At 28.6% G+C, this 144,179-nt stretch overlaps 5 protein-coding genes across 11 annotated transcripts; 4 read left to right on the top strand and 1 right to left on the bottom strand.

Annotated features, from left to right (window-relative positions):
• Positions 1–766: 766 nt before the first annotated feature.
• On the top strand, positions 767–6,306 carry LOC136974979 (uncharacterized). The gene is made up of 8 exons (XM_067269975.1): positions 767–954; positions 2,875–2,916; positions 3,013–3,145; positions 3,216–3,343; positions 3,406–3,499; positions 3,570–3,748; positions 3,825–3,945; positions 6,018–6,306. Exons 1-8 carry the CDS (start codon positions 918–920, stop codon positions 6,253–6,255), a joined length of 972 nt encoding a protein of 323 aa, XP_067126076.1. The 5' UTR covers positions 767–917; the 3' UTR covers positions 6,256–6,306.
• A 9,886-nt stretch (positions 6,307–16,192) lies between these two features.
• Positions 16,193–23,193, top strand: LOC136974978 (uncharacterized). Its single transcript, XM_067269974.1, has 8 exons — positions 16,193–16,249; positions 16,350–16,441; positions 18,726–18,852; positions 19,663–19,796; positions 19,863–19,959; positions 20,029–20,219; positions 20,339–20,453; positions 22,872–23,193. Exons 2-8 carry the CDS (start codon positions 16,405–16,407, stop codon positions 23,092–23,094), a joined length of 924 nt encoding a protein of 307 aa, XP_067126075.1. The 5' UTR covers positions 16,193–16,249; positions 16,350–16,404; the 3' UTR covers positions 23,095–23,193.
• Positions 23,194–27,424: 4,231 nt separating this feature from the next.
• On the top strand, positions 27,425–34,105 carry LOC136974904 (uncharacterized). The gene is made up of 11 exons (XM_067269894.1): positions 27,425–27,562; positions 30,762–30,876; positions 30,952–31,079; positions 31,162–31,261; positions 31,325–31,530; positions 31,902–32,031; positions 32,103–32,233; positions 32,313–32,409; positions 32,484–32,686; positions 32,760–32,880; positions 33,843–34,105. The coding sequence occupies exons 1-11, from the start codon at positions 27,526–27,528 to the stop codon at positions 34,060–34,062; spliced, it is 1,488 nt and encodes a 495-aa protein (XP_067125995.1). The 5' UTR covers positions 27,425–27,525; the 3' UTR covers positions 34,063–34,105.
• A 6,791-nt stretch (positions 34,106–40,896) lies between these two features.
• Positions 40,897–73,930, top strand: LKRSDH (lysine ketoglutarate reductase/saccharopine dehydrogenase). 6 transcript variants are annotated; one of them, XM_067269875.1, is made up of 27 exons: positions 40,897–40,984; positions 41,068–41,149; positions 44,056–44,158; positions 51,222–51,359; positions 53,964–54,140; positions 54,580–54,732; positions 54,812–54,958; positions 57,981–58,059; positions 59,024–59,151; positions 59,224–59,498; positions 59,583–59,694; positions 60,013–60,072; positions 60,415–60,481; positions 66,028–66,165; positions 66,238–66,367; positions 66,557–66,613; positions 69,549–69,659; positions 69,735–69,843; positions 71,285–71,361; positions 71,427–71,490; positions 71,566–71,733; positions 72,762–72,857; positions 72,932–73,047; positions 73,114–73,202; positions 73,275–73,342; positions 73,403–73,511; positions 73,586–73,930. In XM_067269875.1, the coding sequence occupies exons 2-27, from the start codon at positions 41,088–41,090 to the stop codon at positions 73,699–73,701; spliced, it is 2,949 nt and encodes a 982-aa protein (XP_067125976.1). In that variant the 5' UTR covers positions 40,897–40,984; positions 41,068–41,087; the 3' UTR covers positions 73,702–73,930. The 6 variants fall into 6 exon arrangements, with proteins under 6 accessions (XP_067125976.1, XP_067125978.1, XP_067125979.1 ...); XM_067269877.1 differs by lacking the exon at positions 66,557–66,613 and having other exon boundaries at positions 40,898–40,984; XM_067269878.1 differs by lacking the exon at positions 66,557–66,613 and having other exon boundaries at positions 40,898–40,984; positions 60,415–60,485; positions 66,038–66,165.
• A 1,881-nt stretch (positions 73,931–75,811) lies between these two features.
• Positions 75,812–143,809, bottom strand: LOC136974898 (6-phosphofructo-2-kinase/fructose-2,6-bisphosphatase-like). 2 transcript variants are annotated; one of them, XM_067269883.1, is made up of 14 exons: positions 143,628–143,809; positions 136,122–136,247; positions 129,203–129,299; positions 127,008–127,071; positions 125,274–125,408; positions 121,799–121,982; positions 119,519–119,592; positions 112,633–112,704; positions 112,363–112,509; positions 110,755–110,859; positions 101,512–101,553; positions 97,189–97,276; positions 76,177–76,304; positions 75,812–76,105 (listed from the first exon to the last, which is right to left on the bottom strand). In XM_067269883.1, exons 1-14 carry the CDS (start codon positions 143,689–143,691, stop codon positions 76,043–76,045), a joined length of 1,389 nt encoding a protein of 462 aa, XP_067125984.1. In that variant the 5' UTR covers positions 143,692–143,809; the 3' UTR covers positions 75,812–76,042. The 2 variants fall into 2 exon arrangements, with proteins under 2 accessions (XP_067125984.1, XP_067125985.1); XM_067269884.1 differs by lacking the exon at positions 143,628–143,809 and adding an exon at positions 142,764–142,900.
• Positions 143,810–144,179: the final 370 nt, after the last annotated feature.

Here is a 144,179-nt window from a genome sequence, read left to right as displayed (position 1 = left end):
CTGAAAAAATTTCCAAATGTTTTTGCATGTGTGAATGTTAGTGTGTTGTGGAGGGCACGATTTTATTCACCTGTTTGAAGCTTAACTCCTGTACCTTTTGTCGAAATTTTCTGAAATTTTGCAGTGAGATTTGTGTATTAAGTGGATTGATGCTACTAAATTTTGGTGGTTAAAGGTCGAAGGGTTGAGGAGATAAATAGTTGAGCCATGTATCTCGAGTAGGTTCGGACTTAATAAAGAATTGCCACTTTATAATAATGAAAAGTATAAAAAAAATTTTAAAATAAAATATCGCAACAGATGGCGCCAGTAGAATCGTGCCAGTCACCTTTCAGGGGAAAAGTTTTGAATTGAAATAACATGACTTCCGATTTGCATCGGAAGTTCTTATGTAGTCAATCGGGGCTTCCTGCCCCTAACGTTTCCATATCTTGACTCGGATTTCATCTATCTAACTCTATTCTCGAGATTAAGGAAAGGCGGACAGACACCACAGTGGGAATTTATAGGTCAACAATATTTTCAAATTTCAGCCCACCAAAATGAGAAAACAAATAAGGTTTATTGACTTTTCAAAAACAAACAAACACAATAGAAATTCGTAGAATTAAACAATTTAAAGCGAATTCTTATAACTGTATCAAATATCCACAAAAATTTAATATTTGTTTATAGCGATATAAAAAAACAATTCCGTTTCCATAAGATCATTTGACTTCAACCCGTTTCTATAGAGTTTTTTGATAAACATAATACAACTTCTATGACTCCGACGCACGAAATCGTCATACTTTGCTCGGGCCTTGACACTGAGCATGCGTGTAATAAAGTACTTATATTGGGTATGTAAGTAAGAAAAACTCCAGTACCTAAAATTCATCTGTTTAGGTTCGAATGAAAAATTATTAAACGACGCCATGTCCGCTTCTTTTTTTGTCTCTCTGCTTGTAACAGGTAATTATTAGCCTATACGGGATATATATAAAACTGGAATATCTTTGTTGTCCAGGTACAGTACAGCATATATTTAAACACTCATTGCCGTATAATTGGTGTATTGGCAGTATTGTTAGACCAAGTTCCTTGATGCAACTCAATCTATGTAACCGGTACAATACTTAGAGCGGGAATTCGTAGCCAATGACGAATACTGATGCTGTGGCAATTCTTTACTTAATAGTAGAATTTAGTGAAGCATTTTTTTGTTTTGTATTCGAAGAAACATATCTAGCAACTGTTGTTAGATATCTTTCAAAAATCCTCTTAGAAAGGCATCTATTTTTATGATGCCATTCACAACTTACGGATTCTGGCTGCTTTGGTTAATGGAATTCTGGTATAGATCGCAAATATGGCAATGTTGTTAGAAATGTACAGGGCTTCATCTATTAATGTCTCACAGTATAGCAACGAGAAGACAGGTCATCACTTCCATGCATTACGATTCACGAAATTCTAAAGAAACGATTAAGAAAGAAATAACACGAAAAACTAAATTTCTACAAGGTTCATCAAATGCCCACGCCTTTCCACTGAAATAATTACGGAAAGTAGTTGATTTGGATGCTGAATCAACTAGAGTAACACAAGCTCGATTATGATGGACGTCTTTTGTGCTGCGAGTATAACACCCGTGTATAGTCCCATTCTTCTTTGTGTAATCAAATATTACTTGAATTGTATTTTAAAATATGTTAGTTATTTCTAATTTTACAGGTGTAAGACAAAACTGACAGAAAATTCATTTTTCCCACATCAAGATGACGTTTTTGCTTTATCTTTAACTATTTACATTAGATTTTTATTATAAATTTTTTTTTCTGTATTTTAAAATGATTTAATTATATTTTGTTTCGTAAAAAAATCGTTCATGGATCTTGAACGTAACCTAATAGCAAAAAATTATATACATGTTATTTTAAATATTAAATTTATACTGCATTTTAAAAAATCACCAGAGATTTTATGGTTTCGAATTTAAAGTATTAATTACGGTTGGAAAAACAAATATAATATAAACTAATACGTGGCACGTTCAAAAATGTTTGCGGAAAATGTCTGTAATGTTTGTAGGTGGAGTGAGAATGACTCGGATTTTTTAAAAATACTTGGCAACTATGTTCTGAGTCGGTTAAGTCACAATCAGTTCGCGACGTGTCTACACATGCCTTACATAATATAGTGAAAGAGAGGTTTTGGAGTACGCGAAAATGTTCAATATGGAACAAAGAACAAGCATCAACTTTTATGTTCTTTTGAAGAGGCGATCTGAACAAAACCTGGAAATGTTACCCTGCAGCTTACAGAGTCCACCTCTTTCTCCTGATGAAAATACACACGAAAGGCCGAAAATTCATCACAGATGAGGTGATTGTTGCTGCAAAAAGTGCACTTCAGAGGATCGCGAATGAGGGATTTCAGGACGTTTTCAAAAATCTACGACCGCTGCATAAAGTATACTGTTTGCTTTAAAAGTTGAATACTTTGAGGATAATGTATAGTCAGTAAAAAGTCGATAAAAAATCTTGGTTAATGTTACCTATGGTTCCAAAATGGTGGCTCGTCTCTGATTCCAGCAAATAAAACGTGCGTCCCCACTGTTTCCTTTCTTCTAACCTAACCTAACCTATTCTAATAATTTTGTTGGTAATAATTATGGTAATTTATTAGAATAGGTTAGGTTAGAACGTGCGTCCCCACTGTTTCCTTTCTTCTATTTGCTGGAATCAGAGACGAGCCGCCAATTTGGAACCATAGGTAACATTAACCAAAATTTTTTTTGCGAACTTTTTTGAACGTACTAAATATAATCTATACTAAATATAATATTCAGTAAATTATAGTAATACTCAACTTACATATATATTTATTTAGGTATGTACTACGTAAACGGGATCTCATCAAACGAAACTCAGGGTATGTCGGTGAGTTTATGATAATACAGTACCGTTTAGACCTAGTAGTTTATAAAGTAAATTTTAAATATTTTGCGATATTAAATGTTATTTACAGATACTTTTACCGAAGTTATTTGCTGCAGGAACAAAACGTGTGACCCTAACAGACTTTTTCAATGTCGAGAGGATTTTCTTAATGTTATTGAATATTACGACAATGCTTTTCAAAATGTAGAAGCTTTATGCAGGTTCGTACAATCTTTGAAATGCTTGAAAATTAATTTCAATATGTGAATACTCATAAATGATTTCAAACAGGAACTACTTGAATCAATTCAACTGCTATTTCTGGCATAACTATCACTGTATAACCGAAAATGTAAAAAATATAGATTTATTGACAAGAGCTAAAGAATCTATTGAACCTAAATGTGACGTAGAAGGAGGTAATAGTTTACATTTTAATTATGAATCTAACAATGCCATTTTATAATTCAAACATTTCTAGATATACAAAGAGGGAAATGCTACACCAGTAATGAAATTAGAGATTGCGACAGATATTTAGGTGATGGAGGATCTACTAGAGAACCAGAATGCCAGTACTTCATATAACTTATTACATAATAATTTTATATATATAATCTACTAAATGTGTGATTGATATTGCAGAAAATATAAACAATTTTACGAGTGTGTCGAACGATACATAAAAAGCTCTTGTAGTAAGGATGAAGACTTGTTGTTCGCATTCTATTTAATAAGCAAAGCTAATGGAAGAGCTTTGTCTTGCTCGTATTCTGTCAATTATCAAATTCTTGATGATACGACCCGACTTTATCCACATTATGGTATGGCATTGCACAATTATTGTATTTATTTTAAAAAAATACGAATATTTTATGCATTTTCTGAATTTCTGTTTAGATTCTACTTGCGAAAACTTGGCTAGACAGAATTATGAAGAATGTGGAAAGAGACAGAAGGAAGATGCAAAAGCAGCTGAGAAGCTAACAAGGGCTCGAGACAGACATTCTATATCATGCTGGTAATTTTAAGGTTTTTTAAAACTAGATTTTATAATTTATAACTGTTCAAAAATATATTCACAAGAGTTGGAAAAGGATATGGAAAAGTTGTATATAAACTATTAGAAAATCGTAATTTCATATACTACACCATAAAAAAAAAATTGACTTAAAAAATTCATAATGCTTCTATCAATCCGGAAGATCCTTGTTTATAGATACCATAGAAGTTCGTTAATCTGGCATTTACGAGATCAAAGTGGTGACAGAGGTTTTGGTATTTTTGCAAAATCAATAAGTTATGTGCAATCTAAATGTGCAAAGATTGCTGTATATTTTGTACCAGCGCGCACTCTGTTATGAATTTCCGATTTGTGTACGCAGGCTCTTTGGTCAATCTGATGATGATATATTCACGGCTTTCTGTGTTAAGAAATAATTAAAATCTTGCGAAAATGGGTTATCAGCGCCGTATGGCACAAAATGGCCGAAGTGCTTGTCTTCACTATGTCATCGACCACTGCCGATACGACTAATGTTTGTGTTAACACGTGCACATGTGATCGTATCAGATCACGACACATCAGATTTGAAAACACTGCTCGCATTGTTTTGATGCTTAAGTGTAATTGTTATCAGATTCCAACAAGATTCCAATAATAGATTTTGCCAAGCCCACAATTATACAGTCCAGTGGTGAGGGATGAAGCCCGGATTAGGTGGATTTCATCACCTAATCCTTTAATTTCTCGCCGAAGAAAAACAAAAGCGATGCAGAGAACATATCAGCATATTGTGAACGCTCTGATAGAGCTCCACGAGTTGATTTTTTCTTTAACACGTCATAATCTCATAAAACACAATAATCCATGTTAACACAAAACGTCAGCGTAATCTGAATGATGCCTAAGACGTCTAGTGCTCTTTTGGTCAGTCAGTCTCTATCAAATCCAAGAAACAGTTTCTAGGAATTTTTCTCAGAGATCTATCCTGAAAATGGTAGGACTCATTCTTCATCACGCGGCTGTTCTGTTATAGGCATGGACGAATCTATGATGAATATAAAAAAAGCCCTTTTAGTTCAATAAATCGGAAAGAGTCAAAATGAAAAAACACCCCACCGCTTTTATTATGGATTTGATCAAATTCATGTAGAGCATGATAGGAGAGGAAACAACATGACATTTTGGGCGTTTTGCCAAGACAGAGGTTCCCGGTAGGATTCCTTTGGACAATTGCTCGTATTTAGAGTCTAGACACGTGAAGAATACCCAGAAAACTCCATGTGGCCAGCCCGTTGAAGAGTTGTGAACTCATGATTATAAGTTTTCAGTGATTTTTGTCTACTCGGCTACTAGTTGGCCATCACGTACTTTAGATACGATAGAACGCCTTATTATTGTCCATAGGCCGAAAAGAGTTAAAAACTTCCGGTACGGTGGTTTTTTTATTTATTTCACTAGACCATTTATTTTTTTATTAAAAAGTCTATTTCCATGCAAACATTTCTGAGAAAGAAGACAATATAGGCTTAACTTGGTTTTCACATTACCAAAAAATAACCCAGAGACAGAAACCAGAAAAGAAACGTGATGTTACTTCCAGTCTAGAAATTTTAGAATATATTTTTACTTCGTTTCATTATACTTGTACACAATACATTCCGTGTTTATACCACACCAATTGAAGAATATTTTGGTGACGTAATTTTTAAAAATTGCTGGAAACTTAATTCGGCAGCTTAAAATTTTAAAATTAAATGGCGGAAGGATACGATAAAAGAATGCGTTTACGACAATTTTTAAATATGTGCAGTTCTACCTGCGCATGTTTTGAAAAATACGGGATAATGCGCACAGAAATATAGAACGTACAGGTTTAAAATATAGAAATTACAGGATGCCATAAAAATTTTCCTTTTAGCATGCCCATCATGGGTTCGGCCAGTCCCTAGGCAGCCGGTGATGAGGGATAGGGTTCAACATATTGAGGCCAAAAAATTCCAAGAGTTATTTCTAAATATGTCTATTTTATATTTAAATATAATTTATTTAGTTGAAATATTTATTAATACTTTTTCTATTTTTTATAGTTCAGCTCTGAGATACAGAGAATGCATTCGAGAAGTGGTGAGGAAACAATGTCATCGCAATGACTCTTTAATAGTGGATTTATTACTGGGAGTTGTTGCTCGTGATAGAATAGATAGCTGCAATGATGTAGATTATTCTAAGTGTTCGGGTACTCGAACGTTCAGCAATGCCATACTTATGGTTATTACACTTTTCAAATTTATATTATTATCTCTTACAAATCGTCTGGATATTTAATTGTTTCAATATTAATACATATTTTTGAAATTTTCTTAACAATAAAAAGTTTGAATTAATATGTGGAATTATTTTATTTATAATTTCAAAGAATATGACTAAAGGACCACGCTCTTTCTTAAGGAAAATGGGCTTAGACGAGATTGGCTGAAAATGAAATATGTTAGTGTGCTCGTACACAGGGGTGCTCCTCTTTTCATGTGTTGCGCTTTTCCTAATTCCCAAGGGGCTCCAAATTCCGTTATCAACAAACAACAGAGAATTAATGATTTTTAGACTATTCTGCAAATATAAGAGAAACTAATGAACGATATTTGTCCATTGTCCTATGCAAATTCGTCCTATGCTAATCAAGACTTGGCTTTGAAAACGAGGAACAATTCTCGGCTTTGTTACAGGTTGTCAAAGTGTACGATTTACACTATTATTACCATGGAAACAGTAGGTTAAAGTACTTTGACTTTTGTCTGATTGATGCATAACTGCTTTATCATAAATAATCAGCACGTGTTACGAACTTGTAATCCCAATAACCTTTGTTTAACACGAGTCCCTTGTCTCTCACTTTTACGGCACAATTAAATCTCTGTTTTCGAATATAATTCGTTACTAAAAGTCGTTCGAAAACCGATTTGTTCTAACACCAAAACAAATTTTCCCGTAAGAAACAATATAAAATGGATTAATCTGTTCCCCAAAACAAAGCCCTTTTTTACCTTTAGCTGTATTTCATGTATAAAAATCTAGCAACGAGTTGCTTATGTTTCCCGGCAACATTGGTGGTGCCATCTGTTACGATATTTGTTTTAAAAACTTTTTATATTTTTAACTATTATAATCTTCAGGCTCACTGCTTCGGCGTTTTATTAAGGTTATTGTCTACAACATAACGAACAAAAGGTTAGTTCAAGTTAATATTCTTTTGTCATCCAGAGTGATTCAAATAGTACACGTCACAATGGTGCAGCTTCTACATATCAGTCTCTTTGACTTGTTTGTTTGTTTTCTTTGTCCATTTTTGATGGGTAAATGCAACACTTCTTCTATTTCCCACAATTATTAGCTCCTTATTACCTCTTAGAAGGATTTTGACTTCAACAATGTGGTTCATAACATGACAAAGGTCAAAATGTAAGTTTCTTATTGTAAATATTTTCACAAGTTGAAATAAAAATTTTCACAAACAAACTATAACTGTAATAAAAACACAAGAACACTAATATTCTGCAAAAAGAAAAAAGAACACTGTCCGAAAAAAATTGACAACATACTGAGTATGATACGGATCAGACTGATGTGAGTACATTATAAATAATCATATGGCCGAGAGAAAAGCCCTTTAACACCTGACTCGTACTTAGATTATAAAAACATTGTTATATTGAGGATTAAGTACTAAACTTACCATTTTAAACTCTGATCTTACCTTCTTTATAATATATAATCAAATAAAAATTATAAAATAGATAATTTCAAGATGAAACAATCTAGATTTATATCACTTATCTAATTGTTTTGTTTGCCGTAGATTTTATATTTAGGTAATCTAGATTTAGATGAGAAAAATAGATTCTAAAGTGACAATCCTGCCCAACACGTGGTATAGACTTCGATGTTTTGACTTAAAATAAAATGGCGGTCGATAGTACTCATCGTTGCCGCCAAGAGCGCTGTATCTAAGGTCACAGCCATTCTTTTATAATCGGTTTTTATATCTTACTGCAAAATGTTCAAGAATTTATTTTAAATGTGAGAATTCTTACGATTTTTATCACTAGTTACATAAATAATAATTAAAATACGATAAAAGGATTGTTAATCAGAAATTACGTAATAAAATTCATTCTGAGAATTACTTAAATATAATATAAATTTTAGCCATTAGAGGGCGCCATATTATATAAATATAGATTTTGTATGTAAACTTTTATTAATGGATTCGTACTTACGACGCTTAGAATTCTGATTAAATTATTTTAATATCTGATAAAGATGCGACATTTCTTTCTTCATTTAATTTCCGAGTTTTAGTTTTGCTGGTTCGATCATCACTAAAGAACTAATCACTTGTATTTTTTCGGGTTTCCTTCACTTAAATAGGGCCCACGGAGTGTCTTCCGAGATGGCTTTCAATGGAAACTGGCCCTATTTAGGTGTTAGACACGTAAAGCCTTCTCTGAAGGCACTCCGATCCATTGAATTTATCGGTTCTCATAATTTGTCAGTAACGTATTGTGCCGTCTTTAAGAGGCCTTGAAATTCTTGAATTAAATTCTGTAAAAATAAATTTGCTTTTAGAATCGTTACAATAAAGTAGACTAACTATTGATATATCGGATCAGATGAAAGCTCTGTTGCACTATTTGGAATACTTTACGATTTATTACGATATATGGAATTTTCGCATGTTTCTTTTATATATTGATACATTTATTATCCACTCTCACGAAAATATGTGAAAATAGTATAAGTAGAAGCAAACCTATCTACAGAACACGATTTTAGTGAATCAGCTATGGTCAGTTGGTCTAAATTGTGCCCTCTGGAGACAAAATCCTCCTGGTGACCATTGAATGGATTCTTGATATTTTCAGAACAATAGACGTTGTGTTTAGTCAGGATTCTATACAAAATCTTAAAGAAATCAAGAAATATTATTATTATTATTTAAAATACTTGTTTTATAACGCATTTTTAACGACAATAATTTAATTCGTTTTCGGATTATTTTGCGCATTTTTTTTTTAAATTTAATCATCCGATGTTAAAATTACTTTCTAGCAATTAATCGCTTGAGTTGTTTTGATTTTGTTTTTTTAGTGTTTTTATAATTTCAAATGCGATTTTTTTTAATATCCGCAGATTCTTTTTTAATCACCTTGCTATTTTACTATCACATTTTGTATTTTTTCATCTGACCTTTCGATGTTTTTTTTCTTCGACAATTGAGCTTTCTTCTAGCTAGAACTTAAAAAAAATGTTTAAAAAAATCGTTTTACCAGTAAAATATTCTAAACTTACCTCACTTTCTTCTTAATTTAACAATAAAAACTGCTACTTAGCTAAGGAGATTGATATTATAAAGCTAAAGTTCTACTTTATTTTTTCAGTAATGTGCAGTTTAATAAAACAAATACAAAATTAATCTTAAGCGTTATTTTTTCGATATTTTTCTAGTAAAAAAAGAAACTGAAAATATTCTCATATTTTTTCAAAATTCATTATTTATCTCCAACTCACTGCCCCAACTAATGACAGGAATTGAAAGAAACGATGCAAGAAAAAACAGATTATTTATCTAAACAAAAGAATCCTAGAAACGATATGACAGATATCTTAATATTAATGAAAATAATTGCGTAAATGCAATTATCCAACGTAATTCAGTACGACGTTCTTAATATGAGACGATTTTTATATTATAAAAATATAAAAGTTATTTATTAACTAAACTTCTTACTAAGTATTTAGTAATAAGGATAAAACATTTTTTCTCATTTAAAAACCTTGATGGTATCAATATTATCGGATGGCCAAGCGGTTACGGTGGCAGCTTATCACTCTGAAAGACCCGGAATCGAATCCCAGGTTCAAAAACTTCAGGAATATTTTCGGGGGTGGAAATATATTGAGTATTTTTTCTCACCATCTGATCAAACTCGTAATGGGCTGGCTAAAAATACCCTCTTAGTACACGCAGAGTTTAAGAAAAAATATGTGGAATGTTACCTATGGTTCCAAGATGGCGGCTCGTCTGATTCCAGCAAGGAAGCAATGGGGACGCATGTTCTAACCTAACCTATTCTAATAATTTTGTTGGTAATAATTATGGTAATTTATTAGAATAAGTTAGGTTAGGTTTTTTTTCAGCTCTTTCCGCCCTGTGGGCACTAAGAGGGCCTCTTTTAGTAGGCCCATTATGGGTTCGGCCAGGCCCACAATGGGGCGACCGGGTGGTGAGGGACGGGGCCCGACATATCCGAACGGACCACCCCCCGAAAAATTCCTGGGGATTTCTCGACCCGTTCGGATTCGAACCCGGGTCCCCCAGAGTGGTTGGCTGCCTCCTTGACCGCTCGGCCATCTGGCCACATAGGTTTGGTTAGGTTAGAACAGGGGTCCCCAACCTTTCTGTACCTAAGAGCACATTCTAGAATACCGGCCGGACGGCGGGCACCATTTATTTTTTCAAGGTGAATTTATATTTGGACATAGTTAATAATACATACACATAATGTACAGAAAACATTTAATTCCGAAAATGTAATAAAACATACACAAGACTATTAACAATAATTTTTACAAAACAAGTAATTACTAAACAATGCATACAAAATCTACAAAGTATAAAAATTCTTTATAAAAAATATAAATCTGAAAGGCAATGCCAAAAATCACATTTAATTTTATTGGCCATTGTTTCGTAATTAGGAGAGTATGATGATATTCCTGCTCGTAAGCAATCGTCAAGGGTTCATCTGAGTCCTGATCTGTACTTTGATTTTATGATATTCAGAACGGACCGGTTTATTTCATTTCAGGTATGGAAAATTTGGTTGGTGAAGATTTGGCGCGAGGGAAAAAAGAGATCAGTCGCATTTCGCTTTGTGCTTTTATCTGTGTTGGACGCCATTTCTACTTTTGAGTGGTTAATCATTAAAAACGAAAAAACTTTTACATAGCATTTTATTGAAAACTGAAATATTTTTATTTTTATCGTGGTCGCACAGCGGCGAGCACACGTAAAACGATCGGCGGGCGCTATGGTGCCCGCGGGCATAGAGTTTGGGACCCCTGGGTTAGAACATGCGTCCCCACTGTTTCCCTTCTTCTATTTGCTGGAATCAGTAACGAGCCGCCATCTTGGAACCATAGGTAACATTAACTATCTTTTGCTTACATTGGATAAATATTTGACTACTTTTGATTAATTTATACAGTCTTGGCCTTCGCTTCATTGACTAATGTTGATACTTTTACAGTTGTAATCACTTTTATTGACTTTCTATAGCTTAAGCAGAGTGCTTTCTTGTGACGTTTCTAATTATTTCTTGTTCAATCGATTCTAATTGATCAAATAATATATTCCTAAAAGAATAAAAATATCTAGAAGCTTTTAAACAACAGGAAATAAGGAACCATTCCTATCTAGATGTATTATTTAAAGCACCTCAATGTAAAAAGTAGGACTCTTAATTGTAATTGTTATATTTACGCTGCTTGATATCACTTAATGAACATAACGTTTTAAATTTAGTTACAAAATTGAAAATAATGACTTATAAAATTAATAAATCCCATTTGTACTTCATTAAATAGGATAATTTTAACTATAGATTACCGGTATGTCGATCCAGTTGTAATTAGTTTTTCAAATTGACACGTAATGAAAAATATAAACGAAGGAGCCTTTTTTACTCTTTCCGCCCCGTGGGCACTAAGAGGGTTTTTTTTGTCAGGCCTCTTTTGGCTAGGCCCGCAATATTCTGGACAGATCGCCCACGAAGAAAACCCGAAAAACTCCACGTGTGTCAGTCCATTGATCAGACTTATGCCAGGCCCATTGTGAACCTGGCAGAAGCCAAAATGGCTTGCTAAAAACGCCTCACAGAGCGGAAAGAGTATAAAAAAGGTAACTTTAATTGAATTTATTGCATCATTAATCACGAAGAATCAAAGAAATATGGTAGAATAATACAAGAATCATGTAATTTGATTGTAAGGAAGGGGAAAAGTACAGGAAAAAAAAAAATTAAAAATTTATTTGTGTGATATTTGTCATTATAATTTTGTAGTATTTCAGATGAAAATTATAGGTTTGATTAAATGATTAAAAAATTATACCGATTAACATGCGTGTCATCGAAATTATCGGCCAAAGCAATGCTTGTAATTGTTATAGTCTAATAATTTTTTTCTGTTTTTAGAATTTCTGAAATTTTAAATTTAATCAAATATGCGATTTTTTTAGAAATCGGATTAAGAATTTTATTTATCCAGAGCCTGAGAGAAGTCAAATAAAGCATGACCTGTCACAACTGTAAAGCCTCGCTTTTCTATGAAAGCCATAAAAAAATACATAAATAATATCCATATAAACATACTTTTTGATGCTTATTACTTTTATGTAGTGTTTTTCACATAGAAAACTAAATTCCAGTGGCGCGTTATAGCTTCAAGGAGGCCCAGACAAATCTGTATTAGAGGGTCCATGTACAGTGCTTATAAATAATTGGTTTGGGCTTCCTGTTATTGGGGGCTCGGAAAATTGCCTTTTTTGTCCATAGGATAACATAGCACTACTGATTTTGAGCCTATAAAATAGAGGGACCCGTGATAAATCCGTTGGTACACATCTTATCGCCGACTGACACACGGTCCCCCTCTATCTCCCACCCTGTTGTCCTTTAACCACCAAAATTTAATAGTATCAATGCCCCTAATACACAAACCTCTCTTCAAAATTTCAAAAATTTTCGGCAAAAGACACAAGAGTTATTAAGCTTTAAAGTGAGTGAAACAAATCACATATTCTTCCTATGTTAAGCATTTAACCACCATTTTCAATCATGTTATAAATGGTCTCAATTTCTCTGTTAATTTCCTTCATTTATTATCTAAACAATTAGAATGATTTGTTCTATTAAATTTAATCAGTAGCGTAACTAAAACCGATACTAGAGGGGCCCGAATTAGAACGTGCAAACCTACATTCACACCTGTACCATTGTGGATGTACTGTGCTCTGTATGAAGAATAAACTGTTAGATATATTAATATTAAAATTTTTTTTAAAAACCCATTTATTTACAAAGATAAGGGGGCCTGAGCCCTCTCTACTAAATTAAAGTTTCGTTAGGTTTAATGGATTTTGGTATATAAATCCAATCGTCAACCTACTGCTGGTACGAATATACAATGGCGGATTAATCAATATGCCTACTATGTGCGTCTAGGGCCTCATCGTCTCGAGAAGGCCTCAAAAATACATAGCCTAAAATTCAGTTTAAAAAGCTTGTTATTGTTTAAGGATTTTATTGTATTTTCAATACAATAAAGGGCCTTATGACTAAATTGCGCCTAGGGCCTCAAAGGAACGTAATCCGCTACTGCAAATCTATACTATAAATAGGATTATTCCGCTATAAATTGCTAATTTTTTTTTGCAAATTGTGCTTTCTTTTGTTTCACTAATTGATTATTTTTGTATAATATTAATAATTTCTTTCATTAGCAAGCATTTAAGTCTGTTAACTCTGTAATGCCCTACAATTATCATCATTAAACTGAATTTACTTTTTGACATTCAACCTTTAAGCTTTATTTTTCTTTTTTTTTTATTACTTTCTATTCATTGTTTGACTTTGGAAAAAAATAGCCCCGTTATTATAACACAAATAAACCCCTAATATAAATATAAATTAAAAAAAATATAAGCCAAAAATAAATGAAATTTAATGATAATAATACATAATAAAATAAAAATGACTTCTTAAGCATTCATAAAGTGACATTAGCTTTTACAATAAATTTCTCATTAAATTTTTTTATAAATTTCATATGTTTATTTGTAATTATGAAGGTCTTTTGAGCAAAATTTACATGTTTAATTCATTTCTCAATACTTTAGGTATTAGGTAAGAGGGTCCAGGTAAGAGTGCCAGTACTTTAGGTATTGGCACTTTTACCTGGACCCTTCTGCCATAAGAGTCAAATGGTATTATTGGCACTCCTATTTGGACCCTTCTGCTATGAGGATCAAATGGTCCTGCTGGCACCCCTTCAATCTAGACTATCTTCTATCGTTAGCCAAATGGTCTTGTTGGCGCTCAAATCCAAATAGGAAATCCACCAATTATCAGCATTATATTTAAGGAATTTTCGCTTGTTGTTCGCTCTTGACTCGTCAACACTACATTAAAAAGTAAAATTTTAACGAGTCGTTTAAACTTCATAAAAGAACAATTAAAAGAGATTATTCTATAATTTATTAACGCCTTAAACGAGCTCCCAAACACGAAAGATTGAGGGCCCTTCTACAAAATTTTACGACATCATAAACTAATAGCTATAGAATTATTTATTATATATATATATATTTTTCAATTTTGAGGTCTTCAGAGGGTCGAAACCCGTGACCACTAGACGTGTTCGCGTGACTCGCGGATAATCTGGCACTGCTAAAGAGCGATAGAATCCAGTAAATCCGCTTGTAAATCCATCGGCGAGTTATCCTTTAGGCAAAAAGAGCAATTGCCTGGGGGCCCCACCCCTATTCAGTCTTTTATAAAAAAAATGTCCGAAGTCAACACGACGTGGGGCCTTCTAATTCAAATTCGCCTTTAACAAGCCACGGCGTAAATCAATACAATTTTATAAAATAAATTTGCATTTTGGACCATTTTATAGTTTGTTTTATTCTATTTTATTATAATATTTAAAGAATAAAAGCATTCATCCGTTCTCTTTTTTAATACAAGAGAAATAAACAGCGTGATAGTTCCCTTCTATTATTAATATCTAGTTCATACTAAATTTATTCTAAATTATAAGCGATAAAATAGTGCTACAGAATTTATTTTTATCGCCTAAATTTATTAATAATATAATTATAAATACTTTTTTTTAAAATAATTAATTATATATAATAACGATCCAAGATCTGAACAGGTGAGATATAGACCTAACTAGTTATAAACACGAGGCGCACCCCACTTAAAAACCCCAAATAATATATAAAAATAAAACTAAAAATAAATTTTTATCGTGTATAAGAGTAATTTTTATATAATTTTTTGGTGATTTATTGAGGTTTCGTGTTGTTTTTCTTAAGTTATTGGGCTTTATTCAGTGGCGCGTTATGGCTTCGTGTAGCCCAGGCGAATTTGAATTAGGGGGTCCCATGTACTGTACACTGTTGACATTTTTTTTCTGGGAAATTATTTTCTTACAAAACATTGGTTTGGGCCCTTATTAACAGGAAATTGCCCATTTTTTTGCGGTTTATTGTCAGTTTCTCTATGCCCTAAAGAAGAGTCGAATAGACCCGCTGGCCCTACTTTCTACGAGCTTGTAATTATCTATAACTTAATATTTGCAATTTTAAAGGTTCTTTGAATTGTTTTCATCGAATTTAATTACATAAATAACTAGTAAACATTAATTTTAAACAATAAAAAGTCTTAATTAACGATAATCAGTAATCATTCTTCTCGATAGAGTGTAGCTGTTTATAGTTTATTATTTACCTTGTTGGACGACGTTTAAAGGAAATTAAGTAATGAAAGTATTTTATGTCGCAAAAGAATTGTTTTATAACGGAAATGACTAACATTAAGTGAACAATTAATATAAAATTCTCTTGAAAAAAAAAATTCCTATCAGGAAATGGAATGATCGAAAGTTGAAAGTTTTTATGCAACTTCTACTTAGGTTATACGCTGTATATTTTGACAATAAACAATATATATTAACAATTATATAACTCTAATTCGATATTTAACATAGGATAAGAGTTCAACAAACGTCAAGAGCAATAGGATACACGCAGTTCATCTTCGAAATAGGTTATTGTAAGTGTTGATAAATTTCACTCATTAAAAGCTACATGACAATGCTGTGACCGCAATTTCAATTCTTCAATTCATGTTCTCGTTTAAGATAACCGTAGACGAGAATCTATCCATCCATATCTCTCGATATCTGTTAATGAAAAGCATCTCGCAGCACTCGTCAACATGAAATTGATAGCGCTTCGTTTGCAGAGATTTCACACGTCAGAGTTCGATAGAAGCATTTCTGTGTTAATTTTTACGGTTGTTTTACTGTTTTCCTCTGTTGGATACGTGTCTGCGAATAACAATTGTTAGTTTACAGTATTATTACGTCAGGCAATAAGTTACGTAGTGTCCTTCGTGGGGTGACGAAACCCTTTCACCATCGGTAGCTACTTAAGGAGGACCAAGGGCAACACCCATATTTCTCTTCCTTCAAGGTTTATATTATTATAAGTACAATAATAATAAGAACAATACAACGCATGCGTGTTATTAGTGTCATATTACAAGATAATTTCCTGCCATTTTTTTATTTAGTACATACCAAGCGGTATATAGAAGGCTTACAATTGAGGTAGAATATATTTAAAAAATGGATTTTCAAACTATCATTTTTATATTCTTAATAGGTAAGTTTATATTGTATTATTAAGTTAAGGTATGGGTATGTTTTTTTTACTATAATTTCCTGTTTACTTTCTTCTTCTATGCGATTTAATATACAATTTTGTATGATTTTAACCTTTTATAATAGGGATTTTTATAATGTTTTTAAGATCTACGTAATTTAATAAGTGAGAAAATTGAAAAATTATGGTAAATACTCGATTTTTCAAGTATAATTTTAATAATTTGAATAAAATAAAGGCATATAATACGAAGAAAAACACGCGTATTTCCTATTTTCTAACTCGAAAAACAAGAAGTTGCATCTAATGTTAGGCTAAATCAATAAATTCACCAATTAATTTATATTAATATCTGTAATGATGATACAGTACTTTAATAATTAGCAAATTATTGCTTAAAATTTACGTATTATACAGCAGACAATCGATAAGTTAATTTCATTCAGATCTTAATAATAGATCATTATACGTAAGATATGATAGATGAATTTAAGACGTAACCCCACTTTAAAACGATATTTCGAAAGAAAAATCGATGATAATTTGGTTTAAATGAATTTATTTAAGATTAAAAACGTTAATATTATATTTAAAATCAATTATAATTAAGTAAGTTTATGTAATTAAGTGATCTTTTCAATTTAAATTTAAGAAGTGCTTCGAATTTACACCTTAATTCAACTTTATAACCTGAAATATGTGAGAAAAATGTGTCTTAAATACGAGAAAATAAGGTCATGTTTAAGGAAATTAAGGAAAGTAAGAAAATAACTGCATGATAAAAGCTTACTTTACGAATGACTGATATCGCGTACAAGCATATATTTCATAAGATACAATACTTTTTCATACATATTTTTTATTTATTTATTAGAAAATTTCTTAAATAACCCGTTTTTATTAATATTTACGTCATTAATACCAATAGAAACGTTATATTAATAATTAAAAACACTGTATAATAGAAGAAACACACAAATAAATTAAAAGAAACGTCTTCATAATCTGTTCGCACCCCTCAGGAACATGTTTGCATTCGTACACCTCGCAAACAACCTTCGGAAACGTTATTGTGTTCATACACCTCAGGAACACAACCTTCAGAAACATGTTTACGTTAGTAGAAACACAACTTTCAGAAACATGTTTACGTCAGTAGAAACACAACCCTCAGAAACATGTTTACATTATTAGAAACATGTTTACGCTAGTATAAACACAACCCTCAGAAACATGTTTACGTTAGTATAAACACTACCTTTGGAAACATGTTTACATTCTTACACTTCAGGAATGTGTGTAAAACTACAGATTGCGTAAGAAATTTAAAGATTTTTAGTGTTTATAAACAGTTTTTTAGTGTTTCTATAACAATAATAATGTTTTAAACTTGTAAAATTTCCTACTTTATCCTTCCTTACATCTATCATTTAAAAAAAAAAGAACAGGAGATAAACAATGGCCGTTTCGCAATGTACTTTCTTTTTTTTCGATGGTGTAACGCAATAGTAGAACAGAATATTAATTAAAATTTAAATTATATCTTTTAAGTTTAAATTTTAAAAAATTTATATTTATTTATTTATTATTTTTTAAATAATAATAATAATAATATTCTTATAGAAACGAAAATATTAATAAATTAATTAAGTGAAATTACCCAGAGGTCAATTCTTACAATAATAGCCTAATAATTATTTAATACTTAATTTAATTTCTTTTCCTTTTTTTAAATTCTAATATACAGGAAGTACGATTATACTGATGATAATCGCATCTACAAATTTCTATAATTATAATAATTAAAGGTATAAATATTATTTTTAAATCGATAAATTAGGTTAAGTATTTTATTAAAAGATTTAAATAAAATAATTATTAAAATCAATGGTGTAACCTCATTTACATATACAGTCAAGCTTCGATTTAGCGTCAGCACTTTACTGAAACTGACGCTAAACCGAAGTACAGTAAGGGTCTTTGAATGTTACATACGAATGTCTCAAGTCGCATCAAAGTCTCGATACGTATCGTATAACGTACCTCGATTTAGTGCCAATTTCGGAGACCGGCGCTAAATCGAAGTCGGTATATAAATTGCAAGTATACAACCGTACTGAAGAGTTCTGTAATGTTTACGAGGAAGACCGCGTTGGCATTTTACGAAGGTGGCGATATATACAGGCCTTGTAACATTTACTGTATAAACCAATCAATTAACGATTCGTGGTAATACTTTGAAGGCTTGTACTACAGTATAATACAATTAATCATTGTCCAACAGTGTTTGGAATTTGTAATGGCGAAGAATGTAGCAGCGACAGGTTAAAACGGTGTCGTTCCGTAGCGTATGAAGAACTACAACGTAGAAGCAGTGGGTTATCTCATCAAGAATTACAATATCATTGCAAGTAAGTGTTACAATTTATATACATATACACTAGTAACAATTCTTCTAGAGAGCTTAGAGTAACCAAGTGGCACATTATAACTTCATGAGGCCCGGGAAAATTTTAATTAGGGGACCACGTGTAGTATTGACTTCAGACGTTCTTCGGAGGAGGAATTCTTTGGGCAGAACCGTTTCGAGATACTTGGACCGATACTTGGAGATTAAGTTCTGCGCCACACCAGCAATCTAGGGTCTTCAGATATGGACCAAGATTAAATTTAAATGAGTTTATAAAAGATTGGTTTTGGTGGTGCTCCAGCAGTGGCGTAGCGAGGGGGGTGCAAGGAGGGGGTGCAAAGGGGTGTATCATGCACCGGGCGCCACTGGCAGAGGGGCACCCAAATGGTCTCCAAGACAAACTTTATGAAATATAGTTTGTCTTGGAAATATAGTTTCTGGAGGAGGAGGGGCGCCAATAAAGTGTCGTGTGCCGGGCGCCGGTTATGTTCGCTACGCCACTGTGCTCCAGGAAATTTCCCTTTTTGTCCGTAGGATAACGCACCACTGAGGTTGCCAGTTGTCCCTGTTTTCCAGGATTGTCACGGATATTTCTCGATTGATAGACTTTATTCTATAAACTGTTCTTACAATAAAGTATCTTTTTCTCTCTCCACATTTTAAATCTAATATTTCTGTCACTGACAGAGTAAAAATACACATCTATGGCGTGTGCCAGTATCTTTCGGAAGAACTCATTTTGTCCTAGATTTTATCCTCAAATATCTGGCAACAAGCGCATTTTATCTTCGATATAAATTTATATTTACAGATCAATTCGACAAAACTTAGATTGCATTGTTTTCCAAGTAACCATGTGCAACAGTTACGAAGACAGGGATGGAAATAGCGATGTCATCTGGAGAGCTTGGAAGTACCTTCAGAGCGTTTGCGATACTTTTGGAGGTAAGAGCTTTCGGTAAGCGTACGTAATATAATTTTTGTTTATTTTTCTTCGTTGTCTTCTCTCAGGATGGTGGCAATCTCGTTGTTTCCAGAGAGACGACGTTAAACAGTGTGAAAGATTATTTACTATCGAAGGAAACAGCTTAAGTCGAGCTTCTTGCACGTAAGAATTATTCAAATTTGTGGCTCATACTGGAAAAAAATCTTTACATTATTTATTAAATTTTTAAAGGAATTATCTGAGATTTCGGGATTGTGTGATTGATGTGGTCAAGAGAAGATGCGATCCCGAAGAAAGCCAAGTCTTGAGTTCGTATCTGTTAGATAAAGCTCAGGAAATGGTGTGGAGATGCCCCGGAACCAGTCAAATATCTCTTTCTTTTGATTCTGCTGCACGTATTTCCGAATCTTCTTCTTTAACGGGTAGTGTAATTTAAATATACTCTACATTGCTTACTTTAAAGTGATACATCTTCTTTGAAATTACAAGTTATAAGCTCGTTTTTAACGTTTGTATCATCAAAATAAATCTAAAATTTCAGGGTGTAATGCCAGGGCGACTACGGAAGTTAAAGGATGTTTAGATCGTTATCAGTACCAAAGGGAGGAGTCTCAAGGATGGAGGGATAGCGAAGAACGATTGAGAAGATCTTGCTGGTAAGTGAAATGTGATGTAAAAAATTACATAAGGATATGAAAGCATTTATTTTAACTATAAAATTTATCGTATGGTTACTATCTGTTCGGTCGGTCGATGAAATAAGGCAACACGACACTTGTGGTGCCTCTTCAGAAGACTTTCTATGGGAATTTGGCCCCCTAGAAATATTTTATGGGTGGTTTGTCCTGATACGTCGGTCTCCCGTCGCGCCCCATTGTGAGCCTACCTAAATTCATAACAGAAATAATTGACACTATTCCAACTGTTTGTACAACTAATAGAATAAAAAATAAACAAATAAATAAATAGAAAATAGCTATGAAATCAAGTAAATTAATTCCTAGAAAAATAAACCGTCAAGTAATTATAAGGATTTTGATTATAATAGAAATGTACGTGTTGTGTAATGACACAAAGATTTTAATTATATAAAATCTAATGTTTCTCAACCTGTAGTATGCATACCCTCTAACACTTCCAGAGGTGTGCTAAAAAATCATTAAGGCTCTATGAATAGATATCAAGGCGGTAAATACAAGCATAAGTGCTCTGTGGATCCGGGTTTGCATCAGGAGAGGCTCAGAAATTTTCATGAATTTGTGTAGTTATATCAACCGCCATCTCTCGCTCCTATTGTGAGCATGGTCAAACCCTGAAAGTATAAAAAGACACTGCCCATAGGAGGTTTTTTATTGTTGAGGACAGTTCCGAGAGAGCCCATGGACCTCTTTCCACTCCGAGAACACTAAGCAGAGTGTTGCACTGTAGCACAGTGTTTTGTGTCATATGTATGTAATGTGCATTTGTGTTGTATGCTTAACATTCTGTTTGCTCTATCAATTTTTGATGTGTCATTATGTGTGGTAAGTGCTTGGTGTATTGTGTGTTATCTATGAATGGTCAAGTGCGTGTTGAATAATTGGAGTGTCATTTAGTATGTTATTCTTTAGTGTTATCTTAATCATATTAAGGTGAAAGACAACCTATTCTAACCGGAATGATAACTGCCCATAGGTTAAAAGAGTTAAATAAATATGTATATCAATGTGGATCTAAGAGTAAATCTCCCGAGGCCGATCGTCCCGTCGCCATTCCTTGGATTCATCATTGATATATTTTAAGGTAGAAAATATCTAGCGAATTTTTGCTGAAATTTTGAATTCCCAGAAAAACTCTTGGGATCGGGCCACCGAATTCGTTACGCTATTGGCTCAACCTGTACGCTATTGGCTCAACCTGGCTATATAAGGCCGGATGGCCGAGCGGTCAAGGTTAGCAACCTGCCGCCCTGGGGGACCCGGGATCGAATCCGGACGGGTCGAAAAATCCCCAGGAATTTTTCGGGGGGTGGTCCGTCAGGATATGTCGGTCCCCGTCCCTCACCACCCGGCCGCCCCATTGTGGGCCTGGCCGAACCCATAATGGGCTTGCTATAAGAGGCCCTCTTAGTGCCCACTGGGCGGAAAAGAGTTACAAAAAAAAAAAAAAAAAAACTCAACCTGGCTATATAGAGTAAAAAAAGAATACTTGGTAATTTATAAGAAAATTAGCTGGAAATCAGGTTTTATAAGAAAAAATTACTATAAAAACACCAGGACAAAATTATGCTCTATCAATATATAGTTTAATATGCAAAAAATTAGGGATTTAAAATAAAAATAATTCATTCGCTCCATCAGTATATAAAAATCTCTAAACACTAATAGTTAGTGGCGAATTTGTGCTTCACCAACGCCCTGGCCACGTGGAGTTTTCCGTGTATTCTTCACGTGTTTGACACCTAAATAGAGGCCAATTTCACATAGAAAGTCCTCACGAGAGGCACCCCCCATTGGCAGATACGTTGCGTTGCCTTATTCCGTCAAAATCCAATCCAATTCCCTCGCCACCCATTCGCCCCATTGCGGGTCAGGCAGAAACCACGAAGAGTATGATTTAAAAGGTCTTTTTTACTGTCTCCTTCCACCCTTTTTTCCGACATAGACTCTTCCAACTCAAGCTGACTGATGTCTACTCTTTCGTTGCGCGGACTATAATTGTAAACAAACGAGTGGATAGGCCACATTTCAGTATTAAATTTTAATTACATTCAATTAATATGCGGTATTATCAATGCAATATTATAGCATTGTTCGTACGCGTTTCGGTTCGCAGGCACAGAGAGAAGAGGATGCTGAAGAAATACAAACAATTGTTTACGTTTAATATAAAGGAGAAAAAATACTGTGATTGTCGACGATTGCTAAAAAAGAGTTAAAGCGAGCCCTTGTTAACAGAATTGTGTAATATGGATAATAAAAAATGGCCGAACGAAAATACATTAAATGTATTGTTAATTAAATATGTGGCTCCATCTGTTGATGCGCTACGTAATCATATAAAACCTTTTTTATTTTATTTTATTTTATTTTCAGTGCTTCTTGGAATTATAAAAGATGTGTTAGAGAAGTTGTTAAAAATTACTGCTTCGAAGCCAGAGAAAGTGAAGTTTCAAGTATAACGGATAGAGTCAGTTCAGATCAAGAGTATCTTTGCAGGGATCACTGGATATATACCTGCAATTCAGGTACTATAAAGCAAATCAATTGGATCATACCAGTCATTCTCTTGTTAATAACTTCTATCAACAGTTTATGAGATTTAAAAAAAAATTCCAATTACTTTATTTTAAATACTTAAAAAAAGGTTTATTTTGTACTTTTTATAAAATATACAATTAAAAAATAATAACAATAATCAATTTTCTGTTTGTGTATTCATAAACAAATACCTCATTTAAAAATTCCAAACAAATATTTGTTTGTTAAAGGTTTAAAATATTAATTTACTACATAATTTAAATAAATAATAATTAAAAAGAACATATTTTTAAAAAAGAATTTAAGTTTTAAATGTTTAAATATGCCTATATAAGTATAGTTTATATACATTCCCTGTAAAGGTTAATGGTAGTAAATATACAGTCGAACCGTTAAAAATGGCCACCTCTAAACGGCGATTACTGTATTTTTTAAGGAAACATTTTTGAAATGCATACAAAATAACCTTCAAACAACGGCCCCTCTCTAAACGGCAGCCATTTTTTCAGCCATTGAAATGCTTACAAGATAACCTCTCAACAACGACCACCTCTTATTTTGGAATGCATGCGAGATAATCTTCAAACAACGGCCATTTATTATGTTCCCGACGGTGTCCGTTGTTTAGAGGTTTGACTGTATTACTAAATAAGAATGTTACAAAGAAAAACTAACGAAATTTTGTAAATTTTTAATAGTGTTAATGATTAATAGGCCTATATATATGTGTGTGTATATTTTTTATTATTTGGCTTTCGTCCAGTTAATATATTTGTTTTTTTATATATAAATATATAGAATGTAAGCCAAATAAATAAAGTTTATATTTAAAAATAGAGTTTTTTGTTAATTTTGTAAAATTCTTAGAATTTCTCTTAATATTTGTATGCAAATATTTTTACAAGCGAATTCTTTCCACGTTTCCCTCCCCTCGGTTGTTAACTGCTGTGATTATCTCTTAAACAATAAAAATAATAATAATAATTTAAAAATTCCATAATAAAATTTTAATTTATTTTTTACGCAAAGGATCTAAATTTATTTACAAATTAGAATTTACAAGCCTTCTACCGGCCTAACCATACAGGCGGTTAAGGCGTCAGGCTGTTTAGACAGGCTCTTCGTAAATTACGTTACGTTACGACTGGCTAATCAAAGGAGAAGTTATTCGTAACATCTGTTTGATCGACCAGACGTAACGTAACGTAACGTAAGAAGAGAATGTCTGAATGCAGGTTCATCTTACCTATCTGGAGGACCCGAATTCGAAGCCAGGCGCTGGAAAACATAGGAAACTTTTTGGGGTTGTCTGCGTAGGTTCAGACCCTCGATAGGCTCGAAAAAAAAAGCCTCTTGGTGTTTACAGAAAATTAAAACAAAAGGCATGATTTAGACTTGTGGCTATAACATGTAGGGTGCTTTTCTTCCTAGCCAAATAGGCCTAGTAATGAATTTCGATACCTTATTTGAGGTCCTAGCTTAGGTGTAAGTTCGAGTATGTTTTTTTTAAATACAAATTTAGTCTTTTATGTAAAAAAAGACAAAAATAAAAGTGATTTATTGCTTTGGAGAAGGGATGAAGTACGTTTGTAACTGGTCGATGCTCCTGATTAACGAAATTGCTATTCTAGACAATGATCCGACGATTAAACTTAACGTACTTGTACAAGCAAAACTTGAGAAGTTTACTGTTAATAGTCCACATTAAGAATACCAGACCTTTGACCTATTAAATTTTTAATTAAAAAAACAAAAAAAAAAAAAGAAGAAATTCAGAATATTAGCCTCATACTCTGGCTTGTTTCCATTTACAGCAGCAATTCAACTTAATGTACAAGACAAAAGAGATCAATACATTTATTTATAGTATTGTAAAGGCTTTCAATACTTATAACATTGTAAATAGGGTCTCCGAATGATAGAGATGATCTTCAATTCCTGTCATTTTGTATCTATTGGTGCGTTATCCTATGGGCAAAATGGGCAATTGTCGGGTGCCCCATAAACAAGGGGCCCTAATATATATATATATTTCTAATTATTAAAAATAATTGTTGTTACAAACACATAACTCTAACGAAAATTGGAAATAAACATGAGTATAATAACACACATGAACCTTGATCTAGAGGATAGAATTTCCTCAGCATTCAGTTTAGATTTTTTTCTGATTTAGAAGAATATTTACAGCATACAAATTTAAACTTTAAAGCTCTTATATACAGAGAAATTTAATAGATATCACCCCAAATCCTTTAAAGAAAAACGAATTTTTCTTTTTATAAACTGCGTGTATAGCATAGCAAGGGATTTTTATAATTTACAAAGATAAATGTGCTAAATTTAGGGAATTTTCTGGGATCAAACGTTTGAAAGGGTCATAATGGATGGAAATCCTCCTCTATTCTAAGGGCATTTATATATATTTTTAACGACTCTTCTAGCTATTATTCTATTCTATGTTTATAGTCCATAAACAAAAGCTTGTCCATTTTAGTAATATTTAATAATAGGCTACTTTAGTACACATTTTTATTCTTTACCGAAAATTTTGACAGAGGTTAATGACTTTAAAATTCTTTCGAAGGGCTACGAAACGTGATTTTATATGTTACTAGTTGTAAATACATGATAAATAATATATTAATATGCTTCATAATACGACACAAATGTGCTTACTTATTACGGTACGAAGAGTCATGCAAACTATTCTAACCTAAAAAAACTGAGTTACGAACATATGTAGAGGCCTTCCGACAATTTATAATTCAATAGTTTGATAAAAATGTATTTATTTTTACTGTTACATGTGCCATAAACATGAATAAATCATTATTAAACTTGTGAATGTAGTTGTATTAAGGGAATGCATTTGCGAAATCGACTGAGTCAGCTAACAGGATATAAAATAACGTATTTAGTATATTATGAAGGTAAATTTAAGATTTAATTCACTAATTTAGGATATAATTACCTCGTTAAACACTAGAAAACCGTATAAAAAAAACCTTACAGACCAGCCATTTTTTAATACGAAACTCTTGTGTATTTAAGTATGGAACCGATGATTACACCTAACTAGAAATACTTTTGCTGCTTTAAACTGTAAGTAAAAAGAATGTAGAAAAATTTGAAAGAGATTTTAACGACTGTTGAACCCGCGAAACAAGTTGACGATCAACTAAAATAAAAATAAAAATAAAAAAAACCAACCCGGCAAGTGCAGTGTGTGACCTGCAAAAATACGTCTTACAGTTAACGAGCTTCTAAATCAGTAACGTTCTCTTCTTAACTCGGTTTAAATATAATAAATTAACGTATAAGCATCTACGTTCATAAATGTGCAGGTATTAATTGTTAATTGTGCGGTATTAAGCTCCGAAAACCAAGGAGACCGAAGAGTACAGACAGCTTAACGTACCTATCGCCTGGAGGAGAATTTAACTTGATCCCGCTTAAAATAAAATGCGGCTGAACCTTCCATATTTAATCATTCTAACTTAGGTTACTCCCATTTAATAACCGATTTTTGCGAAGAACTCTCGATGTTTAATGGTTCAACGTATTTAAATGTAATTAAATTAATGTTATAAATAAATAATAACGGCACCGTATATGCTGGTGATGTTATATGCGTTAAACAAATAGTAACAACGCCGTAAAAGAGTAAAATTTAGTCTTGTATTCCCCTTTAATCGTACATTAATGAAGATAAGAGTGAGGTTGCACGTGTTTCGATCTATAAGGGGAATACCAGCAAATCGTACCCTCCTCTCAAGATATATACACGTGTATTTTATAAACAAACCACAAAAATTATTGATATAAACGAGTAGATCTTAATTTTATACCCAAAATGAGAGGTTTTTTCTTACTTCCGTCGTGTTTTGAGCCTCAAAGATGCGAGGTTTATCCTTCATTAATTGGCATATAAACATTTTCTGAATAATTTCTTAGCTTGCCCTCATAAACTAGGCCATTCCTCTACGTTTTTAAGCATTCATAACATTAATTAATATGCTTTAGAATTATTTATGCTAATTCTTTTTTTCTGTATAAACGAAAGAATCGAATGGATTGAAGAGTAGGTCAGCTTTTAAAAAGCTAACAGAATGTGCAAACAAATAAGAAAATACGCCGATTCATGGTAAAATAAATAAGCAAACAAACAAACAATAACCCATAAATTTGTGCTATTTTATGAGAGAATCTTTATAAATATGACAACTTTTCATAATTTGTTTACAACGGTTAATTCGGTTTTTCAGCATTTCCATAAGGTCATTTGACCTCATCCCACTTCTATACAGTTTGCTACACGTCATACCTGTTCTGCCAGCTCCTATGACACCTATGCACGACACCGTCATACCTTACTCGTTACCGAGTATGCGCGTAAACGAGTATTTCTATTGGACAGCCAAGGGTAGTACAAACTCTAGGAAAGTTCAACTGTTTAGATGCGAAGGAAAAATTATTAAACGACGACATGTCTGTTTCTTTTATCGTCCTTCTGCTTATAACAGGTAATTTTTATATATTTAAATGTGTCGTTCTCTTGCTTACATTTTAAAATTGATTATGAACAATTAAAAGTATGGATAAAATAATATCAAAGAGAAAATCGGGGTTAAATTAACTAGGATAGTGACACACCCCAAGTAGGAAGTTTCATTTTTGAAGAGGATAAATTGCTTTAATTTTAGACTTATTCTAAGTGATTTTTTTTTTTACAAAAACGGGTGTTTAGATATGGTATTTAATAATAACTAATTTATATTTTTATATTTTTAAGTGGTTAATTACGTTTTTCTCCGTCGTGGATGAACATTTATCGATTTTTTTTAAAATTTAAATGTGAAGCACGCAAGCTGGCTTTGTTTGTTTTATACGTTTTTATACCGTTTAAAAACATTAAAATTAGTTGTAAAGTATGAAGAATTGATTGTTTTATTTATTTATGGATGATTTAATTACGTTTGTTTAGTGAATAATCGTTTATTGATCCCAGACGTAACCTAGTAGTTTCGACTTTTTGTTTATACATAATATATGGTGGCATCGGATTCGATTTTCTGTTGAATCAATTGGGCGTGTACTGTTGTAATAATGCACGCCATCTTCTGAAATCTCACAGGCCAATGTTGCAATTCATGTTTAATCATGCTTCATTGTTTAATCTTCGTGAGATTTTGCGATCTTTATCCTTCTTCTGGAGGTCAAACCCTTCAAAATATTCAATATCGATTCCGTAAACCCTACAGCCACGATAAAAAACGGCCGTGTTGGAACATATAATATGAAAATTAACTAAAATATTGTTACACAACGCTTCAGGAAGTCCACCCTCTCTCTCTCTCCTGTCGATCTTACAACATAAGTTCTGAAGAAGAGTTAATGAAGTAGTCGTGACTACCGAATAATGGCGTATTGTTTCACATCTGTATTTCGAGAAAACTTAATTAAGTTGTTAAATATTAGTGTAATATTTAAATTTCCATCTACGTGAATGTGGTTAATGCACCAATATCTGAAAGTCGATGGCTCAACAGCTATCTTTCAAGCCTGAGTAACCATGCGTAAACGATATTTGAAGAATAAAAAAAACTAAAAAAATAATAACTTTTCGGGTGCTTTAGAAGGACACGTGAAAACAGAACAATGATTGTTCTTTATATAACCCATAGAGCCTGAGAAAATCGTATTTTTAACGTTATTCTTACCGATATTGGAATTTTTACGTCAGCCTTTAATGCTTAGTGTTTAGTGCCAATGGTGCAAGTTAGTAAAGCTTAAGCTAAAGAGCTGAAGATTATCTCTCTCTAGATTGCAGCAACAATAACCCGGATGTAGTATATAAGCCAGAAATAACAATAAAGGGAGGAGCTTCCTACCTTTCATTCATAGTGTTATGGCAATCGTCATATTGATACATTGAGTATAATAAAAAATCATATACAAACATAGAATTACGTAAACACATATCATTGATAACTGCTTCATATATTTAAATATTGCCCTTTTTTGTATGTACTGTACAATACCTCACCATTGATGTGGTTGCACACTCATAAAAATAATAAAAAAAGTGCTCCAAAATAGTTACAGAGTCAAATAGTTCTGTCAATAAGAGCACTAAATATTATAATTATATTTGCTTTAATAATGGCGTGCTTTACTCACACTTGTGGCTCTAAACTGAAATATAACAGGCCCTTCTTCTCTACCAAAAATACATGTCAGGCCTTAAGCTATAGACTCATAACGCGAGGCCCCCTAACCTGCAGCTTGTTTAGTTTATGTATAAATCTGCTTCTGGTTATATAATATAAAAATAGTAAATTTTATTGAAATTTTATAGACATATTTAAAAATAATATTAATATACTATAGCCTATTTAGCATTAAATTACATAGTAAAATGATGACACTTACTCGAAGCTATAACTAAATAAAATAAAAATTCGGCAATTTTAATTAAGTTAAATAATATAAGATTTGTAATTTTAATTTAAAAAATTCTTTAATTCTTAAGTATAATTAATGGCAAATTCTTACAAAACAATTCTTTTGATGTGTAAGGCGTAAAAAATTCGAAAGTAGAAAACACATATGCTTATATAAAAGAATATATGTATATTCCTAGTACTTGGAAAGCGGTAATTTATTTTGTCGTAACCTTGATTTACCAGTTTGAAATTATCATTCCACAAATACAATATAAAGGTTACTCCAGGAAAATGTCTCTTAATTGTTTTCTTTCATTTTAACGGTTTAATCAACTGTATTTTCATAAATATCAGAATTAATCAGTGGTTTGGGGCCCCCACCAACAGAGGCCCCCAAATCAATCCTTCATAAGAAAATGTCTCCCCCAAAAAGAAAGATGTCTGAAGTCCCCTACTTCAAACTCTCCTGGGTGCTCATGAAGTTATAACGCGCCATTGAAATTAGTATACCAGATCATAAGGTTGGAAGAATACAGGCTCTGTCTACATAAAAAATAGCCTATATTTAGGTTACTACAAAGCGTGAAATGTTTTATTGGGAACAAAACTGACTGTATAATACTGATAATTATTCAAGCTTCGTATTCCTTCGAATTTAACTCGCAATTTTTTTCCATGTTTGCGAATTTAAATTTTGGATGCTAGTAGCTATTAGTATTGATTCTTAAATTTGAAGTATCCTTTATCACTCTTCAAAAGTCTATCCTTAGAAGGGTTGAATGACCAAGGCCTAACCCCCTTGGTCATCCAACCAACAAAATGAGAAAGCCTATCGCTCTGGAGGACCCAAAATCGAATTCCTGTGAAGGACCTCAGGAATTTTTCTTGGGTAGTCTGTCTGAGATATGTTGGACTCCGTCTAGCACCACTGTCACACCGATTGGGAACGTGGCAAACCGCGATAGATATGAAAAAAGAACCCTTTTAATGATTTCCGTGTGGTGAATGTAGAGAACTTCAGGAATTTTTCATGACCAGTCTGTCTCGGCTATGTTGGACTCTGTCCAGCACCACTCAGTCACTCTATTATAAGCTTGACGGAACCCAGATATGGGAAAAGACCCTTTTAGTGCCATTTTTTATTCGCATCGCTTAATGCCTTGGATATTAAAGCCCACGAGCACTAAGATTATTCATGTAAAAAGAATAGAAAAAAACGCTCGTTTAAATTATCTATATTAGATCTATGTATATTTAATAATATAATTTTTTGCAGGTTTTCTAAATGTCAAAGGACAGAGATACGATTCATGTTCGGAATTAAGATCATGCGAACAAAAAATTGATAATTTGATTAGTTCGTCCAGTCGATTACCTTCTTACCAATGCAGGTACATTCGATAAATCACATAACGTTATTTTATCATAGACCTTTAAAATAACGTATAATCAATCAATCATTACAGGGAACTAGTTCAAAATTTCAACTGCATGATAAAATCGATCGGTTGCGTAAGAGAAGAAGATAGACAAAACTACGGTTCGAAGATTCGAAGAGCCAGAGATCAACACAAAACCAGTTGCGACGGCGACGGTAATTTAAATTACAATTTAAAAAACAATTCTTCTATGTGTTATATAACGATTCAGACATGGAGTTACATTTGTTTTCACAGAATGGACGAAAAAAAATAATTGTTTCGATGGCAGCGAAGTCCGTAGATGCGAAGATGGATTTCCAAGACGAGCAATTATTCATAATCGAGATAATTGCAGGTAAATTTTAAATACGCGTATTTAATTAAAAATGATTACGTATTAAAAATATTATTTTTATAGACAATACGATCAGTACTACGAGTGTATGAGGAACGCCATTAGCAGATCGTGCAGAGGAGACGATAACGAATACATACTCATGTACTTATTAGATATGGCTCATGACCTGCCGTGGCAATGTCCTCAGTACTCATCTTCCTATCAGCCAGTCACTTCGTCTCCGTCCTGGCCTTCCAACGGACGAGGTCCATATAATAATAATACTGGTGAATTTAAACTTTTTTATTTAAAGGATGGATTTATATACGAGTATTCCATTGTTGAAACAATATTAATATGACTTAAACAAAGCTTTGTCTTTCATGCTCAACAGGTTGTTTTCTCAGCTGTGTTGTGAACCAGTTCCTCTGTAACTTTATTTTTGTTTTTCTGCTTTTGCTTTTAAGTTCTCATCTTCTTTTATGCATCAGTAAATCTGATAGTAATCATGTTTATCTATATCAGCCATATATATTTTTTTTCGTTTGCATTCTCTCAAGCGAGGAATAAAGCTACCCATTACTTATTTATTGAATATTTACTATTATTATATGTACCGTTTATGTAGTAAATTTTAAATATTATAAACCGTTTACAGGTATTTATAATGAAATTTGCTGTATGAACGAACGGTGTAGCAATGACAGGCTTTATCAATGTCGAGAATCATTGCAAAAGATTATTAACGAGAAAGATGCTTATCCTCGGACTAACAATCCTCAATGCAGGTTTGTGTAATCCTTTAATCACTCGAAAATTAATTTTAGTATGTAAATTACTCGTAAATTATTTCGAACAGAGACAACCTGAACGACTTCAACTGCTACTTTTGGCAAACCTATCATTGTGTGACGAACAGATACGAGAAGAATACACAAGTGTTGAACGATGCTAAAAGAGTCATTGAAAGTAAATGCGATGCCAACGGAGGTACTGGCTTCAAATTTTAATTTTGAACCGAAAATATCATTGTAGTACTGTATATAAAAATATAATTTTACATTTCTAGACTTGCAAAGATCGCAATGCTACACGACTTTGGAAATTAGAGACTGCGACAAGTATATAAGTGATGGAAGATATGGTAGAGGAGAAATAGATTGCGGGTACTTCACGTAATGCGTAATAAATTTATACGTGTATATCTGCTTATTTAATCGATATTTTTTCTATATTTCAGAAAATATAAGCAGTTTTACGATTGTGTCGAACAAAACCTACGCAGAACTAACAGAAATTGCAACAGGAATGATGAATTGCTCTTTCCTTTATATTTAATAAGTAGAGTTAACGATAAAGCTTGGATTTGTTCATATGACAGTCATCAAACTCAGTATCCTTATGGTACCGGTAGTGAGTCGAGTCCATATTATCCAGACGACGGTATGTAATTGAATTATTGTTGTATTTTTTTAATGGATTCTGAATATCTTTGTATATTTTCAAATTTTCATAGACTCTACTTGCGAGGCGATGGTTAGACAGAAGTTTCGACATTGCGAAAATAGAGTAGAGGAAGACGAAGAAGCGGTTAGAAAGATAACAAGCAGTCATGAGAGACATACTAGATCGTGCTGGTAAGTAGACTATATATAATTTTAAGTATTTTACACAATGACGGCCGGATACCAAGGCGTTAACGCATCGGGCTGCCTCTCTGGGGGATCCGCAATCGAATCAAAGTATAATTCACAGATGTATCGGGCTCCGTTCCTTCGACACCCCGTTTCTGGGCCTAGTCAAATCCGCGATTTGTATGGTAAAAAGGAGCTCACAAGAGTTCTTAAACTAGAATTTTTGATTTAAAATATTCAAAAATATATTCTCTAGATTAGAATATATAAAAATAAACTATTACGGAATCGTGGTTTCATGTATTATATTTAGAAAAAAAAAAAAAAAAAAAAAAATAGATTTAAAGAGTTCGCAATGCTTCCATCAATCAGGAAGGATCTTGTTAGCATGTATTAAATATGCAAAACGTGATGCAAAAGAACTCGGACACAGTTTCATACGTTATAATTGTCATATATTATGCTAAAGCGCTTCAACATCATGCGATGATTGTTTTATATTTAACATGATCATAAGTTTTAACCGGTTTTAAGTACGTGAATACAGGTGAATAGTTAATAATTTCATGGGTTCACGAACTGAAAATTTCAAAAGTGGACCGCGACTAAACAATGATTTACTGACTCGACGAGCGTAATTTTATTTTTCTATAAATTAATTTATCACAAAACATCGTTATTTTAAATAATATAAAGTATTATCTAATTAAAATTTTTAAATATTAAATAAATATATTTTAAAATTTCAAATAATAATAAAATCCGACTCGAGGTGGCACCACTTAATGATTTATTCGTTTTTTTTTTTTTTTTTTTTTTTGCGCAGTTTAAATTTGAATAAAAATTTTAATGTTGCCAACTCGAATCACATTTTATTATTCTAAAATTTTTTTTATAAATATATATATATTTTTATTCTAAATCATTTTTCGAATATTTATTAATACTTTTTAATATTTTTATAGTTCGGCTCTGAGATACAGAGAATGCGTTCGAGAAGTCGTAAAGAAACAATGTCGACGCGAAAATAGCATGGTAGTCGACCAATTACTGGGAAGCTCTATTCGTTATAGAATTCAGAGCTGCGACGATGTAAGTTATTCTACATGTTCGGGTGCTCGAACGTTGAGCAATATCATATTCGTGGCCATTGCACTCATCTTTAGCAGAATTTATTTTCAGTGATGACTAAGTAAGAGTTTTCTGTGATTAAAAGTGCCTTAATGTATATGTTGGACATTCGCATTCCTCATTACAATATCCATTCAGTTCTGATACAGAGAACTCCATTTTTTTTAAATTTCTTTTTTTATCATTTCTTTGTACATTAAATTTTCACATTCATTATGAATTTGAAAAAGAAAAAAACCATCGACAAATCTAATAGTTTTATATATGTACACAAATATATATATATATATATATATACTGTAATAGTATTTTAAAGCTTATTTATTCATGAATGTGATTTTTGATTAAATAATTAATGAATATATAATGGAATCATTTAAATTAAAACAGTTTTCAATAAATATTTGAATTTTTTAAATATGTTTTTTTATTGCGTATTTTTTAAAATTAAATATTGCATGTTATATAATATTAGTTGTAAATAATATAATTAATATACACGTATGTTGATTTCAGGTTAGTTCATACTGAGCGAGAGCGATTCGCTAGCGAAACACTAAGGCCGGGAACACACATGCGTAAAATTCGGCGTAAAATCTAGTATAAAACAGAAAGCGTAAAAATTTTTCTGAAATTTTGGCTGAAACAGAACTGAAAAATATGTAGAGCATGTCTTTACTTTTTACGGCTTAAAATTTTTACGCCAAAATTCCTCCAATAAAGAGAAGTCTTTTCTGTGACGTCAAAGTAGACAAGTGGTTTTTATTCTAACAATGGGGGCAATGAGGGTTAACCCTATAACTGTGACGGTCTCGAAAAAATGAAAAATAAATTAAATAGAGGGGTTTATTGAATCCGTTCGACCGCGTCAGTGTCATGTATAAAGACACTGTATTTAAACGACGTTTATGGATGGCTGTAGGTGCAAAATTTCAAATAACAGGTAGGTCTAGTAGAATCGATATATAGGCCTAGTATTTAGATCACATGTTCTTTATTTAAATTCGGAATACAGGTGTATTAATTTAAATTTTCTATATTATAGCAGCAGAGCCGGATTTGAGGCGATTGGAGCGATTGGTGCCAATCGGGCCCCGCGCTTGAAGGGGCCCTGCATCACATCAAAATTTATATATTTGAAAATAGTACACGTTACAAAAATAAATATCTAGGTATATTGTTATGAAAAATAAAACAACATATTTCAACATGTAAATTAACTGTTAATTAATGTTGTTATTTAAAGTTTGAGGGGCCCCGCAAAAAAAAATTCAATCGGGCCTCGCAACTATTGGATTCGGTGCTGTATAGCAGAGGAAGCGAAGAAAAAATGAAAGGTACAAAGGGATAGATATATGAGAGGAAAAAATTAATAAAATTAGCACTGATAGTGGCAGTGGTGTTTCCTATTCGGCCAGAGTTTTTACTTATGTGTGTTCTGGCATAAAAGCGTAAAACAGAAACTGAACTGAAAGCTGATTTCTGATTCAGTTTTCTGCCAAACAATTTTACGCATGTGTGTTCCTGGCCTAAAAGCCAAGCGCGAATCATGTCGTTAGTGACGACATTTCTGGAGAATATTTCGGTTTAACGAATCGCGTTGGTAGTCCAACGTCTTGAACTTTTTCGCTAGCCAAAAAGATTCCTATCAATCAGAACGGCAAATTTGTTGATGTAAAGAGAGAGGAATCCAAGACGGCAGCAACGAAGATAGCGCGAAACCTATGATAATTTTTGACTGAAATAAGCTATGCTCTATTTTTTCATTTGTTTTTAATAAATATTATTAAATCGCTGTTATAAACCATCTTGTTGGAATGACGTTTATCTTCACTCGCAATTGATTGGCTCTGCTTTTTGCTGTTCTCATTCCGAAAAACGCTAATCGGAACCAAATTCGCAATGGAGGAAAACGCCATTTGCAATTTGCTTACACTAATGAATGTCTAATCTTTAGGGATTCATGTATTTGTTCTTGTTGTACGGATTCAGATTACTCTGACATTTTATGCTAACATGGATTATTGCGTTTATGACGTGTTAAAGAAAATACTGACTTGTAAATCTTTATCAAAGCGTTCGTATTATGTTGATATGTCGTCTGCTAACGTATGCTGACAACAAGTAGCATCAGTCCTGTGTTACATGTGGAAACACACAGATCAAACTGTTTAGATTTTCGTCAGCCGTCAGATACATTTCATGTTGCACTAATATTGAAACTGTCCAACCAAAATCTTCTCAACTTTATCAAATTCATTTAACATTTGAATAATATTCATTTCTCTAAACAGACAATTTTTCACGGAAAGAAATACACATTCTTCAACAACAGACAAGAACGATACCATCAGATCCATCAGCAGTTGTCAACAAGCTCTTGTTGGAATCTATGACAACTACACTGATGCAACACAACAATGTGAGCAGTGTTTTCAAATCTACTGTGTCGTGATGTGACGCGATAACACATCATAACACGTGTTTACATGAAACGTCAGCGTAATCTGAATGCGGTCTTACTCTTCGATATCGAACTAGTAATCCAATCCAATCCAATTGTATATTATTACCATAACCAAATCGTTTAATTTTAAAAAAACTTAATACAATAAACTAAATTTTGTCCATTTTGGGTGTTCTTAACTCACACCTCTAGTCTTAATTGGTGAAAGATGGCGAATGAAGTTTGATTCATAATATCAGAAAGTTCGTGATTGGATTTTAATCTGGAATTAACCAATTTATGGCCTTTCAGTAAGATGGATTATTCTACTGTCTTAAGGAATTGGATTGGATTGCTGTATTTAGTCAGAGCAACACAAAGACGATCTTCCAAAGTGTACCTCCTGGGAGTACTTTCTATGGGGGACTGGGCTCTATTTAGGTGAAGGCCTGGAAAACCCCCACCTGTTGGTTCACTAACCCAGTTTGGTTTATGGGATACCCACCAAACGAAATTAAAATAAAAACGTATAATTAAATAACTGGCTAATGTCAGCTGTGTGAATGATTAATTATCACTGAATGTCAAAAGGTTAAAACAGTTTCTTATTTATTTTATCGATTTAAATTCTATCTAAAGATTAGATTTTTCACGTTAGTAGAATAAGTAGATATTTTTCTGCGACTATTCTAACTTATTCCTTAGCTTTGTTTTTAGAACAAAACAAAGCATTATTCTAAAATTGGTAAAATTATAGGATTTCTATCATATAAATCAAAGTTTTCTATATAAAATTTTAAGGACTATGATTTATTTATGTGAGAAGCCAGCATATTATAATCAATATGGACGGCTTTGTTTTTCTTATTATGAGTAAAAAATAGATACAGATTGCATAAAAAAGGTAAGTTTTTGAAATCCACGATAAAAGAAAGAATTCTATATGGATTTGGTTAATGAAACATTGAACTAAAAAAAATTATCTCTATAGATTACATTTTGTTTAATTAGTTGGCACAAGCAATATACAGTATAGCTTGTTTGCTTCCTTATAGCAGTTGCCAATAGTTTTTTTGGAACAATATCTTGCCAAATAGCTATAAACAATTGCAGATTCATCTGATAGTATAAAATATTTCTGTTAAGCTGGTTTTATATAAATAATAAGCCTATGTATAGTAATGTTTTTTAATAATATAAAAACATCGCTATTATTTTTCGAAATTTGTGAATTTTGTTTGATATCATTCTTCATTTATTTAGTATTAATGTTCATTATGAATATCAATAAGGGGGTAACTTTAAAAATTCTCACTTAAGGATAATGACTTATCCTAAATTGGATTGTATCCAAAGTACTTTAATGATCCTTTTATGCACGATGTTTCGAAAATAAAATAAATAATTAGTTGTTATAAACTATTCAATAGGTCATGTAATTTCATTTTATTTCGAGAGTATAATAATTATTTAAAGCAGCGAACTATTTTACGAAAGACAAAGATTAAAAGGAAAAGGTAAAAAAATAAATAAGTAAAAATAATTGATCACGCGATATAAATCGTAAATTGTTTATAATCAGGACTTTAGATCTTTGGAAAAGATTACACAGCAATAGAAAAAAATATTAACAATACAAAATATGCATTTAATACATTATCTTAAAAAATATATTTATATACTCGGTCATGTGTAAAACAGACACCAGACATACAGTATTTCGTGATTATTTATTGAATTTTATTACACAACATGGACTTGGGATGCAATTCGGGATTTTTATTCCTTCCTCAGCCAACCATATCTACTATCCATATATCAAATCATAAATGTTGATGTTAATGTTCTCTAAATGCTATTTACATATAAATGCGTAATTTTATGAAATTATAGTATATGTGGTTGGCAGAGGAGGGAATAAAAATTCCAAAATGCATCCCAACTCCATGATCCAATAAGTCCGGCATGATCCAATAAACAGTCAAGAAATACCTGTTGTGTGGTGTCTGTTTCATACATGACCGAGTATATAATGTATTAAAAATAAATTTTACTTTACTTTAATCTAAATTTGCATTTTTATATTAATTGAATGAATATCTTTTAAAGGAAACTTTAACAAATTAAATACAATAGAATACAACTAAATTATAATATTCAGTTAAGTATAAAATCAACATAAACACTTACTAGAATAAATATAATATTTTTTATATTTATAACAATTAGATTACAGTAAATAATTATTGTTTGATTTACATGTTGTTAAAAAATTTATGATTATTAATTAAATGCCAAATAAGAAAATATTTCATAATGCGAAAAAGTTTCCTAATTTGACTGATTAATCTACTTCACATTTGTCAAATTTCTCTGTTATCACTTAAGATAAATATTTTCAAATAGTGATTATCCTTTGTTTTCTTATCATTAATACATTTATCCTTCGTAAAAAAGAAAAACAAGAGTTCCTACGTAGTAACAAATAATTATTCAGTTTATATTAAAAAACACTTCAAATCGTGGATATGGCCGAGTGGTTAATGCGTCAGCTTACTGCTCTGGGTGACCGGGATCGAATCCCGGATATCCCAGAGCGGTAGACTCAAACCAGGATTAAAATAAATCCCAGGAATTTTTCAGAAAATGGACTGTTCCTCACCATCCTGCTGTTCCAATGTTGGTCTGAAAAAAGGTCCCATTAGTGACCATAGGGAAGATTGTTTTAAAAAACTCAAACATTAAAAAAACAATTTATTATTATCACTAAATATAATTGAAATTTTAGTAAGAATGATTAAAATTTAAAATTAAGCAATTCTGTGTGTGATACAATACATGAAGTTTAGAAATTTAATTTTGTAGCAAATCACTTATTACACAACGGGATTTCTCCGATATATTTTTTTTCTGTTGTGTGATTGGCATTTTTAAATTTATATTGACCAAGCTGTTGATACAATTAATCAGATTACAGGATTTTATTTTAAAAATGGGCAGTCATTTTTTTCTTATCATATAAACGAGAAAGATTAATTTTTATTTAGATAACAACTACGTATCGTCAACAATAGTTAATTTGCATCAATTCTATCTCAGTAAGTATTTTCTTAATTTATTTATTTATTAATCTCCTACATCCTTGTTGCTTTGACTATCATAGAATTTTAATAGTATAGGTGGAAGGAAAGTACAAACTATAACAAGTCCTTTCCTTCCACCAAATAGTGATGTTTATAAAAGTGTAGAGCCCTAAGCTATAGATTTATAACGTGAGGCCCTAAGCTACAGCTTCCTTACCTTATGTGCAAATCCTGCTTTATATATAAATATTTTGAATATGAGCACATTGAAAATTCTAAAAAGTTTAAATCTGTTTTCAATAGCTTATCAAGATAAAATCTTTAGTGCATTGAAAAAACTTAGAATTTAATTACAATAAGAATTAAAATTTCCAGTTTGTAACAAGAATTTAACTTTAAAGATTAATTTTAATTGGTATTTAATCATTACTTCACATTATAAATCATATCAGTTTTTCTTTCTTTCTTTTTTTTTTCTTATTAATTATTATGCTATACAATTTATAGCCTATATTTTGCAATTATAGTTATTTATTGCAAAATGTATGTATATATGCTTCATAAATTATACTAGAATGAACTGTAAATTGGTTTATATATTGACTTAAAAACTACACTATATAACATTTGACATTTGACACCATATGACATTTGTTTTGCCCGAATTATGTCAATTTGACATCATTCTTCAAGTTTTCTTATAAGGAAGTGCAATAATGACGCCACTTTAACGTAAAAGTTTAAAAAAATAGATGCGCCTATAGTTATTTAATAATTTTATAGTTTTTTATTAACGAAGAAACTCATATAATTGCTTTATGCAATCACACGCAATCATCTGGCTGCTTCCTTTACAGATCTTCAGGAAGATTCGGGTTCGATTTCCATTTGAGAAGCATCTCGTTCTTTGTCTTAAAAGAATCAGGATCGAATAAAATTATAATTAATGATAAATTTAACAAGTTTAAAGTACTGGGAAATTTATCTGATAAACAAATTCAATAATTTTCCATTGAATAGTACAAAAAATCGAATGTTTGGTATATGTATGACCTATTGAACATATTTTAAATATATGAATTATTTAATTCCGAGACATTTCTTTTTATTTATTTTAATACCATTTATAAGTCTTTACGTGATGTAAATTAAAATATTCGTCTAATAGTAAATTGTGACCTTTTTCAAACAGGTTTCAAGTTTGATTTTAAAGTAGATTATGGCCTTAAAACATTTCTTAATATAAATTTAATTAGTTTTATTTAAAATATTTAATTTTCTTTTTAAATATAAATATTTATTTATAAATATAATTTTTCTAATTTCTAATTTCTAATTTCTAATTTCTAAAGTTGCCAGACGAATAAAGCACGTGAGCAATTTTCAACTGATGTTTCTATATCAGTGCATCTTACAATATTATTATATAAGAAAATATTATTTATTCGTAAGAATTCATTTTTAATAATATTTAAAAAAATATTCATAAAATATTTAAAATTAAATTAGTTTTATTATATTTTAAAACAGAAATCGAAGCAAATTACGTAATGAAAAATTTCGCCAAATTTTCGAGAAGAAATTTAATTTGGAAGGATGATAAAATATCGAGGTAAATCTATAAAAATAATAATTTAAATTAACATCAAAAAATTATTATATAATGAATTAAGCACGCATCATCTCGACAAAAATTATCTGGAAAATATAAACGTTATTTTTTTCCCTTTCCGAATCTAATTTAAAAGATTTGACGTCACAGGCGGCACGTGATAAGGTCTGTGACGTCACAGATATTATACTTGTTGTTATCTTCCAACAGCGCAGAGAAGTTAGTTTGATTGAGAGTGAAAATTGGTAGAAAAGAGGTAAAGTAGCCATTGGATTATTTCTGGAGATACAATTCGTTGAACAAAGGGGGAAATTTCGTGTATGATATATAAATATTGACCTTGAACTAATTTGATAACCAAACTGAGAAGTGAAAGTGATAAGCTCTTTCTAAATAACAGATGGAATGGATGCTGGGTTTATCTTGAAAGTGCATCATCACAGTGCATTATTCACAATTCTTCAATATGGTTGTATTGATAATATCTATCAGTGTATCAGCTATTGAATTTTAATTAATGATACATTTATACTGTAGATACAGAATTAATTATTTTTGCTGCTAGATATTTTCAGCATTGGGATAAAAGTATTTGTAATATTTTAGCCAAAAAAAACTTTATTTGGTTTAATATTTACATTTTCATTTTGGAGTTTGAATTAAATTCATATTTTTAATATTTTGGGATATATTGTAGCATAAATATGTAATTGAATATGTGAGCACTAAGTTTTGGCTCTATGAAAGACTTATTGTGTACCACTGATGCAGCTGGGGAAATCGCGCACTGTCCGGCTGCATCAAAAGCGTGAGATGAGTCCTCCGTAGAGTCAAACCTTAGTGGGCCCACCAGTGGCCAAGTGGTTTCATTCCCTGTTCAATTGTGGGTTTGCACCTTGTCGGGAAGGGCTGGCCACATGGAGTTTTCCGGGTTTTCTCAACTCTAACGTCTGAATAGGGGCAAGTTACCTTTGAAAAGACCTCCGGAAGACATTCCCCCTAGGGAGATCACCCAAGTGTAACTTAACTAAACAAACAAACAAAACTTAGTGCTGCCATGTTCAATTATAGTAATATAAGAAAAAAAGCAAATTGCCAATATTATAGCATGTTATGCCTTTAAATAGACATCTAATTTAAATTTCTAATTTTTAATAAAATATTTAGAAATTTGAATTAAATGTCTTAGTAATTATTCAAAGATAAAATTGTTTTAAGTAATTAGAATTAAAACAATTTTTAATTTAACTTTAATTTTAATATGTTTTATTTAAAGTAAAATAGTTTTCTCAAATCTTAAAATTTTGTAAAATTTAACCTTATAAGAAAGGAGCCATCCATTAAATATATGTACAGTTTTTACCATTTTGACCCCCCTCTCCCTCACTGTTGTGTACAATGATGTATGAACTTTTGGCAAACCCTCTAACCTTTAATTATGTATACAATAGTTCCCAGAATCCCTAACATTGAAAAAATGACTTTAAAAAGTTCTACAAATGTTTTCTAACAGTTCTGCATGACTTAATAGGCTTAAAAGAAAAAATTCGTATGCCGTTAATACCACTAAAAACGTCCACATAAACAATGCCTCTCTCTCTCTCTCTCCGTCTTAGAATTGTATGTGTAATTAACGAATGGCTCCAAATCTATTTTTACGTCGTATGTTTTCGGCATGATTATTAAAAATGTATTTACTTAAGTTCTTGTACGCTATTTACTTTGGCATGGTTGACTGAGCACAGCTGATTTACACTAATTATTGGTTGCAACTGATAAAATCAGATAATGATTTTTGTGAATTGCGGAACTCTTTTATCATTCTTGCAATATATTGATAAAGGGATAGATGATTTAGATCTTTTACAAGTAAGATATATATTTATACTTGCTTATAAACTAAATTCAATAGTGAAGTTTAAAAATTGACTTCAAATCAATGATTTTAATTAATTTAATTGTTTTATAATAATCTGCCATTTAATTAATTTCTATCTTTGTATTATAATTATTTGTTAGATGACTGTTTTCCTGTCATGTGTATATAGAACTTTAATAAGATACTATATACATGATTGAATATTTTATTACATTTATGCATAAACAATGTTGTTTTAATTATTTATATCAATGATTGAAATAATAACGATTTAAACGTTTTAAATAATTGATTTTAAAATTCATTTTATACGGCAGAAATTTTTATGAAAATATTTCATAAAAGTAAACTTTTTGAATGAAATTAATATAATTATATAATATATATAATATAAATTTAGTTGTGGTTAAATGAAAATGTAAAGCCTCATATTTAGAAATTCTCTTCTAATAGGACTTTGTCCAATAATCTGATATTTCACAAGGAGATCAAAACAAAGCAGAACAAATATCGTATAAAATATAGCAGAAATAATTGTAATTGACTAAATGATTCTTTCTTGTAAATTTTAATTTTCTAAAACTAACTTTTATAATGAACAATTGTAAATTGACGCTGTCCTGTAGTCACTAAGGCCATTTTTCAGTGCCCATCTTGGATTCACCCAGGTTCACAATGGGTGTGCAGGTGGTGAGGGATGAGGATCCAACATAACTGGTACAGACCAACCTCCAAAGAATTGTTGGAAACTTTTTTTACCTCTCGGGTCCGAAAACGATAGGTAGGCCGATGCCTTTACTCCCTCGGCCAATTGTCTGGTGTAAATTGGATCTTGTAGTAAGGTTTAATAATTTAAAATTAAACCTTACTACAAGATAATTTCAAATAATTGTGTATGCTTTACATTGTGAATATATGTATACGATTCTAATAATATAATAATAAATTTTTGTTATTATCCGGAAATAATTGCATAAATTTAAACAGTATTTATTATAAGTTATTAATGCTAATCTGTAAATTTTAGAATGTGGAAATCATCTCATAATGTATACGGTCATATTCCTCATTTACGTTGCAAACGCATAACAGAATGTTCTGTACAACGATGGAAAAGTACGGCAGAAAGGGTATGTTGAAATTTAAAATATTTGTAATTCAAAAGCATTATATTCAATTACTAAAGGTTTGGATGTAAATGGTGATAATTCACATAAACCTAGCTTCTGGATAAAAACACAAATTATTCCTTTGTTTGTACTTTAAAAAGGCAAATTATAGGGGTCTTTATCTGACTTTGCCTTCCTTTTATGCATATAAATTGACACATCTGATCATTTCAGAAGGTGGACATTAAGTAGAGCAATCTTATTTTGTCCACTAGTACGTATCTATTAACAGGACTTATTAAACTGGCTTTAAGGATACGGCAACTCAGTTTCACTTGAAACTGAGTTGCCATATCCTTAAAGCCAGTTTAATAAGTCCTGTTAATAGATACGTACTAGTGGACAAAATAAGATTATAATAAATTGAGGACATTGAGGCATATTAATTTAAAATTAGGTAGAACAGCTTATCAGTAAGATAACTCAAAACACGATAACCAACTTTTAAACCTGATCCCTTCAAAGATCATATACATGAGAAATAAATGTAAATAATAAATGCCATTATAATTTCATCTAATCAAATGAATTTATTCATTCATATCATAAATTTATTTGTTTATTTATTGTGGATTCTATACATATGAATTTAACACAACAAAATACATAAATTTTTATTTAATTTAGACTAAAATTAAGAAGTAATTTAAATTGCCACTTACTGCTGCTATTACAGCTATTTTGTAATTTATTGCATCCTTTTTTTTTTTTTTTATTTGATAACTAATTTTATTTATACAGCTGCATCATATCCTCATCAATATATACTATTTTTGTTAATATGCTAACATAAAATTTATAGATTTTTTGAATAAGGATTTTTAATAAACAATTATAAATGAAAATATAAAATGAATCATAAGTTATTACGTAAACTTACTTACTTATTGATTTTACTTAAAATAGTCATTGGATTATGTAACATTAATAAAAATTAAATGAAACAGTGGGAATAATAGCGAGGTCAAGGCCGAAGTTTTAAACGCGAAAACATGTATGTCGGACGTTCGGTGCCGCCTTCCTGTAAGCCTAGAAGTTTGACAATGGCGTTTGGGATGTTGAGCATGATTCCACTGACTTTCCAAACCCCATTGTCAAACTTCTAGGCTTACAGGAAAGTCGTGCCGAATGTCCGACGTACACGTTTTCACGTTTAAAGCTTCGGCCTCAACCACGCTAATAATTAACTAGCATGCTTAAAATTTAGCTATTAAGTATCATTTCTAAACATGAAATAAAATTTTAAAAAATAAAAACTTTTAAATTTTTAATAGAGTAACACTTGGTTTTATTGTTAATTTAATAGTGATGATGATTTTCAATATATATAATGATGATTAAATTTTTTAATATTTTTTTAATGTAAAAAAAACAATAAATTTGTATTTTTGGTTATAACAACATTCAAATTTTAACTTATAAATTATTATATTATAAAGTATCAATAATTATGATTGTAAATACAGTAGTGTCCCACAATACATGATCAATACATTCCAATAAAGTGGAAGTTTGTATAAAATAAAACCCCATTAATTACTAAGTATTTTCTATACTAACATACCTATCACACATTTTTTTAAAATAAGGCAAATAAACATTACATTAACAATAAATAGAATGATATTTTGCTAATGTACTGGTGTTACCTAGAAAAACTTAGTTGATTTTTTTCTAGGTAAAACTAATATGCTAAATAAATAAAATAAATGTATCAGAAATATGCAAACTTATAAAATAAGAAATAAAATACTTAAATCATTTATTTTCTGAATTTAAATTATTATAAAAATTGCGTAGAATGACTTGTAATTTTTCTAATAAAAATATTTTGCATTATCTATTTCTAAAATGTTTCAAAACTAAGATTAAAATTATTCAGATATTTATTCAGATAATATTGAATAAATGTTTCCATTAATATTTACATTAATATTTTGGATTAGTTATTTATTACATTTATTTTTGTTCTGTGGGGATTACAACCATATTAACAAAACAAATCATTATTACAAAAGAAAGTGAAGTAATTAATAATTAAAACAAACAAATAAAACGGCAAGGCCGTATTTGGGACAAGACTATGTCTCGTAGACTCACTACTAAGCGGGATCACTTCAACGCTCACTGTGGGTCTCGTTCTCATTCTCCAATCATCTTTGGTATCGCTGGTTTTGAGCGCGATTATTCAAACCTTGCCGGCCATGACCACGAGGACATCCACGATGCATTTTCAGTGAAATTAACCTATTGAATGTTGAAATTTCTCTCTGTTGCATGACGCCCTGGGTTGAATTTTTGTCAATGTAAAAATTTCCCTTTTTGAAAAAAATAATGGTGGCTATTGTATCGTTCACAATTATTTTTTTTATTTTGCACAAACGAAATATATATATACAGTAAACTCTCGATTATCTGTGTGCGGATTATCTGGTTTGCGCATTATCTGTGCATAAATTTAATTTTAAAAAAAATGTAATGAAAGTAATGATTTGATTTTAATTTTGGAGGAAAATGACAATACTGGATGCGATACATGGTGTAACTCAATCTTGGAACAAAATAAAGCCAATAACACTCGTTTGATCACGGAGGAAAATTCTACCGAATGTAGGTGATTTTTTTTGGATTTTATCAAGCCCGAGACAAGTGAAACAGTATCTGAAATAAGTGAGCTAAGTGCAAATTTACATGGCTTTGAAAATGTTGATAGAGGAAATATTGAGGAGTGGTTAGAACATGATTCGTGGGATGGAGGTTTTCAAATAATGAGTGATGCGGATATTATTTCCAATCTCATTCGACCAGAAGAGCAAGAGAATGAAGCCGAAAGTAGAGAAGAAGAAATTATCGATCGCATTAGTCACAACACGGCCCCTAATTCTGTTGACACTTTGTTGGAGTACATTGACCAATGGGAATTTGAGTATAATGACATAATAGCTCTTAGAAAAATTCGAACTGATATTAAAAAATCATTAAAAGATTCCTGCAAACAAACCAAAATCACAGATTTTCTTAATAATGAGCATTAAACATGTTAAAATAATTGTCTGCCTTAGAAATGTATAATATGTTGTATTTTAGAAATAAATAATTATAGTTCGGATTATTCGTGTTTTTGGATTATCCGTGCCACCTCTCCCACCATTAGCCCGGATAATCGGGAGTTTACTGTATTAATAAATGTAAAAAGAAAAAATAATTATATTTTGGAAGTTAGTTTTAATATAAAATTAAAACAATGTGTCATCTAGTTTCAAAAAGTTCCGATGATGAAACAGATATCTGTGGTCAGTCGGTCAAGGTTAGCACGTGGTGACCAGAAATATGTGGAGAATAACACGGGACAGGTAAATGGGTTTTTTTCAAAGATTCGTTTGTCAAAATTTGATTTAGCAACATTCAAATAAACACTCACTAAACCCGATAACCTTAAACCAATACATCACCAACTACCGTAAATAATCGGACTAACTTTTGGATAATTTGAATTTAAATTATTATAATTATTAATTTTAATAAGAGATGGTGCCTAACGCCTACTTCAAGTGCCAAATTTATTTCCAGTCTTTAATTGTACTGTATATATCCAAAAGTAGCCCGATTATTTACGGCAGTTGGTGATGTATTGGTTTAGAAACATTCACTTTTCAAACTTCCCAATGCATGTATTTGTCAAAATTCGATTTCACAATATTCGTATTTCCAACTTACCAACCAGCAACGCATGTGCAAATCTTGCACTACTGCCTGTTTGTAGAGAATGTTGCCATTTTGTATTTTATTTTGTCTCGGTTCTCAGTCCCCCGACTACCTGCAAGTCTGGCTTTTTTATGCATGCATGATTTGGACACCTAATACTCTGCGCCAAATTTCAACTCCCGACATGTACTCCTTCATATCTCTAAGCTGGTAAGACATCAGGCAGTACGATTTTATAAACAAGACAGTCTTTTCAACAAACAAATAATTAAATTCATCAAGAGAACTATCTGAAAAAAATGTAAAAACAAAGAAAATAACAAAAACCCACCCATAAAAGCAGATAAATAAAGTTAATATCATGTTAATCAAGCAGATAGTCTCCCCATATATATATAATTATTATTTATTATAAATATTTATATATTAAACTATATTTCTATAATTTTAGTTAATGAAGAGTCTGTTTCCAAAACAACTTGTGCCCAAAAATGACACAATATACATTAACAATACTTTAATATTCTTCTTTAACAGAAGTATAAAATATGTTATTGATTTACTAAAGCACTTACTCGCTATTTTTAGCAGATAGCAAACCTCTATGTTATTTCCAAAATAACTTACTTCCACTCATGTTTATTTCAAAATGTATCCTTCACATCAATCAGGAAACCTTTTTGAAGTTACATAGCAACAAGATTTTCCTTTGTACAAAAAATAAAGCCTGTATTCATTTTTAGCAACTTTTTAACTAAAAAATATGGAAATGTTAGTTTGTGATAATCCAGTAAAGAGGGGGAAAAAAAGAGGTAGCATATTACATGAAAGCAGTCAAAATTATGACAATTGAATGAGGTTAAAGAATGCCTCAAACCTAGCTGTCATTCTTTAACCTCAAGTATTCGGTAAGCTGTCTCAGAGGGAAAATGGGCAGTATTGCAACCAAAAAATCTTAAAGCCAATGATGTAAACAAAACAAACTGTTGTTGGTTTGGGTCTGATAGCAAAGATAGGTGTAACTGGACATCACCCAACATGTAAATTTTATACAGACATTGCTGTGAATCAGTTGACAACAACGAGAATTGTAATAAAGTGAAGATAGTCATTTATTCTTAGTTACATAAAGGTATTAATATTAAAAATGTGATGATGAGGTACAATGATGTTACTATTATTATTAAAAAGACCTTTATTTTTCATAAGTAGATTTCTCTAAATTAACTCTTTATGCATTTGATTATAATAATTTGTTAAAAAGCTCCCACTTTCTATTGTTACTATACTAGCAAAATGTCTCAACTCCACCTGTTTATATAAAGGACTTATCTCCAATTCAAAACTTTAAAAAAATCCACATCTAATAGAGTTAAAATGTAAACATTTTAAAATAAATTCTATTAGGGGTGGATTATTTAAAGTTCTAGTAAACTTTTTCAAGTAATCGTTACACAGTAGAGCATTGTGTATTTGAAATAATTAGAGTTGGACAATTTCAGATATCACACTTGGTAGGGTACGAATAAAAAGCCTTCAAATAAACCAAAAAAATATTAATTTTAATTCTACTACAAGAAAAATCAAGATGCAAAAATTTAATACACACAAATAATAGGAAATTTTGAAAAAATAGTTTAATTTATTATTTATCACAGATCTTTTTTTGAAAGAAGTTGCTTATAATCGGCTTTATTTTATTATTATTTTTTTAACTCTGCTTTTTAAGCTCTGTTTGATTGACACGAGAATTGGAAGATTGCTTTACGTTGCATTTTTAACCATTCAATGCTGTTTCTAATAAATAAAATGCTTTGTTCTGTCTACGCACGGTGAAGCATCTGATGCATTCGAACCCCTTGACTCGTTAATCATGCTTTTATTGTATTGTAATGAATAAAACTTAACACTAGCACTAATAAGTACTAATAGTTCAATAGTAGGCCTACAGAAGATAACAGATAATCGTTATTATGTAACAACTGGAATTAGTATTCTTTGAATTCAATAGTTAATTGATTTTCAGATAATTGACATTCTACTGTGTTTGCTATTCTTTTGCCCTTCATTTTAAAAATGACTAGAATGAAAGTTAAGTTTAATAAAACTTACAAATTAATATTTTCTCAAAAAATTAAAATTTACACAGATTTTAAATATTAAAATATATTATTAAAATGCATATGTATAACCTGAAATCATTGTTGTTAGTAGTAATCAGTCGATACAGCCAGATTCTTATTGAACTGTAATATAGCTAATTAATTATTAAGGGAGTAAGTAATTTGGACTACGATTAAATTTAACATGAGATGGTCAATTAAGTCACCATCTCACGTTAAATTTAATCATTAGCCGTATTGTTTGATTATTAATGTATACCAGGTTTGGTTTTCTATATAATTACATTATTAGTATTGGCATTATCTAAAATTGCTAATAGGCCATTATATTTTTGAATGACGGTTACCTCGATATTATGATATTAAATCATTTAAATCATTTATTTATATTAATCATTAGTCAACGTGATATTGATCGAATGATATATAATGATATCGATCATCTGTTAATGATGATTACGATTTTATTATGAATTGTTTCTTAATGATCTTATGAAATTGTTTGTTTGAACAAGATTTTTTCATTTTCAACACAATCATTAATTCAAAAAACTTGTACACTGGTAGAGTTGTGGATTTGTACCGTGCCAATGGGCTGGCCACATAGAGTTTTCCTGGTTTTCTCCACGTTGGTAACACCTAAGTAGGGGCTAGTTTCCTATAAAAGACTTCCCGGGAGTCATTTTCCCCTTGGCAGATCACCCATGTTGTGTTGCCATAATCGAATAAAACCAAAGCAAAAATCTGTGTATAAGTTATTAAAATGTAGTTTCTGAACTTGTTTTGAGTGCAGAAGACACATTTGAAACATTTATTAAATGACATTTATTTTAATTTAATCATATTTGAACTTCAATTAACTGGACCGTAACGTTTATTTGCTTGAAACAAAATTAATTTTTAATGTATTAATTTTAAAATATAGTTTGCGCTATTCTATATATAGTATTCTTTTTGTTAATTTTTAAAATTAAAATATAAAATATAATTTTTGAACGACTTAGACATTACATTTACAGTTTTTTTTAACTTAGGAAGGCTGTAATTTTTCTTTTGATCTGTTTTAAATATTAAGTTTTTATGCTTGCCGTGGAAATTTAATTGATTGAATTCAGATTATTAATGGATATTTCATTGTTAAAAATACATGTTTAAATGAATGTTTTGGATATTAATAAAATTTTATTATATTAAAGGTTCTTGCTATTAGAAGAGAAGATGCTTCCATTTGGGAAAGGAGGGCACCTCTTGCTCCTGCTCATGTTAAACAGTTAGTAAAAGAAGGTGTTAAAGTTCTTGTTCAACCTTCAAATAGGCGAGCATATCCAATGCAAGTAAGAATTATAAATCTTGAGTATATTTTAACATTATTATTGAAATTTTTGTATATTTTTTATCATTAATAAATCAATTCATTTAATAACAACAGTTGAAATCATAATAAATTAATCAGACTTCAAGATATTTTTTTTAAAAATTATTGTCATTGAAAAGTATTAAAAAGTTTTCAGATTTATTAAAAACTTCTCATGGAATGTAAAATCTAGTCTAATTTAAGTGTGGAAATAGTTTTATTTTGAAAAGAATCTTATTTCATTTACTACATAACATTTCATGCCGTCAATGATGACCCTCTTCAGACTATAGTAAATGAGAAATGTAAATAATTACACTTAAAAAGAACCATTTACAAAATACTTACTGTATACTGTAGACACCACTAATTAAAATATAATTTAAAATTTGATAAACCAATGTCATATAATCATTTTTCTAGATATTAACAACATACCGTCATTCACCTAACTTTTTCACATGAGGATGTCCTATCGCATAACATTGACTTAAGGCAAAAATCATTTATGTTAAAATACATTAATATTTAAGAATACTTTTCCACTATTCATTCATATTTATACAATTTATATTTATTCTATTAGGTTGATTATTTATCTATATATACTAATGTGTGTACAGTCTACAGCATAATCATGCCACCAATATACAGTAGTCCCGCAAACTTTTTTTAATGTGGACTGAGAAGATGATGAGTTTTATGGATGGAGTTCCTGTATTAACAGTAAAGTGAGATTAACAAGATTGTGTTAAAATGCAAATTAAATTTGATCATCATTCTTGCTAAATTAACAAATTTTGTTTAATATACAGCATGTCAGCAATGATACTAGTCTAAATAGTGGAATTTTCATAATGGTGTTATACATGAAAATTCACATATGTCTTAAATACATACCATTAGTAACTTTTTCTATTTGCAGTTAAATTTTAATTTTAAAAAATATTGGCGATTCAATGAGTTATTGACCTTTGCGTCATGGTGTTTTACAGTACAGTAGCAACTTGGTAAAAAGGTTATATTCTCTGTTAAAGGGTAGATTTAATACTGTTATCAAGTGTTGCTGGTGAAGAATGATAACTTATTTGATTCTAGGGTTAAATTATGGATGTATAAATTAGATCACGTGTGTTTTTGTTTTTGAATTACACAATAAGTTTTACAGAATGTAGAGTTAACTAGAGTTGAGTTTCTGGGAATCTACTTTATTTGTTAATTATATTTATTTTTGTTATAGGTATATATTTATAAGGATAGTAGGGACTTTTTTTGCCTGCTCATTAAAAAATTGTGATGATTTTTTGATTTCCAGTACCACTGTTACTTTCCCACCTTGTCTTGAAGAGTTAAGGGTTTTAACTTACTGTACTATGCAAATTCAGTCACGAGTTTGCAGAGATAGATCTATCTTCGTAGCCCTTATATAGATCTATTTTACAAATCTGTCAAAATAACCTAATTTTATATATCTTACATAATCTGTGTGATTTTGAAGCATTATACCTGACTTATCAGAACTCATTTTCCTAAAGGGATTGTTATTCCCAATTGGCAGTTTATTTATTTAATATAAAATCACTCTCTCTTCTAATCTTGTATTTCCTAATTACTAAACATTTTTTTCCATATAAGAAAAGTATGTCGACTTTAAATAATTAAAAGAAATTACTATTTTAAAATTAAGAAAGCATAAATTATGAAAATTTAAATTATATTGTGGTTTATATTAGCGAGGTTGAGGCCTTAGTTTTAAATGCGAAAACATGTATGTCGGACATTCGGCGCGCTTACCTGTAAGCCTAGAAGTTTGACAATGGCATTTGGAATGTCGAGCATGATTCCACTGACTTTCCAAACATCATTGTCAAACTTCTAGGCTTACAGGAAAGCGGTGCCGAATGTTCGACGTACACGTTTTTGCGTTTAAAACTAGGGCCTCAACCTCGCTATTGTATACCAAAATTTTTAAAATGTTTTGAAATTAATAAAATTATTTCAAGCTTATAATTGAAAAAACACAATAACATGTGCAATTTGTAGTAAGATTTTAACTTGAATTTTCATCTGTTTGTTAAAAAGAATTGTTAAAATGTGTCTGAATAAATTTTTAAAGATTTAAAAAAAATAATTAATCTATCAAATTAATTAGTAATAAAACTGATTAATGAGATCGAAGTGCTAGATCCTTTAAATTATAATGTAATAACAACAGATGTGCAAGATTTGCATCATGTATTACTATAAACTTTGTTTTTGAAAGTGAAAATTCATGTTTGTATATGTCAATATTTAGTGGAAACGACGACTTTCAAAATTCCTTAAAAATTAATAGTTAGGACTCATTACGAAATATAGACATAACTATGAAATATAAAACTTATGTGTATATAAATAGCATATTCTGTTTTTTGTTTATATAACTTTTGTCTCGAAAGACAGTTAATTATAGAATCTAAAGCAGTTTGTTCTTTAACATAAAGATATGATGTATAATTTTTTAATGTAACTATTTAGCAATATATTTACTTTATAAAATAGTTTTATTATTTTGAATTTTAATACTTTTTAATGATTATTACAGGCTTATATTAATGCAGGGGCAATTATTCAAGAAGATATCAGTGAAGCACCTTTGATCATCGGTGTTAAACAAGTTCCTATCGATACATTAATTCCTAACAAGACCTACGCATTTTTTTCACACACTATTAAAGCTCAGGAAGCAAATATGCCATTATTAGATGCCATTTTAGAAAGGGTAAAGTATTAAATTTTAATTATTTGATTACTACTATGATTTTAGAATGTATATTTTATATTTTAATGTTATATTTTTCTAATTATAAATTTTAAAAAAAGAACTTTTAGTAATAATTTAAGCAAAACACTATTGATAATTCACTTTACATAGTTTTGACGCTTCTAAATAAAGCCAAATGATTGCTGGATTAAATCGGGTTATTCTACCGCTACTGTTAATAATTAAATTCTGAATAATTTGGCACTAGAGGTAGGTGTTACGTGCCAGAAAGATTCTGGAATAATTCTGGAAGAAAAGAATTGGCCCAGAGAGGGACTCAAACCCACAACTTTTCTAAATTATGTAACTTAGATTTTATTTATATAATTGAAATCTATGATTTTCAAATTTTATAAATTTTTTAATGTTTTAAATAATTGTAACATTCAATTTTCAGAACATACGATTGATTGATTATGAGAAAATGGTTGACAATAGAGGACAGCGTGTTGTTGCATTTGGAATGTTTGCGGGTGTTGCAGGTTTTATTAATATCCTTCATGGTTTAGGGTTGAGGTTGTTGGCATTAGGACATCACACTCCTTTCATGGTAAATTATATATTTAATTTTTAAATCATTTAATTCATAAAAACATTTTAAAAAATGTATTATTTTAAAATGAATTCAGCATATCGGTCCTGCCCATAATTATCGTAATAGCGGTATGGCCATCCAAGCAATACGCGATTGTGGATACGAAATTGCCTTAGGAATGATGCCTCGTTCCATAGGACCTCTTACTTTTGTATTTACTGGAAGTGGAAATGTATCTCAGGTAATTATATTGTTGTTTTTCGAGTTTAGAATTTGATCCTTGTGGAAATAATTCTGTTTAATCTCTTTTATTATGTGGATTATTTAGGACTAAAAAAAATTTGACCTTTTCTTTGTTAATGTCAAATGTTTTTTGACATGCCACTATCTATCTATCTATATATATATATATATATATATATATAATCTCTCCTCTCATGCCACATGCTTAGAAACATTGGATCCTTGATTATAGATTCTGTCTCTAGGATGCTTAGTTGTACAAGAGAATACCTGTTTACAATAACAATGAAGTGAAATCATAATCATACAAAGACTAATTATTTATCATTTTTATGCAGATAAACATGATTATTATAATAAAAATAAGATTTAATTCAAAATTTACAACATATTTAAGAAAGACACCTCTAATTGTAAAATTCACTAATAAAACAGTTAATTATTCTTGAGTGTGTATATGTTTGTTTGTTCTCTATACATTCCTAGGCTGTTCAACCAATTGCTATGAAACTGGACATTTAGGTTTATACACCCCTAACTTAGATAATGTCACACATCTCATCCTGAAATATCTATTGGGTTTCTGCAAATCAATTGATTTCTATTAACATCCGATTTGCTGATTTACACATAGCGCCATCTATTGGCAGGAAATTTAACAAAATAATAAAACTAAATATAATTCTTATATATATATTAAAATTATATCTTTTTTTATATTATATTTACTTAATTGCTGTGACAATGATATAGCACGAAATAGATGCACTATATAATTACTGTGACAGGTAGCATATAGTACTTGCCTGCGTGCAATTGAGTGTTACTCTGTGAAAAATCTATAAGTATTAAATTGTCCACATCTAATGACTGAGACTTTTTATTTCTAAACAGTACTTTTGTAATTCTAATAAGCACCCTCCAGTAGCCGAGTGCCTAAAACCACCGAACTCTGGTAGTTAGTTAGTCGTGGGTTGGGGCATGGCAAACGGGCTGGCCACATGGTGTTTTCCGGATTTTCTTCAACTAAATAGGGTCCGGCTTCCCATAAAAGTTTTCCTCAGATGCATCCTCCCTGGCAGATCACTCACATTTTACATTGCCATAACCAAATAAACCAAACTAATCTAATGAGTGATTATTTATTGTGACATTGTCACATTGTTCTCAATTTTTTAGTGGTGATCTTGCCCCTGTACTTCATACTTTTCCTGTTAGCAATAGAGTCATGCCAGTCATCTATTTAACTTCATTCAGGGGAAAATTTTGAATCGAAGTAACACGACATCCATTCCAAACATAGAGCCTATATACTTAATCTAGGCTTTCTTCTCCTAAGCTTTCTACATCTGGTCTTGACATTCATGTATCTAACTCCTTTTTTGAGATTGAGGAAAGACAGACAGACGTCAAAATTTATAGGTATACAATTCTTTCATATTGCGGTCCAATAATTTTTCTATAAATGCAATATTTACAAAAACATACTTCCCATATAATTTATACAATCTGTTGCAAAAATATAAACACTTTATTATAAGATAAAATAATTAATACCCAGCTAGATGCTTCTTAACCTCTGCAAAAACACCTTATCTCACCGAGAATTATTTATTAGCCGTAACGACTGTTTTCAACCTGTTCTACAGGCCATCTTCAGGTATTTAAAAATCGTGGAATATTGATAATTGTTCTTTTTTGTATAGAACAGTTAAAAACACATTTAAAATACAAAATTCTTTGGAATGTTGAGATATTCAAATCGAAAGAATAAATATATATACAATTTAAAATAATAAAATAGATTAAAAAAGTTGGTTAAAAGTTAAAAACGTTCATTATGGTTAATAATTCTCAGTGAGATAAGGTGGTTTTGCATAAGTATAACATAAAAGCAATTATTCTCACAGTTTTACAAGATTTTTTTTATTTAAACAAGTTATTCGAAGTCTTTCAGACATTAAGGTTATCAACTTTGATCACATGCGGAGCCATCGCAACCTGTCTTAATACGGATCACTTTTCAAATATTAATAGTAGACCAGTATTAATTAGTAGTGGTTGACTATCCTCTCTTCCTGGAGGAGGTCAATGACTACTTTTGCTTGTCAATCCCCTTTCTGTAACGGTCCCAAATTTCTATCGGACCAGCGGAATGGTGGCATTGGAATTGGAAAATCCAAAATACGAGGTTACTGCACAAAATATGATTTAAGTGGTTTTTGAGGATGCCGATTTTAAATATTTGGTCCATTTTTCAGGAGATTTGATTTGTTGTCAGGTGACCATTCGGTTGTGAATGGAACAGTTTCTTAGAGGTAACATTTGTAGTTATATAAATCAAATAATATAATATAAGAGTTAGAAGTATGAAATAATCTAATATTCTTAATGTTTGTTGTTATTTTTTCCTGAGCAATGCCGTGCTCATCTGCTAGTTATTTATAGAGTATGAATTAAATAAAAAAATAACTTTAAAAAAACTTGATCACAATACAGACATTATTACAATAAACAATATTTAAAAGTAAATTTTTTTCATTCGTGCCAATCAGTAACCAAGTGCATTATCGCAATTGAAAATATATGACAAAAAAATGTTATATAAACTTTTTTACTGTATAATAATTACACTTGAATCATGTTTATGTGTATGATAGATTTCAATACTCTAATGAACAGCAGTTTGAAAATTATGGTTAACAATTGTAAGGCAGCAGCATTTTATCTTACAAATTATTGATCAGTTTCTAGTTTTGAATTTGATATTAGAATAAAAGAAACTAAAAGATAAATTAATAACTAAATTTATAATTTCCTTTAAATTAGTTTAAATGATTTAGTTTAGAAGCAATATTTATTATATTTAAGAATATGATGGTATAAATGAAAACCAGTATACATTTGATTCAAATACGTTAAACAAATTTTGTAGAACTTTAGTAATTTAATTATATTAAAATTTCGGTACATTATCAAATCAAAATATAATAATTTTCTTTTTTTGTATTTTTCTAAAGGGTGCTCAAGATATTTTTCAGGAATTGCCATATGAATACGTTAATCCGGCAGATTTACCTCAAGTAGCCGAACATGGGTGTAAGTCTCCTACTAATTTTTATTATATGTATATATTTGATAAATTAGAAACATTAGTTTTAACTTTAACCAGCACTATACCCATCTCTATTCATTTGAAAGCAATTTTTTTCTTAGTACATATGTGAAGATGATAAAACAGAACATATTCTTTAATGTATGTCTACATAGATCAAAACATTAAAAACAATTTATGCCATAAAACACAACCATCATATTAAGTATATTTATTATGAGTTAGTAAATACAGACATTTCTGAGTTTTTAATGTTTTTGAAATCGCACAGTAACAATATTAATAATACTAATGAGTAATGTTGTTAATGGTTCGTGATTAGATCAATAGAGTTTACGACAATAATCAATATAAATAAACTCAATAGATCTTACAATAGTTTACTATAAAATATATTAATTTTATGGTTAATTATAGGTTTAGAATTTAAGATATTTAATTGTCACATCTACATGTAAAACTATTTTACAGTTAGTTAACGTAAAAACTAACAAATTCAAAAGTGAATTTGATTTATAAACTGTTTAACAATTTAATACTGTTTCAATGGAGAAAAAGTGTAAAAAAACTATCAATAAACAAGAATACAAAATGACTAAATAAACATTTAAACACTTCCGACCTTTAGAATATTTAGTTGGAGAAAAATTATTAAAAAACTACTCATAAATTTAAAAAAATAAAGTTATTTGTTTTTGTCACTTCTTTCCAAAATATTTGTGCCACTGTCTTAATTTGAATAGGTTATATTTTTATAAGTATAAGTTAAACCAGTTAATTTATTTATATATAATAATGGACTAATGAATGTGTAATCCAAGAATATTTTGTTACAATATGAATGTGAACAATATGAAACAGATAAAATATGCTGAACATGCCGAAAATATTACATATAGATCTAGAATTTTACATAAATTTTATAATATATTCTAAATTAATTCACAGCAATGAGTAAAGTATACGGTGCAGTTGTCAGCAGAGACGACCATTTAGTTAGGAAAGAAGGTGGTAAATTCGATCCTGAAGAATATGAACAGTTTCCAGAACGTTACTATTCTAATTTTGCTAAAATGGTAATAATACAATTTTGAAGTTAGTTTCAGTTTTAATATTTCACTTTCTAATTTACATAAAAATAATTACAGATTGCACCTTATGCTTCAGTGATTGTTAATGGAATTTACTGGGCAGTAAATTCTCCAAAATTATTGACGATACCAGATGCAAAATATTTGCTTCAGCCATCGTACACTCCTTGGCTTGCAACGAGTAGTGGCTCGCCAGCTCTTCCCCATAGACTTCTAGCTATTTGCGACATAAGTGCGGATCCCGGCGGTTCCATCGAATTTATGACCGAATGCACGACAATAGATACGCCGTTTTGTTTATATGACGCCGACCAACATAAAAATAGCGAAAGGTTAATAAATTTAAATGTTTTAACACTAAAAAAAATTGTCAAAATTGCTGTATTGCGAAGATTTTAATTAATTTTGGTTTATAGTTTTGCAGGACCCGGTGTTCTTGTTTGCTCGATCGATAATATGCCCACTCAACTTCCTAGGGAAGCCACAGATTGGTTTGGTAATTTGTTAATTCCGTATATGACTAACATCGTAAGTATTTTAAATTAATTATTCAATTAATAAATTTATAAAGTATATAATTTAATTAACTTATTACTAATTGAATAAATTACTCTAAATTTTAAGTTATTTTAAATGAAATTTGTATTGAAAAAAAAAATGTTTAAATGTTACATAGAAAAATTCTTATTTTTTAATTAATTGATGCTTTCCAATTGGAATTTCAGTAAGTAGTAGTGTATAAATTTTAGAATGTCTGACAATTTTAGAATTTCTTACAATTTATTATTTATTTTCTTCTTGAAATATCTTTATTTTAAACAAATCAATTTACTTTTTTTATTATAGCTTCAATCCGATGCAACTAAACCATTGGAAGAACACAATTTTGGTCCTGTTATACATAATGTACGTGTATATATATATATTTAAAATTACATAAAATAAATATTTTGAAATGTATGACTATTATAAATGTTTGTTTGGTGTCACGACTTGGTGAAAGACACTTGACAAACTCATCTGTTTAATCCATAACCTTACAGAGATGCATTTCGGGCTTTCACCCCTCAACAGACTGAAGAGGGGTGAAAGCCCGAAATGCATCTCTGTAAGGTTATGGATTAAACAGATGAATTTGCCAAGTGTCTTTCTCCAAGTCGTGACACCAAACAAAATAAGAAAAAGAAGACACTGTTTCGACAAAACAAACAAACAATATTATAAATATATTAATTTTTTGTTTTTTAGGCAATTATTGCAAGTAACGGGAGGCTTACACCAAATTTTGAATACATAACCGAATTGAGGAAGACTGCTAGGTAAATCCCTAATTATTGAATAATTAACTGTGTAAACTAATATATAAATATATTAGTTGAAATTATATTATATTACGGGATGTTTCATTATTGTAATGTTTAACATATCTTTAACATTACAATAATAAAATATTTTTTTTGGAAAAAAATCAATACTTTTGCACTTATGATTTAATATTTATTATACATATAATAATTACATTTTAGAATTTTAAATATTTTGTTTAAAATTTTAAACAATTATAAGTAAATTATGGAATTGTTAATTGAATACAGATGATAATTCTAAAAGGATGAAATGCTTAGTTTTTGTCGGATAGATAAATACTGCGTTTACTCTAATAAATAACACAGCTGCAAAATGAAAAAGTTATCGACAACGTCCTCTAATAGTAAATGTGCCGAATATTGCAAGAAGATAGTTTATTATACACTGAAAAATAGTACATTCTATTCATTATTGTCACTCTTATGTTGCAATATGAGTGTTGAGTATTCATTATTTGAAAAACAATAACAATAAAGTGAAAAAAGTTACTGGATTTACTCCATTAACAGTTGCCCTTGAATAACAGTATACAATATTTGACAAAATAATGCACTGTTTTCCCCAAATTTTCTTTCCAAAATTAGATCTGTACATTTATTATTGCTTTTTGTTAAATCCTTTTAGAATTATCACTCTAATGCTTTATTTAATTTTTAATTTTTTCACATATATAATTTCTTATATTTAAAACTTCTTCAGTTTTAAATGGTTTATTGAGATTTCTTACTTATTTGTAATTGTTACTCCCTAACAATAAGTATTTTAGTTCTTAAATACGATAAGTTAGTTTATTTCCTGTTTATTACATCTGTAAAATTGTATAAACATAAATTTATTATATCCTAATATTAATTTCTTAAATTAGTAGTAAGGTCTTTTATTTCAGAATATGAAAAGTCTCCAAGGAATAATTTTAATATAACCTCAATATATATGGTGAGCTAATACAAATTTTTCATTGTTCTTATAAGAGCAATGAATAAATAATTAAGTATTATTTCAAATATTCGAGAAATTTGGTTAAGAAAATAATTAACGTAAATTTGTGAACTAAAATATTTAAAATTCTCGTCGAAATATCATCATAACTATTGCATCAATTTTAGAAAAGAAAAAATGAAAACACGACGACAGGTTTCAAATTTTAATAATTATTTATTAATAGTAATGCAACGAATGTTACCCTAATTAGTTACAATGAATTCTAAAACTGTGACGCTTCTCTGAATTTGATATTTTTCTCATTATTTATAATAGAGATAATAGAAAACAGATTTATGAAGGGACAGAAGAAGAAAATGCATTTTACTCATCAGAATTCAGGTACTCCTCACTTTACGACCTATCTGCTTAACGACCACTCGCACTTATGACCAATCGAGTTTCGACTTGCAATTCGGGGAATCCTCTTTCTCGGCATGGGTGTCGATCAGTCGTGATTGGTGACATGCAAACTGAGCATACTATAGGCTTACTATACACTTTTTAGTCAGTTTGATGTAATTCAAACAATTGCGGGCCTTGCCAATGCATAATTTAGATGTTGAAGTGGAAGACATTGTTGAGTTAGTGGATTATGCCAATGGAGAGCTAACAAATGAGGATTTAATAGAGTTAGAAGCAATGCAGCATTTGGAAGAAGAGGAAAGAACTGAAGAAGTGAAAAAGAAATTCACGGTAGATGGGTTAGCTGGTGTGTTCTCCAAAATTAATGCACCTACGTTGGAACTTGAGGCTATGGATCCAAATACAGAACGTTTTAGTAAAGTTGAACATGGGATGAGTGAACTTTTGAAGTGCTATAGAGAAATTTATCAAGAAAAAAAATTACAAAGCAAACCACAAGAGTTTCTTTTCGACTGTTACATCCAGAACCTCCGCCCTTTAAGGTACAACTTTTCTTCATCATCATCTCCCTTACCTGGACCCTTTATATCTCCAGATAACCAAACAAACAAATGATAATATGTACATATGCATGTCTTTTTATGAATAAGTTTGAAGTTTGTGCATAATTTGTATAATTTTACAACGATCCTATATTCCCGGCACAAGCTCCTCGCTTATCGACCAATTCACTTAATGACGTAGTCGTCGGAATGGAACTCGGTCGTAAAGTGAGGAGTACCTGTAATCAATTTTAGTTGTTCATTTTCAAGTGTTCTCTTTTGACAAGTAGCTTAAGTCATAGAGAGAAGAATATTTTAAACATGTTCATTTCTTAGTGCAGTATGTTAAAATTAAATAGTTTTGTAAACCTTAGGATTTCGTGGGCGACGTTTAAATGATATAAAATCTCGTGAATCAAAATTTGGAATTTGAATCACGAGATTATTTATTTTGTTGAAATGTATATGGTTATATTGGTATTTCGATGTTTTGAGTTAAATTTTAGGACGTTTGCATTTAAATTATTACCTGTTTTATTATTGAACAATTACTAACAGCTTAACTGCGAGTGTAAGAATAAAAAATATAATGATTGCTTATTCAATATATGCAATAAATATTGTAAATATGCAAAAGATACCGATACAATTATTTTATATTCAAATGCCTTTCTATTTTGATTAATTCGATTATTTATTTGCTCTAACTTTTATTCTAAGAAATAAATACGTTACAATATTCCTTTTCACACTATGAAATAACTTAAAAACATTTTCTTTGAAAAATTGTTTAAAATTTTTATGATGGTTTATTTGCTATCCTTGTGGGCACTAAACATTTGCATTGTGGATTCAGCCGTGCTCACAACGGAGGCAGCCGGGCGGTACGAGACGGAACGCAACGTATCCCTACAGACATCCCTAAAAATTTGTGGTGTTTTTCAATTGCCTAGGGTCTCCTATATCAGTAGACTGATGCCTTAACTACCCTGTAACTTACTAGTTACAATGAGATTAGTTACAAGATGTCAAATGTTCTTTTAAAAACAAGTTAGCTAACTTTACAGATAGGTATTTGCTGTAGGAAAAGAATATTGTAGTTATTTATTTGATTAAAAAAATGTATCAATCATTATATTTTCAATATTTAATATCATATTTTAGTTTATGTATTTTATCAAACATTTACGTAGAATGAATGTAAATAAATGAAAAGTTGTAATTATTCCATAAATATAAAGAAGCCTAAACAAATCTTTAATTTTCCATATTATTAAAAATAATTTAACAATTACAACTAATTCAGGACAGTTTATTAAAACTTTTCTATATGTATAATATCTCGCTTACTTTAGTTGCAATGTTTTCTATATGTTTTCCATAGAATAATATTGAATAATAGTTCTTGGAACCAAATTGTTACAGAATTAAATATCAAAATATCTATGTGAACCATATTATCTTATAGTATCAGTGGACGTAGCTTATCCTTTAAATGTCGATAACATAGTAGTATTAACTCTCGTATTGACAGAATGTTTGTATTGTCTATAGATTGTGTATAAAATGTGTATTTCATTGTTGTGTTGCATTTCTTATACATCTAAGTCTTTAACACACGAAATGTACATTATTAACATGGATGAATTTTTAAATACATATACTTATGCTTAAAGATTTGTTTTTTATCTCATTTTTTACTTAAATATTGGTTGTGTGCCTGAAGATTACACATTTTTGAGTAATTGTATCATTTAATCATAACTAAAATCACGAACATTTTAAGATTTTTTCATTTATTTGCTGTGTTCTTATAATTATTAAGTTCCTCATTCCTTATTAAATTTATAAATTGATCATTTGTAACTATATATACTGTATTTATTACTTTGCATGATTTTATTTCATCTTTGTTTTTTGAAATATTATATACTTTTATCTGAAACTTTATAATACTGATTGTCTTTCACATATCTTTCCTAACTTTTATGCTTTACTTTCCTTTCATGGATTCATGGATGTTATGAAGAGCAGGGTAAATACATTATTATCTTTAATATTTTATAATGTTTGCATGTTTATCAAGAAAATTATACAGGATATATCAAATTAATTTTATTTATCTGAAGTACTCTAATTTGAGAAATAATTGAATAACTCATAAAATTGTTAACGATAATCTTGAAACTTAAAATTTATATCATCCGTAGGACGGGAGATTGCCGATGCCTTTTTTTTATGATTTAGATTAACTCTGATGAAATAATACCAAATCATTGGTGAGTTAAGCACTTCTGGGGTCCCTGGGCACAGAAGATCCATATAATTTTAGTGTTATAAACTAATAACATCCAATTGCAACTATAGAATTATTTATAAATCATGATATACAATTGCAATGGTAAAATTTTTATGTTCCCAAGACCCAGAACCCCTAGCGTGTGCCTCACATTCTTAATTGATAATACAGTATGTGCCAAATGATCGGACAAAAAGTTCACTTGTCTGTAGCAGACTCGGTGATGCTGCGAGTCAGTCATTTTGCCATACGATGTCAACGGAGACAATTATTTATGAATTTCAGTACTTCGGATCAAGGATATATTTTGCATTATATTATAGTTAAGTTATTTTAATAAATTTTTAAATAACTTTCATTTTTTATGATTGGAAAGATACATATTTCAATTTATTTAATTGAAATTTTTAACATCCTTATTGTAGGAAACCAAGCCGTTTATTAATTTTTTCGGAAGATTCAGTGCATTGCGCGACTCGATGCAACAACTTTATTCTACGATACGCATTCCTCTTCGGTTGTCTTATTAAAGTTCTGTGGCACGCGTCCTGTTCCAAATTTAAATTTTGTTAAGTCAGAAAGGATATGTGCAACAGACTTTAATAAGATGACCGAAGAGCTTAAAACACTCAAAATGAATATTGTAGAATGTTGTTGCATCAAGGTTTTCCTAGAAGAATAAATAAGTTTGGCAAGCTTTTCTTCCTTTGTTAATTGAATGTTCTGTTTGTTCAAATTTTATTCCAGCTTGTCATTTGTATCTACTAATTTTTACAATTTAGTACTTTTTCCTTATAAGGAAGTTTCCTTTTTCGGCTTTTCTATGTATTGTTGTGTGTATATTCTCTTAGCAGAGTATTAGAATCTTATCATACCCCAATCCTACTTTCATACAGAATGTAAATAAGAACAAACAATTATTTATTGTGACGTCGTCACGATGCCGGGTTGCAATTTTAAATTAAAAATATATTCTCTTCACCTCAAATTATTAGTGACTTACCCCCGCACATCATACAACCCTATCGTTAAAGCAAAAGTGTCGGTCTCTTATCTAACACCTTTCGAGAGAGAATTTTCGAACTGAAGTAACGTGACTTCCAGTTTGCGTCGGAAATTCGTTTCTCGACATTATTGAAACTTTTTTTAGTTTATATTTGAAATTTAGACCTGTTTATTAAATGTATTTTGTAAGTTTTAGTTTGCGGAGATTTAATTTTACTAAAGTAACGGTTTCGTAACTTAAATTTATTATTTTGTGCTTTCTATAACACTCTTTGTAGATTGATTTACAAGTACCATAACTTTCTTTTAGGTCTCAAAAAAAAGCACAGTCGGCAGCTGCCGAACGAATTAAAAAAGTGTTAGTACTCGGTGCGGGTTACGTATCCGGTCCTCTAGTGGAATATTTAACCAGAGATAGGACCATTCACGTCACAGTGGGTAAGTCTAAATTTTATCCTTTTTATCGCATTCAATTTTATTATACTAACATTTTTCGTATCTGTATTTCAGCTTCCGCTCTACAAAACCAAGGCGAGGCACTCGTACAGAGAAAAGAAAATACAGAGTCCGTCGTTCTGGACGTAACGAAAGGTCTCGAAACTTTAGAAGAATTAATTCAAGACGCAACTCTAGTCGTCAGGTAACATACATAAATCTTACTCAGATTGTTGATTTTTTTATATTGCACTTACAGTTTTGAAAGTTGCCCGAAATTGTATAAAGTTTTCGTATTTTTAATAGTAAGAAAAAAGTATTATTAAAATTTAATGAAAGATTATAAAAAATGAGCAAAAGTTGAGAAGTGATTGATCGACTTTCTATTTCGCAGCCTTGATCATGAACCATCTACTTTACCAAATCAACAGATACACAGCAAAAACTTTTGGTGAGCAAGGCATGGATGGAATAAGACCAAACTCAATCGTCATAAATTCAATTTTTATTGAATTTATGACGATTTTAGTTCTATGTAATTGTATTAAATATCCGTTTAAGAAACAAAAATGTTCAATGGTTAGTTAGAATGTGTACTACTAAATGCATGATTTGTTCTTTTGCCTTGTACATCGTCTAAACATCCCAAGTTCTAGCTTGTGCCTATGACGAATGCTACTGTTAACCCTTTCGTTGTGACGTGATTATCGCTTTATCTTTTTTGCCATTTGCAAACACTTTATTCGTTTGACAATTATACATTAATGCATTTAAATGAGAATATAAATCCGAATCTGGAATTGCATAGTCTAACTTGCTGGCATCTACTTCGGCTCTGTATGAATAGTTTTGAATTTCTGATTTTGAAGTTAAAATGAAAATCAATTTTATGTTTACTTCTATCTTAGGATAAATGAGATGCTCATATATCCACACGCATATATTTATTTTGTCTCCGAACTTAGAGCCAAATTGATTTTTACGAAACTTTGAACATATATTCAGTATAGTCCCGGGTTAGAATACTTCCTATTTCTAAAATCATTGGTGGGATTACTATATTGTTTTCGAGCGTAAATGGTCGCCACCCGATTCTTATCGGGTCTTTGCACGAACGGGGAACTTCTATCCAGAGGCCGGTAGATGTGTGGGAACCACGACATTAACAACAAAAGTAGCCTATTGTTTTCAAATGGGCAAAAGTATTGGTGAAAACCAATCGAGTGAAATTCGATCGGTTAGCCTGTTGTTTTAGCAAGATGCATGATCATTGTCATTTTTACCTGTCGGCAAGTCTTTGGAATTTTTTTTGTTGGATTACACTGCATTCTGTTTTTAGTTTATTATATCTTCATTTTCTGCACTGAATTTTGAAGATTCATTCCTTAGTTTTGCACATGTCTTTGGATGTAATTTGAATTTTATGGGTATTTGATATTCTCTATAATTATATTGTATGGGAAAATCAGAGTGATATTTTGAGTCAATGACAACGTGCATTAAATTTGATGATGATAGATGTAAATTTTAAAAAATTTACATTGGATAATTTAAGTTTTTTTTACAGATTTTTTATTCATTCTAAACAGTAGCATTCTCTGTATTAAGAGTCTTATATTGTGAAACTAAAACTAAAAATTAGGTGTAGAATAGAATTTATGACAGTGGATATTTTCTGAATGTATGTATAATTAGTCTGCTCGTTATCAGTGATGACTCTCCAGAAAAACCACAGATTTAAATTATTTGTATCAAATACAACTAGTACTAATTTATTTACATTACATGGCATTCACACAATATATACTATCCAGTTTACAATTGAGCATTACCATTATACAATTAGAGAACAGGAAGCTTGAGATCGACTCTACTAGCCACGTGGATATTAACCCTTGGAGGTGCCACCATCTTCAAGTAGACAGGTAGTGCTTTCTGTCTATTAGGAATGTATCTGGTATACCTGTTGTGACTTTCCCATGACATGTGGCCAATCTTTGAGAAGGGGGAGCTCTTCCTACTTCCTCCTACTTCCAACCTCTATCAAGCTTGATGTTCTTGTATGTAAGTGATATTAGTGATGACATTTTCCCACAAATTTTCCAAACTGGATCACTTCCTCCTCTCCTCCTCCTATCTTCTCTCACTATTAACTTTCGTGGCCCGACCAAGAGTCAGAAAGCCCACCACACGACAGAGAGCTTTGATCGTGTTTAAGTTACCGGGCAGATGCAAAACAAAGATGCCAACGAACCCATTCTCCTCTATACTTGGAAGGATTTATATTGCTTACCCCTTTGTTGCCCTCTAATAAATCTTTTCGGCCATTCTTTATTTCCGTCTTTAGGCTTCATTCGGTTTAACCGATTTTGGGAAGTTAGTTGTAAGAATTTGTCTAATTTTGACAATGGCCTAGAGATTAAGGCATCATCTTACCATTCTGAAGACATAAGATCGAATCCAGATGAGTGACCCCAGGATTTTTTGGGTCCATCCCTCACCATCCAGTTTCTCTCATTGTGGGAATGGAAAGAAAAACCCTCTTAGTACCCACAAGGCAGGGATAGGGGGAAATTATTTAAAAGTTTCATTTCTCTCCTAAAACAATAAATAATAATAAAAATATTATTCTAGACTAGAGAAACAAATATATAATTATATAAATAGTTCGTTCAGTATTTTATTTTTTAAAAAATTAGGTAAAACATAGAATTATTATTATGAAACTGGAAATATTTTAAGATTTACATGAATTCCTTTATCTTTTCATACATAATTTTAACATGCATCAATTCTCTGTTAAATATGCATAGTTTAGCGTACATTTCCAGAAAGATTTGTCATTCCTATTCCAAAAACAATTGAAATATTTACAAAAGTAGCTTCCAAAAACCTAAACTCCCCAACTGCATTTATATTAGCAACCATTTCTTAGTAACATAAACATAAGTATTAATGTGATAATGCAGTCTTGTCATATAGTTTAGTAGTAGTAGTATGTTGTTGTTGTTGTAGTATGTATACAGATTATGTAATAACTGCCATATCTATTAATTTAATTATAAAATTGCATTAAAATGAATGGTTTTGCTCAAGGATGTTAAAAGTTTGATTGAAGTAAAGTAGCCTGATCGATCTTTGTTGAATATTCTAAGGAGAGAAAAAAAACCTCTTACCATTTTAAAAATGAAGCTTACAATCCATTTGATACTTTAAAATTTTTAAAATAAAATACAATAAAGATTGATCAAATTAATCATAGTATTAAATGCAGTAAAAAATTAATGCATACACAACTTAGATTTAATGACTCATTCTACAAAGTTACGTTTCTACATTATTTTTTAAATAGAGAATTCGTATAATAATTTATTATTTAATTTTAGTCTCTTACCTTACACCCTACATCCGATGATTGCCGAATATTGCATAAAACACAAGACTAATATGGTGACTGCTAGTTACTTGACGGCCGAAATGAAGCAATTGCAGAACGAGTGAGTAAAAACCTCCTTAAGAGTTTAAAAACGAAATTAAAATTTTGTAACGTGTTAATGTCCTTGAAATTTAAGAGCCGAAAATGCGGGAATAACCGTCGTAAATGAAGTAGGTTTGGATCCTGGTATAGATCACCTGTTAGCCATGGAATGTTTCGACGAAGTTCATTTAAACGGCGGAAAGGTAAAATTTCGATTATAATTTTAATAATTTTAGAATATTCATAAATGGTACACGATTAGACTTTGTATTTGTCGAGAAGTTGTTTGATAAATAAACCTAAACATATGTATATATTGAATATTGATAAATAAGATCTCCTTTTATATCATTCTGTGAAATGCAGGGAAGGAATCACAGACTAGGATACTAAATGTTGGCAGTTTTGTGTGTGTGCATGGTCTTGTTCATTTTGATGTGTCATTGCATAGCAATCAAATTTAAACCTGAACTCGTCTACCAAATTGACTCAATATTTTCATAATACTTTGCCAGATCACTGCTTTGTATAGAATGAGTAAAATTTTCACAGGATAGAGAACAGAAAGAGAAAGAACAATTTATCTTGTGTCACTCAAGACTGTACTGCAGCAAGGAAACAACAAAAACATTTAATCTGTTGAGTTACAAGAGGTTGTGGAATAAGAACTCGGAATGTTAGGTGGCCGCCTTTATAGCTGGATGTCGGCCTACCGCTCTATGGACTCGGGATCGAATCGGGGCGAGCAACTACTGGGAATCTTGCACGGATGGTGTCCCAGATATGTTTGGCCCCACCCTCCATCACGAGTCTAGCCAAATCCGTGGCGGATAGGTAAAAAAGGTCGTCTTGGTACCCGTAAGCCAGAGACGTTAAACGTCTACGGCCCGGATCTGGCACTGTTGGATTTCTGATTATTTGCATAATTAAAGGTGGCGTCGAAAGGTCGACACTTTGTTGGTGTTAGAGCTACCAGGTGGAACGAATGAAAGAAAAACCGGAAACTTTTTTCGTGCAGAGAATTCAAAAACTGATCAAACATATGAAAAAATTGCATCACTCTAAATAGCAATTATGTTGAAAACATGAATAAAATAAATGATTTTATCACTATTTTAGTCACATTAGTTTAGGAAGAACTAGAATAATTTCGTAAAAAAATTGAAACCTTATCTATCAACCCTCATATAATAAAATTTGTTTTACGTGGCATTGTTTTTATATACAATCTCCTCTCTTCATTTCTGCATTCGAGAACATACAAATTTTTTACATTAGGGCTATGGGACCATGTTAAAAGAATCCTGTTTGAGACAAAGATTTTTACAACCTTGTTTTAAACTGTTTTTCAAAACAAATGTCCTTTAATACATAAGCAATTTTTAATGGAGTTATGTGTCATATTTGCCATCTTGATTTACATTGCGTAGGTCAGAATAACTTGACCATTTGTTGTTACAAGGTAGTAAAGATGTCAGTAACAAATTACACTGTAATGGAAGACAAATAAGAACAGAAATTTCTTATAAATGTTGTTAAATACGTTATTAAAATTTTTTAAAATTAAATAATCCATTTGTGTTTCCGTCATCATTAAACAAACAATATTCTAAGAGAATCTTGCTTAATTGGTACATTCTGCAGGTAACTTCTTTCGAGTCGTACTGCGGTGGACTTCCCGCACCCGAGAATTCCGACAATCCTCTCAGATACAAATTTAGGTAAGTGCGATTTGTAATTCGAAATAATTTATTATATTTAGCAAAATTACATTTTTCTCTCACAGCTGGAATCCGAAAGGTGTTCTGATGAACACACTGTCGTTGGCAAGATACATTAACGACGACCAGGTACGTCGACGAGACTTCGAGTCGACTCTCGATTTTTGCGATAATTTATTAATTTTGGATTTCGTTTTAAAACAGTTAGTAGAGATTTCTGCCGGTGGTGCACTGATGGATTCCGTTAAAGATATAAACTTCTTGCCGGGATTCAACCTGGAAGGTTTTCCGAACAGAGATTCGACGGTTTATAGAGATATATATGGTATTAATAATGCTCACACAGTCCTGAGGGGAACTCTTCGATATAGGGTAAATATTTTAACAAGATTTTGGGAAGTTTTTAGTATAATTATTTGGAAACTTCGTAAGTAATTTGTTCTTAAGTTTACATTTTAAAATCTGTCAAAATATAGTATTTATTTACCATATAATATGTAAAATTTAAATTGTAAATTCTGAATTGTTCTAAATATTTTCACATCTATATAGCCTTACAGCAGCCGATGACAGACATAATATTTTATTAAATTTTAAGTGATATCCGTAACTTGGACTTCTGTGAAATTTACCGTCTGTTTGATCTGCAGCCAAAAGGCTCCGTATCGGAACATTCGAGTCATTAAGTGTCACGGTCCTGATAATTGATGCATGCATGCACAATTGAATGACATAATTTTATTTCTAATTCTACACATTATAACCTTATTCTGTAATAGCAACACACACTGAAACAGAGATGCAAACTATGTGACTAGGGTAGGTTTACATTTACATTAAGGAGTGTTAGAAGAAAAGTGTTCCAGAATGCATCACTGTGAGGATATTGGCTAACATCTAGGTTGACTGACAAGGAGACCCTACGGCTTTGGGGAAACGGATTTTGATGATCTTCGGTGTGGAGGTAGTACACCGTGTGAATGAACTACCTGTAAAATACTAAAGTGCAATACTCAAATGTAATCGAGAAAAATGAACTTTAGAGTACTTGCACTTTAGTATTTTACAGGTAGTTCATTCACACGGTGTACTACCTCCACACCGAAGATCATCAAAATCCGTTTCCCCAAAGCCGTAGGGTCTCCTTGTGAGTTTGGTTTGGGACAGTTTCTCTTTCTTGGGCTCGACAAATGGTTGTCGAATACAAGGCACACTATCCTTCAAATACTCTACCATGCTTAACAGTTTTAATGTATAGAATGATCAAGCTTTAAGTGAAATCTCATTACAGACTGGCACTGATCTATAGACCACAGTTTGAAATAAGCCATCATCACTCCATTAAATTGTATACTTTTTATTAAATTAGTGTTACTCAATATTATAATTCTCATTTCAAGGGATACTGCGAGGTAATCAAAGGACTTCTAAAAATAGGATTAATAAATAACGAGCCCCATCCCTGCCTGCATCCCAGAGGTCCTGAAATTACGTGGGTGAGATGGAGTTTTTATATTATATCTGTCATTTTATGACTAAATACTTATGTGTGTGTGCTAAATGATTGTAGAAACAATTCATGTGCACTCTGCTCGGTCAGCAAGATAACATTCTCACTTCAAACCTGAAAAACCTTCTGTTTGAACAATTGAATAAATCTGAGCACCAAGTAGAAGCCATAGAAAAGTAAGATTTTTACATACGCTAGTATTAAATTTTTGTACGTCGTCTGATTGCATTTATTGTTTTCAGATTAGGTCTCTTGGAAGAAGAGCCTTTGGTAAAATTATCGACTCCTTTGGATACGTTGACTCATTTCTTAAGCAATAAACTTGCTTATCGTATGCATAATTTTGTTTTCTTTATTTGATGTAACAAAAAGTTGCCCGCTCACGATTGATATTACTTTTCAGAACCCAACGAGAGAGATTGTATTATCTTGAGGCACAATGTAGAAATCCAGTGGCCTGATAGTAAAAAGGTTTGTATTGTCATCTGTATCAATTTGAAATTGCTTTCTTTAATTGCGTTATTACTTTAGGAACTGAGGCAGATCAACCTCGTCGTGTACGGAGATGTCGGCGGATACTCGGCCATGGCGAAAACTGTCGGTTATCCCACTGCCATAGCGACCAAAATGGTATTGGAAGGTAAATATCTATTTCAGTCCCCTGAAATAATTAGTGTCTGCATGCATTATTAATGGCATTGTTTTTATTATTAGGAGAAATTCAAAAGAAAGGAATGCAAGTGCCCATGACACAAGACATATACAAACCCATGTTGAAAAGGCTAAAACAGGAAGGTATCGTGGCCTTTGAAAAAACACTTAAATTGTAAATTTCTAATTATGCCAACATCTATAAAAATTGATCTTTGTGAAAGCCCTCTTTGGTACCAGAATTCCAACAATATTGCCAGTGACAATTGGATATTTTTGTATATACAACTGGAATAATGATTGACTTCAGAATAAAATTCTTTTTATTCCTAATATGGTTGTGTAAATAGAATTTGAATGATCTTTCAAAAATTTATTGCAATAAACTAAATGCTAATTGCCAACAAAGGGTCCTGTGTGAAATTACTTTTATATAAATTTGATTTGCAGAAACACTTATTTTTTAAGGTTTTGACCAAGTGATAAAATGAGCTTGTGTTTTCAGTGCTTAATTTATTTTTGGCAGCTTTTGGGATACCTCATATTAAGGTTTATACAAAAACAGACATTTTAAAATTTTTGAAATGTTATTCTAAGAGATATTTCTTAAGAAAATATGATTTTAGAAAGCAATCTTATTGTATTACGACAGGTAAGTGATGCACTTACCTGTCATATTTGATAGTCTGTTCTGGAATCCCATTTGACATTTTGAAATGCACTAAAAGGTAGCCACCTGTTCTCAAGTGGATCAATCTTTTGCAAATATAATGTAATTTTAGTTAAAACTTTGTAGTTAAAAAAAAGCAGCAAAATGTTCTCTTATTTTCTTTTTTTTTTATTAAAAATGTAAAGTTACTAATTTTTTTTCTCTCTCAAATTTAAATATGGGTATAAATGTGTCACCAGAAATTTTGTAAAGCAGCAGTTATATTTTTTTTAAAAAAACTTAAATATACCTTTGTATTTTTAGTTTTATGACTATTGTTTATAAGCAAAACTGTAATAACATACTGATGAGGATCAGACAATCATAATGCTTTTACAAGAAAAATAAAACAACGGCTTTAAAGCCTTTAATACTGGTTTATGGTTATTTTAACATTCTCAACTTTTTATCTGAGATGAAAGTGAAAAGGATAACTACGAAGTTTTATCAGAATTTATATATTTTTATATAGTTCAATATCCAAGTTTGGTAAATACAAAAAGTTAAAAAAGATAAAATTTATTAAGAATAATTTTTCTTATCTAATTAAAAACATTAAAACCACCTTGTACATATACAACAGACCTTTTTACATAATTTTTAAAAGCCATCTTCCTAAATTTAATTGAGAGTGAAAAACTATGTTAAAAAATGTTTAATTAAACCACTGAAAACCAAAAATGTTAGCTCCATCTTGTGTCCGGACACTAAGATGGACTATCTTATATTTTTTTGATTATTTTTATGATAGAAGGTGCTACAAGTGGTGAAAATGAAGTCAATTCCACATTCTTAAAAGGAAATCCCCATTTATTATAGAATCATAATGTGCAATAATCAAAAACATATTTTTTAAAGTTGCACTTACCAGAAGTTACGAGCTTTTAAAGCCTTAGGTGGTCGCCGTATGGGGCACACGTGAATCTATAGATATCTACGAAGTTTGCTGAAAAAAATTGAAGAAAAATGATTAAAAAATTATTAGAAAAATATTATTTGGTGGAATCAAGATCAATGTCTTCTCTTTATCACACACTTGATGGCTTATACAAAAACTAGTGCCACAGTGTGTTAAAGTTCATTATTTGTAAAAAAAAGTTTTAGATGTAGAATCAGAATATGCAATAAAAGATGAGGGTTCCCATTTAAGAAAATGAAGTTGGCACTGCAATTTGTGAAAATGAAGCTATTTATGATGAAATAACTTAGACTTCCTGGGAGTCTAAGTTAGCATTTTTGTTTGGTAGGATGCATATTTTCTGATTTATTTCAGTGGATTGATTAAAATAGATCATTAGGTATTTGTGCTTGTGTGTCTGTGTGTAATATTGAAGAGTCAATAATGGAAAAAGTATGTTGATATAAGAGCAGGGTTGGGACCCCTGGTCTACAGTGATGCCTTACTAATTTTTGAAATAAACATAAACAGTAACCATATTATAGCTGGATATAATCTGACAGATTCCCTGGCCAATTACTTTTTACTTGCCTTTTCTGTTTTTAATAAAAAATGTTCTGAACCCTGCTGATGTGTCTTTTTATTATATGTAGTTTGTTCACTCAGATTTTATTGAACATGATTAAACAAAAATATTTATTTTCTTAAAAGGGAGAGGGAAAAAATGCATTGGTGTATAATTAACAAATCCTCATCATCATCATGATCATAAAATTTGGAATGAAAACATTTAAACATTTTGGAATGACATAATTACAAAAAATACAATCTGGGATAAAAATATCTTTGGTTCCGCAAAATTTCGGCTTGGCTATACAAATATAAAAATACTCCAAATCGTCTCGGCAGATTTTCAAGAATCTTCGATAATGTTTGTCGATTTAAAACGGAATTTTTCTTCTAAAAATCCTGGAATCTAAAAACAAAACAACAGTTCATAATTTTTTCTTTATATTTGAAAAGAAAGACGAAAAAGAGGATATCTACTTCGGGTTTTGGACGATGAGTGTCGACAGCTTCGATAGGCACTTTAAAATCTTCCACATCGCATCCATATGCCACTGGTGTTAATTTAAAAACTGTGTGAAGAGGTACTTCCAAATAAGGTAATTCCTCTGCAAAAAAAAAAAAACCATGTTTTAAAATATATAAGTGAATGAGAGATTTTTAAGTGTTATTTATCTGTCTTCTAATATTCAATGAATATAATTTGATTAGAATTATATTTCTACCTTTTGAAATAATACTTTATCTATAAGATAATTAGAGAATATTGATTAGGAAAAAATCAAAATTTCATGACAGTAGCATAATTATTAGCATTTCCAGAGTTGGAATTCATGGACCCATAAAGGCTTTTAATTCAGAATACAGTGTACACAAAACATTCACAATATATCTAGTAATATGTGTTTACTTTCCCAAAAATATAATAACATCATCACAATATCTTTCATTACAGAACATTACTAATTTTCAGTTTGTTTCCTTCATAGAGTGCATTCAATCCCCACCATTAATTCATGTATACGAACATGTGCCTAAGAATCATTTATATGCAAAGCTAATGAAAAGCAGCTTACATACTGAAGCAAACCTTTCATGCAACATGGGGTAGGTAAAGCTGAACTTTATGGCCCTGTACCTTATTTATTGCACCTTTTCAAGTACTTGACATTATTATTATTATTATTATTATTATTATTCCCAGTAACAAATTGTTAAAATAATATTATTATTATTATTATTCCCAGTAACAAATTGTTAAAATTAAATGTGTCTACAGATTTAGAGCTTTGAAAGTAATAAAATAAAAAAAGGAAATTGTTGTTATTTATTACTGTACATGTCATTGAGAATTCTGTAATTATTGTTCAAATTTTAATATAAATAAAATATTTTCAGATATGAGAATTATTAAAATATACTCTATAAAATACATTTGTCTTCTTCGTTCATTTCTCTAATTTATCACTTATTTATTATATTGACATTCAATTCCTTTTACAAAGCTATCAAACAGAGTCTTTATTTGGAAAAAAATAAATTAATTAATTAATTGGAAACATTTACATTTAGTTCAATCAGTTTGTGAATGATCGTTAACAGAAAATATGTTAATGTGAATGTGATTTAGACAATTCCAATGGATTATTTTCTTACTAGTTGAGTCAATTTTACTTGACAAGTTAATTATTGAAGATATTTTAGAATTATATTAAGTATCAATTTGCTTTTTTAAAGAAAAATTATGCATTAGTTTAAATTTTATTTGTAAAATTTGCAAATTCTTGTATATTAATAATTGTATTTCTATCCTGAGAATCATGTCAAGCACTAGGACCAAAGTCTGCTCCAGCCTTACCACTCCTCCGTGTGAGAATTTTCACTTCATTCTTCAAATTTTCTAATTAGTGTAATAAGTGATTTACGATTGTTTTATGTAAAAATCACACAGATTTAAAAAATGTTTGCTTATATAGACTCGAACTAGCAATCTCACAAAAATAAGTTAGAACTGCACAGTTGAGCCAAGCAGTTTTTAGTGAAGAATTCTGCAAAACTTGCTCCGAGTTTCTCGGAAATTTTAAACTGATTTTCTCGAAAACATTTGAGAAGTGCACTTTTTGCTCAATAAAGGTTCGTACTAAGATTTATCCATACAAATGGTTTTAGTGAAATCGTAAGGACCATATCATAACCTCCCCTTGCAAGACCAGTGATTGATTAGATCTTGCCTGATTGGAAATTACAAAAATTGTAGCTTGAGTAAGACAATTGAATTTATTATTACCCATTGAAACTATACAGGGTTATTCAAAAGATGGAACAGTATTTTGGATTTTAGTTCAAACAAACTGTAAGGGATGGAAACACAGTCTGCACATCAATGGATAGACGAAGGTTTTAAATTATATATATATATATATATATATATATAACTTCTAACTTGATCACTCTATAAAACAGAATCTCATTAATTTTAATATTAAGTTTTACTTGGGTGTTAGTAGTAATTGTATTGTTGACAAGATTCCATAAGACTACGGTCTTCTATGAATCTTTATTTAATACCTATTTAATTTAATCGTATTTAGTGAATTGTATTGGTATTATAATCAGTTTATGACAGATTAAATGTTGAATGGAAACAGTAGTAATCAGCAATTTTATTCTGATATTTTTCAGGACAATTCAGGATAAAAATAGAAAGAAAGTCAATTATGATTAAAAATTTTGATGATTTCAGTACTGTACACAGTTCTGAATAAAATTGAGAGAGTAAAATAATATATAAAAATAAGTATTAGTTATTATATTCATTAATTCAAATTAGTATGATGATAAATTATTAGATATAAAAAGTTAATTTATTTTTCATAAAATTGTGTATGTAGAAGAAACAAATTTTAATGGTTGTTTTGGAATTTTATATTTGCCTAATAATTTTTTCACTTTTAAACAAAATAAGAAATTGGATTTATTTATATAATAGTGGGCGCCTGTCTGTCTAATATACAGAATATTGTAGGCTATATATCAATGGATTTTCCCTCCCTATGACTGCCTGCCTCACTTAGCTTTGAAATTCATTTAATCCTCTATTAAACCAATATCTGGTGATAAAAATACCAGTGAAAGAAGTGCAGGAGCTCCCCTACTTACGAACAATTTGACTGTACAGTACATGTAAAATTTTGCACAGATTCTAAAGTTCGCTTGTCAATCATGGGGTCTCTTGTCATCTTTGGCCAGTAATAAATAATAAATTTTTAGTAAATAATTAATGTGGATTTATATCTATTGTGTATCATCATTTTTTGTTTTCGTGAGAATTCTGATGTTCCGTTACTGCTTATGAGACAGAGTTGAAGTTGATAATGTTGGTGTAATGACATTTTTTGCTATTGTTTGCAATTTTTATAAACTTTTAAAATTAATGCTTCAAAAATGCATCCAAAACATAATAGTAAATCTAGCAGTGGAGATAAATACAAGAAGTGTGCTCTATTACCATGGAAACTAAACTTGACATTATAAAACTAAGTGCGTTGGGTGAAAAGTAGTAGCAACAGGTAAATGAGTGTAATGTATTCTATTAAGTACATTGAAGGATCAAACACTATGTGGTAATTTTGTGTACAAATGAACTTTCTAGGTTAGTTTTTGACTTAGGACAAAACCTCAGGAACCTAACCTGTTCTTAAGTAGGGGAGCACCTGTATTAACTATATTACTCTTTTACTGCAGCAGCTATTGGTCATATGTCCACTGTCTCAAATGTTTAAATATATGTATTTAGGAATAGCTTTACTTATTACTATTATTCTTTTGGTTTTGTTTTTTTATACCAGGTAGAAAATATTTGATTTATTTATTTATATTTACAAAATTAAAGTTCATAGGTAATTATTTTCTGTATTTTCATTAGAGTTCCCAAAATTGCAGGAGTTTATAGAATACTGAAGTTTTGTTTTTTGATATAACCTGTTACAATGCATTAACAACAAGTGGTTAAAATCTTGGGTCATGATATTTTGTACAATTTTTTAATATTCTTTTGAAAACACTCAAGTAATTAATAATTAAATACAGCTGACCCTTGATAATCCGACGCTTTTGTAATCCGACATGCTCAGTAGTTCGACGCACCTCCCGTCAAGGTCACCGTAGTCCCCGTCCCGTTACGCGTCTGCTTGCACAGAAGGATGTTGCGACATGAATCTCCCCACCCAATTCTTACACGATGACACACATTTCTTGTGTTTTCCGTCAGCCATTCTGTACGTACTGTATTATTTATGCCTATACATACTGTATGTGCACTTATTGGCTTCCATATTTCTTTTAATAAACACGTTTTAGTTAACTGAAATGGGTGTTTCATTTCCATATTAACCTAGGCAGCATTTTACTCGTAAAATGTAGGAATATTGTAGGCTACTGCTAGCAAAACAATGCCAAATATGTAATCACTTTTGGTAATCCGACACCCCTTTGGTCCCATACCTGTCGGATTATCAAGGGTCAGCTGTAATTTAACACATTACATCTATTAATATATTCATATTCAATCTTTGTGTAAATAGAAATTGAGAAAAGCTGAAGAAATTAAAATTAAACTTACATTTAACTTGTACTCTGTGGAGGTCTAAATTTACACACAACAGAACTCTGATTATCTGAATAGATTTGTTCTGAAGATGATTCGGATAATCAAAAATTCATATAAGTGGATTAACATGTAAAGAATGAAATTACAGGGTAACAGCACAGTATTGTATTTATTTATTTATCAATCAATGTACAAGTAGCATCCTACTTATCATTTGGATCTATCATAGCAAATATGTGATAACATGGTCAGTGATTCCTAACATAACATAATTGCAGTGTGACGTATGTGGTGGTTCGGATAACTGGATATTCGGTTAAGTGGCATTTGGGCAATCGGAGTTCTACCATATCAACAAGGACCCGAACTGATAAGAACGTACTCACTAAAATTTATTTTCTGCATTTACTATTTCTCAATTAACAGCAATAGACTTATAAATATCATAGAAATCGTTAACTTTTTCCCTAAAATTATTATTTTTTTTTTATTGTAACAAAATACGTAATAATAAGAAATATTCTTGTTTTAATTGTTATTAAAATAAAATAAAATAAAACTTAAAAGTGTAAAATTTCATAACTTGCAACAAAGTTTTATTTTATTCATTGTTTTTCAATCTGAATCTATTTCAAAAAAAATACTAATGTTTATAATGAATAAAAATATAAATATAAATTAAATAACTTACATTTGTAATCCAACTACACACTTCAGTGTTTTTAAGCATTCCAATTCTGATGATACTTTAATAGTAAATAAAAATCATCTGAATTAATTACAGTCTTAAATCTTCGCGAATGAATATTGGATACGAAACACTTAAAAGACCGAAGTACTCGGATTACAAATGTATATTATTTAATTTATGTTACTTCTGATCCAGACAATTATTAGTTATTAAAAATATTAATATTTGTACTAGCTGTAGGTATAAATTTTTATAGTTTAATGAAAGAAAAAAATTCATATTAAATTAAAAATTTATTTTATAGTCATCAGCATAAGATTGTAAATTAAATGTTTTTTTGTTCAATTATGCTCATGTTAATTTAAAAATTTACCTCAGCCATTAATATTTTTGAGTACATGTAAAAATCAAGATGTTAAATTACCAGTATAAAACATAACTTGAGTGACAAAATTACATTTTACTATAGTGAAATTTAAAATATTGCAATTATTTTTACTTATTCTAAATGTATTTTAAGTAAATTTATTAAAATTTTATGTTTGCTTTTATTTTAAATGGTAAATATAATATTCTCGTATTACACAAACTAATAATGGAAATAAAAATTTTGGAACTTCTAAACCACTAGTAATATAAAAAATTCAGTCATTTACATTTTTCTTTTTATTCTTTGTCCTGTGGAAATTAAGAGGGCCATTTTTTTCGGGCCCACTGAGCCAGAATTGCAGTGGGCAGGGCCGTGATTTTTCAATTGCCCGGATCAAATTCTGGGTCCCCGAGTTGTAGGATGGAATCCTAATACTAAATTTACATAAGGAGAGTTAACCCCCAATCAAGCCTTTGAACCCAATTAACATTTTTCAATTGAACAAAACAGAGTTACTTGATCCTGATCAATATTCTAAGAGCTGGGTTGTTTTAATACCCTTTCTGCAATTGAGTTAATCTTCTTTAAGTGGATTCAGTGCAGTAACACAAGTCACAGCACTGAACCACTGCTAGAATGACATCATGTTAACCTAAATCAAGATGCATTTTTGGTCTATTCTCATTACTCCTGGTTAACTTAATCAGGATTAATCTTATCCCAATTAACTTTCATCATGTAAACATAGTATAAGTGCATCACAATTACTTAATTTATTCATTATAACTCAACCCTGAACTTTTTAATTGATTATGAAGTTTATTTATCTTTATAATTACAAATAAAATAATTACTGTATGTTTATTTTGAGTTTTGTATATATCTAACATTTCTAAAATAAATATAAATTTATTTTTTGTCCAAAAAAAAACAGCAATTTTTGAACTATTTTTCCATTTGACTATTTGACTATTTTAAAAATGACGTATTCAATCCATAATTGTTAATTTGTTTTAAAGTTTTCTTGTATGTATCTGTTACTTTTGTTTACGTTTATAATCGATTACTATTATTAATAAATTGTTAAATATAGAATTTCTACGATATTTGCAATAAAGGGTTTAATAATAAGAGGCTGTCCGTAAATGATGTCACACCCGATGAGGGAGGGGGATAGTTCGGAATGTGATATAATGTAATGAGAAAGGCAAGGAGAACGATCCTTGTCATGTCATGTTTAACATTTACTATCAATCAGTGTCATATATGCTTTTTTAATGTAATATGTCACATTTAAAATATATTGCTTAAAAATTTAGTTTTTATACTTACATTTTTATAGGAACACTAAAAGATGGTAAAGGTAAATGTATATACTTTACTGTGGCCAGTAACACATTATGATCTGTTGTGGCCGTACTAAACTGATTTGTGCAATTTCTGTGAACTATAATGCTGTGAAATTTACATTATCACATTCTCATTATTTGTATGTTACAAATGACTCATCAGTTCTTGTTTTTACAAGTTTGAAGTCAAAAAAATGTTAAGATATGTAATGTTACAGAATTTTTATGAAGTCATAGGTTGTCTTTGTCTCTTAAGTCTGTCAAATCGAACAAATTATTTTTGCGTATGTTTCAAAAGTTTCCTCATGAACTGAGGGAACAACTTTTGAATTTGTTTGAAATGGTTTATTCAGAAATTAATGCAGAAGATACAAAGGGCATTAATGGATGGATATTAATTAGATGTGATAGAACAAAGCATTCCCATGAACACACACATGCCTCAATATTCCCATTGTGTTAATGAAGAACAGTTTACAAACTCATGGGAGTAAAATAAAGATGTAGCAAAGAGAAAATTTTTTATTAATGTAATGCTATTGTCATTTAGTGTTTTATTTTGATAAAAGTGTAAATAAATTACTTTATGGTAATATCCATTACATAATTGATTCACTGTGTTTATGTTTTGACAATGCAAAGGCTTTGTCATAGGTGACGACCAATGTGACATCATTTGTAGAGAGGTGTTGTCATAATGTGATAATGAAACACACACTGAAATTCTTTACGAAAGTTATGACACAAACTGCATGTTTAAACGTTTGTTATTTTTCACTATTTATAAAAAAAAATCAAACAACAGACTCAAATTTATCTTATTAATTTTATAATTAAATCATATTAAACAGAAATTTTATAAAATTCTTCATTTATCATTTTTTTTTAGTATTATAACTTGAATATAAACAAAATATACATATAAAATCAAAAATATTTGTGAACAAATAGAGTTTTCAATTGTTTCCAAGAATTTTTTGTGTAATATAACATGTTTTCAATTCTATCTTTCAAGCGCATTAAATAAATAAAATTTTGATTTCTAACAAACTATTTTTGTTGATTAATTTATGTTATATTTAATGAAAAGTGTATACCTTATCATATGATAGCCAACTCATATCTTCATTTACATTAGTTGATTATTTGTGTTATATTTTCCTGCTTAAGAATAATTTAATGTGATATATTTTCTATATATAGAACTTTTTTATTTTCAGAAATAATTAAAACATTAAATATATAACACGGAAGCAATATAAAATTTATACTAAAAATGTAGTAATACCTAGAATATAATGTTTCAAACTGTTTACAATGGAATATTTATAAAAAATTAACATCTTGTATTATTGTAATAATTAATGAGGCTGTAAGAATAAATATTTGATTTGTATAATAAGTATATACTCACTCAATTACTTTATTTATATTTCACTTTTGTCATTATATGTTTTTATAGTTTAGATCAAAGCTATTATATTTTTAAGAATAATTATTACTAGAAAATCCTAGAAAAAGAGCTTTATAATTATTCATTTTCTTTTATTTATACATAAACAGAGCATTTATTAAAAGCAAATTTTTCAAATAAATATGAATTTAAAATTTTTTTTTAGAATATGACTTTTATAATTGAATGTATAAATGTTTTAATTGATTTTAAACAAATCAAAGTTAAAAAAAATTACAGGATGCACTACGTAATGACAAGCTGCATACAATGCAGCTGAAAAATCTATAGCCATATGTACTTTTTCTATGTTTATATAGATAAAGAATTATTGTGTTACATATAGCCTATATCAGCGATTCTCAACCTTCTTAGCTCCACGACCCCCAAACAGTAAATATAAATAAAATTAATATTTCGTGACCCCCACCCAAAGGAATAATAACAGTAAACCTTACTATTACTAATTGAATTTTGACTATAATTATAAATTTTTTAAAATATTATATAATCACATTGCACTAATTCTATACATTAAGATAATACCGACAGTATAAAAAATGTAATACAACTATTCCTATTATTTTATGTCGCTGCGTTTATAGCGACGGGTATGAACGTGCATGTATGACGTGTACATACACGAGCAATTTACAAGTTCCAACTTGATGTGTACGTGCTCTTTGTAATTTGATCCACATTGGAGAAAATTTGAAATGAAAAACAAATGCAACCATCACGTTAATTTCTTTTCTTTACATGTGTACTTATTGTAAGTAAAATGTTTATAAGTTTATAATAAATGATTTTCTTCTCATAAAATGATTTCATTATTGTCTCACGACCCCCCTTTAATATCACCGCGACCCCCAGGTTGAGAAACGCTGACCTATATAATTAATAGACTGTATCTTATAGATTTATCTATGTACAATTAAAGACAGAATTCCCAAATGATACATTTCTCAGAACATTTCCCCATCATTAAGTGGCACATACCCGTATTTAGCAGAAAACATAAATGAATTGTGTATACGATATCAATAAAAAATAAGGTATACTTTTACAATATGTTTTTATTAATATTTTAAATATGATAATAAATTTCATGGTGAAAAAGTTATATTTATTTGTTACTATACATAGTTTTGGAATTTAAGATAAAATATTATTATTAAATTTTTTTTAAATGTTTTTTGAAGGGTTTAAATTTTATTAAAAAGATATGTCAGAGGTATAATATTGAAAATTTAAATATCTCAATTGCTACGTATCACACTAATAATCTATTATTGATTCTAAGATTTTAGATTCAATGTAGATTATTTTCATTTTCTATTTGAGAAATAAGGAAAAAAATAAAATGTTTCAGAGACAGTGACAGTACAGAAATCGTTTTCTTTCTTTTATAATTAAATATTTAATATTCTATTAAAGTGTATAATTCACAAATAATATTTACAGTTCTATAATAAGCATACAAAAATATAATTTTATGAACCACTTTATAAAAGATTTAAAATATGTCTACTGTTACAAACACTTCATAACTTGTGCTAAATTACATATAAGATATTGACATTTTATGTAACATTAACAACTAATTGTTTACATAATAAGATTCTATTTACAAAAGATTTCTTTATAGAATTTAATTGTTAATCATATATAGCAACTATTACAATAAAATAAATAAGTTTAGAGATATTCTTCCATTTTAACTTCTATAAACAGAAATGAATAGACGTGAAGTCCAAAAATTACATATATATCAATATATAGATTAAACAAACTATTCAAAATAAATGCTTCTGCAAGATACGATCGTATCGATAGTTTAAAATCTACCTTCTGTACATTGTTATTGCTAAAATTCTAAAAGCGTATTACAATAACAAAATATTATATACATTTATTGATAGATTTTAATTATTAATTAAAATATATTTGGCAAAAGCAACCTTCTTAATTTAAAACATATTTTATTTTTATAAAATTATAATAGATTATTATTAGTATTTAAACTTCTAAATTGATTAAAATTTACAAAATTACTTGATTTTAGTTTAATACTACACGTCGTAAAAGTAAAAATTTTCATCGGAAAAGTAGTAATACAAAAATACAATTGTTAAAAATTAATATTGTCTCCTTTCACTTTTTACAGCTGAGAACTGAAATTTTGTAGGTATAATGAATAAATTTTAATAATATGAATATTTTTGAATACAGAAATGAAGTTTTAAAACAATGTTTTATTCCTATTGATCAATTCTTACATGTTACTAAAGTGTTCAATAAACATGTACCATTCAGTACAAGATTGTATGACTATGATGTATTTTTTTGTTATTTTGTATTTTGAAAAATTAATAACTTTGCAGTTTAAGAATGTTTTTGTTCACCTGAATAAGGTAAAATTAATTTCGAAATGTTTATTACTTAAGATAATTTAATCTAGAAATTTATATCAATTCATCAGTAAATTAGGAATTAAATTATTTTTTCTTCTTTAACAAAAGGAGTATCAAGTCAATTCTTGAAACTACTTATTCGTTTATTTCTATACGTGAGTACGTAGTTTCAAGAAATGAAATTGTCTGGACTATCGTTAAAGAACTGTTTCAACTATTTGTAATAAACTGATTGGAAAGACACAATTGCATTGTTGTAGATTATTATTTATAAAATATTCTCAAGATGTAATATTTTACATATTAAACTAAGCATATCAAACTCAATAAAATTCTAACATACTTTTGTTATGTATTATATGTTTAATTTTAGCAGCAACTGAAAGAGAAATCTGATAAGAATTTATATTATATTCTTATGTATAAGACATCCTACTGTCTGTTTTAAAATAATCTGATTTGTATGTTCTATATGTCAAAAAATGAATTTAATTTAATGAATGTAACATACTGGATGAAAGAATGCTTCAGATTACTAGAGAATAAATATTACTAAGATCAATAATTGCAAAAAGTTAAATTACATTACAGTTAAACACAATATTAATTTAAAAACTTAAGAAACTGAGCTATTATAGTTCATGCATTAATTTATTTATCTGAATGAGTTTTTCTATTTAAATATAAAATTAAAAATTCACAAGTTTAGGATAGGTTGCTGATGCCTAATATATATAATTCAATATAAATCATAATAATAAATAAATTATATCTTTAAAAGTATTATTTAAAGATAAATTTTAAAAATATATGTATATATTTTATTAAATTCAAATTTCTAAACTTTATTAATATAGGAAGAGGTTTTGAACTTTAGAATATTTTTATACATTTAATATTTGTACTTGTTTTTATTCGTGCAGTTTTAAAAAGTTTTAATTTAAGTGTGTACATAAGATAAGATTTGGCAATTAAGTTTCATGACTAAATCATTCGTGAGTTTGTAAAGATACATGAAAACAAAATTTGAAATATCCAACCAATCTGAACATTCCTCTCTACAGTCTCTCGTGTATTGTTTGACATTCATATGTATCACATTAGAGATTTGTATTAGGCAAATTATTGTCATTGTTCATAATAATGAAACAAAAAATTAATATTAATTCTGTTGTAATTTGATAAAAATTCAAATGAAATCTAACGATAAAGTAAATGCTTGATAGAGAATTTATTGAATAAAGTCTCTTTTTCAGAAAAGTCAGAGCTGTTCCTGTTGTATTATAATAAAGAAACTCGTGTGTAGTAATTACTAAAAAGTTTTTAACAAAATACAGGATTGAGCAATTGTTTTTGGTTTATTCTTGATTTATTTCCTACACAGAGGCTACATCTCTCAAAGAACCGAGTAGACTGAAACCTAGGGTGACAAATCTTGGAATGGCACTTTTTAAAATACAAGTTGTTTTCTCATAAAAATTCTTACAGGTATTTAAATGGGATGTTTAATTTAAATTTTTAAAAACGTTATTAAAACACAGTACTAAGAGGGAAGAGAGATAAGTCATAGCCTAATAGGGAAGCAAAATGTTAAATTTTCTTCTGTTCCTACAGTATTTCCTGTTCCTGAAAACTCAATGCTGATAAAAATTATGATTGAGTATTCAAATAGCATTAAATGTAATGCAAAAAATGAATTTGAGTAATAGATTTAAATTATTTTAAAAATTCACAAAACAATTGAAAAATACAAAAATGTCGATGTGACAAGGACATTTTTGTCCTTGTCACATCTTGGGAACATAAGTCATACGGTAGATTGACCTTTAATGGGAGGCTCTCATCTACTTCAATGTGTAAAACATTAAGAAACATCTGGTGGTGGCAAAATTATTGGGTTGGCCCATAGGTCCTGGTAATGCGTTTTATGTTATTCGATAGAGAATTATGTGCTCTACAAAATAGTGTGTTTAGTTTTTTTATGCTGATATACTTTTTGTTCTTTTCAGGTCAATAAAATGGAGTGTCAAGTCGACAAAAAAAAAAAAGCATTTTTGACACCTTCTGCTTTTTGCGTTTAATCAAAGTGCCAAAGCCACAATAGCTGCTTGAGAGATTTGTGAAGTGTATGGCAAAAAAGCGATGCCTCTTAGGATGGCTCAAAATTGGTTTAAGTGATTCAAAGATGGCAATTTTGACCTCAAAGACATGCATTGCACCGGGCACTCCGTTAAGTTCAATGAGGAGTGACTGAATCAACTTATTCATGAAGATCCAAGCCAAATGATGAGAGAATTGGCAGAGATAATGGAATGCTCCCACAGAACCATAGAGTGTCACCTTCACTCAATGAGAAAGGTTCAAAAGTTGGGCGCATGGGTTCCATATGCTTTGAACAACAACAACAAAAATCAACAAGTCACAATCTCCACCGGTTTGCTTGCCTGTCATTGGTCAACTTATGGACACAAGCAGCAATTCCTCTACTGAATTGTTACCGGCAACGAAAAATGGTGCCTGTACATCAATTGAAACAGCACAAAGAATTGCTTAGCACCAACAAACAGACGACACTGTGAGGAAAAAAAGATTTTCACCCATGCAAAACGATGTTGTGCGTATGGTGGGACTAGGAAAGCATGATCCACTATGAATTGCTTGCTCAAAACCAAACAGTGAATGCAGAACTTTAAGTCCAACAAATGCAGCAACTCAACAACGCTATCCAGCAAAAACGGCCTGATCGGCGACATGGCACTCTTCTGCAACACGACAACACCTGTCCTCACATTGCCAATATGACCAAGGAAGCCATTCGAATACTTGGCTGGGAAGTGCTGCCACATCCTCCATATTCTCCCAACTTGGCACCTTTGGATTTTCATCTGTTCTGATCTCTCTCGAATGCATTGCATGGCATTTTGTTCAATAATGACATGGAACCGAAGGCTTGGCTGGACAATTTCTTCGAGTCAAAACCAGGGGATTTCTACTGTCTAGGCATTGAACAGCTTGTTGAACATTGGGAAGAAGTTGTAAACAACAACGGAGAATACATTATTGATTGATTTGATTTGAGAATACATAATTTCTTGTTTATTTTTGTGGAAACCTAAACTTAAAAAAAAAAACGCTAGAACTTATCAATAAGGCCAACCCAATATAAAAATATATTAATAAATAATAAAAAAAAGTGACCAGGATAAAATGTAAAGACTTTTTTTCATATTCTTCAATTATTTTGTGAGTTTTTAAAATATATTTATCATCCTGGCCATTTTTTATTAAAATTTAAATGCACTTAAAAGATTTTTCCAATAAATATACAAGAGAGTGTAGCTCTGTATAGCTTCTGCAAAAATTATTACTTTAAACAATATTAAGAACTTTAACATACATTTCTTTAGTTTCTCATAGTCTTAAAACTTAATTGCCAGCTCTTGGAAGATTTTATTTTTTAATTACATTAATTCATGCTGTGATGGAGTTAATAACAGTAATGCTACTCTATTTCTCCATAACAATTATGGTAAGTAAGTTAAATTTGCCATTTATCTACATTTCTTACTATAAATAAAATTATATCAATCTAATTAATAATTATATACATTGCTTATAAATGATTTAAAGAAATCATATTTAAGTAAATATAAGTCAAATATTTTCTAGGAAAGTAATCATAATTACATTTGATAATTAATTAATGCACAGTTATACATTAATATTCTATCAAGCAATATCAAAATATTCTTTTGATTTATCACAACTAATTCATCTTAAAATAACAATAATTTCAGAAAATAATTAAAATTAGGTATATCTATGTGTCTTTTCATATCACTTATAAGAATAAATAATTTTAATTTTATCACAATAAAATCAATCATACATAAAACTACTAAAATTCCAATTATTTAAGAAAAGACTCAATAAAAGCTCATTAATTGTTATTTACTGTCATATATATGGATGTAATTTGATGTTTGTTTAATATGTAAAATAGATGCTAAGCATGTACCAGTATACAACCTGATATTTATTAATAATGTGCGTAACAAGTACTCTTTTTAATAATGGAAACTAAAATCATCAAACATTTTTGTGTTATTAAAATAAAATACATAATCTCTTCTATGTATTTTATGTTCTAAATCAGCATTTCTCAAGCTTTTTACTCACACGAGCCATCATTTGTTTGAAATGGCAAATGTTTCCGCAAGCCAAATGTTTATAATATAAAATTTTTAAAAAATCTGGTAAACTGGAGTTACTGTAAATTATATAATAAAATAAGATTATGCATTATTGATGATAACTTCTACATGTGAAACGTAACATCCGAGTAACATTTCTACTAAGGGCGGTTCAAGCCAATTTCAATTTGTAAGAAATAACTTACTTCTATTTCAGTTTTTATTATTGAAATTTAACTATTAAAAAAAATGCCTGATGATCGTAAATAAAACAAACTGTTTCAAAATTATTCAGGAGTCTATTTTACTTTAAAAATATAACAAGCCTATTTATAAACTTAATAAACCCTTTCTTAAAAGGATATTTTTTTGGATTCTAAGACGATTTTGTAAATTTCATTTTGTATATATACATAAACAAAAAAAAAAAAAAAAAAAACAGTATTTAATGGTCCACGTGTGCCAAAATTCATCCATTAGTTATTTTTTATATGTGACAATAAACCTAAAAGTTTGAATAAACAAGGAAATATTTTCAAAGCCATTGCAACTTAAATAGCTTTATGACTATGACCTTATGTAAAATATCTATTTTGATGTTATTTAAAATAGAAAAGAAAAATCAATTTCATATACACACATTCTATAATCTTAGTTTTATTACTAAATGACAATAATAATTTGAGAGAAAACGTTCTCTATTGTTCTTAGTTCTTAGAGAATATTTCAGTAATACAAGTATTGCACAGTATTTCTGTGGAAGGTATTATCATTTTGCAACTCATTAAAATTTTAACATGACCCAATATTGGGTCACAACCTCACAACCCATAATTCGAGAAACACTGTTCTAAATTATATATATATATATCATAAATATGAATTATAACTTAGAGAGAGAGAAAGAATGATATTTATTTCGTAATAAATAGTTTTTAAATATCAATAATATAAATGATATACTGTAATTATGATTATGTATATAATCAGTTTACATAATCTGTGAACTATTTTTCTTTCTACAGAAAATACATACTGCAAAATCTTTTAAAAGAAATCTTAACTTTTTTTTTTTGTTTGTGTAAGTTTATTATTTGCATTCTTATTTGGATTAAAACTAAATTTTTTTTTTAATTGTGAATTTAAAGTTATCTAGAGACTTTCATGCTGCAAAATGATCTTGTGTGAAGTACTTCAGATTCATTATCATAAAAGATGCTGTGACCTTTTAAATTATTACTTTTATTTTCAAAAAATTTCCTTCAATTAAATTAGTTTAATTAAAAATATCTCTCTACAGCTCATCTAAGATTAATCAGAAATCAAACTATAAAAAATTTCTCTGAATAAATTAATTCAGATACTAAAATGACATCACTCTAGTAAAAATAGGATTATTATTAATAAGTTAATCTATTAAATTTTATTCAATATATAAAATGGAATTTCTACATGTCAATTAATATTTACAAATCTTAATAAAATTTCATACATTTTATTTTTTTTTTGAAGCATAGATTTAAATTATAGATACAATTCTAACTAAATAATATATGATTAATTCTAGGCAGCTTTAATTCAAAGTAAAATTATCAAAGGATAGAACTAAACTGAATCAACACAGTGTTTATTAAACTATCTTAATTTGATTTACAGTTCACAACAATTAAAAATATTTAAATGCAACTAATGGAGTAAAATTTATTTTCATTACACTCTTTGACTATTCAAAACAATGATTATGAATGATGTAAATGAGTGAGTTGTAAAAGCAAATATTTTTTAAATATTTGATTTTGCAGTTAGTGCAGGTTAGCTTATGTGATATGATGACGACGACAATGACAATAAATTTATATTTATTGTCATATATGTAAAACTAACAATCTTTTTATTTTTTCTAGATATAAGAGAACAGTAAATCAGTAACTAAATTACATATTTTAAATTGGTATATGACTCCATTGTAATACATAATTATTCTCAAATTATTAAAATTCACTTTCTCAGAATAAATTAATTCAAAAACTATTCAGATAACTTTCAGATAAACTATTTCCATCATTCAATTATGATGCCTGATTATAAGTAATATCAAAAATATAATATTTTTTAATATTATTTATAATCAAAGTTCATATTTAAATATAATAAATAAAATAACAACTTGTGAATATTAAGTAATTGTTAAGAATGATTTAAATTTAAAAAAAAAACCTTAAATCTACATCTTTTAATTATAAATCATAAAAATTTATTTAATTAAATTATTATTAAAAGCTTAAAAACAGAATTCAAAAGAATTTAAATTAAGTGTAAATAACTGATTACTAATTTCTTTAGTTATTTAAATTAACTAATTTGGCATGTGTTTTATATCTTAAAAATCTTAAAAGTATTCTTAATTTTCTTATTTATTATCAAAGCATTTTAAAACAGCCTTTGGAATAAAATATTTTGTATCAAAAAACATTATTTTAAAATTGTGCAATATATATTGTAAATACACTAACTAATTTTATGTTAGAATTAAGAGAAGATTCAATGATAACAACTTATTATCAAAATAGAAATATTGTTGTTAAAAATGCATAGTATCTTAACTTAAAATGTTATAACAAAATTTGAAGTAGGTAGAACTAAATTAGTTTTGCACTAAAAAAAGTTTTTATTCTTTGATATTTACTAATAAATAACTTAAAACTTTTCAGTCTTCTAAGAAAAAGAACTTCCAACAACCAAGCTTTCGTTATTTCTATCAAATGGCATCAGATCAGACTGAAGCAAGGACCAATGGAGTTATTAAATCTTTAATTTTTCTTATCTAAATTCTTAATAATGAACTGATGTTTCTTTTTTTTTATTATAAGAATTAATTAAGGAGTTGAAATAAAAAAAGACAAATGAAAAATGATGAATGAAAGAAACTGATATTTATATATACATACATATGTATATAATATTTTCTATTTTTCACTAAAATCTCACTAAAATTCTATTGAAATCTATGATTATGTGTTTTGTAAATTGATTGATAAAATATGAACTTTTATTTACACCATTAAAGAAATTACATCTAATTTACACAATATTTCAATACTACTATTAAGACATATATATTAGATATGTGAAATATGGATAAGATTTAAAAATGATTAAAAGTATGAACTTTGCTAATAAAAAATATAACAGATATTCAGGGTTGTCAAGTGGGAAAAGAGCTGAGAATTTTCCCATTGGCCTAGAGAAAACTTAGGAAGCCGTAGTACTTTCTATCTCTATGAATTAACGTTATTTTTACTAACAAAAAATAAAATATTTAAGACCGCTTTTTATTAATAAAGAAGCATTCTACATATTTCATTTGTTTAAAAGAAAAGGGAGACCTGCTCTATACAAGCTGTTGATGGTCATATATGTGCTTCCACTATTTTATCTACACTATTTCATTGCTATATTAATTACTACTGATTGCTTCACATTAAATAATATAAAAGTTCATATATGTTTAATTAAACTTTTAATACATATATTCTTAAGAATATTGTAATATATAAATTAATAGAAAATCTCCTTCAATAACATTAACTAAGACATATATAGTATAAGTTCTCACTTTATTCAAACAATTAGTGAAAACAGAATATTTTGTATCAAAAAATATTAATCCAAAATTGTGGAATATAAGAAATACTTATAAGAAGTATTTATCCAACTGAATCAAAAAATTTCATATAAGTAAGTAAAAGGAGATTCTAACATAACAATATCAACATACCAAATTTAGAATCTTATTGTTAAAAATGCATATTAACTTATCTTAAAATTTTATAACAGAATTAAAAACAAAGAATTTATTCAAAATATAAATATCTTTAGATCATAAAAATTTCATGCATTAATTTCATGTTAATACGGAATTTTTAAAAAAGTCATTCTCTTTATATATATATTTAACTTTTACAAGACTAATCTAGATTATTATTACAAGTTGAGTTATATTTTTTGACTTGTTGAAACTATTACAGTATACTCTTGATTATCCTTGTGCAGATTATTTGTGCATACTTATGTCACAATAAAAATTTATATCAGGAATACAAATATTAACATTAAAATTTTTTTTAAATCTGTGTTGTTAACTCTTGCTATTTAAAATGGTACATTGAGTATCAGAACTACTTCCAAAACATTATGGCATAAATTAAATGGCATAACAAGTACAGTAAATGCAGTTGATTCTTGAACAATATGAGCTTTACTTATGTGAACACTATACCTTTTTTTCATAAAATAAGTTGTAAAACTATTTGAAGAAAATATTTTGAATCATTTCCTTATCAAATAAATCATTAATATCCCAAAATTAATGACATTTTATGATGATATCTAGCTAGTAACATGTCATTCTCAGTTGATAGTTACAAGAAATTGATTGTGAATTGTGATATGCTAGTTCAATAAATTTTTCTAAATTTCCTGTTTACATCAAACATTTTATTCAACTCTGATCACATCTAAAGCTTATTAATTAATTAATTATATAAATTAAAAACTAAATGAAAGAAAAATCTAGTAAGATTATCCATGTTTTCATGTTATCCTTGTCTCCATTACTGGATAATTATCCCAGATAATCAGGAGTATACTGTATTTTGACTTAAATTGGAATATATTTAAAACGAGGAATTGTAAAAATAAATAAAATGCATTAGTTTAATTACCACTTCATTTGTAAACAAAAATACTACTATAATCTAAAATAACAACTTAACAAATTAAGATAAGAATGTAGAAATACTAATGCAAAGAACCATTTTCCCATCAATACTACATTTAAGATATCAAAGTTTTTACGTAAGCTTCAAATATTTATCAAAAATTGTATTGAATATTAGTTATTAATCCATATTATCTTATATTGATAAATACATTTTTCACTTATGTTTGAGCTTATTTAGTATTATGAAATTAATTAAATATATAAGCTAGCTACTTTCATAATTTGCCATCTCTATTTTGAAAAATTTTTCAGGGATCTTAACACAAAAAATACTTTACTAGACTTATATAAATTAGTTTTTCCATCTTTATATGGTTCCTAAAAATACATTTTGCATATTTTCAAATGACTAGTGGACTTTATGGAAGAAGAAAATTTATAACAAGCACTTTTAAAACTTTAATTCAGTTAAAATAGAATTTCATTGTAATTAAATGAATTTTTACCACATGAGAACAAAATTTGTGTGTAAAAAAAAATTCAAACAAAGTATTAAATGTTAATCCTAATGAAACTTTCAAAAATTTGTATTCATAAATAAAAATTAATTTTAGCACAAATTATCAACATTTAGCAAAATAAATGAAGAAAATATAATGTGCAATTTTTACACAAATGCTAGTTACTAATCAATTAGAATGAGTACATTAAAGAAATAGAAATATTAGAGAAATATCATTTACTCTAATACGTAATAAATTAAATTTAAGAAAATAAATTTAAAAATTATTGCTGTTATGAAGCTAATCTTCATTTTTAATATTAATTTTGTAATAAGCAAAATGGAAGTCAGAAAATGTGATTTTTTTAAAGTTAATTATAGCATAGTTTGTAAATCTCATATTTTAATGTGTTCATATTTTATTAAATTGGTAATATTAATTTTGAAAATAGGGAATATAAAATATGGCAATATTTAAAATAAATACATAAATAACATTGAAATAAAATTACTATTAAGGTATTATTTTAACTAATTATATAATAATCAGATAAAATAATAAAAATGCTGATTTGTAAAAGAGAATATATTTTATATACATTCCATATTATATTTTAATTATTGAATCTATATTGTATTATTAAATTAAATATATACATTTATTTTGTATGCACTATCTTATAGAATTTGTAATATAAGAAAATATATTATACAACTAATGATTTTAATAAATAAAATATTAAAAAATATATAATAAAAAGAATTACTACTCTAATTTAAACTGTATAGATCTATATATAATTATTTATTTTTGCTGTTGACCAATCACCATCACCACCATCTATGGAGATTTTGATTTTTTCAACATGACAACCATGACCAACAGGAGTCAACTTGACTACTGTATGGACAGGCACTTCCACATGTGGAATTTCTTCTGTATTGTTAAAAAGAAAGTTATCAGAATATTATGGTGGGTTACTTGATCTCTTTTTATTTTAAATGTTTAAAATATATATTTATTTAAAAATAATATTTATATTTTAAAAATTGAATTAATTTAAAGTAAAAATGACTCATTAACATGCATTTCTTTTGTTTCACAGAAAGATTTTTTTTGATATATTAATATACTAATAAAATCTACGATTACGTTTTATTATTTTGTTAAAATAAAGTAAAATTTACCTGCATTTTTATCTAAGAAATATGCAAGAAGACATCTTAATATAGCTTGATGAGCAACAACTAATACATTTTCTTGTCTTTCAAGTTCCTATTAAAATATAGTTAGATTTAATAACTTCAATTATTTTAAAATTAATAAACAAAAATTTGATTTTTATTAAAATCTATATTTCAAATTATCTAAAAATTATACATGATATTCAAGTAATCTTTATTATTAGCTGACAGCAGATTAATATATACAGTAGAACCCCATTAAGAAGGTTTTGAAGGGTCCCTTCTAAAAAATAAAATTCTTATGTAGGAAAACCTCTTAAGTAAGAATTGTAAAAAAGTAATTTTTTATCGATATAATCAATTTTATTTCAATATCAAGGTAATATAACATACCATAGTATAACATAGTAGAATAGTAAGATGCACTGACTACAGCAGATAATTAAATGACTGGTGTCAATATGACATGTCAATAGTTAATAGACAGCACCAGATAGGGAGTATGGTCAAAACAATAATTTAGCAATCACCTCAGACTTGAAAGTGTTTGATATACAATATGGTGTATATCTGGAGTTATTTTACTAAAATTTTACTGTTTTTATAAGTGATAAAGTTGTGGTGAAGAAAAAGATTATAGTTTATCTCCAACATAAACTTCTTAAGTGGGTAAAATATTGTTGATGGGACTGATATTTTGAAATTTCTTATGTGGGAAAACCTGTTAAGTAGAAACTTGTTATGTGGGAAATTTTAACACACGTCTTATGGTATAAAGGCCAGGACAATAGAAACTGGACTTCTTATGCAGAAACTTCTTAAATGGGTTCTACTATATGCATAAACAAATTGTCAGTCATGTTAGCTGACTGTGCAAACATACACATTGAAATTCTTTGTTACAGATGTCATAAAATCAATAAAAATTAAAACACAGCTTAGAGATGTAACATTTAAGAAATCAAAGATGCTTAATTGACACAGTTATTTTAAGATGGATAGATTATCATTGTCAAATAAATTCAGTAATTTAGATTAAAAGATATCCACTTTACATACTATTGACTACATCGGTTTCCAAAGAATGGAGAAATTAAATTCTATTGATAGATGGACAGAAAAATACAGTGAAAATTGAAGAAATGTTGTTGGACCTTCCCATTTGAAAAGACTTGTCATTAAGGATTAGTTTTATGTACCAATCATCAAATGTTAACAAATGCAGACAAGAAAATCAAACTTATCCACTCAATAAAAGAAGGAAATAACATGTAGAAAGGGGTATTCCCAACTTCACAAACAAAGCCAAAACAACCATATAAGATTCTAAAAGACCAACAAAAAGAAAAAAAAACAAACAAGACCCATAAAAATCAAAAGAGAAGCCAAAGACTGGAAAAAATTTAACTCCTCTTTCATTTCTTCCTTTAGTAAAAGAAAATCAAAACAAATGTTTTGATTATTGCTTGCCATTCCAGATATTTTGAGCCAAACTTTTAGATACCAATTGATGTTTGAGATTCTGAAAGAATTTCTCCTTCAAATGGTGTTTAATAGCATGAGCCTGAAAATGTTGAAAAGTCACTCTTCACACAAGCATTCTTCTCGCCAATTAAAGAACACAATTTTTGAGCTCTAATTTTAATTATTGGGTTGTTCGGAAAGTAAATTCGTTTTTTTATTACTAGAGGAATTAGATGTATTTTTACCAGCCAATTTTATTTTAAACCACATTTTCATTATATACTTTGACAGCTGACATTTTAAAGCTTATTTGTAAAAAATTTTGTTTGATTCTGTACAATTGTTTTTTTTTCGGTTACCCATCAAATTTGGAAAATCGAAAGAATCATTTTCGGCATATTTTGCTTTTTTATAACTAAAAAATCAAAATGCTGTTCAAACACGAAAAAAATTGTGGTACATGTTTGGAGAAGATGTGTTGAGAGAAAGACAGTGCCAAAACTGGTTTACAAAATTGTGTTCTGGCAATTTTAATATCGAAGATACACCACATTCTGGATGGCCATTTGAAGCCAACGAAAACAAAATAAAGGTATCGATTGAAGCAATCTGCCGTATAACAACACGTGAAATCGCTAAGAGATTAAATCTGTTAAATTGAACCATTTATTATTACTTAAAACGAATTGGTTTCGTTTCAAAGCTCGATATATGGGTTCCACATGTTATTAACAAGAGATGCTGTCTATGGTGGGATTTTAAAGAAATTTGTTTTTGAGCTTTTACCAGACAATTTAACAATTGATTCGAAAGTGTACTGCTGTCGAGTAAACAAATTGAGTAATATCATCAAACAGAAAAGCCCAGAATTGATCAACAAACAAAGTGTAGTGTTTTACCAAGATAATGCCAAATTTCATACAAGTTTGGTAACTCGTCAGAAACTGTTATAGCTTAGATGGGATGTGTTATCACTACCAACCGTATTCGCCAGATCGGGCACACTCAGATTATTACTTGTTCCGGTCTATACAAATTTTTTTTAACTGTAAGACATTTACTTGAAATGACAATGTCAAAAATCACTTGGATCAGTTTTTTGTAAACAACGATCAAAACTCTTATGAATGTGAAATCATGCTACTACCAGAAACAATGACAACAGGTATTTGACCAAAATGGCCAATATATAATTCAATAAAATATTTATTTATTATAAGAATATTGCGTTTGTTTTTCTATGGAAAAAACGAAATTACTTTCCGAACAACCCAATACTATCTTTCATTTTTCAGTAACTTTGGGTATTTTTTGTTTTTTATATGATTTCATATTTGCATACTGCTTAGCCCTTTGAATGATTGTTTGATTGGGCTGAAATTTGAAAAAATTGTAAACCTATAAATTTCCACTGTCTTGTCTGTCTTTCCTTAATCTTGAGAACAGAGTTAGATAAACGAAGGCAAGACCAGATATGGAAACCTTAAGGGCAGGAAGCTCTGATTAACTATACACAAACTTCTGACACAAACTGGAAGTCACGTTATTTCAATTCAGAACTTTCCCCTGAAAGCAGTTAATATATATCCAACATGACTCAACTGCTAACAAAAAAGTATGATGTACCGGTACAGAGGCAAGACACTACAGTACTAATTGAGGTGGAGAGCATATATTTAAATGAAATAAATTAAAAATACGATTAAAAATTGCAGCCCAGCATTGTGACAATATCACAACAAATAATTGCTCATTAGTTTCACATTTATTTTTTGCAACATCTTCCACTAACATACTGCAATTTTTAGAAATGACTGATTATCTTCTCGTCAAGTTGTAAATTGCAAGCACTATATTTTTCACTGCACCTGGCTTTTGAGAAATGGGCAGTCTTACAATACTTAACACTCCATGCATTGTACTTTCGAAAATTTGTATCTCATTTGCTATGAAATGCTTTGATTTTTCTCAATTTTAAAACCATTTGTCAGCAATTGTTTTTTGATGGTCTATTTCTTTCATTGTTTATTTCGTTCATTGCTCAATGGAAAACTGATAATGGAAAGCAATAGTATTCCATAGCATTTATTAAAGTACAACTTTATTAAAACTGATAACAGAATTCTTATATTCTAATTATTTGAAATTGTTGCTGTGGCAACAAACAGAATTATAGATAATAATCAAAACAGTTAACATCTTTTGCATTTTTATAGATTTCTATCATTATGGTCATTAATTCTTAAATTTTTTGGACTGAGTAACATAAGTTACACCTAGACAGGATTTACAAAAAACATATAGAGCCAGTTTTAAACAAGCTTCCTTCTAGTAAACTGTACCTTTTATATAGCCACTCTTTATTGTTACACTAACTGAAATTCTACCTAGACCTTATAATAGGGCCATTTTCCAGTTTTTAATACTTAAAATTTGCATTCATTACTAAAAAGTTTAACAATTAATACTTTCAATATTAATTTTTTCATCTGGAGTTCCTTTCTATTTCATTAACTTTTCTTAGTTTCCTCTCATTCTATGCTATTAAAACTAAATCGGCTGTGTAAAGGAGGTCTCAGGAAGCCCTATTTATATTCCTTTAACATTATCTTCATTACAATCACTAAAAAGGGACAAATTTGCAATCAATACTATAAACTCAAATTATTATTCTCTATTCACAATCCATTAAATTTTAAAGATTAGCAAAACACTATTATATTTTAATAGTATTTTAATAAATGATAATTACTGAATGAAAATTTTTGATCCTTTCTCAGATAAAATTTAATTAAGCTGTTAAGAATAATACTCATGTTATATTTTTCTAATTAATTTAAAAAATAAAAAAATAACACTTACCATTATAACAGGTTCTAATCTTGCTACAACATCTTCATATGACTAAATAAAATTGAAAATTTTATTTATATTAATTTAAATTTAATTTAACAATGCACAAAATGTAAATTTAGAAAATTATTATTATTTAAAATAACATTAATTAGGTAAAGAGGTATAAATAAAATAATTCTTGACACCAGCTTAACAAAATATATATGATTATAGTATTAAAAAAAATACAAAATATACTATCCTATCCATATATTATTATCATGTATCCATAAGTAATATTATATTATTACATTACATTACCTTACAATGAAATATAATATTAAAATAATTATGTAATTCCCAAATTGCATTTCAATTAGCCAATGAAAGTAAACTCTGTGTGAGAGAGAGAAATTAACTTAATTCAAGATGATTTTTTTTTTTGCAAACTTGTCGTAAATCTATCATCTTATTGCAAAAATACTTAACAATGAAAAGTTCATTTTTCCATAAATGAATCATGTTTGCAGAAGAAAACTATTCATCCATAAGAAAATACTGAATAGCTTTGCAGTATTTGAGATATTTTATTTTAATGATGCTTCTCTAATGATGATATATTTTTAATGAATATTTACAATCATTTTCATAAAAATAAACTTAAACACAATTCTATTACTTTTTTTTAATAATACATTAATGATACAATTAAAATTTTGAATCCAGAAAAAAAGATCGTGAAATCCAAAATAAGGGAAAAAGTCTATTATGAGAACTACTACTGGAATATTGGCTGTTTGAATATATTTTTTATTTTTGACACTTTCTACTCTGTAAGAACTAGTAAAATTTGTTTCCATGCCCATCATAAGTTCAGCAAAACCTACATTAAAGCAGCCAATTGGTAAAGGGTGAGACCCAACACACTTGATAGATGTATGAAATAAAAAACTCACAATAGCATTTCGTTTAACTCAATAACTGTCAAAATGTGAACATCAGAAATGGAACATTACAAACTGATTTTGCGTATGTATAGCAAAAATGTGTCTTACTGCAAAAAAACTCATACAGTGTGTAAAAATTCCAAAATCTACAGTTGCAAAAGTCTTGAAAATTCAAAGAACATTCCACTATTTAAAGGAAGGGCAGTGGTGGTAGTAGTAAGCAGAGAATTTCTAATCCTAACAAAGAACAGAAGGTTTAACAGTTGTTCAAAGAAAATCCAAACCCTTCTTTCAAGTTGTGGCAAATAAAAGTAAAAATGTCCCACAGCTAATTCAAAAAGTAAATTGCAAGTTGGACTGAAGAGTTACAAAGCACAGACCATTCCAGATCAGGATTCAAAACAAAATTTAGCATCCAAGTTTGGTGTGTTTTGATAGATGATGAAAGGTATTGTTTTGCCAACTTTAAAAGTCTTGCTGCTCAAAATTTCTCTAGCTCTTTTAATCATCAAGATTCTCCCTGTACTGTAAGGTAAAGGAAAAGTCTAAGTTTCCTAAGAAGCTCATGGTGTGGCAGATTATTCAACCCGACTAGAGCAATAAATGCAAACATTGTCATAAAAAAATGCTTTAAATAATGTCTTTTGCCTTTTTTTGAAGCTACACACTGATAAGCCACTGTTCTGGCCACATTCACAACTTGTCACCATTTTAATGCCATGTTCTGAAAGATTACACTCTGCCAAACACACCAGAACTCTGATCAATTGAACTGTATTGGTCAATTGTTAAACAATTTTTGAAAAACAAGCAAAGACATTCAAAATAAAGGAAGTTTTTAATGTAAATAGATTTGAGTATCAAATAAGGTAACTAATGAGTTTTTGCATAAGCTATGAGTAATCTTTGTCATAAAGTGCATTCATCAGTACAACATCACTTAAGGAAATTGTGAAACATTTTGTAATTATGAAGTAGTGCGCTATCTTAAAGTATATATGGTTAATTTTGTATCTCCTGTTGGTTTTTTTGTTTGTGGAAATTTTTAGTGTCCCAATTTTGACATGGTTACCCTTTATAATGTATTTTTATCTTGGGGGAAAAATTATGAATTAAATAGTAGTAGTATAGGACTGACAGACTCTGGGATAATTTTGTAAAAGTTTAACAGTTTATAACTTTTATTCCAGAGTCTGTCATCTTTATAAGGAAAAGACGTTGAGCAGGAGCAAAAATGCAATAAATTCTGGCATAATTCCAATTTCGGATGACCATTTCTGGGATATTTTGTATTCCAGAATCTCTCATGCACCCCAAAACCACACCTTTTTTTGATGCCCCTTCGGATATACTTTTCTGTGTGATTTTAGCGAGTTTCTAGGATAAGTCATGTTGGTTATTTAAATATATATATATATGTATATATTTTTAAAACTAATATTTATTTAAATTTTATATTTTAATATATAAGAGATTATTTTCTGATTGGTGCCATCTGTAGACAAAATTATTATTTAGACATTAAAAAAAACAACGAGTAGTCCGTACCTATAGGCTTATCCATCACAAATCAGAATGTGCTACTTGTTATTTCACGATCTATCTATTCTTTTATGCTATATATACAAGGTGTAAAATTGTTTTGTTTAAATAAACAACAACTATGATACTCTCTCTTTTTTTATTGGAATAAAAAAAAGAACATTTACATCAATTCAGGAATAACTTTTTACAATTTATTAATTTGAAATTATACAAAAACATAAGTGTATAAATTTATTAATTATATTTAAAAAATAAAGATTACGTATCTAATTAATATTATGTTAAAGTTATTTAGAAAAAGAGATTAAAAAATTATAGCTTTTCACATATTTTCACTGAAACATAAATAAGGGTAAAATGATAATTATTTCCTACAAATTTGGTTGATAATTGTTTCTGATTACCAAAGATGCTACAACAATTAAGTTTATGCTTGAAATCTTCCATAAATTTTTCAGATAAATCTTGATATTGTGAAATAATTAGTGATGTAACGAATAGTATATTCGGCCTCAACCGAATATTCGGCCAAACTATTCGGCTTGATTGACGCACGTACGAAAATTGGCGCGCAAACTGCATTGTGGCAAGGATCACGCACCCTGCTCTCTATTGGCCCGCTGTCACTACGATTTTTTCTTCCAGCAGGTCTAAATTATTTAAATTAATTAATTAAATTATAATTATTAAACTTAATATGAGATGGAGCCTAACGTCTACCTCTAGTGCCAAATTGGTTTATAATTTATGTAATAGCCGTAAATAGCCCGCTATGATTCGGCAGTTGTTGGTATTTAGATGTAAGTTATAACTTATAAGTTATTTTATTTGCAATCGATCATTTTAACTCTTTAATTAAACACTAAAATTTTGTTTTTACTACATATTTGTAGACTGAATAGTACCCCAAGGATATACTTTAGTGGGGACATATGGTCTAGTTTCTCCCCAGTTGTGGAACAGTTCAAATATATTATTGGGGAGTTTCTATTTGTGAAGTTTTGTGATATTTTGTTGCTATTGTTTTTGTCAATATTTTTAAAATTAACATGATTTCAAATGTTATCTTTTGTATATAATGAGAAATGCTCATTCGTTGCTTTATATATAAAATAAATTATATATTAGTTACTCATCTTCTAGAAATAGATAAATAATTCTTTCATTAAATATGATAAGTTTCAATAAAACGTTTCGTAACTCATTTTAAAATATCGTATAAATATTAAAATATACGCGAATACGAATATAACATAATTAACTAAACAATAACATTAATGCCCGATACATTCTAACCTACACGCCATCAATGCCATAAGATATCGGGCTAGATAAAGGCTATAATATCATTTAATTACAAAATAATTTAATACTAGAGTTAGATGCTATTTCTTATTAACTTTAATAATTATAATTTAATGTTCAGCATTAATAAGTTACCAAAATGATTAACTTACTGTGTTTTTGTAATTTCTTACTCCTGTTTTCAGGTATTCGGTATTCGGCCGAATAGTGATTAAATATTCGGTATTCGGCCGAATAGTGATTTAAATATTCGATATTCGGCCGAATAGCAAAAAATAGGCCGAATAGGCCGAATACCGGGTAGTAACCGAATATTCATTACATCACTAGAAATAATATCCCAATCCACATCGTTTTCAAGTTCTCTAATAATCTCTTCATGCAATTGTTGATATTTACAAACAAGTTTCATATTGAGTAAATGTTTAAAAGTTAATATGAAGTTTTGACTCAGCCTTTGATGTTGAGAAACAAGATCCCAGTTTAGACAATCATATGTTGAGTCAAAAAGTTTTCTGTTAGCTGTTGATAATGGCAAACATCATCCCACTTAATTCCCTGAACATACTTTTGTAAAACATCAGAGGAGTAACGTCTGCTTTTCCACATTTTATTCCAATTTAGTTTATGTTGAAAATTGTTAATAAATTCATTACTAAGATGGTTCAAAAGATGCTTTTGCACTAATGGCAACTGCCAATAATTATCAGATTCGATTAAAGAATATTATTTTTTTGTAAAAAGGGCTGGTGGAAATTACAATTTCATAAAGTAAATATTGCAGTACAAATACTAGTCGTATCCACAAAAAAATGTTATATTTTTAATTGTGTTGGGATTGTCACTTGTGGACATTTTAGACTATTTTACATATTTGTGCAGAGTTGTAGCCTACAAAGAAAGGTCATCTCTGCAGTGAAGAATGGTTGTTCCAGGTGATTGGACATGGTGAGCAAGCAGGATACGACTAGTATTTGTACTGCAATATTTACTTTATAAAGAATATTATGTTAAAAGTAAACAAAACAGAAGTAAGTCCTAGCATCTTAATTGGAATGGAAAAAGCATTAGAAAATTCTGTAATTAAAATGCCTTATCGACATTGAGTAAAGGTATTTTAAGTTCAAATATTTCAAATGCAATAATTGGTTAAATCCCAAAAAGAATTATAATTGGATTGGCACGTAATAATGCATTTAATGGACAGATCAATTTAAATCCCTTCAATTTTGAAAATTTCGATTTAAATTATATTTCTGTTATAAAGGATTCAATTTTAATTCCTCCTAATCCTTATACTCCCGATTTTGACGATAAAAGCTACAATTGAAGTTATGCAGTATTATTCGAAGAGATAGGGGAATTCCTTATGGAAAATTCACTAATATATCATATTCCGACTACGTGTAAGGATATATGTTTCACGTTTTTGATTTAACACCCGATAAGGCAGCATCCAAGAAGAATACAAGTATTTTAACACAAGGAAATATTAGTATTGATTTAAAGTTTAAAAGATCTTTACCAGAGACAGTTAACACCATGTGCTTTGTAGAATATCATAATACAATAAAAATCGATTGATCTCAGAATATTTACATCGACTACTAAATAATGGATACAATTACGCTATGAAAACTAGCATTAGGAGATCCAGAAATTAGCAAAAAATTTGGAGGTGTCTATCCGTCAGATTTAATAAGATTGGATCGCAATATACTTTAAAAATTCTACTTGTTATTATTTCAATTCCTATGGTCTACCTCCGAAAATTCCATTGATTATAAAATTTATTTGCCAGAGTAGCAAACATTTATGCTGGAATAGAAAGTGTTTACAGGGTCCGTATAGTCTTACGTGCGGATACTTTTGTCTATTTTTTCTCTATAAAATATCAAGAAATCAAGATTTAAAAAAATTACAGGTTAATACTAAACATTTCAACAATGCTTTTGTAATAACTTTAATACGCATTCATTTCCATTTTGGTAAATTACCATCCAATATAAAAATTAAATGTAATCAATGTAGTTCTAGTTTAATAACAGACTATTTTATAACTTAAAATTATTATTAAGTCTTTTAAGAAAACTAAAAAAGAATATTATTCAAAATTTATAAAGTTTTGAAAAAGCTACTTACTTTCTTCAAATAATATTATCATTCTCTCCTATTTTTAGAACGACCCAGTTATTGTATTGCTTTAAAATAGTTGCATTTTTTGTTAGTGCTAAATTTAAATAAGTTAGTTTTTGAAATAATTTACTGTTAAACAAAACCTCTTATTTTTTAAATACATTAATTTTTATTTCTGTCAGAATATTTTCATTGAGGGGGTTAGGCCAGTTACCCCATAAACATTATGGATGTCCTCCGACATCCATTTATCATCTGGGTATTCTGGAAATTATTAAGTTTTTTTAAAAAAGCTAACTAAAACAAATATTTTTATTTCAAAAATAATTTTTACTAAAATATAAAAATATAGTTACCCCGTTCTTCTAAAGTCTGCCAGTAGCTCTTTCCATTTTTGAAGCATATTTTTTTTTATCATTGTCATCATAATTCATGAGAATTTCTATCAAATCCCATTCTTCTTTAACCATTTTTCTCTCACTGTATGTTTTTTGTTTTGGAATTTTAAATTATATTTAGTTAAATATCGGGTTTCTAATGTACTGAGAATTGTAGGCAATTTCATCATTGAAAATAGAAGGCAGATAGTAAAATATGTAAAAATGAAATATAAAATTTAAATAAATATTAGTTTTCTTATATATATTAAAATATAAAAGTTACATAAATCTCTTATATATTAAAATATAAAATTTAAATAAATATTAGTTTTAAATATATATATATATATAATATATATATATTTATTTAATTTATATTATTTATTTATTTAGATAACCTACACAACTTATCCCAGAAACTCTCGCTAAAATCATGCAGAAAAGTATATCCGAAGGGGCATCAAAAAAGGGTGTGATAGAAAAGTGCATGAGAGATTCTGGAATACAAAATATCCCAGCAGAAATGGTTGACCAAAATTGGAATTATGCCAGAATTTATTGCATTTTTGCTCCTGCTCAATGTCTTTCCCTCAAAAAGGTGACAGACTCTGGAATAAAAGTTATAAACTGTTAAACTTTTACAAAATTACCCCAGCTGTCAATCCTATACTACTAATAGTCATTTGAAAGATCATGAAAATCTGTACATTATCTTTCATTTTTGTAATTCTATAAGTCCCTGTTGTCAAATGTGATTGTGGTAGATTTGACTTTGAGAGTGCAGTGCAAGTTCATGTATACAACTTTGGTTCACATTTTTCAGACAGTACTTTATACAATTGATCAGCTGATCCATGTTTTTTCTTTCCATCTCTTTTTGTAAACAGCTGCCTTGAAAATTGCTCAAAAATCCTTAAATGGCCTAATTTCTAGCACATTTGCAGGGTTGTCCTCTTTTTTGACAAAGTTGGTTATTTCTTGTCACAGGTAATTCAGTTGGCAAAGTGGGAAATTGCTTGATCAGACCAGAAGATATACTTTCCTTAAAAATAGTTCTTTCAAATGTAAGGAATTAGGCGATATCATATACAGTAATACCTGTTTCCACAATTTTTTTTTGCGAAAAATTTGTCTCTGTTTTTGTCAGTTGCCTTGGATTTCATCAGCGTGCTGACTTAACCTCCTGCTAATTTTGCAAAAACATAGGGCAACCAATGCATTTTCCTTCTCAGTGTGGTGTTTTTCTCGTGTGAGCATTACCCTGCGCATTTAGCCAAACAATTCCTTTTCTTTTGGCTCCATCACGGGACCAAAGAAAGTTTCCAGAGCCAGCAGCCCTTCGAATACCATGTTAAATGCTATGTTAAATGTTAATTTATTCTTTACATTACTTTTTTATATTCATTTTATATTAATTTCTTATTGTTTTTAGTATTAAACACAATATTTATTCTCCATAAAATGTGTTTTTGGTATGTATTTTGGAGTGTCTAGAACGAATTAATTGGATTTACAGTAATTCATATGGAAATAATTGCCTCAGTTTTCGTCAGTTTCAGATTTCACCAATTGTATTTGGACGGATTATCGATGAAAATAGAGGTATCACTGTATATTCATTTAAATATCACTGGACATTGATAGTAAAACTTGATTTTCTGATTAGGGCTTGACTCAATCCTTTTGGTCTCAGTGAAATCCAAAGCAAACTTTGCCCTCAAATTTCATTTTCTTGGGAAACTTTACATTGGCAGGTGTAGAAGAGATATCACCTAGTATAAAATGAAAAACTTTCCAGATAACTTTTGCAATAATCTTCTGCACTTTGCCTTTGCCAGTGAACTTTGCATGTCTATTCTGTCTGAAATTATCTGGTTCTTTTTATATTAAATATGTATTTTTGTTTTCAAAGCCTCATGGAGCCAACTATATGAAATTTTTAGTTCCAGGACTTCAGATTGGATTAAAACCTTGTCACTGTCTTTAAAGGTTCTTTTCAATCCTTCCAACTTGGCTTACATTAGAATTTTTCTTTTCTATCAGACCCCTTAATTCTCTGTGGTGGTAATCCACTCTTGAAACATTGGAGAATGCAATGTACAGTCCATTTTGATTTTCTTTCATTTTTAAAATAGTTACCTTTAGAAAGAAAGTTTAATGTATTGTTTAATGTGTAAAAGTTGTACATTCTTAGGCATAAAGCATCTACTTTTACTACCATTTTGAAAGAAGCAGAAAATCAAATGCAGAAAAAGATTCTAGAATGTTCTACAGCATTTCATGCACTTTCAAATTATAGCATGTGCAAAATAATTAATTATTATTGACTGTTAGCTAAAGTATGAGATATTTGGTGCAATATATAAGAACATTAGCATTTCCTAAGATTATATTTTTGATCTTTTTCCCCTAAATTAAAATTTATAGATCTTGTTCTGATTCATTATCTTGAAAAATGATTTTTTATTATTATTATTAATCTTTATTTTACAGTATTTATTTAAAGAATTTTGCATTATAATTTTCTAATTTGAGTCTGAATATTTCTTAATGCATTTAAATTTTAAATAATACAATAAAATGAAAAAATTGTCACATCAATTAAAAATAATTATTTTCTTTTATATTCAATCTTTTATTTTTATCAAATGTAGCAAATTTTATGTAATCATTCAAATTATTGAGTTTTCTCTTTCTTCAATATTTTGTAGTTTAATAAATTCATTTATTTATTATTTAAGGTAATATATATTACTAACTTAATAATTAATCATTTATTATTTTTAAATTTTGCTTTAATATATATCATGCTATTTAATTATTTTTATGCACATTTGTTGTTATAGAAATAAATAACAATAATTTTTAAAAACATATAAAAAGTTTAAAATATTAATTCTTTACCATCATTGTAACATATGATTACAATAAATTAAAACATATATAAATTTAAATACCTCTCCTCTTGGATATCTATAATGAAATTTATCTTGGTCTCTAGCAACAAATTCCTTAGGATATTTTCGTTTGATTTCTTCATATGTCATTTCTTCACAAATACCCTAAATTTAAGGATTTATTTTATAAAATTTTTATTTATCCTGCTATAAACAAAAACTTTAAAATAATAATGATGATAGTATACATTTGAATTACGCTTTTCGAATATTTTGTAATATTTTAAAATCTTTAGACTTATTGCTAACTATACAAGTTTATTTAGCAATGTTACTTTTGAATCACAATAAAAAAATATTAATTAAATTTAATAACTTTCTGATTATATTAAAGAAATATGAATTTAAGAGTTAAATATTAAAATACTTTATATTTACAAGACATCTTAAAAGTTTTAATCTTGATTTTACATGTTTGGGATTTATTAATAAATAAAATCAAATTTAACAGCAATGCAAATTACTATTAAATAATAATATAAACAATAACAGCCTTTAATATAGACTTTTAAGTGATCTTCAACTTTGTGATATCATTCAATATAGTGGAAGAAAGATTTTTACAATATTAATAAAGATAAAACATTCTTTGAATGTCAATTATTTAAAAAATAATGAACTCAATTCTTACACTTTTATAATTCACGTGATTTCATTTTATTTTATATTTAATATTTTTAATTTAAAATAAATACATCAAACATGATTTTGAGATATTTAAATACAAATCAAAGTAATTTGTTTTTGAACTTGCTGGAGTAATTTGAATGCTCCTCTTTATAAGTTTATTCACATATTATTCATCACTCAGAAACAATCATATTGGCAATTTATATTGTGCAAATTGCAATTTTGTTGTCGATTAAATAAAAATGCAAATGATACTAATGAATAGATGAAACAAAATATATGGTAACGTGTTTAAGATCTTACAAATCAATCAAAAACACACAAGTATTTTTGAATAATTTGTAAGTTTATGAAACAAATGCTATATGAAGACAGACAAAATTTAATTTAGTATAGATTCAAATATAGTTGAGAAAGTTTATTATTTGATTGTATTTCACTGTCATATGTCTTTTCAGACAAATCAACTTAATATCAATAAAAATAAATTTGTAAAGCTTTTACAAAGTTTCTGCTAGCACAGCAATGTATAATTCATTCTGCAATGATTAGTATGATATTGTAGTGAATTACTTGAAAGACTTGAAAAGTAAAAAAAAACAGTGATTATGAATTCTTTAAATTGTTGGTTATGTATCAAACTAATTAATATTCTTCCCATGACTAAATGAATAAAAATCAATTAAATTATTGCATTTCTTTGTTTTTAAAAAAAGGACAATATAAATATTATAAATGCTCATATTTATTAAGAAAATGACAATTTCATATATAAAATTATAATTTTTATAAATAAATTCATTTGTAAAAAAATATATTTTTAAAGTATGTCAAAACAAAGTTATTTGAAAACAACACACTACACTATTACTAACAGTGTGTGTTGTTTTCCACTGACCAGTTTTTATTGTTGTTAAACACAAAATATCTGTTTATTTTCATTTATAATTTAACAGTAATCATTACTATAAGACTTACTGCATCTATTTCATTCAAAGCCTTCCAACGTTCTTGAGGAGCATCTATTCCTGAAGCAGTTTGCATTGTACGTTTCAATTGACTTGTCCAAACACGAAGTTGATTAATGCTTTGTTCTTGAATGAATTTTGATAAGGCATCAGCATACTATTTAAAATATGAAAATTTGTAAGATTTTACTTAACAGAAGTAATCTGTACGACTTATTAGTAGAAATATATATACTTAAAATTTAGTATTTATTTCTATGAATAGTATATATAATATTACCTCCCAACCTCTCTCTGATAAATCTGCATCACCACCAATTTTTCCCTGCTGATTAAATATACTTTCTCCATGCTAAAAATTTTAAATTTCAATAAATTTTATTATAAAGCATTACTAAACCAACTTTATTTTAGTATTTTAAATTTAATTTTTACTAAAATACTTGAAAAATTCTCTAATGTTGACCTTTATTTTTTAATTAACCTATTAAATATATTAAATATTTAAAATAAACACAAATTTTTTACTTCAAAATTTCTGAGAGTGAATTTATTTAAAATTACTTTAATATGTGAATATGAAGAGTAGAAAAAAAAATTTTAAATTGTCATTACGAATTTATTAACAGAATAAATTAAATCATAAAATAGATATTTCTTTCAAATTGAAGTAAGCATTTGTAATCCACAGTTTTTGTAATGAAATTTCTCTGGCGGACTGAGCAATATTTTCAAATTCAATCTAATTTTAGTTCATTTTATATATATTATACTTGTTTTTTATTTTATTTTATGGACCAAGATGGCGCAAATTGCGTTGGAGTATCTTTGGTGTGCCAAAAAATTAAATCAATTGTTAACTTGGTGGTTATTGTTGAACTGTTTATGGTTAGTAATTAGATTAAAATTAATAATGGCAGGAGTAGAACAAAATCCAGGGCCGTTATCTCATTCACCGACAAAGAGAGGACGACCTCCATTGACACGAAGTACAAGTGCCGTTAAGGTGTCCAAGGATGCATGTGTAGATACAATGCTCCGTCGTCAACCAACTACACTTAAGGAGATGGAAAAGCTGAGGAAAATAGCTGAAAAGAAAGGAGATGGAAAAGCTGAGGAAAATAGCTGAAATAGAGAAGGAGATGGAAAAGCTGAGGAAAATAGCTGAAATAGAGAGGGAGAAGGATGAAGAAACAAGGTTAGAAAATTTTTCCGAATTGGTAGAGACAGAAGACAGTTCGTCATGTACTACTCTACAACAACTTTCAAAGTTGATACAAGACTCTCATAACTCTATCACAGCACAAATATTGGACCTTAAAGCCGAAATAAATTTAATTCACCAGGAAATAAGCGAATTTAAAGCTAAACTTGGTACGTTAGAGCATAATTTAAATCTATTGGAAACAAAAGTGCCAGACTTAGATAGAAAAATAGAAGCCCAACAATACTTGGTAAATACCATTTTAAATATAACTAACCAATGTAATCTAATGTTATTTGGATTAGCGATAACAGAAAAAACAAACTTGAAAGAATGTCTTACACAATTATTCCGAGAGAATATTAAGATAACAGAATTCAAAAAAGAGGAAATTCTGGACATTCACATAATAAAAAAAGAAGATCCATCAATATTGAAAGTTACACTGAACAAGGTCCAGAGAAAAAATCAAATACTTTCAAATTTTTATAAAAATAAAGAAGTATCCTTAGAAGAGCCATTTAAAAATATACGTATGTCATCCGACCTGACACAGGAATCCAGAAACCGTAGAGCAAAAATCCTCCCATACTATAAAGAAGTCAAGAAAAAAGGTGAACAGATATTTCTTAGAAATGACTATTTAATATATAAGAATAAGCAAATAACATATAGTTTTATAAATAATTGTTTAGTTGATACTAAAACTTTTTTAGAGTTAACTATCAATATTTAAGCTCCTCTAATAACAATGGTATTAAGATGTGGAGTAATCTAAATAGAGAACCTGACAAAGTTAATATAGAGGAATTTAAAGATTCGGATATTAGAATTTTATCTTGGAACGTTCAAGGACTTAGAAATAAGTTTTCCGCCTGCTATTTTGATAAAATCTTAACGAAGTATGATATTATAGGATTGGAGGAAACGTGGGTCAATAAACTAAATACAAATGAGGAATATCTTCTCCAGGCCTTTGAATATTTACAAGTTCCAGCAGAAAAAAATCTAGGTGTAGGTCGACCAAAAGGAGGAATAATGTTAATAATGAAAAAATCTCTGGGTGAAATGATTTATAGTTTTTCAACAACTTACTTTATATTCTCATTAATTAAATTGGAGTCTCCTAAATTTAATAATCAATCAGATAATATTCTGGCAATAATAGTAAGTTATTTTCCACCTTATCAAACGCTACAAAATCTCTATCAAGAAATGGAAAAGGTTATAATGGATTGGCTGCATTTTACCTCTTGTTGGATAATCATGGGTGATTTTAATGCAAGAATTGGTAACTATAATGATTCCTATTATAAGGGTAATAATCAAACAATTTATAACTTAAGAAATAGTCATGACACCGGTAGTAATCCTAAAGGGAATCTATTATTAAATTTCGTTAAAAATTATGATTTATACATTCTTAATGGTCGTACAAAAGAAGACTATCCCGGTAGGCATACTTTTATGTCATCAAGAGGAGCATCAGTAATTGATTACATAATGTGCTCTGAAGCCATACTAGATTATTGTGAAGAATTTAAAGTATTAGACCACGACTTATCTGACCATTTCCCTGTACACTTGATTATTAGAGATGAATCAATCAAATCAAAATATGAAAAGGCAAGAATTAAAGAGAAAGAGCAGGTTGCGAGAGACAGATTCAAATTAAGAAAGTTTGAAACTGAAATAGGAGGAAGAATTAAGTTAATTGAAAAAATGGAGACTAATGAACTATATGATAGTTTAATAAAAATATTTAATGAATATAAGATAGAACCAAATCATCATAAGAATAGATATTTAGATAAAATAAAATCCAAATTTAAGCAAGACTGGTTTGATATGGAATGCTACAGAGCAAAGAGACGAAAGGAAACTAAATTAGCAACTTTTCGTAGGTTTAGAACAAGAGATCAATTAATTGATTATATAAATTCCAAGAAGAGCTATATAAATCTTATTAAAGCGAAGAAAAAGAAATACTTCAATTTAATCAATCAAAAACTATTGACTGACAAAAGCAACAAATTTTTTTGGCTGACTGTGAAAAAATGCCGTTTGAGGAAAGGTAACGAAAAACAAGACCCTATTGGATTTGATAAATGGATCAAGTTTTTTGGAAAAAGACAATTAACTAATATTAATTTTTACCCAGATCAAGAACAGATAGGTTTGTACAGGGAGGAGAGGATAATAAATATACCAATTCTGGCCTCAGAAATAATAAAAACTATTAACAAACTAAAAGAAACCACGGCCACAGGTCCTGACTCAATTCCCAATTGTTTATTAAAAAGACTACCACCTGAAGCAATCGACTTAATAGCGCTTAGCTTTAATTACATGTATGAAAATAATAAATATCCAGATTCATGGCGTTCAGCATACTTTAGAATGATATATAAAAAAGGAGACTGCTCAGACCCAAGCAATTATAGACCCATTGCAATACTATCAACTTTAAGGAAGGTTTTTACAGCTATTCTCGCAAAAAGATTTAATCAATGGCTAGAAGAAAAACAGTTGACGTCCGATACTCAATTTGCTTTCGCTAAAAACGGTGGTACAGAAATAGCCATTTTTATATTGATATCAATTATTCAAATTCAGTTATCTAGAAAAAGGCATAAAGTTTACGCTGCTTTTTTAGATCTGGAGAAGGCCTTTGACTCAGTTTCAATAGAATTAATAAGTGAAAAACTAGGAAAAAATGGAGCAGATATCTTATTCATAAATGCCATAAAATTTTTATTTGGTCATTATCATGTTACTATAAAATCTGGCAAAACTGTCTTCTCCCCCATAGATATTTTTGGGGGTCTGTTACAAGGTGACCCATTATCGCCATTTTTGTTTAACTTTTTCATATTTGATATAAATAAACAATTTGATAAAGCAGAGGATGGAATAAGAATTGGAAATTGTGTAATCCACTCAATACAATATGCAGATGATATTGTTTTACTTTCAAATACAAAAATTGGTCTACAGAGAAAAATTAATTTAATGCAGAAGTACTTTACACAACTTGGGCTGAAAATTAACCCAAGCAAAACATATATTCAAATTTTCAGGAGAGGAGGAAGACTGGCGAAACAAGACCATAATTTTTACCTTTTAAATGAGAAATTGAAGCTTACAGAGGAGACCTCTTACTTGGGGCTTAATATAACTTCAACTCTATCTTTCGAAGCCCACTTTAAAAATATGAGAAATAAAGCTAATAAACTAATTAATAACCTTATATATCTATTGGTCAAAATAAAAATTAGTTCAATTCAAAAACAAATGCAACTTTTTTCGGCAATAGTGATGAACTCGATATGTTATGCTTTCCCAATATGGGGAATTGAATGGATTACTCGTTTTGAAATAATACAATTACAATATATAAGGAAAATATATGGGATAGATAGAACAGTCCCTGGATATGCCATACGACATGACACAAACCGACTACAATTGGAGCCCTATTTGGTATCAAGAATACAAAAATTTTATAAAAGAATGATTAACAGTGATCATCCTTGGATTAAGACCATATTAAATAATCTGAAAAGTCTAACAGAAACAAAGAAAAATTATGTCAACAATTGGTTTACTAAATATAGTCAAATGCTGGCTAAATACGGAATTTCTCCTATTTTATTTGGAAATACAGAAGAAGACTGGCAATTTGGTAACCGTACGTTAATAGAAAATGTGTTTAACAACTCTATTCATCAAGAAATACTTAAATTACAGAGTTCAAAATTCCATCCCTGGTATATGGAGAATTTAAACTTTCCTCCTTCAAACGAATACATCAATTTTCACCTACCGTTTATAATTAAAAAATTTTATATGCAGCTCCGACTAAACAGTTTTTATATATTAGTGGATCAGAATTATATAAGGATCAGCAGAGAAACATGTAAATTATGTCAGGAGCAAATTTCGATCTTCCATATAATATGTACATGTAGAGGTTGTACAGAGATTAGGCAAAAATACGGTATTTCTACTTTATCTGAGAGTAAATCAACTAGTGAATTTTATAAAAAGTTGTTTCAAATGAGCCCAACTATAATAACAAGATTATACAATTTTTTTACTAAATATGTTAAATTGTCCGGGAAGGCCAGTAACAAATCTGATAATGAGACTTAATCAAAAATATCTTTTTGTAATTCAAGATAAATACTGTTATTAATGTTAACTATCAAATGTGTTAATTTATGTTCCCCCTTGTAACGGGAATATCCCATATTACGAAAATAATAATAATTATTATTATTATTATTATTTATTTTATTTTATTTGTAATATTCAATAGTATATTAGTTTCACATGCAAATTATTAACACATGAAGTGAAAATTAATAACTTAAATATTTAAATAAGAAAAAGGGTAATAACATTTATTTTAATTATTTTTTTAAAAGTTAACAAAAGGAAAACAAAAATAAAACTAATAAATACATCATTAATGTTTTTTCAAATACAGAAAAATATCAGTTTTTGAGAAATCAAGATAAAAATTTTTTGAACTTTATTTTTTAACTCATGATTACATGAAATTTTTTTTACAGGATTGCACACATAAGACAGCATTTTTTCACTGATTTTTTATGTTTAATTATATTTCATATAATTACTGTTCCTTGAAGTTGACAATTCTGAAAAATCCTGTAACATGTATTCTCTGCAACAATGCAAAATTTCAATGTCATATGTTGTTTAGTTTATGAGATATTGTTTTATTTACTGAACAATGTCCTTGACCAGACTCCTATAAGGAACTCTTCAAACTTTGCAATATCATGAGGCTGAGAAAATAAATGATGGGAGGGAGAGGTATTTCTCAGAAGGACTGGAAAATAATTTTTCTGTACTTTTCAGATATGAAGTCACAAAACATAAATATAAACACCAACCAAATGCCGAAATTCTATTGGGCTAGTTTAAGGCTAATTACTAAATAAATTACGTAAGCAATTTGACTTTAGAGGGAGGCATTAACTTATATATGCTGGAAGAGGAGATCGGACTGGAGGTCCGGATAGCATAACTGGCAACGCATCTGCACAGCAAGCAGGAGTTGTGGGTTTGAGTCCGGCTCCAGGCCGATTTTTTCTCCCAGAGGTTCTAAATTATTTAAATTAATTAATTAAAAATTATAATTATTAATGTTAATATGAGATGGCGCCTCACGCCTCCCTCTAAAGTCAAATTGCTTACGTAATTTATTTAGTAAGTAGCCTTAAACTAACCCGACAGAATTTCGGCATTTGGTTGGTGTTTAGCTTTAATATATCAGGTTTAGAGATGATGTTTATACATATAAATATAAATTGAAAGTCATAGGGCCTCAGGCTATCTTACAGAGAGAAGTGTTCAACTTCATAGCAACTTTCAGACCATACATCATTACATCATGCATAATTGACAAACATTCATGATGTCATGACTTCTTGTGGCAATTATGTGACATTTTTGATGATGTCAGAGTGGAAAATTGCCATATGCATGCAATTGTATGATGATAAAGAAAATTTGTATACAATCACATGTCACAATTTTCCACAGTGGTTTTCTGGGGTCTGTGAAAGCAGAAAAATTTTACACACTTAGATGGATAGAATGTAACATAATGATATCATGAAAGTACAGATAAGTCTATTTGATAAAAAATGTTCACAAAAACCAGGTGTGGAAAATCATCATTATTAAATGTGATTATAAGTTAATACTCTTTCTGCATGTATTGGGACTATATAAATAGTTTTAAGATATTACAAGTAATTTATTAAATTTTATAATATTGAACCTTACCAAAAAACCATTTAATTTTCTTTACATTTCCTATGTCTAACACAAGTTTAATCAAAATACGAGAGTAAAAATTAAAAATTATGGATCCATTGATATTAAATAACTTATTAATTAAACCAAAAGTAAAATTAATGCTACTTACTCTTGTAAGATATATAGATCTTGGTGTTATGTGTATATTCATCAAATAATAAACCACTCGACTTTGAATATGTCCTGAAATATAAGAAAAAGTTTATATTAAAATTATTATTTCAGTAATTTCAGTCAAACTATTTTATAGTTTAATAATGACCTTGCCTTACAAAATTATATCAAATAGATTTATTAAAAATGAAAATAATATCGTTAATACTTATTAGCAAATAGTTTGTTTAGTATATCCTACATTAACAGTAATTACATTTGAATGAATAATATCCAAATAAAAAAATCTGTTGACTTCTCTCAACTGAATAAATAATTTATTATATAATTACTGTATAAAAGTCATTTTGAATTATCTTTCAGTCTTTTAACTGAAATATAATTTTTAACTGCACTAGCAATTTAACCAAATGTATTTAACTATTGTATATGATGTTACCATTGCTAGATAAGTATTAAAGCACTAATAGTGAAAAATTGAACAGTAATTTTATTATTGTTTCTTTCCTTATTCTTACATCTAGTTTAGTTTATGATGAATTTTACAATGCCAATTTTGTTAATCAATAATTTTTTTCCTAGAAAGCTAACTTTTAAAAAAATGTCACTGATCTCAGCAAAGATATCTTTAATTACAACAATCTCAAAATGAGCTAAAGGAATAATGATTGATACATAGTTATAATGTTTAAAATAACTGTTTTTCATTTTGAATATTTATACAAAACTACACACAAATAGTTAACAATAACAGATATTTTAATTAAGAAATAATGTATCAAATGTTTATACATACTGTGAAACTCATACTGTGCATTGTCTTATAAGTACATAATAAATATTACATCTGATACTGAAACTATCAGATCTAATATAATTCTAAAAAAGGTTTACTTTTCTTTCAACAATAGAATGCATTGAAAAAGTGGATATTGTTTTTATATATTTTGATTATATTTTTTTGTTTTTATATATTATATTTAATTTTACAAATTTGTAATTTTAACTTTTTACCATATCTTTAATATAAAAAAAATTTCAGGATAAAGATATATGTTGAGTCAATTAAGCAATATGAACTTAAATACATAAAGAAAAAAACACTTTATCATCTTACAAAATGAAGATCATCTCAACTGAATAAATTTAATCATCATAGTAATTTTTTATAAAATAAATTTTAAATTCTTAATAAAACTGATGTAAATAACTCATTATATGTACATTAATGTGTGAAGTGAGAAAAGTAGATGATAAGAAGATATATTGCAACTGAAAAATAAATAAACAAAATAAATTGGTTAATTAAATTTTTATAATATGTTATACAATTAATATATTGAATTTCTGAAATATACTTGAAAATAGTTTAAAAATAATTTCAACTTATTTATATTTTGCTTAAAATATTTTACTACGCTTTTAAGATCTAAAAGTAAATAAATAAATAAATAAATAAATAAATATATATATATACAGTACATATATGTATATGTATATAACTTATTTTGCTGTTGTTGTGAATTATAGAGCTTTGTATTACTATTTTTTACAATAATTATTTAAACTATTGTAAGTATCATCACAGGTGATTATTGTTATATTAATAATTTTCTTATTAAATAATATGATCAATGCAAAATCAATCCAGCAAGACTTATTTACTGCTAACATTTTTTAGGACCACCATTTTATTTTTATTTAATAGCTCGTGTTATTTTCTTATATATTTGACAATCTTTACTTAATCACATTAAATATTTGTTTAAATTTTTCAACATTCCATTCTAATATTGTTAAAATTTTTAATAGTCTGATTTTTGGATTTATAAATCTTGTTCTTTCACTTATACATTCTTTTTACATTTGTAATATTTCTTCTATGTTTTTTAACTCTTCTGCCCTACGGACATTAAGAAGGCATCTTTCTAGCAAGCCCATTATAGGTTCAGCCAGGTCCTTAATGGAGTGGCTGAGTAGCAAGAACAAGGCCCAATATATCCAGATAAACCATCCCTCAAAATTTTCTGGGGTTTTTCAACCCATGTGGATATGATCTCAGGTCTCCCGAGCAGTAGGTTGCCGCTTTAGCCACTTGGCCATCTGGCTGTCATTTCTTCTACTTTAGTCTATCGATTATTATTTAACATAGTCAAAAATTTTAGCAGTAAATTAAGCCTTGCTGGATTAATATGGTGTTAATCATATTATTTATATTAATATTCAGTTTTTTCTTTTTTTGTATTTAATTTTCTTTATAAAATTATTATTTTACCTTCATGTCTATGTACAACAACCTTTTGTCCTGCATTATATATTTGCATAAATGAATAATTTTTTTCATAAACTTCATTTAGTGGTTGATATGATTTTTTATAGTGTTCAATTCTTTGCATGAAATCCACCAGGGCAGAATCTTTATTCATACCTTTATAATCAGGACTATGGACTTTTACTTCCTGCAAAATAATATATCAAAGTAACTCAATTATACCATTGATAGTTTAAACAAATTATCATCATTATAGATTACTATTGTAACTATAATATGAAATTCTTACAAAACTACATGACATTAAACAAATTTCTGTTATATCATAAAAATTTATATTATTCATGTTTATTAATGTCATAAAAATATTTTATGAGATTAATTTCAAAGAATTAAATGATTAAAAAGCCTTAAAGCTTTTTAATCATTTAATAATTGTTCCTTAAAGAACAAAAGGAATATATGAATAGTAATAAATAATTAGAAGACTAAAGTACATTATAACAATGTTATAAAATTTAGTACATAATGATGAATATAAATTATAATAGCAAAAATTTCCATGAAAATAGTAAGAAATTTTAATTAATGAATAAAGTATGAAAAAATTGTGTAAAACAGCACCAAAAGTGTTAATCAAGAACCAAAAATAAGCTCAAATATTTTAAATGTTGAAAAAAATTAATATATTTCAAAACTCTTTTGTTTGTTTCAAATGTATAACATAACATAAATATTCAAATATAAAAAACACTAAGCATCTAAGTCTTCAGTAAAAGATTCTTGGCTTTTCAAAACAAAAAGAAACAAATACCAAAATCAAAATTTTTGGAAGAAAGTGTTCATAAATAATTTTTATTGAAAAAACAGAACTAATGTAAATGGTAAAATACGCACAACAAGGAGACCAGACAAAAGAACAAGTCAATGTGCATTTATTATACAAATTTTGAGGGGGCAGATTACAGATTCCTGCTTGTTGGAAGATACAAAATGTAGTTACAACCACTCTCCACTCCTTATCGAGTCTCTTCTGACAAAATTGGTAAATCACAGATGTACTTAAAAACTAACCTATAACTAATTACATCTAAGATTGAGAAGGGAAGAATGATAAGAATAAGAATCAGAATGGGAAGGTACCAGTATTTTAGATGTAAATTGTTGGGCAACCATCAATGCTGTGCTTTGTTTCAAGGTGGTCAGCTAGATTTGTCCAATCCGTTGTAATCGATGAGTATATATCTGTGTTGGAATTGATGTTATGGGAAGGATCCTCACACGTGGAGAAAAGTTCTTTCATTTGTTTATCCACTCTTATTAGTTTAGTAGCCAGGTTCCAATACTGTACATGTTCCCTCACACATCATAAATTCAGTACCCTTCACACTTGGAGAAAGTCAGATTTTTCGTAATGGTCCATTATCTGTACTAACTTGTAACTTCTTGTTACAGTCCTCTTTGGGCAATTACTCCTCTACTCTTGTAGGCCTTTGTCCAGATTGCTCCTCAATCGTGATCCAACGTCTATACTCTTCAGCAACCCAAAACCTAACTGACCCTCTCGTGCTCTCTCTCGTGGGACCCATTATTCACCCTTTTGTTCTTGTTGCCAATCAGGACCCACCAAAGGTAAAGACAGTGCCACACGACAGGAAATGCATAAAGTAGAAGTGTGAAGAAATTTAGGAAATGGAAATAGAGCTCTTATACTATATACAATTATATACAAAAAAAAAATACAGTGTATGATTGGTTAACGAAAATAATCCATTCCAAGACTGTGTTCACTATCCGAATTGTTTGTTAACTGATTATCAATTTACCATAGATTTTTATGAAAATTTGATTAATTTGTTCTGGAGACATCCAAAAATAAAAAATTATATACTTTCTTACTACATTTATTTATATGTAATAATAAAAATACATATATACACAGTCTTGCATTTTTATCAGTCATGTTTTTTCTGTTTGTGGAGTGTTAAAGAATCTGTCCAATGTCGATTGCTTTTCTCTCTTCTTCAGGATTTTTCAGAAGTAATTAATAGCATTGTAATTGTAGAAATCCCTAAGCCTATTAACCTCAACCTGGTTTGGATACCATTCTAAGACCGCCGTTCTGACATCCTCCCACTTCTTCAAAAGATCTTTAATAGCAGATGTTGGCATTAATCCTCTTTTTTAGAAGTAAACATATCTTGCCAAGTTTTTTGGTGTTCTTCATTCAAGAGTTCTTGGCATTCTTCTGTCGTCAGATCAGTTTTAGGTTCCATTATGAGCTCTTCAATGTTCTTTATTTCTCAGATGTAATTTTTGTTACTCCTTTAGCTGCTTGAGTCTTCTTGATTATACTGTATCTTTCTTCGATAAGATTGAACTGCTGCCTACTGTAGACCTGTTTAAGCCATACTGCCCAGCAACATCAGACATCTTCTGCCACTCCTACCTTTGCTATTATACTCTCACCTTTCGAAAATAAAAACTGACATGAAACTTAACGAGTGTCACCCGACAGTCTTGCAAATACTATAAAAAATTCTTTCTGTCAGAAAAATAAGAACTGGAATTACAAGGGAGAGTTTCAAAGTTCGGAGGAATACTATCCGATCAGTATATACTGGGTTGAGCATCAATGTTGACATCTCCCCTACTCCAAAAAGTTTTGAATTGTTGCCTGAAGAGACAAGGGAAGACCAATCGGTATTCATTATTTTACATCGCTTCTTCCTGTGTTTGTTCTGTGAGGTGTTCATTGTCCAAACATAAAAATCTTTCACAAAAGTGTTCGTTATCCAATTGGTTCGTAGTCCAAGCTGTTCATTAACTGATCACCCACTGTATATATGGCAGACATCCACACTAAAACTTAACATTATTATTATTATTATTATTAGAACTTCTTCACCACCCATAAAATTTATTTTATTGAATTCATCAAAAGCTTCATTATGACAATATGTATGCATATAGTGATTTCTGAGTAAAAGAATTTTGGTTCACTCAAAATCTCATCCATCATATTTAACTTGCAAATACAGAATAATATCTTTTTCAAAGAATGTAAATTTGAATTAGTTAAAAATTATTAAAATAAAATATCAAAAACTTTTACATGTTTTTAAAAATTTTATTAAAACAGTATTGTTAAAATGGTTAAAAATAATTTTACAAGAAGTTCAATTTGAACTTATTTAATATAATACTAATGTATTTCACATTATCTGAAAATTATTTCTGTTGTATTAATATAATTTTAACCTTGTTTAGTTTTAATTTGAATATTGAATCTTATGCATCTATAGTATAGTTATATAAATTTAAATAAATCTAAATCCTTTGAATAAATGATCTACAAAAATAGGTATCAAAATAAATATATGAAATTTTTAAATTTAACTTTAAGTAATGTAATTTTAATTTCTTTTTAAATATGTATCTTAAAAATTTTTATCTTAATTACATATATAATAATTACCTTTATATTTGCTTCAATGATGCTTGGTTCATCACAATATGATTCAACAAAAAATAACTTATAACCAAATTTTCCATGAACAATATCATATATTAATTTTCTTCTTTCAAAAGTGGTATTGGTTGCATCATAAACCTAACAAAAATTTTAATCTGAGAACTTTCTTTGAATGAATCTGTTTGAAATTAAAGCTATAAAACATTATATTACAGTAATTAATACAAACTGATTTACCCGAAATTTAGTTATATAATAAATAATATATATCTTGACATTATTATTAGACTTTATAAAATAAAATAAAAAAAAATATATATATATATATATATATATGAATTACAATGAATTACCATCACAATATGAAAAGAAATACTTGAAATCTTTGTTTGAAAATAAGTGTTCAAGTAAAAAATTTTCTTTTTCTCTTATTTGTTTAATCTTACACAAGGTCATTTGTGTGACTGTCTTCTATCAAAATTAATATAGAAATATTGATGTATTTTGATATATCAGCCATTCTTGATAAAATATAACATTAAACAAAGAGAAATAGAAACAAAAGTTTGGTAAAATATATAAGAAAATAAATTGGTTTTTGAACTATAGATGAATACTATCCAAATGATTTTATTGACCAGAAAATAACAAATTGATAATCAGAGTTAGAAACATTTTGAAATATTTTACTTTTTACATTATTAGATGCTACTCTTACCATACAGATGAAAAAATTCACAATTTCACAAAGTCAATGGGATTGGAAAGCATGTTACTGAGAGAAAATTGTTTTTCATTTTAAGAAATACTTCATAAATAAATTTTTGTTGCCAATCTCAACTCATAAAAACAAAATTGAAAAGTATTTCCTCTCTTTCTGTACATAGATTTAATTTTTTTTTACTTTATTCTTTCTTCTTACTCCAGTGTACTGTTTTATCTATGTTCTCTCAAAAACATTGTTAAATGTTAAAATTTGAAGAAATCAAAATAATTCAACACAATTTTATAAGTGAAATCTTAATAGTATGAAAATTTGAGGCATCTCCTATTATTCACTTCTTTAATAACATATTCTATAATAATTAATAAATTTCATTTTTATTTAGACCTCCAAGGTTAGGACTATGATTATAAAATATTTAAGTAATTAAAATTTAAAAACTCTTTGAACTGAATATATATATTCTTTGTTATTTTGTGTTATGTAAAAAACTGCCTAAAAGAAAGAAAGATAGAAGATAGAATATAAGATAGAATTTGAATTAAATTGTAAAAAATGCTCTTGAAAAAACACCACAATCCAACATTGGGTTAAGAAAATAAGCTGTTCTTCAGTGAACACAAACTTTGCTGCAGCTCTACATCTGCAATGAAGTATTTGGAGAAAACCACACAGAACTACAAAAAATAGCTTATTGTAAAAAATATTATTAAGGAGGTAAATGGAAAGTTAAATCCATGAAAATATTGCAATTATATCTAATAAAGTAAAAATAGAAAGAAAAATTATAGAATCTAATGACTTTGCATTTTAGGAATTAAAAAACTTTTTAAAAGTGAAATCATATCTTTAAATATATTATTCTCATTAAGAATCTTCTAAAACAAACTTAATTTTAATAAAATAAAATGTCTATTATTAATAAAACAACAAAAATTAAAGTAATTTCTAATTTTGGAGTAAATCTAAATTTATATTAATAATAATAATTTATAATTGAATAAAATTCTTACTGCTACTTCTCCATTTTTCTCAAGCCACTTACACATATCCTCTAATGCATCCAATGCCACTTTACTGAAATAAAGATGTAATAATATTCATTTTTCTTAAAATAATTTTATAATTTAAAAAAAGCACTTAGAATGAATAATAAATTATTGTAAAAATAATTTAAATGTATGTAAGTTAGCTACTTCAACACAGAAAAGTTAAACATTTTTAAACTACACACTTTTTATTATATCATTAAAATATTTAATAATACTTTAATTCATCCTTGGCTATTTTAATGAATCATAAATCTAAAAATATTACATAAATTCTGATTAATTTTAAATCTTTAATCTTTTCAAAAAATTTGTTAAAAAAGTATTATAAATTTTTACAGTGTGATTGCTATGTATGTACTGTACATTATTGTATAATAGAAATTTGTAAATGTATTTTACACTGTAGTGCCTAATATAGGCATCTATTATATATTGTATCTTATTTTATATATACACACATTATTTGTACTAAGACTAATTTTGTTATTAATCATTCTAAACTGTTTCATTAGATGTCTGCATTGATTTTATTTTTATCTTTCATTATTTTATTTGTTTACCTATTACCATACATTTTAATAAAGTTGCTTTTGTATTGCTTTTCTCAGGGATGTTTTACCTACCATATTCAAAATAAATATTTTTCTGACTGAATTCATAAAATGTCTGTGGCTTGAAAATGATATTTTGGATAGATATATCTTAGAATTTATCATACATTATTGATTCAAAGCAACAGTTCTAGCTGGTACAGTATATTTTTTTCTCTACTTATTATCTCCATTACCTATATATAAATTATTATTTTATAATACTACAACAAATCAACAAAAATACCAAATATATTTCTATATGAAATTTTATTGTAAAATAGAATGGAAATTTCACACAGATATATACAGTCACACTTCAGGTTTCGAACAGCTTGCTTTTCAAACAATTAAGTTTATGAACAAAGTTTTGAATGCCGTATTTGCCCCAGTTGTCATATGATGATTTGGTTGCTGGGCAAACTACTCGGCAAGAGCTGATCACAGATTTGAGAGATATGGACAGTCAACTCCCTATACTTTCTGTGTTAAAGAAAGTTGACTGCCCAACTCATCAACAATGGGACTACTGATTCAGAAGTTAGTGGCACTGAGATCACCTTGAATCATTAGACATCAAGAGACAAACCATTGATGATGATGTTATTCAAATTAGATTTCAATGTGCATGTGGGTAAGATACTATTTCCTTTCATCAGTATGCATCACACTTGAATTTAAATCAGATTAATTAATAAAAACCACATTAATTGACATTCGTGTACTATAAATGACATCAATGAATCCCTTAAAGGTGCTTAACTCAAATTAAATAACAAAAATTTATTAATATAATATTATATATTATAATATTAATATTTAATGTAATATTTATTAATACTACATAGCCAGTTAATTAAAACTAAAAATAATAAAATAATAACTAAAACTGGCCTTTATACTGAAACTGAAATTAAAAATAAAATCAAAATTAATTAACTTAAATTAAAATTTAAATCAAAGCAATTGAAACATATTTTAGAATAAAGTACTTGTTTGTCTTGATTGATTTAGTTATATTTCATCCAAGCAGAGTTGAGTCTCTATTTATAGCACTTCTTTATAAAGTGATAGTTTTGGTTTCAGTTAGTGGTGACAGAACATTTTGCTTTTAATATACATATATATATATATATATAAAATGGATCTAGATATAGATGATATTATATTACATATAATCTTATGTTACATTTGTATGCATTTTCATGCATGTAATACAGCTAAAAAGGTAAGTAAAGACTTTGTTTTGGAGGTAGGGAATGAATTAATCCATTTTATATTGTTTCTTATGAGAACATTTGTTTCAATTTGAGAACAAATAGGTTTTCAAATAACTTTTAGGAATGAATTAAATTCGAAAACAGAGGTTTGACTGTATTTTATACACGGAATATGATAGTATACTGCATATTCAACTGTCTATTTTTCAATAACTTAATGCTTTAATAATTAATTCCAATTAACTTAACCCTGAATAATTGATGATTATTATAATAATTAATATATTTTATATATAATTAAAATATGTTAGTAAAAATGTTATCAATAAACAATTATTTTACTAACTTTCTAAGTGCCATTGCTTCTTTGTTATGAGGATTAAAAAATTCATGACTTTTATAGGCTTCTGTAGCTTGTCTTCGATATTCACCAACATTAAAAACTAAAATAAGAATAATGAATTGTTAATAGAAAAAAATAGGAATGATATTCTGTTTCTGTATTAACAAGTATTTTATTCTATAACATTACAAATCCTTAAGAAAAACAATAAACCAGCAAATTTGCAACTCAATTTTTATAATCACACATAATTATAGTTCTAAATTTTTATTTTTAAATAAAAATAAAATATTTAATAAATAAAATTGAAATATTTTTGTATTTTTTAGTTTTTGAAATTTGTTATCTTTTTTATTTTAATAACTAGTCAAAATAAAGTTCATTATCAAACCAATCCTATTTTAATTGATTAACCAATATTTTTACAAAATAAGCATTTCTCATAATTTTGTCTGAAACTATTTTCATACATTTACTTTTCAAAAGAAAAGTAAATGTACGAAAATAGTTTCAGTTTCAGAAAATAGTTATTGGCCTAAAAAATACATGTAGATACAATCAGTATTACATATTTAAGATAAGAAAATAAAAGACAAATGTAAAGCAAGATAATGCAACTGAAGAAGAATAATTTAAAAAGTAAGTAATCTTTTACATCTTCTTGCAATATATATAATTTACATAAAATATCATAAATATACATACTGAATAGTATTTTAGATATAAGACTTTACAGATAAAGAAAAGTACATGAAACTTTTATCTATATTTAGAAAACTACCAATATTTAAACAATTTGCATTCAATCATGTATGACACAAGATTATTAATTTTAAAAATTTTCAAAATTATAATAACTTAAATGATGGTAATGATTTTGATTTTATTTAAACTTTAATTATTTACATGACACTTCCAAGATATTACTCAATAGCTATTGCTTCATATCCTAATTGTACGCCAAACATCATAATTAATTTGTTTTCCTTAATTTTTTGCATTTTGAAAGAATTAGTAGCAATGCATCATCACTTGGTATAGTACATGCTACAAAGCTTTGAAAGTAACTAAGAAAAACGGAACCTTGAAGAATCTCCATTATTCCTTTTGCCACAAAAATATAAAATTAAAATGATGATTCATAAGATAAATGCAATTAAACCACAGATAAATGTCAAAATGATGTTTAAATGTGAAAAAATTTAAAAGTTGTTATTCAATTAATCTGGTATTAAAGTTAAAGTTGTTGTTATTTTATAACATTTGACTGTAGGAATGTTAAAAACTTATATAAGAAAATATAATTATTAGTAAATAAAATCATTTCAATCAAATATGAATACTTTGCCATGTTATATTGTCACTCATCTACCTGTATAAAGTCTTAATATATTTTTATTTTTACAAATAATTCATATACAGTATTAAGTTTTAAAATAAAACATCCAATTTTCTTTACTTTAAAACTATTATATATTAATTAAACCAACAACATATGAATTTTATATATGTAGATGTAATTCAAAATTTTCGAGTTTTGTATTGGCATCTGAGAGATGTCATGCAAATAGTTACTAGGAGAAACCAGTATAAACAAATAAAGATTAACTAGTATAAATTAAAAAGAAAAAAACTGAACATTTTTAATAGGTATAAAATAATTTATGTATATCAATATTTGTTTATTGGCAGTCATCAAACATTTTATAGTAGAATTAAGTTTGCTAGTGAAATAAATATTAACATATCAATAAATTAAAAATAAGAACAATACAAATTCATAACTATAATGACAAATATTTATTAAATTCAAATATATTGTAGGTCATTAAAAATTTAAATTATTTTCCTAAACAAAAGAATTTCATAAAACAATAACAAATTTATCATCAGAAACTAAATTTTTTCAAATTAGTTTATTACTTTAATTCAAGCCATGTAATAACAACAGTAAAAATATAATTTTATTACAGAAACAAAACATATTTTGACATTTTGAAGTAAAATAAAAATTTTTTAAAATTGATAAATTAATTAATAGTATTGAAAATGTTTTCACATATAAATAAAAAATCAAATTCAGTGAGGATGAATATAAGAAAGAAACATGGTTATAATCAAAACTATTTCAGAAATAAAGATAGTAAATTAAGACATTGCTTCTATTCTTTTATTTACATCAATGATTCATTTTCAATATCCAATAAGAATTTTGAAAAATTTCAAAATTCATTTTTTGCATTATTAAATTGTACAGAATTTCAATTTTTCACATAATCTTGTATTGTTTTCTAATTACAATTTAATGATAATATATAATATATTCACAAACACTATATATACTAACTTAAAGAAGCCAAAATTAAAACGTATATAAATATTTTCTATTTATCAAAAAACCCATCAAAGTTACAATTAAATTATTATTTTTTAATATATAAATTTATTTTAAAAAATAATAAATTTGAATTGATTTGATCATCAATACAAATTTGCATATTGTGTTAGTACTGAAAAGTAGAATACTTAAATATATTGTAATAAATTGAAACTTACACTGTAAAACACAGTAAATTCAAACACCACAAAAGTTTATAAAACTGCACAAATCATATTAAATACAAATTCAAAAACTTATATTTTAGTTATAAAATTCATGATAAAAATCTTTAAGTTAAATATAAAAGTGATTCAGTAGACTGAGAAGACAAATGTTTTGAGGATCTCACTTTTGAATTTATCTTTCCATCAAAATTAATAACTACAAGATCAAGTATGAAATTTTGAGTTAAGTGATAATTCAAAAAAAGTTTGAAAAGAATATGAAATTTTGTGAAACTGCATTATTTGTTTATAGACAAACAATAACCATTATTTTAAAAGTAAAAAACCATATATTGAAAGATTTCAAAGAAATGTAATTACAACAATAATAAAAAGTGGGACAACAAAAATTATTTTATAAACATATGAATAAATATTGACAGTGAAATGAAATTTCATATATTGCAGAAATGCTAGAGTATTGACAGAAATCTGAGGATTACTCACGATTACATCACACATAAAAATTAAAGAAGCTGATTAACAAAAAACTTGAATGTCCTGCAAGAAAAAGTTTAGAAATTACTATTTTATATTTATTTTTATGAAAGACTGAATAAAATAAATAAATAGACTAATAAAAATGTGTGTTTATGCCTGAAACAGCTTGAAATGTATTCATGGACAATAATTCCATTTTACTAAAAACCATCTATAATATAATTATTATTCAAGAAATCTTTATACAGTAATTAGTTGCAATATGAATCTTTAAGGGGATATAGCTTAAAATGTCAAATTAAATGACATCATTACATAGATAATTACTGAAAATTTCTAACTTTTAAGATACAAATCTTAATAATATCAATTACAGAATGGATTGAATGCACAGAAATTGAATAAGAGAAAACTAAAGGCTAGGTATGCATATACAAATCTTTGGTAATTTCAGAAAAGATGCAATGGAAAATGAATGTGTCTGTGATGCAGAAAAAATTTTTAACATTTTCTATATACACTCTGAATGACTTAACAAACAACAAGCTGTTTAACAAGTTTTTAATTTAAATTTAAAATTGGCATATAACCCACTCCATTGCATAACTGGCACCCACTTTTAAACACAGATAACCCGTGGGTTATCCATATAAAATTACAATATATAAAATACAGTCAAACCTGTTTTTATGCGGGGGATAGGGACCGCATTAAAAAAGACGCATTAAAAAAAATCTCACGAAACTTCACGAATGGCTGTAAATAATAGTTTTCGCAACACAATTAAAAAATATATTTTTTTTATGCGGTCAACAGGGACCACATAAAAAAAGTCTCTCATAGAAAATAACTCAAAACCGTACGAAATAGAATTTATTGACAACAGATGTCAGCACTTGACTGCATCGTCTGATCTATCGTCTGTCTTACATATTTTTGTCCAGGTGGTGTTTTGTTGACTTAAAAAGTAAATTATTTCATTTTTCACATATTCATGCAATAATATTACTATAATAAGTGCATTTATGCTATAATAAGTTTATTTAGCTATAATAAGTCAACATGAGACATGACGAATCGCACGAGACTAGTTGCCAACTATACCGCACAAATAAAAAATCGCACCAAAAAAAACCGCACAAATTAAAAATTCGCATAAAAAAATCGCACATAAAAAGACCGCATAAAAACAGGTTTGACTGTATTCTTTAAATGAATATAAAGTGTAGAATAATAAAAAGATTGAATATTGGATAATGAAAAATATGCTAAAAAATTTTAAATATTTTAATATTGTATTGTTGTTTTTTTAATAAAATAATTTTAACTGTCAAATTTTGATTTTGATGCTTTTTATTTGTTATAATAAAAGAAAGAGGAAATTAATGTGAATACCGTTATATAAAAATAATAAATCTATAAGCATGCCAATACCTATTGAAATATTATTATTTATCTTTGTTGTAATGGACATTTCAAGGAAATCTTTACTATAAAAATCTAAATTGGAATCAATTAATTACAAATTAACAAAAATAATATAAAAAACTGTACAAAGAGAAAAACATTTCAATTTAATATAATCAATAATTACAATTTGTTTTACTAAATTAAAAAATAAATCTCAATCTTTTTTATTATAAAAAATTAAATATATTCTATTATAAAAATATCTAAGTTTAATCTGTCTTGCAAATGTACAGGAATTAAATTGTCATTACTTAGCACCAGTTGAAAAAAAAAGAAAAAGTGATAAGACCAGATTTTTGATGTAATTTACATATACTTATTAAAAAAAATTGTACAATACAATATATATAATCTACTTACTGTATTTCTTTTTTACATATAATCAGTTTTGAGTGAATTTTTTTAAAATGAGAAATTTTCTCTTACAGTTTTAGGTGAAGAAAATAACTAGAAATCTTAATTTAACAAAATATTTTTTGTAATATAGTTACTTGATCACAAATGTTTACAGGTCTCAGAGTATCATTATTAAATTTAATATTAAATATAAATTATATATTTTCAAATTTTAAATACAGTCAAACCTGTTTTTATGCGCTCTTTTTATGTGCGATTTTTATTTGTATTGTTATCAATAATTTCATTATTATAATATAAATTTTTTTAATTATACCAATAGAAATACAACTGTTTCTGAACAAAATAAAAATGAATTTAAAATAAACTATGAAATATAATTGCTCCTAAACACTGGAATATATTTGCTGATTCTGTTCACTCGCTCACAGAGCTAACCTGAGAATGCCCATGTTCACAGTTGTTTCCACTGATGCTGGCATGAAAATAAGCATGCCAAAGACTGAAGTTAAAGTGTTGGTACTCTCAAGAAATCCTATTCAATATCTTTTTCAGTTAAATAGAGCTATATTGAAGTAAATGGAGAAGTTTAAATATTTAGGATTTACATTCATGAGTAATGGAAAGCAAGAAAGAAATAGAAACTCAAATTGATTAAGGAAGAGCCATAACACAGAAATTAAATCAATCAGTACTCTTCAAGAAAGACCTACGGAGGAAGGCAAAGCTATCAGTCTTCTGCTCAGTCTCTGTTCCAATCCACCTCTATGGGCATAAATTTGGTAATGACAGAGTAAATCCCAAATACAGACAGCAGCGATGAGATTTCTCAGACTAGCTACTGATGTTAAGAAGCTTGATGGAGTTCAAATATCAAATCCAAGAAAATCTTAATTGAGCCTCTGTTTCTTTGCATTGAGAGATATAATTACATTAATTGGACACATCAGCAGAATGCTTCAGAAAAGACTTGAAAAGAGTCCTGTTTTCTTATCTCAATCAACCAAACAAAGCTCACTTTTTTTATATCAATTTCTGCACAGTTGTCTTTATTCTTTACAATCAGAGATTATATGTATATAATGATAAATCATCTTAAATTGATTTCCTTTGATTATTTTAAATATTTTAGCAATGGAATATCAATGTACCACATACTCACATTCATGCATTGCTGGATGAATTTTGCACCTAGGATGATATTTAAATAGACATCCTGTACAGATTTGTAATAGTTTTTCATCTTAATTCTAACTTTTCATAGATAACTTTTTAACATACTAATACAGCATTATATTGTTATACATAAATTGTAAAATTTGTAAAAATATAGTAATTACGGTTTTTACTCTCACTTGTAATAATTTCTGATATCTTTTCTTAAAGATTTACAATGATACATATTACAATATATATTGTAGTCAATTTATAACTTTTCTGAATATATTTTGCCAATTTTTACATCATATATATATATGGGATTGTCCACAAATAATGCAGTGCTATTTTTATCCCACCCTCCTGTAATGCTGTCATACACACCTACCCCCAAAATTATATGCATGTCCTCAATCAATTCTTTAATAAATTGTGCTAACAAATAATACACAGCATGGAGTACCAAACATTACATTATTTTATTAATAAATTATATGTATAATGTACAAAGCAGTAACATAAACAGTATGGTTTGCTGTGCAACAGTTCAGAAACAAAAATGAATCATTGTTAACCAAGGGTTGAAACCCTAGTATTTCATAATGTTTTCATACACATCCCTCATCCCTTGTAACACACCTAACAATGAACTTCATACTCATCAATACCCATTTCTGGGTTATGTAATTTATGGATAGTTCCTATATAAAATGAAGAGATAATTATTTCATACATAACAGTGTAAAATAATAGTACATATTAAATTATATAAATATTTTAGTTCACTTATTTTAAGTTCAAATTAAAACTGGTATGGCCCAAATTAATAATATAAACATATATTTTTAGTCCAATAGCTAGAATAAAATCTATAATTAAAAATATCAATCACCTTTTGTACTTATTCCAATCCAATTCAAATATCTGGTTAGTTTTCTTGCAATATAAGTCTTCCCACGTGCTGGTAGTCCTACCATTACAATGACATGAGGAATATTAACAAAATTCTTCCTATCTCCTGTTAAAAAATAAATAAATCATTTCAGTTTTAAATTTTTAATTTTCTTTTTAAAATTCAGCTTTTGTCTTGCTAAGCCTATCTAATATTTTTTATATTTGATAAAACTAAGTTTATTATAGAAAATAAGAGAAATTTACCTAGTCCATGATATCAAAGATTTAACTTAAAAACTTGAATGCTTAACCAAAAGCACTTTCATTCATATAGATTCTCTCTCTCTCTCTTTTTTTATTTTATAGTCTGTACATGAGCAAAACATGCTTTTAATTAAGTACTGTATTTAAGTTTTTTAAGTTAAATCTTTGGTACCATGGACTGTATGAACGCTCTTTTATTTTCTGTTGATTCTCCAAGAGTACAAGAAAGTAAATTTAGTATGTAAGTATATTACATTCCTTACAAAAAAGGTAATTTAAACAGTTTTTAAATTTCAAATTATATTTGAAATTTATAACATAATGAAAGATTTGATATGGAACACAGATGCTTCATAAAAATGCAAAATAGTATAAAGTTAATGTTTATTACATACTAATGCATATACTAAAGACTTGGATGATAAAAACTAGAATTATCAATAGAATGAAAACAGCAAAAATGAAATTTTCAAAAATTATTTTTGGAAAAAACTAAAAAATTCAAATTTTAAAAGTAAATGTTAAAAGTAAATTCTGTTGAATTTTGAAATACAAAATTCAACAGAAAGAAAGATTACAATAAGGACACATAAAGAGAATTAATACTCTGTTAGAATAACCTTAAAAAATAGTGGAAATAAAATAGGAAGGAAAACAGCCAAAAGAAAAAATAGAAAAGAAAGGAGAAAATAAGATTAGAGATGATATAAAAAATAGGGTAGATTATAATAGATTAAAGCAGTAACTCTCGAAGTGAGTACTACCAATCCGAAAGGCAGTGGTGTAGCTAACGGGGTGCAGTAGGTGCAGTCTGCACTGTGCTCCTGGAAAGCGATAGGCCCATGGAGGCCCCAAAATCACAGGAAAAAAAGACCCAAAAAATTTTTTATGGCAATCAGAACAAAGCAAAATTTGGCATTTGGCTGCTCGAGCTGCTGGGGCGCCCCTATTACACAGGAAAACCAGCAATTCAACTCTAATCTAGTTATACACAATATAAACCACTACACAAAAATATTTTAGCCCATTTACGTAAACAAAACAAAAAAGAACCTAATTCATCATTCATCAAAAGAAAGAAATACACCTTCTTAGGTGTATTTCTTTCTTTTCTGAACTTAATCTGATTTGTCAAGATGGACCAATGGAGCTTCTGAATTTTATTCATCGATACAAATTGATTGATTCAGTACCAAATACACCTTCTTAGGTGTATTTCTTTCTTAACCCCACAATTTTGCTGGATCCTGTTTCGGAAGTGGATCTTGAAAACACTCTGGAAGAAATTGACAAAAAATAATTTGCTCTTGAACAAAAATGGCTTCAAGACTTTGTTGCTATATCTTCAGAACTTAATCTGATTTGTCAAGATGGACCAATGGAGCTTCTGAATTTTATTCATCGATACAAATTGATTGATTCAGTACCAAATATAGAAATCGGTCTCCGAATTCTTCTTAATGTTCGGAGTTAGTGTTGCAACTTGTGAGAGAAGCTTTTCCAAGCTGAACCTAATTAAAAACTACCTGAGATTGACGAACCTTGCCATTTTATCCATTGAACGTGAAGTTACTGATTCCATCAATTTTGATTTTATTTCTGATTTTGCTAGTCAGAAAGCTCATAAAGTAAGTTTTTAAAATTTAAATGTATCCTAATATTATTTGTTTTACCTTGCACAAAACGGAATAAATAAATTCAAAAGCCAAAATTTACAGAAAAAATTACATGTTTTTGTTTGGACGTTCACGATTACCAATACAGAAAAAGGACAGCCCTGCCGAAAATTTTTTTCGGGCCCAGAGAACTCCAGCTATGCCACTGCCAAGAGGACAGTAGAAGACTCAAACAGGGGCAATAGAAGACAAGGGGGAAGTAAAAACATTGAAGAACAGAGGGGACAAAACATTCATTTTTAATATTAAATATTCAATATTATATTCAATAAAATATTTACTATTGAAAGTACACTTTACAATACACTTTATAAGTATATTGTAAAGTCAGTTTTGAGATATACGACTTTATTATTCATTAATAGAGTCTTTTAAGATACTTTAAACAATTATTTTTTCATTCATTTATTTAAGCATTTATTTATAAAATAAATGCTTAAATTAAAATATTTATTAAAATTTGTTTTTCAAAACATCATTTTTGACTAATTTTATGGAGGTGCTAAATAAATATATGCACTAAAAAGTCTGGGAAACACCAGACTAAAGTTAGGTGTTTCCTGGGAAACAATATGGGAAAACAGTATGCAATGGAAAAGCATTGTTATCATATTTAGCAAACAAAAAATTTGAATGATGATGATGATATTTCAGATTTCGATTTTTCATATTTAATATGACGTATTTTACCTCATCCATGAAATTCTTATTTAAAATGTAGGCTACATATTTAACAAATACATTTAACAATTATAGAAAAATTAGATTTATAAGAATGTCATAAAAATATAAGTGATGAGACTAACCATAAATTATATTAAAGTATTTAAAAATCAATGAAACCAAAATAGATAAATTTTAATTTTAAATAGAAACAAGTCAAGTATGATTGCTGAATATAAAATGCCTCTAACTTGCTTGCTTTTATTTATTACTTAAAAACTTCAGGAAAAAGTGGATTGATCCTATACTTTCCTAAAATGTTTTCTTATTCAACTGATGATAATTGAAAACTTTTAGTCATTTCAGTTAGATTTTGTATTTAAATATTTCAATTATTCTCCTGATTTTATTTTTTACTACTTTTATTTTAAGTCTAGTCTAATAAAATGATTTACCTGAAGGTCAGAAACATTACTTTGTAGTATATAGTTGTAAGCATCTTGCCTCTAATAAATTAAATTAAATAATTATCTCAAATAACCAAGAGATAGAGATATATGAGGCTTATCAAACTGTAATGGAGCCAAGAAAAGAATCACATCAAGAAAAGGTGACTAAATTCATTTGTGGGATGTGCATTCTAGTTGGCCTAGTGAAGACCAAACTGCATCCCACAAATAAAATTAGTCTCCTTTTCTTGGCTCCATTACAGTTTGATAAGCCTCACATATCTCTATCTATTGGTTATTTGAGATAATTATTTAATTTAATTAATTTGTAGGTTTAAGTAAACAGTTGCTGGAGCAATAAAAGGCATTGAAGCTGAAATTATTAATTTTAGTTTATTTATTTACTTATTGATGCATTCTTTTAAAATCAAAATCAACAATTTTTTCATTAAAATTCAAATTCCATGGAAGACTGGAATACATATACAACAAAATAACATACACCAATGAATCTTACATAAATTCCAGTAAAAGTTTATGCAAGTAAACTCTAGACAAAAGCTTTACATCTTTACAAGAGATCATCAGATCTATCATTCTGATTTATAATGCAAGAAAAAGAACGTTAGGTAATATAAAATTTTGAAAAAGGAGTGTATGAGGTAATATAAATAAAAATTAACATAAACATTATGGATTTTTTCTGTTAAAAGAATTCAGCTTCAAGTTTTCTCTTCACCTTTATATATATTAAATCTTTTCTGTTTTATTTTATATTGTATTATTTGTTGATTACTTCTGTAATCCAAATATAAAAATGTTTTTGTATCTATGCATAAATAAAAAATATCAAGTTAAAATAAGCAAATGACAATAATTTAGCACTTCTTCACAAACAACATATCCTTTGAGCATCTTTTATGTTGAAAATATCATATATTAAATCCGTTACTGATCATAATATCAATTTTGATATTATCATTCAACCTGCATGTTGATCAGATGGTAAAAATTTACACATTTGAGAAGGAATAATGTGGAGACATTGTCATTGAATTTCATTTATAGTTAATCTGTTTTACAATTCTCATTTTTCTCTATTTTCAAGGTTTAATGTTCATCTTCCTTATTCAGTTATCCCAAGGATGCTTATATATATCCTTATGTAAGTAATAATAATATAATGTATTATAAATGTACAATTTTTTAAAATGGAATAGCAAATGATTATTAAGGAAAATTTTTCTGTGCTTATTTCTTTTTATTTTCTAAACAATACAGATGAAGAATATTATGATACTGGTTTAACCTTGATCCTTCACTAACAGGAAAAGGATGCTAAAACAAAATTGACATGTTATTATCTACAAATCTGAATATGACATATAAAAATATTTATTAGTTTCAAATAAGCTTAATTATAGCTTAAAAGTAAGTTTATATATTTTTGATCTGTAAATATTAAATTTAAAAAGTTTTAATCTTAATAAAATATCAATCTATTTAAAATTTGCAATAACCTTCTACAATGAGGCTTTATTTCATTCATTTTATTATAAATATTTTAAGAATATTTCTTAAAAATAAGAAATTTATGAATCATACATTTTACATTAATTTTTCTTTCAAAACTAATAAATCTAATATTTATGACTATATACTGTACGTGTCCTTCATATAATTTTAAAATAATCAGGTCATTACATTCAAAGGCAAATTATATTATTATTATACATCACTACAAAAACAGGTTTACCAGGATATTTTTTTTTTAATATGCATCAACTCCTGTCATTAAATTTATTGAATTAAAAATATAAAATAATAAATTTCACTTTTAAGTATTATTTTTCCCTTTTAAAATATAACATCTTATTGATTAAACTGTCAATATTAGAATATTTCCTGCCATATTTCTTTTGTACAAAGAAATGATAACCTGTAAAATTGAATGACTTATGATAAATTATATGCTTTAGCTTATAGTCAACTTTAGAATTTAGTACACTAAATGGTATTATTATTTAATCAATTATTTTATAAGAAAATTACATTTTGAATTATGTGATAAATCAAATGCAAACAAAAGCAGTGATAATAATAATAATAATGCTTAAGCCAAATATAAACAAAAGCAACTTATCTTATATAAATACATACAGTAAACAATACATTAATATTTTCATATTTTGTATAATAACTGAAGCTAATCTTTATTATCTATGTGAAATAATTTTCTTCATTTATTATTTTAAATATTTTGTGAGTCATGAAAATTCTGTTAAAAAACAAATAATTAAGAAAAAACACAGGTGATGTACTTAAATTTTTGCTAAACCAAAAATCGATTAATGTAACCCTTGGTGCCAAGATTGCAGCTCGTCTCTAATTCCAGCAAGGAAACAGTGGGATGCATGTTCTAACCTAACCTAACCTATTCTAATAAATTACCATAATTATTAGCAACCAAATTATTAGAATAGGTTAGGTTTGGTTAGAACATGCATCCCACTGTTTCCTTGCTGGAATTAGAGACAAGCCGCAATCTTGGCTACCTAAGGTAACATTAACCATATCATCTATATTTAAAGAGATTTTTAAGATTAGTCCATATATTAGGTTACATCTTCTACACAAGAATTGTCATATAATAGAACTATAGTAAAGAACAGTAATTCTCAAAGAGCAATTCACTCAAGTGTGGTCCACATACAGACCTAGTCATTTTTCCAAAATATTACTTTGCCAGAGGAAAGAATCTAATGTGACATGTATTGCATATATCTCATATTAGATTACCAGATAGACAAAATATCACAGCACACATCTAAGACGACACTTACAGAATAAGAAGCAAATAGAGCATAGACAATCTACGGTTCTTACGAAATCTATAAACATCTCGGAACTCAACATTTCAATAATAAGCTTACAAGTCTCCGCAGATGAAACAACTTCAAGAATAAGAGTACAGAACACTCGTATGCACCATCTTATAAAATAAAATAAATGCGTTCTTAAACAGTTCTATACAAAAAGAACAATTATCAATATTTCATGATCTTTAAAAGTCTGCAGAACACGTCGAAAATGTTCATTATGGATAATAAATAATTCTCGGCGAGATAAGGCGTTATTAGTGAGGTTAGTAAGTATCTAGCTGGGTATTAACTAAGTAAATAAATTAAAAGTAGAACATAGCACTGGAATAAATGGTTGAATTTGCAGAGTTATATCTGTACTTTTCTCATTACTTTGATGAAGTTTACATTACTGTTTATACTTATAACATGAGATAATATTAGTTAAATACATTACCTGATATAGACATGTGTGTTCTGTTTCATATACAATAAGAATACATAATGTTAAGAGTAGCCATTCTTAAACATCTCTCTTAAATTTAGTAAGAAATCAAACATTATTTCACTCCACACAGCCCAGTAATTAATTAACATTTATCTAAACATGAGTTTTAATGTTAGGCCTATTGTGCATTAACATTTTCTCTATTGTTTTTCACTTATAACGTATTTACATATTGATTTTCGAATATTATTTTTCTTTTATTTTTTAAATATTATTTACCTCTTCGATTTTTTTTACATTTAGAATACTCCATCGTAGTTTTAATTTACGTTGCAACTCGATACCCGAATTTAATCTGAAAGCAGACGACTGTCGTCACTCCCCAAAAGAAGCAGACGATGAGGTCCTTATATTTTATTTTATATAATTAATTTATTTATTTATAAGGAAATTTTATTTATCGATTTATTTTCGAAATTAAAATACGAATATTTATATATATATAAATTCTTCTCGAATTCGCTTTGTTTATTTCTGAAAGCAATACGTCATTTATTGTGACGTCACACGCGCTGTCACTATATATATATTTTTATTATTATTATATATTTCTATTTTAAATCTAATTTTTACGTACGTCATGGTTTGTTTCGTACTTATTTTTTTAAAAATAAATTTATTTATAAAATGTATAAAATTTAATTTAAATACAGTACTTTTAAGTATAATAAACTAAAAAAATTGTTTTAAATTAATGCAAAAAAAACTTATCGTAAAATGTCTCAATATTATCAGAAAGATTAACTTAAATAAATAATAATAATTAAAAAAAAAACTTTGATAATTTTGCAACAAAAGCCGACGTTAAAAAAATAAAAACAATTAAAATTAACAACCAGAAAATTAACTTTTACAACACAACATCTAGTGTAATAAGTGTTTAAATTATATAAAACAATACAAACTCGACTTTTCTTTAATCGAGTAACTATTACAAAGCGTTTTAAAAATAATATAAAACACCCGAAAAAATAAATAAATAAACATAAACAACAACAAGAATAATAATAATAATAATAATAATAAAGTTATCGATCAGCAACCGGAACTAAACTCAAAACAAGTTTTGAAGTGTGATCTTACCTTTGTTATTAACCGAACATTTCATCAATGGATGTTCATTAACGATGTTCCAATCTACAAACATCTTTCTTCGCCGTTTTAAATCTCACCAAGTCGATTAACTATCCGGCGATAAACTGATGGTCCATTTGTGTGTACGACTTTGTCTCTTGATAGTAAGGAACGAATGCTAACGCCTAGCAACGACACACCTCTGTTATTGACCAATGAGGATGTGGGTAATACATCTACAGGTCCTGTTTGCTACCGATTCAACGCTTAACTTGGCCAACATGCATTCCTCACTTTAAAATGTCACACATGTAATTAGTGTGATTCTATCGTTTCGACCGCAAAACACATTTTTTTATGTGTATATATGTATTTATTATTTTGTAAAGATATACTCGGTCTGGATTATATTAATAATTTTACAAGGGGTTAATTTATTGGCATGTGTGTTTTTTTAAATTCTCGTCACGTTTTTTCAACAGGGGAAAAATTCAAATTTTCCTTTTAATATATTAGTGTATATGTTATCTGGTATTTTGTTATTGTGCTAATCTAAAAACG

Source organism: Centruroides vittatus, unplaced genomic scaffold (genome assembly GCF_030686945.1).
Source record: "Centruroides vittatus isolate TY-2023 unplaced genomic scaffold, ASM3068694v2 contig_359, whole genome shotgun sequence".
NCBI classification, from domain to species: domain Eukaryota; kingdom Metazoa; phylum Arthropoda; class Arachnida; order Scorpiones; family Buthidae; genus Centruroides; species Centruroides vittatus.
Note: the sequence above shows the minus strand (reverse complement) of the source record. Positions and strands in the feature narration are given on the sequence as shown.

What these genes read in the sequence shown, in the direction of transcription:
- LOC136974898 (XM_067269883.1), bottom strand. Translation starts at nt 143,691, where the DNA reads ATGTTTGTAGATTGGAACATCGTTAATGAACATCCATTGATGAAATGT. An exon ending in GATTGGAATAAGTACAAAAG is followed by an intron (nt 129,300 to 136,121) that starts GTGATTGATATT and finishes TTCTTATTTTAG; the next exon opens with TTTTTAATGTTGGTGAATAT. An exon ending in TGTTGTACATAGACATGAAG is followed by an intron (nt 119,593 to 121,798) that starts GTAAAATAATAA and finishes CTTATATTTCAG; the next exon opens with GACATATTCAAAGTCGAGTG.
- LOC136974904 (XM_067269894.1), top strand. Translation starts at nt 27,526, where the DNA reads ATGTCTGTTTCTTTTATCGTCCTTCTGCTTATAACAG. An exon ending in AACCAGTTGCGACGGCGACG is followed by an intron (nt 31,080 to 31,161) that starts GTAATTTAAATT and finishes TTGTTTTCACAG; the next exon opens with AATGGACGAAAAAAAATAAT. An exon ending in ACTAACAATCCTCAATGCAG is followed by an intron (nt 32,032 to 32,102) that starts GTTTGTGTAATC and finishes TATTTCGAACAG; the next exon opens with AGACAACCTGAACGACTTCA.
- LOC136974979 (XM_067269975.1), top strand. Translation starts at nt 918, where the DNA reads ATGTCCGCTTCTTTTTTTGTCTCTCTGCTTGTAACAG. An exon ending in TAAATGTGACGTAGAAGGAG is followed by an intron (nt 3,344 to 3,405) that starts GTAATAGTTTAC and finishes AAACATTTCTAG; the next exon opens with ATATACAAAGAGGGAAATGC. An exon ending in ACTAGAGAACCAGAATGCCA is followed by an intron (nt 3,500 to 3,569) that starts GTACTTCATATA and finishes TTGATATTGCAG; the next exon opens with AAAATATAAACAATTTTACG.
- LOC136974978 (XM_067269974.1), top strand. Translation starts at nt 16,405, where the DNA reads ATGGATTTTCAAACTATCATTTTTATATTCTTAATAG. An exon ending in CGTTTGCGATACTTTTGGAG is followed by an intron (nt 19,797 to 19,862) that starts GTAAGAGCTTTC and finishes GTCTTCTCTCAG; the next exon opens with GATGGTGGCAATCTCGTTGT. An exon ending in TTAAGTCGAGCTTCTTGCAC is followed by an intron (nt 19,960 to 20,028) that starts GTAAGAATTATT and finishes AAATTTTTAAAG; the next exon opens with GAATTATCTGAGATTTCGGG.
- LKRSDH (XM_067269879.1), top strand. Translation starts at nt 41,088, where the DNA reads ATGAAAAATTTCGCCAAATTTTCGAGAAGAAATTTAATTTGGAAGGAT. An exon ending in AAGGATGATAAAATATCGAG is followed by an intron (nt 41,150 to 44,055) that starts GTAAATCTATAA and finishes TGTAAATTTTAG; the next exon opens with AATGTGGAAATCATCTCATA. An exon ending in GGAAAAGTACGGCAGAAAGG is followed by an intron (nt 44,159 to 51,221) that starts GTATGTTGAAAT and finishes ATTATATTAAAG; the next exon opens with GTTCTTGCTATTAGAAGAGA.